The 144,179-nt window shown below is 42.7% G+C and overlaps 2 protein-coding genes across 4 annotated transcripts; both read right to left on the bottom strand.

Moving 5' to 3' along the window:
* Window positions 1-56,342: 56,342 nt before the first annotated feature.
* LOC147455702 (uncharacterized) lies at window positions 56,343-140,676 on the bottom strand. Of its 3 annotated transcripts, XM_086515316.1 has the most exons (3): window positions 140,307-140,673; window positions 62,998-63,221; window positions 56,343-56,656 (listed from the first exon to the last, which is right to left on the bottom strand). In XM_086515316.1, exons 1-3 carry the CDS (start codon window positions 140,379-140,381, stop codon window positions 56,596-56,598), a joined length of 360 nt encoding a protein of 119 aa, XP_086371442.1. In that variant the 5' UTR covers window positions 140,382-140,673; the 3' UTR covers window positions 56,343-56,595. The 3 variants fall into 3 exon arrangements, 2 of the variants coding, with proteins under 2 accessions (XP_086371442.1, XP_086371441.1); XR_015188497.1 differs by lacking the exon at window positions 62,998-63,221 and having other exon boundaries at window positions 140,307-140,676; XM_086515315.1 differs by lacking the exons at window positions 56,343-56,656; window positions 62,998-63,221 and adding an exon at window positions 63,947-64,601 and having other exon boundaries at window positions 140,307-140,671.
* On the bottom strand, window positions 66,035-67,403 carry LOC147455703 (uncharacterized). The gene has a single exon (XM_086515314.1). The coding sequence runs from the start codon at window positions 67,136-67,138 to the stop codon at window positions 66,128-66,130; it is 1,011 nt and encodes a 336-aa protein (XP_086371440.1). The 5' UTR covers window positions 67,139-67,403; the 3' UTR covers window positions 66,035-66,127.
* Window positions 140,677-144,179: the final 3,503 nt, after the last annotated feature.

Genomic DNA, 144,179 nt, shown 5'->3' with positions numbered 1-144,179 from the left:
GGAGTGGGTTCAACAGTGCTAAGTTGGCACCAATTCCTATCGAGCTTGCTAATAGCTCAATAATATGTAAGCCGTAGGCAAGTCTGAAAAGACTCAATTATGAAGACCATAGTTCTCGATGGTGTCCCCCTAACCCTATAAACAGGAATGCCAACCGAGATAATATATCCCAGTCCCACTTACCCTATTGCAATGAACAACTCCAATATTTCATAGATTAGAGGGGTGCATCTCTTCTTAGGTAGAGAAGAAAGAAACATAGTCTCCAATCACGAACTATCTATCTCTGCATTCTCTTTATACAGAGGTAGAGAGTAGTAGGATAAGGACAAAAAAGTAGAGAAAGAGCAATAGGATATTTATCTCTCCTATTGCTCTCAATCTAATCCTATTGTGCTCTATCTATCTAATGTATAGATAGAGATGGTGTAGAGAGGGAAGTAGATACATAATCATCCCTCTCTCTACCTACACTTAATTATCCCTCTCTCTATAGAGACGTAAGTTGAGTGCAATATGATAGAGAGAGAGGGAAGAGACTAGAGAGATAGACTAAAGAGAGAAATAGTATATCTATCTACAATTACTCTCTCTATCATCTCTCTCTACTCTCTATCCTCTCTCTTTATTTTCTCTCTCCATCTTCTATCTGATTTTAAACCCTAAACATAATCGTAAATCTAAACCCTAGATTTAAACCCAAATCCTAAAGCTAAACTAAAATATAAAAACCAAACCCTAAATCTAAACTTTAAACCTAACCCTTTATTTAAATCCTAATCCTAAATCTATATATAGATTTATATACATATACATGTATATATATCTAAACCATAAACCTAATCCTAAATTTAAACCCTAATACTAACCTTAAATTTAAACCATAATTCTAGTGTTAGATCTAAACCCTAATCCTAAAGCTAAACCTAACCCTAAACCGTCATTTCTCATTATCTCTATCTCTAGCTCTATTGTTCTCTCTATCTCTATCCTTCTCTCTTTCTCACTATCTCTCTCTATATATATCTCTATCTCTCTCTCTCTCTCTATGTATGTATGTGTGTTTGTGTTTGTGCATGTGTGTGTGTGTATGTAGATTTCTTCTTTATGTGTATGTGTGTGTATTCTCTCTCTCTCTCTCTCTCTCTCTCTCTCTCTCTCTCTCTCTCTCTCTCTCTCTCTCTCTTGCTCACTCTCTCTCAATGTGTGTGTGTGTGTGTGTTTGTGTGTGTGTGTGTGTGTGTGTGTGTGTGTGTGTGTGTGTGTGTGTGTGTGTGTGTGTGTGTGTGGGAGGAAGAAAGAAAACAAGTAAGGGAACTCAAGCAAGAGGAGAGGGAGGGATCATACCTGGTTCTCCCTCCTCTCCTTGTGTGTGTATGTGTGTGTGTGTGTGTGCGCGCGCACGCACGCATGAGAGGGAGGTCAGGGCATACAACTATTTTTGTGTTGTTTACTTGAGAGCTCCAAAACCTGGCATAGATATGAGTTTTGGTGCTCTCGGGTAGTTTTTACCTACAGAGTCGTTGTCGCTATAGTCCACGCTATGAGCATTGCTATTGGCATCGCTATATAGCAATGCTACGAGTCTTGAAAGTCGCACAATGAGCGTCGCTAAGCTTAAGCACCTCTTGTAGTGAAAAATCATCATAGAATAAATCCAAATCCAAATCCAAAATCACGTCCATTATATACTTAAGTAACAAAATAATACTAGGGGCAATGTTGACCAACCAATGCAGCATGATTTTGTAGTCGACGTTGCCTAAACCAGCGAATCAACTTTAATGAGACATGTTATGTAAATCAACAAATCTGCACTTGTTCTGCCTAATTTGGCACATTTGGCACTGATATTGTTTAAACTAGTAAATCTTTTTTTTTTTGGTGTGCTACCTAAATCAATAATTTTGCACTCGTGCTTCCTAAATCAGAAAAACTACACAATTAATTGGTGTGGTCTAAATCGATGAATCTACACCAAGATGATCATTTTGACACTGTCTAAATCAAAAAATCTGAGTGCACATAACTAATGGACTAGGCAAGGGATAAGAGACAAAACATTTACTAATTGTTTGACACCAAGTTGGTGTAGGTTGGAATAGTGAAGTACATAGAAAGCGTTGTCGATCATCCCAAATCACTTAAGCTCATGTGAGTAGCTTTGTAGATTAATGATTAATAATCTCAAGAGTGATTCCAATCAGTGAAAGTACAAGTCATGATATTAGAGATGTTTGATTTCAGAGCTCATAAGATAATGCAAGTAAGTAAAAAAGATTTGTCTTCTAAAAATGTTTACCGGTATTCTTCTTTGTTACAAAACTACTTAGGTGTGGACCTTTAGATATATCTGTAGAGAGAGTAACTTACCCAGGGAGGTCACCTAATAAAAATGTAACCTATCACGTGAGTTCAACAGAAGGGTATTTAAATTTCTTGAAACTTATAAAAATATATATACAAAACGGCGTTATTTTTCAAATTTGAAAAAAACTTACAGATTTTAAAAGAAACGGGTACATTATATTCTTAAAAAAATTCACAGATAAGGGGTTTTACAAACATATCTTGAATGCACGTGATATGGTACTTTTACACATATTCAACCCCTCGAGGTAACTTATAAGAAAGTAAATTATATGAGCATTCACATGACATTACTAAATTGGGAGATTTTTGTATCGAAAGAGATGTTGTAAGAGATTGCACATAAATTCATAGCAAGATCATATAAAATACCATTAGGATACTATCATATCAGTCTACTAAGTGACTTTATAAAAGAATCAGTCAATAATGATCTTTTAGATGTATATACATAGAGGGATTAGTAAATCTACCAATCCATAGATGTTTGGAGCTAGAATGGTACTAGGTTAGTAAAAAAAAGTGAAAGTTATTATCAGTACATCATAAGTGAATCCCAGATAGGGTATAACCCATTGAGGAGCTATTTATCAAATTTGATTGTGTGTGGTTATATTGTGCTTTTGGAATGGAAAAAGAGGCTAGACTACTAGAGATGGAGCACACACAATTAAAATTCACCTCTAAAAGCAATAAAATGAACAATAGTTAAGAGGTTAACGGGAAAATTTGAACAAATAGCAATCAAAACCCGAAATAACTTACTAAGAAACAAATGAATACATGTTTGTGGGTGTCTATACTACGTGAAAGATGTTTGATGTAACAAAGCGTTGAAATATTTAAGAGTAATATTGTCAATATACACATTGAGAGGATACACAACACTACTAGGTCACTTTGTGAGTAGAGATGCTTAAATGTCGCATAAGTGATGCCAAAGGCCATCACTTAAGCCATGATTGTCGTCGTGTAAGCAGCTTTACAAGTAATCGTTTTCTATGCATTGTGTAAGCGATGAAAATGCTTTCAATGTTGCTTAAGCACTTTTGTGCTGTATGTTTTAGACACATAATGGTTAAGAGCCCGAACATTATTTTGTTACCAAGGCTCTCTCTCTCTCTCTCTCTCTCTCTCTCTCTCTCTCTCTCTCTCTCTCTCTCTCTCTCTCTCTCTCTCTCTCTCATGCTCAACAAGGAAGTGTAAAGTGCACACTCCGGAGCATTCTACATCACTATAACAAAAAAAAAATCGGTGAACTTATGCGAACACAAAATCAAAAGTATAAATGATCATGGTATGGTTCTTTCTTCCTTGACACTATGAAAATAAACAAAAACGATTGAAACAAATTGAATATGAATGAAGAAACTTAACAGTATAAACAAAAATGATTGAAGCAAACTAATTATGAAGGAAGAAACTTGACAGTACTTTGCAAGTAGACTAGAACTGGCTGAAGGAGACTTAATATATAGATCATCAATGCGTGTATATATACAATGTCAATGTGCATACATGATCATCTATCTAAATGCTACTATGACTATATATCAATATTGTACTCATCTGAGTAATCCTCATGTCCCCCAACATGTGAAGACAATGCAACACATGCCTACTATTCATCTATCCTCCTACCCTCCTCCTCCTCTCTTGCGAAAAGCTCAAGATCTCTCTCGCCGTAAACCTCTTACATAAATGTTAAATTAAATCAATTAAAAATTAAAAACTAATTTAAAATTTGGTTTAGCCTAAAAAGATAACTCAAAGTTACAAATATTACTCACAAAAGGGCGTGCAGGTGGAAGGATGCACTACAAGGCTCTATAACCAAGCTATTATGTTACCACCTCAATCTTTGCTACAGTCAGAGCTTGATCGTAATCTTTGGTTTGTACAAAATAAATCCAAAGTTTATGGTTATTCTTATTCGTATCATTATGAAATCTATGCTATGAAAATATATAAAGTTATACTTACGAATGTGGCTATGACATCGGTCTTATCCATGCGACCCGAGTGGGATGGTGGCCGTTCACAACTCTAGCTTGTGTTGACTCCTAAAAATAAAATGATATTAAAGCTACATTATAGGTGAATACATACCAGTAATCTAATTTGAATTCAAATTTGTAAATTGACATAATTTTTGTTGCAAAAATGTTATCCGTAATCGCATCTCCCATTGAAAGTGGATCCACCCATGACTCCTCATGGAATCGTGGGGCCTCTTATTTTCAGGAACCATAGCATACTCCCTATTTATGTTCACAACAAGAGGAAACAATGTACGGTTGTATATATATATATATCTATAAATGTATTAATGTATTTTATCTATACATGTATATATGCATCTCAGTATGTATGTATATATGTATGTGTGTGTGCGCGTGTGTGTATGTTTATATATATATATATATGTATGTATGTATTATCTACGTATGTATGTATGTATACATGTAGATACATATACACAAAAACTAGTACTTTACTCAAATTAAGTTTAACTTCTTTTTTTAATATAGATTCAAACTCCTCTCTGTTGACCCATGGGTCAACAGTACAACATAACTCAATTTTCGTACCAAAGTCTTATTTTTTAAGATTCATGAAATGATGCAGATAATGGTAAAAAACATCACTTGTAATGAGTAGTTATTCTAGTTGCAAAAGTTGGCATGCAATGGCACTTCCAGATTGTAAATACCAAGCCGTTTGACCCATTGATTTCTATTTCTGGTTTAACCTATGGTAGCCTTAGTATATAAGGTACCTAGGTCATTTTGTAAAAAAAACTTTATCTTAATCAAAGTTTTTAGTTGTCGTTGATTGTGTGTGAAAGCGAAAGAGAGATGTGTGAGCTTCATCCTGGCGCTACTCCCTGCTCGCTCATCGCATTGGAGATTTGATTGCACCACCACGATAGGCTCGGAGAGAGCTACCCAACAATGCCAAGCATTCCACACAAAACAAGGCACATGTGGCAAAACATCTATGAGCTATTTGTGGTCATAAGTGTATTAAATGATGTTTGTTTTTTGTGTGAAAGTAGTCATAATAATCGTGGTGACATAAGCTACACATAGGTACTCACAGATTTCAATTTCGGGCACTTTCAAAAAAATTATATGTCTCTTACGTGTTTTTCACAGATGGGTTTGGAGTGAGGATTCTCAGTTGTATCCTAGTAAGGGGATGGTGCTCCTTAAGTTTCATATGATTTTGGTATGGTTTGGTGAGTTTCTTTTCGTTTCTATGTATGTGGGTTGGATGGTGTGTCATAAATCTAATATCTAACCAACCCAAATGATTTTTTCATATTAAACTGATCATTTAGTGTGGGAGAATAAACAACAACAAGGGTTAAGATATAGACATGTGCTTATAGATCTATCTCAATAGTGGGCCAATGGTAAAGGGACCCAAATGTGAGATGGTCTATCAAAGAGCAAGGCTAACCAATGGAGCATAAGATCTTAGCGTTAGCTTCGTTGAAGACCTCCAATAGTTAGTGTAAAAGTCCTTTGACCTTAGGTAAGCTAGGGCTGATCTTGAGGTGGGAACCCGGCCAAAGCTTAAGGTGCTTGAGATGCTTGAGGTGCTTGATATGACTGATGTGCTTGAGATGCTTGAGGTGCTTGATATGACTGATGTGCTTGAGATGCTTGAGGTGCTTGATAATTGATATACTTGAGGTGCTTGAGATGTTAGGGTTGTACTTGAGGTGATAACCCATCCCAAGCTTGAAGTGCTTAAGGGCCAAGCTTGTGGTGGGAACTGGGCCTAGGATTGAGGGGCTTAAGGTGTCAAAAGTCAAAATTCAATCCCTACAAGGAGGGGGTGAGCCCTACATGCGGGGGGATTAGAGAGCACACACACACACACACACACACACACACAAGGCATGCCTAGTACAAAGAAAGCAAAGGGGACACTTGTCAAGTTCCTCCTCATGTTGCCCTCATGGTGTGCCTGAAGCCTATTGGTTGGCCACCCAAGTGGTCCAATGATAATTTAGGAGATTTAATTAATTTTCTTTGCATTCATCAAGTCCTCTCTCTCAAAGGGTAAAGGGGGACACTTGTCCCAAGTCTATGCTTGTTGCTTGTAATGCCTCCTACTTGTGATTGGCTAGTCCTGGAGGGTTCCAATGAGCTGCAAGCATGAGCTACAAGGGGGGGGTCGACCAAAGCAAGCTAGGGGGTTGCTTAGGGGGTATACTCTCCCACACACACTCACACACACTCTCATTATGCATTGTGAAAAGTGAAAGATCTCCCTCTCCTTTCTCCAAGAAAGTGGAGGTTGAGAGCCTACACCAATACTCTTGGCTATGGAGTGCAAATCCAACCAAGATCCATGCTTCAATGCTTGAGCTTGCCATGTTCTCCATCTTCATTACTATGCTATTATGTATGCTAGCTAGAAGAGTTATGATAAGTGAGGAACTAATTCTTTCTCCTATGAAATGTTTCTTCTCCTCTTCCCTACCCTCATTCCCTGCTAGCTCTCTCCACCTTCAAAGGTGTTTGAGGTCCTGGGACTGAGGCTTGGGATACTTAAAGCTTTCTTCAAAGTTTATGTTATGCTTGTGATGCATGAAGCTTTCCATCTTCATTGCATCACCTAGGTCATAAGGAACACACAGATTGTTTTGTAACAAGTCTCTCTTCATGGGAGAAATCATCATAGAAATGCCTATTGGAGGAGGGACCGGCTCCACATAAACCCGGTCCTCAACTGTTGTCTTCTCTAAATTCTCTCTCTTGCAAGAGTAGTGTTCATGCCAAGTTAACTAATTGCTATGATTTTTTTGCTATCTTCAATTATGCTCACACGCTATTCTCATAAAGTAATTTCTCAAAAGTAATCTCATTAATTTCCACTACTCTCAAGTTAAATAGGCCAATTCCATTACATTGGTATCAGAGCATTTGGTTTCTCTTTTCTTGCTTAAGAAGAGAGATCCTTAAGTAGCCTATAAATGGTTGATGTTGTTAATTATATTAGGGTAAATGGAACTGGGAGCTATTATCGGTTTTGTTGAGCCCACTATGTGGGATATGGTGCACACCTCGGGAGCTTTGGACTTAATAATGGAGTCTTTTTAGAATTGCCTATGGCTTTACCATTATTGAGCCATAAGAAGTCCAAAAGGAGCTAGCCCTCAATAACTCTACTATGTTAGACTTACTCCACTACTCTCTATAATAACCACTTTGAGTCGTGCGTGTAGATACTTAAGAGACAGTTTTCAAAGGCTAAGAGGAGTGACAACTAAGGTTTTGAATTGCCAAAGAATACACTAAGTACATACATAAGATTTTGTTAACATGGACGACAATAACCAAGAGAGTCGAATGAACATTGATATCTTTGATTTTTGCACATAAATGTGCTAATGATGATGCTCCCATGTTTGTGAATCATCTTGTAACTAGGTTGCAGCAAGCTTCGGGCAACCCTGCCTTGCAAGCCGAAGTTACTCAACAACTTCATGTGTAGGGATTTCCCTTACTCTCCAAGAGGAGAGAGAGCTTAGGAGGCCTCTTGAAGAGACCCCCAAAAGAAGACTCTCTCCATACGAGAGGAGGAATCCAAAGAGCAAGAAAGCAATGAAATTTTATGTTCCTCTGAAGATATGTTTCCATGAAGACAGTGGTCTAGACGATTGCCCACTCCTCCCAAGAGGAAAAGATCAACACACAATCCTTCTCCTCGTCATTCTGAAAAGGAAGAGAGGAAACAAAGGAAGAAAAAGGCTAGGAAGAGGTCACCCTCTTCTCCTCCTTACCCTGCATGGCGAAGGTCACAAAATCTAAAGAAGTTCAAGGAGGGAGGAAAGAGTATGTCTTTTCTCACCTATGATGGCACCTTTGGAGCTACCGACAAAGTGTTGGGCTTCATCCAGCACTTTGATGTGGCCTTTGAAGACGAGGGCTTCACGGAGCCCTCCAAGCTACGCCATGTATCTATGCACTTTCAAAAATTAGCTCGTCAATGGTGGCTAGCCGTTGTGGCAACGGTGAAGCTCTAAAGACATGGAAAACTCTACGAGTTTCCATCATGAAGCGATTCCTTGCAAGCGATGCAAGGGACAAAGTGCTTACCGAATGGCACAGCTTGAAGATTCTCTCTCATGAGTCTATCCACAAGTATGTAGAAAAGTTTTGGGATTTACATCTCAAGGCTACTGTCTTTCTAAAGATAGACTTTGTTGAGCAAAGGTAGCAATTCTATGCGGGATTACCTCAAGAGATGGCTGAATACATCAACTCTCAACAGCCTGGTTCTGTTAGTACCAAGCTAATTCGGATACCTTTTTTTGGAGATTTCACATTTATTATTTTGATGAATCGGGAATATTGTAACTCCTACTTTGTAGATGAACATTGTAATTGATGAGCCAGGGCTACAAGCTTCCAAATTGTATCAACCCGTCTTTAGTTAGAGCTCCCAGATTAGTAGTTTTGACCACCAAAAACCTTGGCTAAGGTATAAAAGCCAAATTTGGTAATTTTTTAATAAGTTTTTGGATAATAAAAACACAGTGTGAGCTAACGGCGCTCACTTCTCTCCTTCGCGCACTTCCTACTCCCTCCCCGGTTGCCACATTGCAGTCGCGTATGTTGCGTTACAACCGCAGGTAAGAGCTCTACTCGTTGACGTAATCATTTCACGGTATTTCATAGCTTTTGACGTCGCCGAACCGCGGCCTAATTTCATCATAAGTAGGAATTTAAGCTTTAAAATTAAAAAATAAGTATAGGCGGGATATTGGGGCATCATTGCTAAGCATTTAGATGCATTCTGGTTGAAAACAATTAGGTCAAAAACTCACTGCTATTAAGAATTGTGATTTTTATACTTGACTTAAAGTGAGTTTTGAGACCATAAGCATGTGTGCTTAGGTCTTATAAACATGTCCTAAGCATGTGTGCTTAGGTCTTATAAACGTGTCCTTGAAGGTTCATGACGTTTGGATGTCGTTTGATGTTGTAACAAATATGATTTGTTTGTCGATAAGTGATTAGCTTTTGGTGATTTCAGTCATTTGAGTGTAGCTTTAGTTAGATGCGAGTTGTTTGTTGTTTTCCAAGAGATTGACAACCTCTTGTAGCCTCTATGCACTAGTTGAGTGAGATTCGTCCCATGGATTGACAATTATATTCGTGGTTCTTGCTATGTCTGCAATAAGGTAGGAGTGAGGTTAGAAACCCGTCCCACATTTGGCACCGCTGCTGGGGATCGAAGAGACCTAAACTAGGGAAAAACACGAGCATCTTGTGAAGTTATCCTTTAACTTCCTCTATGATCTCCTAGAGTAAAAACTTTCTCTTGAAAACCCCACAGCTTAAGATTGTCGTCTTTTGTTGTGTAGAGGTAGCTTGGAAGTAAGTCGTACTTGCTAAGTACCTTTAGGATTGTAGGATTGTAGAATTAGATTAGGATTTTGAGAATGATTGATGAACAAGACAAGTCTTAAGATCAAGGCTCTGAAAACCATAAAAAACAAGAAAACGAGTGTTTGTGGACACTTTCCACAATCCCATTGCAGTAGAACCTAGGAGTAGGGAAAGTAGAATTCGAGGTGGATTTCAGAACATTGCTCTCTCCAAAAGAATCAATCGTGAGTTGTTATGTGAAGTTGCAAAATTTCAGGTCTACGGCTAGAAATAGCATCAAAAGACTGTCAATCTTTCAATTCGAGTGGAGAGTATGCTTTAAAAGTTGTATGAACTAGTGGGTAAGCTCAAGGACACGTAAAAATTTCAAGAGTTTGCAAAAACTCAGATTATTTACTTTTTCTTGACATTTTAGGCCCAATTAAGTTTTGACATGACTCAGAGGCTTAAAATAGCTCATAAAAAGACTGTCCAGTGAAAAAGTTCAAAAAAGTGTTCATTTTAGACTTAAAGTAAATAATCATGATTATTTACTTTTAGCTCAAAAGTGACCAAGGTTGATACCAGAGACTCTATGCATGTCTACAAACATCTTTTGTAAAGGCCCATAGAATTTGTGTAAGGTCCCCAACCCACCAATACCAAGATCGGGAAGGGATCCTTGACAGGTCTCTAGGTCTGATAAAAATCAGAGTCTCTAAACAAGAAAATTCCAAGGAATAGACCTTTACCATTGACAATGGCTTGGGTCTATAGCCTTAGAAGAAGACCTAGTCCTGTCTCGCAGCGAAAAAGGGACAACGTATTAAAAGTCCAAAAAAATATTTCGGCCATATAACTGCCACAATTGGGCTAAGGTATCCTCAACCAACGCTTTTTTCCCCCTAACAGATGTGAGGGCACAGCCGCTGGTGGGCTCCTCTTCCAAGTGAAGAAGTTTTCTAAACGTTTTAGTGTGCAAGGATGGATAGTTACCTGACTAATCAGGTCCACCCGTCCATGATTGACAACCTTAGTCAATCCCCACTTATCACCCCACACTCACGCATGATTCTTTTTGGTATTTAATTACTACCATGTTCGTACCACAATTAAAATAATGATTCCTTTTATCCTTCATAATAGGATTTTATTAAAACAGCCCTTGAAAACAGTATTGAAAACATTCTTTTAGCAAACAGACATCTTTAAACTTAAGACAGGGTACTGTCAATGAAAACATTATCCATAATAACCATGACCAGTACTCTTCTTGTCTCAAGACCACCTAAGGTTGAAAAAAAACGTTCGGCACCCATTCCTTATTCATAATCCGGAGTGGATAAACCCCCACCCAAGGTTCCGGGTGCTCATACACCAAACCAGTTGCCCATACAACCGGACGGCTCCCCTAGGATAAAAAACGGTATCCTAACTTATGTACAAACATCAAGACATGACACGGAGTAGAAACTCATCGTTCATGGGGGTAACCGAGTTATCCGTGGCTGAAAAGCCAATCATTATCATCAAAATATACCAAGGAGTCGGAGGTGTCTTGAGACAAGTTGTCTTAAGGATGATCAATCATATCTTTCCTAATTCAACCAATTTTAACCCAACAATTCTTTCCTTCATTATAAACAATGCACGTTGGAAGTTACCCTCCGTTTTTGTCAATTATTCCTTTTCTTATTCTTACTCACTTCTTACGTATGCAATTCTAACTTAAAAATGAACTTTAAAAGACTTAAGGGAACAAAATAAAAATCCACCTGGGACTGGTCGTCCATGTGCTGCTACGCTGGAGCCTGCAGACTTTCCTCCGTCAGCCTATGGATAGGCGCAGCCTCATGGTCATAAGTGGCTTTATTTCTTTTGTTGCTAATATCCTCTTCCTCGGTAAGAGGATTTCCTCTGGTTCTCTTTGGAGCCATATTGACAGCCTTATAAAAAGACTTAATCGGTTAGAATTTTAATCGAATAATCTCTTTTGTTTTCTTTTTTACCCAAAAATAAGGATTTTTGGAGTAAGTAGGTATCCTTGATAGTCAATTGGATGAGATATTCCTCCTATAACTTCCTTGTACTATAAGTAATTTCCCATAATTACCATTTAATTAGGGGAGCCATTTAACTAGGTTTATCCTTAGTCTATATTCCATGAATACTTTATATTTAACCTTAGTAAATTATAATTCCTATCGGCTAATGGATTACTCACCCTAAATTGTAATTTGATCTTTAGGAATTTTCATAAATTTGATTTATAACCTTCTCCTCCTATACTTATGGTCTAATTTAGGTAAATTTTTGCTGATAATAATTTGTTATACCAACCATTTATGCTAAGCTAAGGTAATTTTTCCCAACCTTAAATAGTGATTTTGAACCTCAGGTATTTATTTGGTAATTAGATAGACTCATTTACTAATTTACTTTCTCTATTTTATACACAAATTTAGTTACTTTTAATGAAGATAAGTACTTAAACTATTTATCTAAGTTTGGGGTATTTATCATAGATTCCTCAAGGTGTATTCTACCTCTGATAATTATATCAAAGGTTTTTGGATGAATTTACTATTTTCCCCCTTTTATTTTCCCCTAAAAATAATGTAATTTTATTGAGATAATTAGGTAAACTAATTATCTAAGATTAACATAATTATCACGGGTTCCCTCACATGTTATTGATCTCTGATAAATAACTCAAAGAATTTTGAATCAATTTGTTAATTTCCTCCTTTTAATTTGTCCTAAAAACAATGTAATTCTGCTAAGATCATTAGATAAACTAACTATCTGAGGTTAACATAATTATCACGAGTTTCCTAACATGTGATTAACCTCTGATAAATAAATCAAAACATTTTGAATCAATTTTCTTATTTCTCCCTTTTAATTTGTCATAAAAAGAGTGTAATTTTGTTATGATAATTGGATAAAATAATTATCTGACGTTAATATTATTATCACGAGTTTTGTAACATGTAATTAACCTCTAATAAATAACTCAAAGCATTTTGAATCAATTTGCTAATTTTCTACTTTTAATTTCTTTTAAAAACAGTATAATTCTACTAAGATAATAAATTATTTATCTGAGCTTAACATAATTATCATAGGTTTTCTAATGTGATCAACCTCTGATAAACAATTCAAAGCATTTTGAATCAATTTGCTAATTTCTCCCTTTTAATTTCTCCTCAAAGCAATGTAATTCTGCTAAGATAATTAGGTAAATTAATTATCTGAGCTTAATATAATTATCACAAGTCTTTTGAGGTAGTATTAACCTCTGATAAATAAGTACAAGCATTTTGAATCAATTTGTCAATTTTTCCCTTTTAATTTGTCCTGAAAACAATGTAATTATGCTAAGATAATTAGATAAATTAATTATCGTAGATTGAAATAATTATCATGGGTTTCTTAACATGTAATTAACCTTTGATAAATAACCCAATTCATTTTGAATCAATTTACTAATTTCCCCCTTTTAAATTGTCCTAAAAACAGAGTATTTCTGCTAAAGTAATTAGGTAAATTAATTATTTGAGCTTGACATAATTATCATGGGTTTCCTAACATGTAATTACCCTCTGAAAAATAACTCAAAGCAACTTGAATCAATTTATTAATTTCCCCCTTTTAATTTATCCTAAAAATAGAGTATTTCTACTAAAGTATTTAGGTAAATTAATTATCTGAGCTTGAAATAATTATCATGGGTTTCCTAGCATGTAATTAACCTCTCATAAATACCTCAAGACATTTTGAATCAATTTGATTATTTTCCCCTTTAATTTTCTCAAAAAACAGTGTAATTCTGCCTAATTAATTATGAAAATTACTCAAAAGATTATAAGATAATTTTCTTAGCTTAATGAATGTCTAATGAAGCTCTGATAATTACCTCAACTTAATCTAAACTTAATTAATATATTTCCCATTAATTTATCGTTAATTTGGATAATTTCAGTCCTAATATGATAGGATAATTAATTAGCTTAATATTACCAAGCTTTAATTACAATAATCAGCAGAGAATAGTTAATTAAGAGAGGATTTATGAGTATACATAGGCCTAATCTTTAATTTATTAAGAAAATAGATTAATCTAGCCTTGCTAATTAAGAAGGATTAGGCTAATTACCATTTACGTTAATCAAACTAGAGCTTAATCTCTAGTGATTTCTGCATAGCGGTCTCTCTAGATGAGAGAGAGTGTGTCAAAGCTCCGAGTCTCTCAAATTGTGAAGCAAGGGGTCCTATTTATAGGTTTCTGGCACTCACAAGCTCTCACATGCTGTAAAAGGCAGTTACTTGCAGTTCAAGCAGTCCCCAGGCTGAAGATGGCCCCCCTAGCTGCTATTTCAGTACCTCGCAGGTTCATCATAGCTCTACACTGTCCCCTCAGCTTCCAGAATTGATTTTGACTATTTTCACTCACTTTTAATGATGAAAATTGGAAATATCAGTAAATTCTAGAACCTTAGGATAAGAAAGTCTTTGATAATAATAATTACTGAAACCATCCAATGTTACTTAACTAATTGAATTCCTATTGTAACCTTTCAAGGCCCGTAACTCTTTCAGATTTTATCGGAATTTGATTCTGAAAATTTCTAGCCCGGGGTTTCCTGTGCTTAAGATTTCAAACATACCAATATTTGCCACGGTTCGACAATTATACATTGCTTTTTCAATAATCATATCAGTTGAACTAAGCTTTATACAATCTTAAGGTTTTAGAAACTGGAAACCTTACAATTTGGATCACCAAACTGACCAAAAACTAGGTAAAAATCGAACTATGTACTAACTTTCGAGAACTTGAGTGTAAATTGAGAAAACTTTATTCAAACTCAATGAAACTTGATTCATGGGCTTATATTGATGTGATAAACAAGTGTACATGCTCAATTGACCAAAAAGATGCAAAAATTTGTCAGTAGTAAATAATCACAATTATTTACATTTGTCTCATTTTTCAACTTTTTTGACCAAGTCAGCATACCACTAGCTTTAGCATGTTATAATAAGTCCACAAATCAAATTTGGTAACATTTGGATCATTGGATTGGAAATTGTGGCCAAATTTGCAAAAGTCAGTCTGTAGATACAAAACTGATGACCATTTGAACAAAAATTATCCAAACTTGATGAAACTTGGCTACGGAGCTTAAGTTAAGCTACTTAATAGATCTATGTAACAGATCTGTGTCAAGATTTTGATAAAAACTTACCAAAAATTAGGAGTAAATAATCGTGATTATTTATATCTGCTACCAAATTTGATATTCTTGCACATTTTGAGTATACCACAAGGTCAAACATATCAAGTAGACCACACAAATAAAGTTTGGTAAAATTTGGATCACAAAAGTGAGAGTTAAGCCAGATTCTTGAAAACTGAGTCTGCGGACACGAAACGGTTGATAACTTGAACAAAATTTGTTTAAACTTAGTGACACTTGTCCAGAGACCTCAACAAGTTGCATACTTGGCAAATCAAGCTAAAAAGTGCAAAAAACTGAGAAAAGTAAATAATCACGATTATTTACTACTGATACACAGAGACAGACTTTTTGACTTTTGAACTTGTATAGTGCTAGACCAACATAATACAAGGCCATCGAGAAATTCTGGGTTCAATCGGATCCAAATTAGTACATGTTCACTCAGTTTCCAAGTTGCAGGTTACTCCCTTGAATTTTTGCAAAAGTAGAATTTAAAAGTCTCAATTGCTGAATCACTTAGCTCGATTTGAAGTGATACACATAGATCAGTCACAATATTTAGTAAAAACTATACAGTCTTTGCGAAATAATAGCTAACTTGATTAAAACTGATACAGGAATTAGGTTGCAGACAAGGAATTGAAATCTTGACAAAAGTTGCAAGCAAGTCAATCCGACGGTAAGTACTCTATCCAGGGCTTCACAAGTCTATATGAACCTTATATCTAGTCGTATACTAGGAAATCAAGGCATATTTGGAGAGACCGCTAGTAGAGTATCCACCGAAGAGAGTGTGAATCAAGGCGAGCACTTGAACACTATCTTTAAAGAAGTCTCAGACACTTTTTTAGAATCAACATCTGAGTGTCTTCCTATTTGACTCATTCAGAAACCAGAACGACAGTGCACTATAAGCATATACTCTCTTTTTATAAAACTAATCGCCATGGATCTCAGGTTTACCTGGATCCTAATGAAGAGTATGCTATTTACATTGATGACCATGTCATAGAGTTTGGAGAGGAAATCAGGGCAAACAAACAAGGAAAAATTTACATGGATAGAAATGGAACTGAGTATTTACAAGTTGAAAACCTTGATGTGATAGACAAATGGGGATTAGAGGTAAATACCATAATTCTAGATATGGAATCCTAGGATCTGAGTCTATTGTTAGGAGGATAGAAACATCAAAGATCTCCTATGGACTTCTCATGCCAAATGAGGAGAACTAACACCCATGAAGATCAATTATCTCTTCAAAATCAAAGGCAAGGGTTCAACAGATCTACCAACCTACCTTTCAGGGATTGTTATAACAATAATTTTGTTATGATGACTCCACATGAGGTGGAACAAAGCAAGTATCAAGGGTACTCTATAAGGGATTGGAAATTGGGCCAAGGACCAAAAACTCTTCCAAGAGATGAAATCCGTGAGAGATCTTTTGAGAGTAATGTTAAAAAACCAAAAACCACCTCATCACGAAGAACAAGACCACTGCCAGGAGACCGGGAGTTGAACCAAATAGATGTGTCAAACCAGCTGATTTTCAAAACTGGGTCAAAAAATACAGTGGATTTGGGAATCCATATGACCACTTAGCAAGCTTTAAGCAAGTGCTAAGAGTAGAATGCATATTTGATTTCCATACTCAATTTGAGGGATTTGGAATGACATTAGAAGGAAAAGCATTGACATGGTTCCAAAACAGTCCACCAAGGTCAATCATGGACTTGAATACATTAGCTCAAGGATTTGTAGCTGCATGTTCCAAAACAAGTATTAAACACAATACGGTAGCTCAAATCTATAGCTTCAAACGAAAACAAGGTGAGTCTGTTAGGGATTGTGCAACTCGCATGAAGCAATATATTACAAGATGCCCAGAGCTAGAGATACCTACAGAAGAAAGACTAGTATCGTTGTTTCTAGAGGGACTGTTAAACAAAGAACTTCATGCTATACTGTATAGCAAAAAGCCTATGACCCTAGAAGAGTGTGTGTCAGATGCTATTGACTTAGGAGACAATTGTGATATTTTCAACAAAGAAGATATCCCTAAGAATGACGAAAGCAAGAAAACAACATTCACCAAACCAGTACAAGTGGGAATGGATGCTACAACACCTCTTTCAGCCATAGAAGACATGCTCAAAAGGATGAATAACATGCAAAAAGCACCTATGAGGGGACCAGGACAAGGGATACCTCAATAGGGACAACCAATTAGGCCGCAAAAATGGTGTGCAATCACCAAGGTAAATGCATGAACCATGAGACCAATGAGAGGTATTACCGACCAAAGTATGATGGGAATGTTCAAAACGTGTCTATGAGGCCACAAGGACAACCCATATATAGACATCAGCCTAACATTGCCCCAGCTCAAAGACCACCAATGGCTATGGAAAGACCTCAACCCGTGTTGGGTCAACAACCTCCATATCCTGGACACAATGTAGTGCATGTAAAGTACATGCATTCAGAGGGAGTCATAGATGAACAAGCACTAGTGCCTATTGCACCCTATGCTGAGCCTAGTCCATCTACAGTAATGTTAGAAGGAAACTGGTATAATTCACATCCACTACCAATGGAAGAACCTGTGACTTATACTACACTAGAGCTTGCACCGATGTACTATGTAGCTAATCAAGGTGTTAGACCTCCAATTGTAAGACTCATGATTAAGCCAAAAATTGGAAACTATCATAACTGTGGTGCAGATGATCATTGGAAAATTGAATGCCCAGAGCCTGATAAGAACCTCAAGCCGGTTGAAGGTTATCGCATACAATGTTGCAAAAAAGGAGGACACTTCCCTGAAGATTGTCCAAAAAATCCTTTAAACAAAGGTAAAATAGTAGTGAACGTAGTCCAAGTGATACCTAGTAGCTCATCTGAGAGTGAACCGATTGTTCCAATCAAGGTAATCACGAGAGCCCAAGCTAAGAAAAAGAAACATAACTCCTCTAATGATTCAGACAATACAAAAATTTCCTCTCAAAAGACCAAAAGAAGCAGAAGCAAAAGGTATGAGATGAGAAAACAGAAACAAAGGTGTGAAATCGAGGAGAAAGCAAAGAAACTATGCCAAAAAAAGTGAAAGAAACTCGAAGGGAAATCAGGGAGACCATCATGAAATCTGGAGGATCAATTTTGGTTGACAAAAGTTTTAATCCAATTAATGCAGGTTTGGAAGCTTACCAAGTGGGACTTAAAGCAGGCCAAAACATGGAAAACAAATGGAAAAACTATCCTTCTCGAGACATGGAAGCAGCTAAGCTTGAAGCTTATCAAAATTTGGTAAGAATTGTTGGGGTATAGGCGCATGTGCCTTGCCCGGCCACCCAGAGTCTGGGCGCCCACTGACTTGTATACCTTATACGTAGCATAAGTGTATAGGGGGCTGCCACTTCAGAGTCTCCCCACCCATATCTGTGTGTCATGTGTTTCCTTCTCTCTCTCACTCTCCGTCTATGGTGCTCTCCGATCCCCTTCAATTGGTATCAGAGCTGGTTTCATTCCCTAAATCGCTTCCGCGCGCGCGCACTTTCAAGAGTGCAAACAGGGTTTCGACTTTGGCATCGGTAAATTCAGCTTTTCGAGAGCGTTTCCAGCAGGTGTGCTGATGTTTTACCCCCCTTTCGAAGCCATTCAAGCCATCAAAAACTTCATTCGAGCTACGGTTGAGGAGCTACGTTTTTCAGCCCTCTTTTGGCAGTTTATGCTGCGTTTTTGGGTCGAAACGGAGGTTTTTGGCATAGCTTTCACACCCGGACTCAGATACATGTGATCCAGGAGTCTACCTTGGGATTTTGGCACGCTCCGGATGCACTCGTCATATCAGAATTTTAAAATTCTGAATGCTGAATTTTCTGCAGCAGCAGTTGTTTATTGTGTGTCGAGGATTCCACACATGGTTTGCTCTCAAATGTGAGAGTGATATTTGTTGCAAGTTTCCTCACAGGTGGGAGGATACAATGTATGCCTTATGTGGTTTGATGCTCAGGGAGACTAATGTGATTGCATTTTGAGCTCGACAATGTATGCCTCGAGCATGTTTTTTGGCAGTCACAGGTAGAGCAGATATTTGTGTACTAGATTTGCAGGTGTTTGCAATGATGTATGCAAAGTGTGGAGATTGGTGCATGCATTTGGAGTACGGTTTGATGCGCTTTGGTTGCTCATGGTTTTGAATGTGCAGTCAGTTTGGTTACTGGTTTTGTGACCGTTTTACTGACAAAACTCTAGCGAAATTTTCCCAGGAGTTTTATGCGCATTGTTGGTGCGATCGAGATTGCGATTGCTTATAGCACTCAGGATTTGTGTGCAGTGTTTTTCCTTTTGGGTGGTGCATTGAGAGCATGTTTTGCTCTGATTTTTTGATCTTGAGCTGTTTGTGCTCGGCCATTTGGAGCTTCCAGTTTTGACTCCCGGCTACAGGTTGAGTCTAGTACTCCCACAGGTGTTGCCATTTGCAGTTGAGGACATCTTCTGTAGTGTTTTGGCTTGCATACCGGTTTCGACATAGCAGGTGTCTTGAGCTTTTTCTTTGTGTATTCTTTTGTGGGATATTGGTTGGAGATTACTCGCCATAGTTTGTGATCGAGCTTGGCTCTCACATTGACAGGTTTTGTCAGTTTGGACACAGTTTGGTGTTCTTGTACCCACTCTCGTAGGAGTGAGGAGTTGTGTATCTTTCTTTGCTTGAGACAGTGGTTTGATCTCGGGTGGGAGAGTCTTGTGATCTCGAGCATTGTTTGCCGTAGTTTTGCAGAGCTTATGCATGTATGTTGAGTGTAGTTTTATGCGCATTGATTGCTCATTGTATTGAGCTTGCAGGACAATGGTTATTTTGTGTTGATAGCCATTGTGTGTCGAAACTCTGGAAAAATTTTCTCAGGAGTTTTATGCGTATCATTCATGCGATCTAGGTAGAGATTGCGGGTTGCACTCAGCATTTGCGTGCGGTGTTCTCTGCAGGTGGGAGATTTGTGCATGTGTATGCATTGATACCGCATAGTGTGGGCTTGGTGATTAGCTCACAGATTGCAATGTGATACTAGAGCAGGCGAGGCTTGTATTGACATTGCGGGAGATCTATTTTGGAGTGTGTCTCACAGGTTTTACATTGTGTTTTTGGTCATATTTGTAGATAGTTTCCAGGTGTTGTTGGTGAGGTGGTTTTGCTTTCTAGTTTGCTACATTGTGCTCATGGCAGAGATAGGTGATCGCTCAGATTATGATCTCTCCAAAATGCACGTGTTTGATGGGTCAGACTTTGCGGCATGGAGAGAGTGTATGCTTGATGCATTGACACAGCGAGGGTTGCATCAACCATTGAGTGGTGATGCAGGTAGACCTTCAAACATATCCGACGATCAGTGGCAGGAGCTAGAGGAGATGGCACTATCTACGCTCTCTTTGCACCTTGCGAAATCTGTATATGATCTTGTTATGTATGAAACTACTTCGAGAGCACTTTGGCGCAGATTACATGATATGTATGATAGATCTGAGGCATCAAGGACTCGTGTGAGACATGTACATTCATGAGTATGCCGACAGGTGATATGTTGGTATTGTGGTCATTCTGGACACGTTAGACGGCGCTGTTTTCGTTGTATGTGACATCGTAGGAGACATGGAAGTCTCAGAGATGTATATAGTGATGCCATGGACTCAGTTGCTTTGACAGTTGAGGCAGATATAGTGTCGGAGTATACTAGTGACGGGGATGTCACTTTTACCTCGAGCTATGCACGAGATGCTATACATGTGGATAGTGCACTCCCTTCGCAGTGGTTGCTAGACGCAGATGCTATGTTTCATGTCACGCCGCATCGTGAATGGTTTTGTAGCTATTCTAGCGAGATGCTTGGCAGTGTACGTTTGACCGATGGATCGGTGCATGCGATAGCAAGTGCAGGAGATGTGAGACTGTCATTACCGAGTGGTGCATCTTACTTGTTACGACATGTGCACTATGTACCAGATTTGACAATGAGTTTGATCTCGATTGGTCAGCTCAGAGATTGTGGATGTCAGATTTCGCTACGAGAGCGAGATTTTGTGATTGCGAGAGGTGCCAGGAGTGGTACAGGTTACCCATTGTATGTGGATCACGGGAGAGACGGTGTTGTCTCTGTGATCATGCAACCAGGTAGAGAGCGAGAGAGCAGGCGAGTCTCTTTTGCTTGTGGGTTGCAGGATGCTTCGCATGGAGTGCAGAGCAGTGACCTTGTTGTGCAGGTTGCGTCTACGGATGCACACGTAGAGCGGGACAGCTCTAGTGAGTCACAACAGGATGAGTCATCAGAGGTGATGAGAGAGATGACTCACATGGATGCTGAGATGTCGGCTATTGTGGAGTCATTTCTTGATATGCTTATGCCAAAGCTTGATGCAGTCATTCCTTTCTATGCTCGACAATGAGCATGGGGACATAGTTGTGCAGGATATGTCTTCCAGCAGACACCTAGAGCAGCTGGTTTGCTCTGAGGTTGCACGACGACAAGTTGATGTGTCTTTTGCGGACAGTCAGAAGATACATGTGGCTGACGCGCCTTGTCAGTCAGAGATGCCTATTTCCAGGGATATATATGTTGATGCAAGCTCCATAGAGCTAGAAAGGCCCGCTAGCATTGCATCAGCATTCGGTGGTCTCATGTATGAGATGTTGATCTTGAGACCGGATATCACAGCTGCAGTGGGAGCATTTGCAGTTGGAGTTGTCAGTCGTTTGTTGACTGATGATGGCATAGTGCACGAGGGAGATATGCAGGTATTGCGTACATACTTGCAGTACGTGTGCGATACGTCTGGTGGTGTATGGACTTACACGGGAGCAGGACAGCCGGATGTACACGATCACAGCCAGCCAATGGGTGTCGGTTGAGAGTGATTTTCTCTCTCCTTTTGTAGTCTTTAGACTGGGTTCTCTTGCTTAAAGGCACAGTCGCCTTTAAGTGGGAGGTTGTTGGGGTATAGGTGCATCTGCCTTGCCCGACCGCCCAGAGTCTGGGCGCCCACTAACTTGTATACCTTATACATAGCATAAGTGTATAGGGGGCTGCCACTTCAGAGTCTCCCCACCCATATCTGTGTGTCGTGTGTCTCCTTCTCTCTCTCACTCTCCGTCTGTGGTGCTCTCCGATCCCCTTCAAGAATTACTCAAGAGATGCTAGAAAAACAAAAGCCAAAGCTCTAGAGTACAGCAAAATCTGAGGAGCTTGTGGTAAGAACCAGTAAAGAGAAATCCAACGTGGTGGTAGAATCCCACCTTGAAACAAAAGAACCAGAACTCATAGTGCCTGACAGCGAAGATGCCTTAGACGGAATTCCATTTGTAGAAGAAGACTTGCCAGGACACTTATGGAAAAAAGTTAGAGAGATTAATGATGGGAGCCTAACTCTGAAGTCAGCTCCTTTAGAGGAAGTTTGGTTAGACAATCTACCTCCTGATATGGACATGGATGTACAAGCCTTGTATGGGGATTGCAGTTCTGAAGCTTCACGAATGTCTAAACCAAAAAACGCATCTTCTGAAATATGAGGAGGACATTCTATCTATCAAACCTCCGCCACTTTGGAATTTGTTTGCAAAAATTTATCGATGCGCCCGTTTTGGTAGAGAGAGGTAAATTCAAACTCCTTAAGGGCGCCTTTGTGAGTCCAAATTTCACATAATGGACTGCTTGAAAAAGTGATAGTTAATTCTTGTGAAATTGAATATCAACACACTTTTGCCATAGTAGACTTTGGAAAGAAACTCAATTATAAAATCATCTTGGGAAGACCTTTCATGCGACAAGTACCACTCATCCAGGATTGGGGAAACAATTATTTGTACTTGAAGCAAGTGGGATCAATAACAAGAGTGAATATAAAAGATCACACTTATAGAGATGTCATGAAAACACCAATACAAGAATTTGATTTAGTTTCTTCGATTGAAACTAAGCTTCTATCTTGGTTGAACAAAGACACACCTATTTGGATGTGCGGAGCCTCAAAAATCGGGAGCTTAAAACCAGAAGAATGTATCTTAGAAAGGGATTGCACAGACGAAGCCTATGTACTTGAACCCTTTCCAGAGCATTTTTTTGAGCCATATAAGTGGACTCAAAGTTTAGAAACAATGGATATATATGTAAATACGTCTATGCCTACTCTGTTTTGCAATGAGGACGGCTATGACATAATTCCCATACAAATGATCTCAACACTTCACATTGAAGATGAAATTTCGGAATCCATGGACTTAATAAAAGCTCAACAAGTCTTTTTAGACCTCTACTATGATGCAACAGATGAGCTAGAAGAATGTTAGACTACCTCAGATAATTCAAGGTTAGAAAAAGAACATGTGAGAGCTAAACTACTCATGAAAGGAGGGGGAGGGGGGGGGGGAGTTCTTTTACTTTCCAAAGCAAAAACCGAGAAGACAGAAATGGTATAGAAGAAAAAGAGACACGAGAAACTTGAAAGCTAGTTCTATGCCATCAGTCTCTAGTAGAACACAATTTTTTATGCAGATAGATGCACATGATTGTGTCAAGGAAAAAATCACTGGTAGATATCCTTTAAACAAAGAGTAGGAAATATCAAAAACTTTGAGAAAAAAGAGAAAGGAAACTTAAGAAAAACCTAAACCCAATCAAAAGTGAGTTTTTATGTCTATCCTGCGATTTTTGGCTAGTTTCTGTATTTGGCTATTTTGACCAATTTTTTTTCAATTTTTTGCTATGGTCCCTTTTGGCAAAGTTGTATCACTCCCAAATGTCAAAAGATACATGGTCGCGATCCATGTTTGATACCATGTTTTCATGAATTTTGTTCTGGTGGTTCTCTATCGCCTGTAGAAGCCAAATCTCACCCCTTTTAGAATTTGGATTACCCAAAGTTGAAAAACCCCAAATTTTGTTTTTGAAATGCGTGTTTTACTATTTTTGCCCTAACAGTCAATTTTGATGTGTTTTTTGAGTTTTTCTTTCAAGGAAACTTGATCAGAGCAATATCCCACTGATGCCCACTGATCATTTCTCACCAAAAATGGTCTCCGGGGTACATGGATCGCAATCCATGTTCCTCCATAGAATCTGGCCAAACTTTTCAAATTGCTTCTAGAGAGTATGCTAATGCCCTTGATCCACAAATTTTTGAATTTCGATCACTTTTGAGGTCTGTACCATCAAATTTTGAATCTGGATGTCTGCAACATAGCTTTTTGGTACTAACATAATATCAATACTCAGGGAAATGACTCGGATGGGGCACGGAGACTCTTTGAGATCGTGAATCTCAAGAAGTGAACCTAACAAGCTAACGCAACAACTCAACAAGCAAACCAACACTCAATGATCAGGGAAATCTGTCTATGTCCTTTCTCACAACTCTAGGTCATCACGCCATTTCGGCACTCGAACGGACTCGAAATGCAACGAAACTTTAGGAGGAGGTCTAGGACACCTAGGGGCGCTATCCTACCAAATCTGGTTGCAATCCGACAAGATACCAAAATCACGATCCATCATGAAAAAGGTCCTGAAAACTACAACAACAAAACTATCCAGAAGGTCGCCCTATGGTCTAGGAACACTTTATTATGGTCAAAATGACTAAAAACAGAGATTTAAGCACTCAAATTTGAAGACTAAGCTCACAGACACGTAGTTGCAAACCACAACAAAACTGAAAATGCTTACACTTAAATGAAAGATCAAAGAGAGGGAAAAAAATGCAAGTTTCAAAACCAAAAATGGATTACCCAATCAATAGCTATGATGATTACAAGTTGGAGCTTCGTAGTCGCTTGAGCGTACGTACAGCAAAGCTCTTTTTCCTCTAAAGATAAGCCTCCTTTCACATTAAGGTTATTGACCTTTATACCTAGGGCATTCTAAATGGCCGGCTCACACGAACCTTTACAATTATCATGACATCATTACAACTCAAAGAATTGACCTGCTACTCTGGAATCAAGATTTACCCATAGTATCACTACACTAGCTCGGCAAAATAATAGACTACAAATGTGGTGTCCGACTATGTGTACGGCCAGGTGGACGCCCATTCGATCTGTCTCTTAACATGTGGCTCCTTGTTACACTCATGCATCATGCATCAAACCTTACATGAGATAGTCGCGCTTTTACAAACCTTTGGTAGAAGGCAACTCAAATAGGTCTTTAACCAATATCTATTTATCTTCATGGAGTGCTCTTTACCATTCAAGTCCATGAGTTGGTAGTAACTTGAATTGAAGACTTCTTGACTATGTATGGCCCTTTCCATCTACTTTTAAGCTTGGTATCAAAACAATTATCGAGTCGATTGACATACCTTAGCACAAGATCTCCTTCCTTGATGCCTTTGTCCTTCAGTTTATTGTTAAGCTTGTCCTTTGCTTGTGTAGCTTTCCGCTTGTAGCACTCATAAGCCGCTTCTCTCTTCCACTCAAGATCCACTAATGTAAGAAGTCGATCCATCCGTGTCTCTTGATCATCTTGTGCACCTTTGCTATGAAGCCTCATTATTGGGATGTTGAGCTTGAGAGAGTACAAAGCCTCTTGACCATAGACCAAGTGAAATGGTGTGAACGATATGGCCTCCTTGTATGTGGTTTGATATGCCCACAATGCTCCATCCAAAAATTCATCCCACAACTTTGTCTTTTTTTCACCATCTTTCTGATGAATCGTACAATGGCACCATTAGTTTTTCTTACCAAACCATTTGATTGGAGATAGTAGGGTGAACTGTGATGATGTAGAATGTGAAGTTCTTCACATACTTCTATGAGCAATCCCTTTCTAAACCCTGGACCATTATCAATTACAGTCTCCAAAGGTGTGCAAGTCTACAACAAATGTGAGTGTAGACAAATTTGCTCATTGTCCTTTCATTTACCTTTGCCACACTTTGTGCTTCTACCTACCTAGTCATATATAGTCCACATCCCCACTAGAATGTAGAGCTTACCATTTTTAGTTCTAGGTAGTGGACCCATAGCATCAATGCCCCACTTTCAAAGGGTCCATTTGTGAACAATTTTTGCCTGAGACTATGCACCAATCTTTTGTTTATATTCAGTTGACAATTTTAACACCTTCTACGCCAATGTTGAACATCAACATGCAAGCTAGGCCAAACATACCCAGTAAGAAAATTCTTTTTCACAACTAACTCTTGGTCAAAATGACCGCCACATGCTTCCTCATGCAAACCTTCTAGAATGGTGAGAATTTTGTCAATTGTTGGTACTCTTCGCCCATGTCTACATGACAATGCATGGAGTGGGAAAAACCCCTTTGCCTCTTGTTCATCTCTACTAGAGGTAGAATTGAGCACACTCTCTAAAAGCCCCACCTTGTATGCGTATTGTTTCATTTTTGTTTTGTTTGTTCTACCCACATGGCAAGCATGGCGAGGCACCATTGAATCTCACGCCTTTGAATTTGAGTGTCGTACATGTCTCTAAGATGCTCAAAGGCAAAGTCAGAGCGATATTTAAGATAATTTATCATAAAGGAATCAATGTGAAGACTGTCATCAAGAAGATGCTCACAGCTCCATGTGGGTAAATATGGTGCGCCAGCTTGGTGGGCAAGGTAGAGCTTAAGCATCTAACAAAAGAACCACTTTCTGGGAGTACGTGAGCACATGTGATTTTTTCATGGATAACCATAAATAGCAATGTAAACTACCTCACATTCTCTAGCCATGCCTAATCCCCACACACCTCAGTCTAAAAGTGCAAAAAGATGAGGACCACAGTAATAATCTTTTTTTTGTTGGTCACTGCCTATATTTGTGCGTGCAACAAATCTACACACCCACATCTACATGAAAATGCATATGGTGGCCAGAACCCCTTTCTTTTTTAGCTGTATACATGCCCTACTCTAGACTACATCAAATTCTCTAGCCATGCCCAATCCTTGGGAGTCAATAGAATATTGTTTATGGCAAAGAGTGGTGGAGTGGTTTTAATAGTCCTACATTGGCACCCCGTTCCTATTGATCTTGCTAATAGCTCAATAATATTTAAGATGTAGGCAAGTCTGAAAAGACTCCATTATGAAGACCATAGTTCTCGATAGTGTCCCCCTAACCCTATAAATAGACATGCCAATCGAGATAATAAATCCCAATCCCACTTACCCTATTGCAATGAACAACTCCAACCTTTCATAGATAAGAGGAGTGCATCTCTTCTTAGGTAGAGAAGAAAGAAACCTAGGCTCTAATCACAAATTATCTATCTCTGCACTCTCTTTATAGAGAGATAGAGAGTGGTAGGAAGAGGACAAAAGAGTAGAGAGAGATCAATAGGAGATATATCTCTCCTATTGCTCTCTCTTCCTATTTTCTTCTATCTATCTAATGTATATATAGAGAGGGTTTAGCGAGGGAGGTAGATACCTAATCATCCCTATCTCTACCTACACTTAATTCTCCATCTCTATATACAGAGGTATGTTGTGTGCAATATGATAGAGAGAGGGAAGAGACTAGAGAGATAGGGTAGAGAGAGCAAAAGGAGATTTATCTACAATTACTCTCTCTATCCTCTATCTCTCTACTCTCTACTCTCTACTCTCTCTCTCTCTCTCTCTTTATTTTCTCTCTCTACCTTCTCTCTCCACTCTATCTCTACATTCTATCTAATTTTAAACCGTAAACCTAACCCTAAATCTAATCATTGATCCTAACCCTACATTCAACCCAAATCCTAAAACTAAATTTAAATATAAAACCTAAACCCTAAACCTAACCCCAACTTTGAAACCCTAATCATAAAGCTATATACATACATACATATATATATATATACACACACACACGTATATGTGTATATATATATATATATATAAACCATAAAGTTAACTCTAAATCAACCCTAATTCTAACCTTACATTTCAAACCCTAATCCTAAAGATAAACCTAACCCTAAACCTAGATTTCTCATTCTCTCTATCTCTAGCTCTCTCGTTCTCTCTATCTCTCTCTCTTTCTCGCTATCTCTCTCTAAATATATCTCCCCTATGTCTTTCTCTATCTCTACCTCTCTCTCTCTCACTCAATGTATGTATGTGTGTTTGAGTGTATGTGTGTGTGTGTATATTTCTTCTTTAGGCATGTGTGTGTGTCTGTGTGTGTATTTCTTCTTTATGCATGTGTGTGTGTACTCTCTCTCTCTCTCTCTCTCTCTCTCTCTCTCTCTCTCTCTCTCTCTCTCTCTCTCTCTCTCTCTCTCTCTCTCTCTCTCTCTCTCTCTCTCTCTCTCTCTCTCAATGTGCGTATGTGTGTGTGTGCGCGCGCGCACGTGTGTGTGTGTGTGTGTGTGTGTGTGCGCGCACGTGTGTGTGTGTGTGTGTGTGTGTGTGTGTGTGTGTGTGTGTCTGCGCGTCGGAGGAATAAATAAAACAAGGGAAAGGAACATGAGAGAGAGGAGAGGGAGGGAGCATACATGGCTCTCCCTCCTTTCTTCATGTGTGTGTGTGTGTGTGTGTGTGTGTGTGTGTGTGTGTGTGTGTGTGTGTGTGTGTGTGTGTGTGTGTGTGTGTGTGCGTGCACACGCACATGAGAGGGAGGTGAGGGCATATACTTGTTTTTGGCATCATTTATTTGAGAACACCAAAACTCATCACAAATATGAGCTTTGGCACTCTCGAGTAGGTTTTACCTACAGTGTCATCATCGCTATAGTCCATCCCATGATTGTCGCTATTGGCATGGCTATATAACGACAATGCTGTGAGTTTTAAGCATCGCTAAGCTTAAGCATCTCTTGTAGTGAAGAAATCATCATAGAATAAATCCAAATTCAAAACCAAAATTCTAAAATCACTTTCATTATATACTTGAGTAACAAAATCATAGTAGGGGCAATGTTGGCCAACCGTTGTAGCATGATTTGTAGTTGGTGTTGCCTAGACCAGCAAATCAACACCAATGAGACATGCTACCTAAATCAGCAAATCTGCACTCGTTCTGCCTAATTTGGAAAATTTGGCATGATACTATTTCAACTAGTAAATCTTTTATTTTTTGGTGTGCTACCTAAAGTCGGTGAGATATTTAAGATAATCTATCATAAAGGAATCAATGTCAAGACCTTCAAGAAGATGCTCACAGCTCCATGTGGGTGAATATGGTGTGTGAGCTTGTTGGGCAAGGTAGAGCTTAAGAAGCTAACGAGAGAACCACCATCTAGGAGCACGTGAGCACATTTAATTTGTTATGGATAACCACAAATCACTCTGCAAACTACCTCACATTCTCTAGCCATGCCCGTTCTCGGCACACCTTAGTCTAGAGGTGCATGGAGATGAGGACCACCACGTTATAATATTGTCTTTATTGGTCAATGCTTATATTTGTGCGTGCGACAAATCTACACACCCACATCAACATGACAATATATGTAGTGGAAAAAACCCCTTTGCCTCTTGCTTAGCTATAGTCATACCCTAGTGTCAACTACATCAGATTATCTAGCCATGCCCAATCCCCAGGACAAAAATGCAACGGACTTCATAAACGACTTTCTCGTGAGTCGTTTGTGCATGTGAGCTTAAAAAAGACTACATACCTAAACCCATGAAAGCTACATGCAAGCTACATGCAAGCTCCTTGCAAGCTCACATTTGGAAACAACTCAAGTACAAGCCCTTTCCAAAGTCTACAGCATTTTTTAAATGCAAAAATGTAGCAGACTTCAAAAACAACTTTCCCGATAGTCGTTTGTGCATGTGAGCTTGAAAATGACTACATGCCTAAGCCCATGGAGTCTCCATGCAAGATAATCACAAGCTCACATGTGCAAACGGCTTGCGGACAAGCCGTTTTCAAAGTCCGTAGTGTTTTGGGATGCAAAAATGGAGCGAACTTCAAAAACAACTTTCACGTGAGTCGTTTCCACATATGAGCTTGCAAACGACTACATACCTAAACCAATTGAAGCTAATATATTTGCAAGCTTATATGCACAAAGGGCTTGCAGACAAGCCGTTTCTAAAGTCCAAAACATTTTTGAGACGCAAAAATGTAGTGGACTTCAAAAACGACTTTCTTGCGAGTCGTTTGCCCATGTGAGCTTGCAAATGACTACATACCTAAACCCATGGAAGCTACTTGCAAGATACTTGCAAGCTCACATGTGTGAATGACTCGTGCCAGACAAGCCGTTGTGAAAGTCTGCAGCATTTCTACCTTGCTCTATATCTACCTCTTTCCTCTCTCTCTCTCTCTCTCTCTCTCTCTCTCTCTCTCTCTCTCTCTCTCTCTCTCTCTCTCTCTCCACCCAATGTATAGAGACTGTGAAGATAGATAGAGATTAAAGCTTCAATTACTACTTCTCTTAGCCTTTGGAAAGATGCAATGAAGTAGCTAAACCCGTGGTTTAGAATATCTTTTATTGTATAGAGCAGTGGAGTGGGTTTAGCAATGCTAAGTTGGCACCAATTCCTATTGAGCTTGCTAATATCTCAATAATATGTAAGCCGTAGGCAAGTCTAAAAAGACTCAATTATGAAGACCATAGTTCTCGATGGTGTCCCCCTATCCCTATAAACAGGAATGCCAACCGAGATAATATATCCCAGTCCCACTTACCCTATTGCAATGAAAAACTCCAATCTTTCATAGATTAGAGGAGTGCATCTCTTCATAGGTAGAGAAGAAAGAAACATAGGCTCCAATCACAACTATCTATCTCTGCACTCTCTTTATAGAGAGGCAGAGAGTAGTAGGATAAGGACAAAAAAGTAGAGAAAGAGCAGTAGGATATTTATCTCTCCTATTGCTCTCAATCTACTCCTATTGTGCTCTATCTATCTAATGTATAGATAGAGAGGGTGTAGAGAGGGAAGTAGATACCTAATCATCCCTCTCTCTACCTACACTTAATTATCCCTCTCCCTATAGAGAGGTAAGTTGAGTGCAATATGATGGAGAGAGAGGGAAGAGACTAGAGAGATAGAGTAGAGAGAGCAATAGTATATCTGTCTACAATTACTCTCTCTCTCTCTCTCATCTCTCTCTACTCTCTATCTTCTCTCTTTATTTTCTCTCTCTACCTTCTCTCTCCATCTTCTATCTGATTTTAAACCCTAAACATAACCGTAAATCTAAACCCTAGATTTAAACCCGAATCCTAAAGCTAAACTAAAATATAAAAACTAAATCCTAAACCTAACCCTAATCCTAACCCTTTATTTAAATCCTAATCCTAAAGCTATATATAGATTTATATACATATACATGTATATATATCTAAACCATAAACCTAATCCTAAATTTAAACCCTAATATTAACCTTAAATTTAAACCATAATTCTAGTTTTAGATCTAAACCCTAATCCTAAAGCTAAACCTAACCCTAAACCTTCATTTCTCATTATCTCTATCTCTAGCTCTATTGTTCTCTCTATCTCTCTCCTTCTCTCTCTCTCTCTCTCTCTCTCTCTCTCTCAATGTATGTATGTGTGTTTGTGTTTGTGCATGTGTGTGTGTATGTAGATTTCTTCTTTATTTGTATATGTGTGTCTTCTCCCTCTCTCTCTCTCTCTCTCTCTCTCTCTCTCTCTCTCTCTCAATGTGTGTGTGTGTGTGTGTGTGTGTGTGTGTGTGTGTGTGTGGGAGGAAGAAAGAAAACAAGGAAGGGAACTCAAGCAAGAGGAGAGGGAGGGATCATACCTGGTTCTCCCTCCTCTCCTTGTGTGTGTGTGTGTGTGTGTGTGTGTGTGTGTGTGTGTGTGCCCAGGGAGGTCACCTAATAAAAATGTAACCTATCACGTGAGTTCAACGGAAGGGTATTTAAAGTTCTTGAAACTTACATAAATATATATACAGAAGGGTGTTATTTTTTCAAATTTGCAAAAAACTTACAGATTTTAAAAGAAAAGGGTATATTATATTTCTAAAAAAATTCACAGATAAGGTGTTTTACAAACATGTCTTGAACGCACGTGATATGGCAGTTTTACACATAGTGAACCCCTCGAGTGTGTGCGTGTGTGTGCATGTGTGTGTGTGTGTGCGCGCGCGTGCATGCGTGTGTGTGCGCGCGCGTGCATGCGTGTGTGTGCACGCGCATGAGAGGGAGGTGAGGGCATACACCTATTTTCAGTGTTGTTTACTTGAGAGCTCCAAAACTCGTAACAGATATGAGTTTTGGTGCTCTCGGGTAGTTTTTACCTACAGTGTCGTTGTTGTTATAGTCCACGCAATGAGCATCGCTATTGGCGTCGCTATATAGCAATGCTGTGAGTTTTGAAAGTCGCACAATGAGCGTCGCTAAGCTTAAGCACCTCTTGTAGTGAAAAATCATCATAGAATAAATCCAAATCCAAATCCAAAACCAATTCCAAAATCACTTCCATTATATACTTAAGTAACAAAATAATACTAGGGGCAATGTTGAACAACCAATGCAGCCTGATTTGTCGTCGACGTTGCCTAAACCAACGAATCAACACTAATGAGACATGTTATGTAAATCAACAAATCTCCACTTGTTCTGCCTAATTTGGCACATTTGGCACTGATATTGTTTAAACTAGTAAATCTTTTTTTTTTTGGTGTGCTACCTAAATCAGTAATTTTGCACTCGTGCTTCCTAAATCAGAAAAACTACACAATTAATTGGTGTGGTCTAAATCGATGAATCTACACCAAGATGATCATTTTGACACTGTCTAAATCAAAAAATCTGAGTGCACATAACTAATGGACTAGGCAAGGGATAAGAGACAAAACATTTACTAATTGTTTGACACCAAGTTGGTGTAGGTTGGAATAGTGAAGTACATAGAAAGCGTTGTCGATCATCCCAAATCACTTAAGCTCATGTGAGTAGCTTTGTAGATTAATGATTAATAATCTCAAGAGTGATTCCAATCAGTGAAAGTACAAGTCATGATATTAGAGATGTTTGATTTCAGAGCTCATAAGATAATGCAAGTAAGTAAAAAAGATTTGTCTTCTAAAAATGTTTACCGGTATTCTTCTTTGTTACAAAACTACTTAGGTGTGGACCTTTAGATATATCTGTAGAGAGAGTAACTTACCCAGGGAGGTCACCTAATAAAAATGTAACCTATCACGTGAGTTCAACAGAAGGGTCTTTAAATTTCTTGAAACTTATAAAAATATATATACAAAACGGCGTTATTTTTCAAATTTGAAAAAAACTTACAGATTTTAAAAGAAACGGGTACATTATATTCTTAAAAAAATTCACAGATAAGGGGTTTTACAAACATATCTTGAATGCACGTGATATGGTACTTTTACACATATTCAACCCCTCGAGGTAACTTATAAGAAAGTAAATTATATGAGCATTCACATGACATTACTAAATTGGGAGATTTTTGTATCGAAAGAGATGTTGTAAGAGATTGCACATAAATTCATAGCAAGATCATATAAAATACCATTAGGATACTATCATATCAGTCTACTAAGTGACTTTATAAAAGAATCAGTCAATAATGATCTTTTAGATGTATATACATAGAGGGATTAGTAAATCTACCAATCCATAGATGTTTGGAGCTAGAATGGTACTAGGTTAGTAAAAAAATTTGAAAGTTATTATCAATACATCATAACTGAATCCCAAATAGCGTCTAACCCATTGAGGTGCTATTTATCAAATTTGATTGTGTGTGGTTATATTGTGCTTTTGGAATGGAAAAAAGAGGCTAGCCTACTAGAGATGGAGCACACACAATTAAAATTCACCTCTAAAAGCAATAAAATGAACAATAGTTAAGAGGTTAATGGGAAAATTTGAACAAATAGCAATCAAAACCCGAAATAACATACTAAGAAACAAACGAATACATGTTTGTGGGTGTCTATACTACGTGAAAGATGTTTGATGTAACAAAGCATTGAAATATTTAAGAGTAATATTGTCGATATACACATTGAGAGGATACACAACACTACTAGGCCGCTTTGTGAGTAGAGATGTTTTTTTGCATCACATAAGTGACAAAAAGATGTTGCTCACTACGTCGTTACAAAAATGTCACTTAAGTGATACAAATAGCAACGCTAAAATGTCGCATAAGTCATGCCAAAGGCCATCACTTAAGCCATGACTGTCGTCGTGTAAGCAGCTTTACAAGTAATCGTTTTCTATGCATTGTTTAAGCGATGAAAACGCTTTCAATGTTGCTTAAGCAATGTTGTGCTGTGTTTTTTAGACACATAATGGTTAAGAGCCCGACCATTATTTTCTTACCAAGGCTCTCTCTCTCTCTCTCTCTCTCTCTCTCTCTCTCTCTCTCTCTCTCTCTCTCTCTCTCTCTCTCTCTCTCTCTCTCACATGCTCAACAAGGAAGTAGAAAGTGCACACTCCGGAGCATTCTACATCACTATAACAAAAAAAAAAAATCGGTGAATTTACGCGAACACAAAATCAAAAGTATAAATGATCATGGTATGGTTCTTTCTTCCTTGACACTATGAAAGTAAACAAAAACGATTGAGACAAATTGAATATGAATGAAGAAAATTAACAATATAAACAAAAATGATTGAGACAAACTGAATATGAAGGAAGAAACTTGACAGTACTTTGCAAGTAGACTAGAACTGGTTGAAGGAGACTTAATATATAGATCATCAATGCATGTATATATACAATGTCAATGTGCATACATGATCATCTATCTAGATGCCACTATGACTATATATCAATATTGGACTCATCTGAGTAATCCTCACATCCCCCAACATGTGAAGACAATGCAACGCATGCCTGCTATTCATCTATCCTCCTACCCTCCTCCTCCTCTCTTGCAACAAGCTCAAGATCTCTCTCGTCGTAAACCTCTTATATAAAAGTTAAATTAAATCAATTAAAAATTAAAAACTAATTTAAAATTGGTTTAGCCTAAAAAGATAACTCAAAGTTACAAATATTACTCACAAAAGGGCATGCAGGTGGAAGGATGCACTGCAAGGCTCTATAACGAGGCCAGTATGTCACCACCTCAATCTTTGCTACGGTCAGAGCTTGATCGTAATCTTTGGTTTGTACAAAATAGATCCAAAGTTTATGGTTATTTTTATTCGTATCATTATGAAAATTATGCTATGAAAATATATAGAGTTATACTTACGAATGTGGCTATGAAGTCGGTCTTATCCATGCGACCCAAGTGGGACGTGTGGCCGCTCACAACTCTAGCTTGTTTTGATTCCTATGTTGCATTCATTGAAAATAAAATGATATTAAAGCTACATTATATGTGAATACATACCAGTAATTTAATTTGAATTCAATTTGTAAATTGACATAATTTTTGTTGCAAAAATGCTATCCGTAATCACATCTCGCATTGAAAGTGGATCCACCCATGACTCCTCATGGAATCCAGCGGGCCTCTTATTTTCCAAGAGAAAACAATGTATGGTTGTATATATAAATCTATAAATGTATTAATGTATATTATGTATACATGTATATATGCATCTCAGTACATGTGTGTGTGTGTGTGTGTGTGTGTGTCTGTGTATGTTTATATATATGTATGTATGTATGTATTATCTATGTATGTATTATCTATGTATGTATTATCTACGTATGTATGTATGTATGTATGTATGTATACATGTACATACATATACACAAAAACTAGTACTTTACTCAAATTCAGTTTAACTTCTTTTTTAATATAGATTCAAACTCCTCTATGTTGATCCATGGGTCAACAATACAACATAACTCAATTTTCGTACCAAAGTCTTTAATTTTTTAAGAGTCATGAACTAATGCGGATAATGGTAAAAAAAATCATTGGTAATGACTAGCTATTCTAGTTGCAAAAGTCGGAGTGCAATGGCACTTCCAGATTGTAAATACCAAGCCGTTTGACCCATTGATTTCTATTTTTGGTTTAACCTATGGTAGCCTTAATATATAAGGTACCTACGTCATTTTGTAAAAAAACTTTATCTTAATAAAAGTTTTTAGTTGTCGTTGATTGTGTGTGAAAGAGAAAGAGAGATGTGTGAGCTTCATCTTAGCGCTATTCCTTGCTCGCTCATCGCATTGGAGATTTGATTGCACCACCACAATAGGCTCGGAGAGAGCTACCCAACAACGCCAAGCATTCCACGCAAAACAAGGCACATACGGCAGCACAGCTATGAGCTATTTGTGGTCATAAGTGTATTAAATGATGTTTGTTTTTTTGTGTGAAAGTAGTCATAATAAACGTGGTGACATAAGCTACACATAGGTACTCACAGATTTCAATTTCGGGCACTTTCAAAAAAATTCTATGTCTCTTACGTGTTTTTCACAGATGGGTTTGGAGTGAGGATTCTCAGTTGTATCCTAGTAAGGGGATGGTGCTCCTTAAGTTTCATATGATTTTGGTATGGTTTGGTAAGTTTCTTTTCGTTTCTATGTATGTGGGTTGGATGGTGTGTCATAAATCTAATATCTAACCAACCCAAATGATTTTTTCATATTAAACTGATCATTTAATGTGGGAGAATAAACAACAACAAGGGTTAAGATATAGACATGTGCTTATAGATCTATCTCAACAGTGGGCCAATGGTAAAGGGACCCAAATGTGAGATGGTCTATCAAAGAGCAAGGCTAACCAATGGAGCATAAGATCTTAGGGTTAGCTTCATTGAAGACCTCCAATAGTTAGTGTAAAAGTCCTTTGACCTTAGGTAAGCTAGGGCTGAGCTTGAGGTGGGAACCCCGCCCAAGCTTAAGGTGTTTGATATGCTTGAGGTGCTTGATATGACTGATGTGCTTGAGATGCTTGAGGTCCTTGATAATTGAGATGCTTGAGGTGCTTGACCTGCTAGGGTTGTAATTGAGGTGAGAACCCAGCCCAAGCTTGAAGTGCTTAAGGGCCAAGCTTGTGGTGGGAACTGGGCCTAGGATTGAGGGGCTTGAGGTGTCAAAAGTCAAAATCCAATCCCTACAAGGAGGGGGCGAGCCCTACATGTGGAGGGATGAGAGAGCGCGCACACACACACACACACACACACTCACACAAGGCATGCCTAGTACAAAGAAAGCAAAGGGGACACTTGTCAAGTTCCTCCTCATGTTGCCCTCATGGTGTGCCTGAAGCCTATTGGTTGGCCACCCAAGTGGTCCAATGATAATTTAGGAGATTGAATTAATTGTCTTCGCATTTATCAAGCCCTCTCTATCAAAGGGGAAAGGGGGACACTTGTCCCAAGGCTACCCTTTTTGCTTGTAATGCCTCCTGCTTGTGATTGGCTAGGCCTGGAGGGTTCCAATGAGCTGCAAGGATGAGCTACAAGCGGGGGGGGGGGTCCACCAAAGCAAGCTAGGGGGTTGCTTAGGGGGTATACTCTCCCACACTCTCATGATGCATTGTGCAAAGTGAAAGAGCTCCCTCTCCTTCTCCAAGCAAGTAGAGGTTGAGAGCCTACACCAATACTCTTGGCTATGGAGTGCAAATCGAACCAAGATCCATGCTTCAATGCTTGAGCTTTCCATGTTCTCCATCTTCATTACTATGCTATTATGTATGCTAACTAGAAAAGTTATGATAAGTGAGGAACTAATTCTTTCTCCTATGAAATGTTTCTTCTCCTCTTCCCTACCCTCATTCCCTACTAGCTCGCTCCACCTTCAAAGGTGTTTGAGGTCCTAGGACTGAGGCTTGGGATACTTAAAGCTTTCTTCAAAGTTTATGTTATGCTTGTGATGCATGAATCTTTCCATCTTCATTGCATCACTTAGGTCATAAGGAACACAAAGATTGTATTGTAACAAGTCTCTCTTCATGGGAGAAATCATAATACAAATGCCTATTGGAGGGGGGATCGGCTCCACATAAACCCGGTCCTCAACTGTTGTCATGTTCTCTAAATTCTCTCTCTTGCAAAAGTATTGTTCATGCCAAGTTAACTAATTGCTATGATTTTTTTGCTATCTTCAATTACGCTCACCCGCTATGCTCATAAAGTAATTTCTCAAAACTAATCTCATTAATTTCCACTACTCTCAAGGTAAATAGGCCAATTCCATTATATTGGTATCAGAGCATTTGGTTTCTCTTTTCTTGCTTAAGAAGCTAGGTCCTTAAGTAGCCTATAAATGGGTGATGTTGTTAATTATATTAGGGTAATTATATTAGGGTAAATGGAACTAGGATCCATTATCGGTTTTGTTGAGCCCACTATGTGGGGTATGGTGCACACCTCGGGAGATTTGAACTTAATAATGGAGTCTTTTTAGAATTGCCTACGGCTTTACCATTATTGAGCCATAAGAAGTCCGAAAGGAGCTAGCCCTCGATAACTCTGCTATGTTAGACTTACTCCACTACTCTCTATAATAACCACTTTGAGTCGTGGGTGTAGATACTTAAGAGACAGTTTTCAAAGGTTAAGAGGAGTGGCAAAGGTTTTGAATTGCCAAAGCATACACTAAGTACATACATAAGATTTTGTTAACATGGCCGACAATAACCAAGAGAGTAGAATGAACATTGATATCTTTGATTTTTTCACATGAAGGTGCTAATGATGATGCTCCCATGTTTGTGAATCATCTTGTAACTAGGTTGCAGCAAGCTATGGGCAACCCTTCCTTGCAAGGCAAAGTTACTCAACAACTTCGTGCATATGGGATTTCCCTTACTCTCCAAGAGGAGAGAGAGCTTAGGAGGCCTCTTGAAGAGACCCCCAAAAGAAGACTCTCTCCCATACGAGAGGAGGAATCCAAAGAGCAAGAAAGCAATGAAAGTTTATGTTCCTCTGAAGATGTGTCTCCATAAAGACGGTGGTCTAGACGATTGCCCACTCCTCCCAAGAGTAAAAGATCAACACGCAATCCTTCTCCTCATCATTCTGAAAAGGAAGAGAGGAAACAAAGGAAGAAAAAGGCTAGGAAGAGGTCACCCTCTTCTCCTCCTTACCCTGCATGGCGAAGGTCACTAAAGCTAAAGAAGTTCAAGGAGGGAGGGCAGAGTATGTCTTTTCTCACCTATGATGGCACCTTTGGAGCTACCGACAAAGTGTTGGCCTTCATCCAGCACTTTGATGTGGCCTTTGGAGACAAGAGCTTCACAGAGCTCTCCAAGCTACGCCATGTAGCTATGCAATTTCAAAAATCATCTCGTCAATGGTGGGCTAGCCTTTCTGGAAACAGTGAAGCTCCAAAGACATGGAAAACTCTACGAGTTTCCATCATGAAGCGATTCCTTGCAAGAGATGCAAAGGACAAAGTGTTTACCGAATGGCGCAGCTTCAAGCTCCTCTCTCATGAGTCTATCCACAAGTATATAGACAAGTTTTGGGATTTACAGATAGACTTTATTGAGCAAAGGCAACAATTCTATGCGGGATTACCTCAAGAGATGGTCGAATACATCAACTCTCAACAGCCTGGTTCTCTTAGTAGGAAGCTAATTCGGATACCATTTTTTGGAGATTTCATTGTAAAAACATTTATTATTTTGATGAATCAAGAATATTGTAACTCCTACTGTCTAGATGAACATTGTAATTGATGAGCGGGGGCTACAAGCTTCCAGATTGTATCAACCTATCTTTAGTTAGAGCTCCCAGATTATTAGTTTTGACCACCAAAAATGTTGGCTAAGGTATTAAAGCCAAATTTTATAATTTTTCTATAAGGTTTTGGATAATACCCTTCTCGCGCTTCCTACTCCCTCCCCGGCTGTCACATTTCAGTTGCGTCTGTTGCATTGCAACCGCAGGTAAGAGCTCTACTCATTGACATAATCATTTCACGATAGTTCATAGCTTTTGGCATCGCCGAACTGCGGCCTAATTTCATCATAAGTAGAAATTTAATCTTTAAAATTAAAAAATAAGTATAGGCGGAGTATTGGGGCATCATTGCTAAGCATTTAGATGCATTCTAGGTCGAAAACGACTAGGTCAAAAACTCGTTGCTATTAAGAATTATGATTTTTATACTTGACCTAAAGTGAGTTTTGAGACCAGAAGCATGTGTACTTAGGTCTTATAAACATGTCCTAGAAGGTTCGTGACGTTTGGATGTCGTTTGATGTTGTAACAAATGTGATTTGTTTGCCGATGAGTGATTAGCTTTTGGTGATTTCATTCATTTGAGTGTAGCTTGAGTTAGATGCAAGTTGTTTGTTGTTTTCCAAGAGATTGACAACCTCTTGTAGCCTCTATGAACTAGTTGAGTGAGGTTCATCCCATGTATTGACAATTATATTCGTGGTTCTCGCTATGTCTGCAATAAGGTGGAAGTGAAGTTAGAAACCCGTCCCACATTTGGCGCCGCTGCTGGGGATCGAAGAGACCTAAACTAGGAAAAACACGAGCATCTTGTGGAGTTATCCTTTAACTTCCTCTAGGATCTCCTAGCGTAAAAACTTTCTTTTGAAAACCCCATAGCTTAAGATTGTCATCTTTTGTTGTATAGAGGTAGCTTGGAAGTAAGTCGTACTTGCTAAGTACCTTTAAGATTGTAGGATTGTAGAATTAGATTAGGATTTTGAGAATGATTGATGAACAAGATAAGTCTTAAGATCAAGGCTCAAAAAACCATAAAAAACAAGAAAACGAGTGTTTGTGGACACTTTCCACAACCCCATTGCAGCAGAACCTAGGAGTAGGGTAAGTAGAATTTGAGGTGGATTTTAGAACATTGCTCTCTCCAAAAGAATCAATTGTTAGTTGTTATGTGAAGTTGCAAAATTTTTGGTCTACGGCTAGAAATAGCACCAAAAGACTGTCAATCACTCAATCCGTGTGTGTGTGTGCGCGTAAATAAAAAGTGAAAAATGGTATAACCTTTCTATCACCAAAGTGTGGTAGATTAGTTATGCCATTTCCCTCTTGAATAGCAGGTCTTGAGTTCAACTCCCGTATCTTTGAGGTTTCTTGGGATAGTTTCCTACGATGTTAAAATCCTCTTCTTCCCGGGTGTGTGTGGTGAAGTGTGTTAATAAAAAGAGGAAAACGTTATAACCTCTTTATCACCCAAATGTGGTAGATTGTTTATGCAATTTCCCTCATGAATAACAAGTCTTGAGTTCAACTCCGGTCGTTAAGGTTGCTTGGGATAGTTTCCTATGAAGTTAAATTCCTCTTCTTCTTCTTCTTCTTCTTTCCCTCCCTCCATATCTTCCCTCTCCCTCTCTCTCTTTCTCACATGCGCATATTACCCCCTTTCTACGTGTTCACTGGACACACCCTCCTTGTCTCTCACACAGACCAACATCACTTAATTAACTCATCAGAAAGGACTTGATTCAGTTAGACACTAGGAGGGCATGGTTGTGCTTGGCACAAAGAGGGCTTTCTGCACAGAGCATCTCCTTGAGCTTACAAAGGATGGTTTTGTGACAAGACCTGCCTAAATGAACACTCATCTATCCCATGGATTACGATGTGTTATTGAAAATATGCGCACATCATCACATCAATTAGAGATTGAGCTTGGTAGATTTAGAGGAGTACCAACAGAGGCTAAGGTTGAGAGAGAGCGAGGTGTGGCATGCGTGCGCTCGCACACGCGCACACACACACACAGATGGAGGAGATGGGGGTAAAAACTGTGAAGGGGGGGGGGGGGGGGGGGGGGGGGGGGGGGGGATGCCTTCTTCTTTTTTTCTTTAAAAGAGAAAAATAGTTGGGGGAAAGGGGTGCTTTAGGAAAAAAAGAAAAAAAAGCCAAGCCCAGGCACTATATATTTTTTCTCCTAAAGCAACCCCCCCCCCCCCCCCCCCCCCCCCCCCCCCCCCCCCCCCCCCCCAAACACTTTCTCTCTTTTAAAGAAAAAAAAACCCCAACCCAAGCACTACCTATCTACATATCGCTAGTCCTTGGGTATAGGTTTTTTTTTTCCCTTTTTTTCCTAAAGCATCCCCTTTCCCCCCACTCTTTCCCTCTTTTAAAGGAAAAAAAAGAAGTAGGCATCCCCCCCTCTCCCCTCTCACAATTTTAACCCTCTCTCTCTCTCTCTCTCTCTCTCTCTCTCTCCCTCCATATCTTCTCTCTCTCTCTCTCTCTCTCTCTCTCTCTCTCTCTCTCTCTCTCTGCCACACCTCGCTCTCTCTCAACCCTAGCCTCTATTGGTACTCCTCTAAATTTGCCAGCCTCAACCTCTAATTGATGTGATGATGTGCGCATTTGTCTAAAAACACACCGTAATCCATGGGATAGATGAGTGTTCATGTATGCGCTCCCTCTCTCTTTCTCTCTCTCTCTCCATCCATCCATATCTTTCCTCTCTGTCTTTGCCTCTCTCTCTCTCTCTCTCTCTCTCTCTCTCTCTGCCACATCTTGGTCTCTCTCAACCCTAGCTTGTGATGGTACTCCTCTAAATCTTTCAGCCACAATCTCTAACTGATGTAATATGATGTGCACATCTGTCCAATAACACATTTCAATCCATGGGATAGATGAGTGTTCATGTAGGTAGGTATGGTCACAAAATCATCCTTTGTAAGTTGAAGGAGATGCTCTCCGTAGAAAGCCGATATCTTCATGCCAAGCATAGACATAGGATGTATCCATGTCCTCCTAGTGTCTAACTGAATGAAGTTCTATCAGATGAGCTGAGTGATATATGTTTGTGTGAGGGACAAGGAGGTTGCATCCAGTGAATACTTGCAAAGGGGGTAATCTATCCATATCAAAGGAGGAGAGAGAGAGAGAGAGAGAGAGGGAGATGGGGGACAGGGAGAGAGGGGGGGAAGACATGGGAAGAGAGGGATGATAGGGGGTGGGCACGCACACACACACACACACACACACACACACACACACACACACACAAAGGGTGAGGGGAGGTGGAGGTGGAGGCGGAGAGAGAGAGAGAGAGAGAGAGAGAGAAAGGGGGGGGGGGGGGGGGGGGGGGGGAGGAGGAGATAGGGGTGGCCAAGGAGGTGTGTGTGTGTGTGTGAGAGAGAGAGAGCATCTATCTCATTGTTTTAACATTCAATTTTACAAAAGAATGAATTTAACCTAGGTTTGTTTTGCTCATATCTCTCTCTCTCTCTCTCTCTCTCTCTCTCTCTCTCTCAAAAATGGCTTTTCTCATGTTACATGGTTTTAATTTACAATTTTCTCAAGATGAGCATACATCTCTACTTATTTCACAAGGTCATTACATCATCAATCACATCGTCTTTAAGTACATGTAAAGGAATTTGCTACAAGGTGTTTTCTCACGATCATATAGTTTTGTGTTTCTCATGTTTCAAATATACCAAATAAACCAAACTTCAAAGGAGTGCAAACAAAAGGCCATTGTTGTGTCTTGTGTCTTCAAGAAGTGAAACATACATGTAAATTTGGTAATTTTTATCCCCCATGTGAGTGCACAAATGCGGTGTGTGTGTGTGTGTGTGTGTGTGTGTGAGAGAGAGAGAGTGAGTGAGAGAGAGAGAGAGAGAGAGAGAGAGAACCCAAGACGTGGGTGGAGAAGCTCACCACAATGTGTATGAGAAAGCACCTTATTCTTCTATCTAGTAAATAATAAGGTGTACAAGTGATGGGCAATCGGATACCACTGACATGTTTAATCGGGGTAGGAGGCACACCGTATTTACCCCAGCAATCTCCCACTTAAAGGCGAATGTGTTGATAAGTGGTACTACTATAGGATCTAGAAGTATGTACAAGAGGTAAAGGGAGAAAACTCGTCTCAACCTATGCTCCCCAGGCTCTTGGAAAGCCAATGTATGCCACCGTTTAGGCTCTAGCAGTGTGCAAAAGCATATAAACATCAATTTAGGAATTTTGGAGAAATGCACAAAAATGGGAAAATTCTTCTTGCCTCCATTTCGTAGAACAGCTTTGGTTGAGGATGCACATCATTCTTGTCTACAACTAAATAAATGCTATCATGAAAAAGAGTTTCTTCCTCAACTTGCAAAGCAATTGTCATGTATACACATATCTGTACAAACTACTAAGGATGTGTTATTTACGAAGCACTAAAGATATATGATCACGAGTCAGATGCTTGACACTATTACTCCAAGAGTGGTGGAGATCCTCTCCTTAAAACTATTGTGAGATTTTGAAAGTATGCTTCTCAAGAGATAGGGATCATGTCAAAAGACTTTATGAGACTCAAACTCTTGCATGAAAGTTTGTGCCATCTATTGCTTGTGTTAATTGTAGTTGTGCAAGCATGCATAAAGGGTGTCAATAAATTAGAATATACAATGGTTAGTTTTCATGACCGATACATCTTCACTAATGACCAATAGCCACATCAAGGACAAAAGTTTTGTCGAAAGATGTTGAGACTTTAGATCAAGGCTCTTTGAAAATGCTTACAAACAAAATGGGCAATCCAAACATAAACATAGAAAAGAGGTTTCTCAATTCTCGGACTACTTGTAGAGATCTTGCAAAATGACTACCTTATGATCTACTTGCATATCTTTGTAACCCACTTCAAATAAGCCTGTTGAGGCTCAAACTTGACGCAGAGCATAATCCATACTCTATGTGAATCTTCAAAGTTTGGATCCAAAACCTCAAAGAAAGAGTGAAGCTCAAACTTGAGGTGGAGCGAGATGAAAGCATTGCATCATGATCCAAAGACATTGCGTTTCTCTTCTAGAGGCTAGCAAAAGGGTGTGTGTGCTCAGTGGGTGGTCTCACTTTTGGATGGTCTCATGAAGCTTGAACTTGAGGTCAAGGGAGATGAAAAGCATTGCATCATGATCTCAAGAAATTGCACTTCTCTTCTAGACACTAGCAAAAGGGGGTGTGTGCTCAATGGGTGGTCTCCCTTTTGGTTGGTGTGCACCATTATTTAGTTAAAGACACAAAATTGAGTGAACCTCATTAAAGAAATACACTTTAATTTGAATTATGAAATTCAAACTTTAGATTCGTCAGATTATGAAAACGGTTTGTTGAGCCCCATTGCCCATAGACAAGGAAAAATCTCCAACATTACATGATTAAGGAAACAAAACAGAGTTCAGGGAAGATGTAGGTTGTTGAAGGATGAGAAAACACAAAAATAAACCATTACACACAAAAAATGTCCTTCTCCTTCTTCATTCATTGATAATACCCCCAACTACAACCGCCAAGGCTCCTTTCAAATCCCCATGAAGTTATGTCCATTTCCCAATTCAGGACCTGATTACTTACCGCAATTACTAAAAACATTGGAGTGAAGTAAATACTCAATCTACTTTGGGTTAACACCTGGCACAGCTCGGTGGTAAAAACGTTTTTCAAACAAAACTTTTGACTCAAATCCCACACATCCCTTGATCCAAAGACTCATTGCTAACTCCTCGAGAATATGCAAAATATAGTGCCCGAAACTTAATCCAAGATAGACAACTACAGACCCCTTTGTCCTCCCAAAGGATTACATTGATATCCCAAAACATTGTGCACCACCTCACCATTAAGAGTGATTTAAAAGTGCACCATTTATTGGCAATATGCCAAACTTTTGACAGCTCCAAGAATAAATACATACAATCATCCTCATACAAGATAAATTTGTAGAACCAAAGATCAACAAGCACACTGAGTCTTCTTGAGTATAACTTGACCTCTGAAACCATCTCCATCTTTGCAATTTCAAAAATTATCACAAAATCTGATTCCTGGCTTTCCCCTTGACATTCAAGTTTCTGACAATTTTTAGGTTCCTCAAAATTTAAAAATTATTGAAAAGTTACAAATTATTGAAAATCTACACATACTGCTCCATAGACACCTCTCAAATAGACAAACGTTTTCCAACACTCTTCAAGAATCATATCCACATGATGGATAAACTTCTCCTTCTCAAAATCACATATCCAAGGCAGATTTGATTTTTTTTAATTCTTCCTTCGAGATTGAATCACTATGCTCATCAAATCATACAAAACAAACTTGTAGAGCCATGAATCAATCAGGACATTCACACTCCATGAGTATGAGACACACTGTAAAAATATCCACGAACTTTTGAAATTTGCATCATAGGCAAAACATATCCCACATCCGAAGTTTGAAGATGAGTAAACACCTTCAGTTGCCCTATTTACTGATAAAGCATTGCGAAAAACATATTCAAAACACGCTAGATATAACTGTATCAGAAACTCCTCAAATATTGAATCATCTTCTAGCATTTGGATCTTCAAAACTTGATCCAATATTGTTCGATCTTGCTTTTCTTGACATATCAAATTTGAATGACTTGCAAACACAAATTTTGAGATTTGCAACTCTTGCAAACACAATTCAGGGACCTTAGAAAACTTAATTCTTGATTTGTCAAGAAAACATAGAGAATTGATTCTCGTCTTTGCCATTGCACCAACAAGCTCCTTCCCAAAACCATCTCTGACGTCTGTAAGGATCTAAGCTCCATAAGCCTTTGTTCTTGATTTGTCAATTTTAGGAAACCTCCACCGTAAAGTATTTCAAATGCATCCTGATGATTAGAATCAAAGCTTCCAACCAACATCCTTGACTCTTCTCCTAAAAACCACAACTTATGCAAGAAAACATTTGCTAACTTCAAGACTTGAGGTAACTCCAAAGGACTTGGCACCTCCTCAAGTGCTGACACTTCTTCCATGTGAGTGCTCCCACACGACAATACTTGAGGCGACTGATTACTCGCACACGCCAATGCTTGAGTCGAAAATCTCTATAGACGTGATCGCAATATGGGATTAGTTAATCCCACATCAGTAAATGGATCTAGCTGTGGTTACTAAATACGTTGCTGGCAGTCATGGCCTGAGATTTAGAATGATTTTTTTTTCTATGTTTGATTTTTCATGTGATGTCATGTGCAGTGTTGTGACTGTCGTCTTTGTACAAGTGCTAGATGTGTAGTGTCTAGTGCGCCGATACTTAGAATCAGTGTCTGTTGAAATAGTTTATGACCTTTGTCTGTTTTGCAAGCGTAATCGAGGTTGATTACAATTCTTTCAAGAGGGCGGTATGTCACAAATTGATGACGTGGCAGTGCAACCCGGACACACACACACACACGCAAAGCTGCTGACATGGACAAGCAGTATGGACGCCCGTGAAAAGCGCTGACAAGCTATACGGACGCCCATGAAAAGCGTCGACACGCTATACGGACGCCCATGAAATGCGTTGACAACGTGGCAAAATTGTACAAAATTCCGCTTTTTGTGATGATGGCCTTTTTTGGTAGCTTTTGGGAATCGGTTGCATTTGAAACTCACTGCTTTTGAGTCTTACCATACACCGAGCGATATTTTTTGAGCGAACCAAAATCCGAGCAAATATTTATACAACATGGCCCCATGTTATCCTATTGGTGTGGTTTGAGCCCAATCCTCAACATCAAGGATGAAGAAGAGGGGGCATGCCACCTAGGACCATGTCTATAGTTTTCTTCTATATTCTCTCTCTCTCTCTCTCTCTCTCTCTCTCTCTCTCTCTCCCCCCCCCCCCCCCCCCCCCCTTAGCATAAGCATAATCACCTTCAAAGCCTGATAGAGTAGTGATCTATGTGTGCCGATTCTTATCTTCACGTCCTTACTCAAGAGATGTGACTCATGAGGCTTTGACACAGACATGCCACATTCTCTCTGTCTCTCCTATCACATCCCCTCTCTCTTTCTCTCTTGTTGCAAATACACTCTCTTCTCTCTTTGACCATAGCGCACAAGATTGAGCTCCTCTCACATTCTCTCTCTTTCTCTCTCTCTCTCTCTCTCTCTCTCTCTCTCTCTCTCTCTCTCTCACACACACACACACACACACACACACACACACACACAAACTGCACATATGTTTGTGAATGTAGATTAAGGTAAAAGCTACTAGAGGAGCAGGGCAAGGCTCAAGCCCCAAGGTGTAGTGCTGCATAGACTAGGCAAGGCGTACATGTGGGTGAGAGTTATTAGTTAAGAAAAAAAATGAGGGGAATATTATCTAGCTGCTATTATTGAAGAAAGACAAGTAATGAGGGCACTGTGAAGAAGGAGAATGAGGGATTGAGAAGCGTCATGTGTTAGAAGCCTAATTGTTGAGCGGTATTGAATTTTGAAATTCCTAAAAGGGTAACTTTCTTTGAGATGGTGTCTATTCATCTCTAAGACTCTTAAAATTGTCAGAAGACTAATTGTAGCCCTGAGAGAGAGAGAGAGAGAGAGAGAGAGAGAGAGAGAGAGAGAGAGAGAGAGAGAGTTCATAGTACTCTTGAATGAGAAGATCGATTTGTCTTGGGCCCATATCACACTAGGGCAGAGAAGGGAAGGGAAGGCTATGCAGAGGTGGTAGCTAGTCATTTCCACATAACAAGAAAAAAGTTCGCCTCCACCCCTTGTCAGAGGGATGGCTACGCACCCTCGGCCAAGTTCTCCAAGCAACGGCCAATTGCAAAAAATGCGCACAAGAGTTCATTTCAGAGGCATCGAACCCTGACAAACAACGTCTAAGCCGGAGGTTTAACCACCTGAGCTACTCCCATTCGTTGAGAAAAATGTACATCTTTAGTTTTCAAGTCCAATGTGACAGCAACGTTAACGGCCATCTGCAAAAGGAGGGTGGGACAGGTGCCCTAGTGCGACAAGGGACTTAGAGCCATTCCAAAATATAAAAGTGAATGGGCCTTTTTTCCTGAAACTCATCGATGTGTATAAAAATTAAAAAGAAAGAAGTGAGACTCTCTCAGGTTAGTGTTTGGAAAAAACCGGGGTCGAGTGTATTTTAACCGAGTGAAATTGTAAAATCCTAGCTAGCTTTTGAGCTTGCCTTAAAGAAAACCGTAAAATTTACACAAGTTTTTTTTGTGCAATTACTAGCAAGAGCTTCAAATTTTAGCTAAAAACCGAGAGTAATCCAAGTTTGCTCTTATTTTCACCAATTAGAAAACATGTATTTTTTTATTCCTACTCTCTCTCTCTCTCTCTCTCTCTCTCTCTCTCTCTCTTTTTGTATTAAAAAAAAAACAAAAAATCTTCCTCAAACCCTTCTAGGGAGATTTTTTTTTCAAAACACATTGAAGAGCTTTAAAAAAGGGTTGTCTATTCACTCCACTTCATTGGGTAGAAACTATACACATTCTCACACATTTCTAACATATCTCACTTTCGAATGCTCTGATTAAAACTGCGATGGGGCTCGACCCTATGTACAAGAGCACTTTAGCCTAAATGCATAGAGTGAACCAACCCAGCTAAGAGCCATCGGTGCCTCCACTGTCCAACATTGCAAATAAGAAAAAGGTGCACACCCAACCCCAAATCCCCTCGCCAACCCTGGTGAGCCTCGTCCACACCTACATGGCTACGACATCTCTCAAAGCACACCTTTTCCTGCCCAACAACCGCCGTTGGTTTGTTGTTGTCTCTTGAGCTTGCAACGAGAACCATCCAAATTTTCTTGCTTCTATGCGACTGCCACCTGCCATGTGCCCTTCCTTCACCCTTTCCCATTCACTCAGAAAATTGGCATCTCATGACATTAGGATGAAAATGAAATGGGTAACTCTATTCTCTTTTGTAGTTTTTTTTTTAATACTCTCTTTTTTGTAGTGAGTACAAAAGAGAATAGAGTTTTTCTTTTTAACACACTCTCTCTCTTTATGCTAAAGGAAAAAGCACATAGATTTTTCTTCTTCATTAAAGCTTGCAATGTGTTGGGGTAGAGGGGGCCATAAAAAAGACGGCCCTGTTTAGGGGCATGTCTACCCCCAATTAATAATGCCTAATTGCACCACTTTAGAAACAACGTGAGTTTAGAGGTGTAGTGTTTAGCGGGGCTGCAGTGGATTCCGACCATCAGATCGCAAGATCGAACCTTGTTCGCAAGTCAGCTCTAAACACCCCTCTCGTCGGTTCCACAATTGGTGCCTTTTTTTTACATGGGGAAACAGTCTGTTGTGTTGCTCTTCCTCCTTGGACCATTGTTTGGATTGTTGTTTCTCCTCCAAGTACCCACTGCGCACAACTTTCTTTTCTGCCCCTTCAAGCTTGAAACAGTTGAACATGCCATGCACATTTTCTTGCCCCCTTAACCCTATAGATAAAAAATTCCCTCAAATGACGCAGACCCTTTGATGCATATTTTTTTTACTACACAATGACAGAGAGAGAGAAAGACAGAGAGAGAGCTGGACGAAACGACTACATTCCTGATTAGCAATTTTAATTCACATCCTGTCTTTCACCAATAGTAGCCCACGACTAGTAAGTCCTCACCGTGTTACGCGCATAACCAATGTTCATAGAAAACCAATTTTTAGTGCATTTTTGAAGGACAAAAATTGAAAATTCTCAGCCAGTTTGAAGGATCCTCTCTTTCACCAATAGTAGCCCACGACTAGTAAGTCCTCACCGTGTTACGCGCATAACCAATGTTCATAGAAAACCAATTTTTAGTGCATTTTTGAAGGACAAAAATTGAAAATTCTCAGCTATTTTGAAGGGTCACATTCATGGAAAGTGGCTAAATTTTGAGGATCTGAGTAAAAACCGATATAATCGATAAATTTAGACTAAAAACCGCGAGATTTCCAATGCTCTCCTTTTTTCCATTGATTGCTACAAATGTTTTTGGCGAACACTACGTACAACAACAATCTCATCCTACCTCTCCAGTAAGCCCACATACCATTGAGAGAGAGAGAGAGAGAGAGAGAGAGAGAGAGAGAGAGAGACAGAGAGTTGCCTCTCAAAAAAAAAAAAAAAAAAATGTTATAGCCCTTGCCCCCCAAGAATCTTTGCGCCGGAGGATAGTGGTGGCACTACTAGATGTGGATGTGGTGGCAAACAACCTTACTTAGAAAGAGCATGGTCTTTTTATGTGTAAGCTACATCCCATGAATTGCCATAGAATCATCAAAGAAGTGTTGCACATTGTGAGAGAGAGAGAGAGAGAGAGAGAGAGAGGAGGTTTTTTGCGTGCAAATAGAGGGTCTAGACTCTAGAGTCAATGTTTATTGCATGCATAATGAGAGATAAAAAGAGAAAGGGATTAGAAAAAGTAAGAAAAGAAATCTTAATAGATTTTATTAAGATTCTCCCTTTCAAGAAAGGTAGGGAGACAAGCATGTAATAGTTGAGGCAACACAAATTTCTTACCTGCACGTCGACCTTCAATTTTGTCTTTTGGGATCTTGGTAGATTCCTCATTAAAGCTAAATAAAACTCAAAAAGGATATTGATAGTGGTCAACAAATAGCAACAAATAAGTGATGATCTCAATTTGAAGCACCCTAAAATATTTACAATAGTCAGCTAAGAAGGTTGCCCCATGAGCAAAGAGTTGAAAAATACTAGTGTTTGGAAAAAATGATTTTCACAAACTTACAAAATTCCTTTGGGCAATGGAAAAGCTACGAGGTTTCTTTTACTTGCTAGCAAAAAACAGAAGAAAGAACAAGCTCAAGAGTTATCCATTGTTAGGCTTTCTAGCACCTACCTCTTTGTTGGCATATCATTCTTAAATTTAATTGCCATCCTTAGGAGGTCTAGGACCGGTTTATTTAATCTCTCAAGTGAAGGAATAAGGGACTTATATAAATGAGTGAGTTACAAGAACTCTTGGCTATGTGTATTTTGATAAAGTGTCTCTCATTACCTCGCTCGATTTTTTCATTGCTCGAAAAAGTTTTCTCGGAGTTTGGAATTTCTCACTACTTTTAGGGCTCTGCTTTTGACATCCCTTATAAGCTTAAATAAACCCAAGGGGGTCTCACTTCTCAAAGCATCTCGACGCAGAGTCTAAGAGTAGAGGACCCTTCCGGAATTGTACTTTGCTCAAAGATTAATATAAAAGAAATACCGAAAGGGGCACCAATCTATGGGGCCAATCTCTCTGGGCGCGGAACTACGTCGGGCCATGTCGACCAAATTGAACACTGATTTTAAAGTTGTCAAATATTTTAAGTGGTTCTCTCGTGTGTTGTGTCTGATTCCCGACTTGGGGTGCCCAATCCTGTGACAGTGGTACCAGAGCATCAGGCGTGTGCCTTTCTCAAAGCATATCGGTCCTACCAAAGAGGAGACAGGGCACTTGGGCACTTTTGGAAATTTATTATTGAAGACTTTTCAAGTCCCAACTCCGGACTTATTAGGCACTCCCACCCTTTGTACAATAGACCAAACAACAGAGAATGCAAATTGTGAGTTAAGGTGTTGTGAGTGAGAGAGAGAGAGAGAGAGAGAGAGAGAGAGAGAGAGAGTTGGACGAAACCACTATATTCATGATTAGCAATTTTGATTCACATTCTGTCTTTCACCAGAAGTAGCCCACGACTGCTAAGTCCTCACCATGTTACGCGCATAACCATGTTCATAGAAAATCGATTTTTAGTGTATTTTTGAAGGACAAAAATTGAAAATGTTCTGCTAGTTTGGAGGGTCACCTTAATGGAAACTGACTAAATTTTGAGGATTTTAGAATAAAAACCCAAAAATTTAAACTAAAAATCGCGAGAATTCCAATGCTCTACTTTTTTCCATTGATTGCTATAAATGTTTTTGGCGAACACTGCGCACAACAACAATCTCATCGTACCTCTCCATTAAGGCCACATACCGTTGAGAGAGAGAGAGAGAGAGAGAGAGAGAGAGAGAGAGAGAGAGTTGCCTCTCAAAGAAAACATTGTTATAGCCCTTGGCCCCCAACAATCTTTGCGCTAGAGGATAGTGGTTGCACTACTAGATGTGGATGTGGTGACAGACAACCTTATTGAGAAGGAGCAAGGCCTTTTTGTGTGTAAGCTACATCACATGAATTGCCATAGAAACATCAAAGAAGTGTTGCACATTGAGAGAGAAAGAGAGAGAAAGAGAGAGAGAGAGAGGGAGAGATATTTTTCGCATGCAAATAGAGGGTCTAGACTCTAGAGTCAATGTTTATTGCGTGCATCATGAGAGAGAAAGAGAGAGCGGGGGGGTTAGAAAAGTAGGGAAAAAAACCTTAATGGATTTTATTAAGATTCTCCCTTTCAAGAAAGATAGGGAGACAAGCATGTAATACTCGACGCAACACAAATTTCTTGCCTGCATGTCAACCTTCAATTGTCTTTAGGGATCTTGGTAGATTCCTCATTAAAGCTAAATAAAACTCAAAAAACATATTGATAGTGGTCAACAAATAGCAACAAATAGGTGATGATCTCAATTTGAAGCACCCTAAAATATTCACGATAGTAAGCTAAGAAGGTGGCCCTATGAGTGAAGAGTTGAAAAATACTCAAATATAGTGCAAAAGAAGGGGTTGGGGGGGGAGGGGGGTTGCTTTTAAGGTCGAGCAATGATGCATAGGAAGGCCTACAGACACCATGTCAGGGATGTTAGACTAGTGTTATGAAAAAATGATTTTCACAAACTTACAAAATTCCTTTGGGCAATGGAAAAGCTACAAGGTTTCTTTTACTTGCTAGCAAAAAACACAAGAAAAAACAAGCTCAAAGGTTATCCACGGTCAGGTTCTCTAGCACCTACCTCTTGGTTAGCATATCCATTCTTAAATATAATTGCCATCTTTAGGAGGTCTAGGACCAATTTATTTAGTCTCTCGAGTGAAGAAATAAGGGACTTATATAAATGAATGAGTTAGAAGAACTCTTGGCTATGTGTGTTTGGATAAAGTGTCTCTCATTAACTCGCTCGATTTTTTCATTACTCGAAAAAGTTTGCTCGGAGTTTGGATTTCCTCACTACTTTTGGGGCTTTGCTTTTGGCATCCCTTATAAGAAAACATAAACCCAAGGCGGTCTCACTTCTCATAGCATCTGGGGGTAGAGTCTAAGAGCAGAGGACCGTTCGGGAATTGTACTTTGCTCAAAGATTAATATAAAAGAAATACTGAAAGGGACGCTAGTCTTTGGGGCCAATCTCTCTGGCCACGAAACTACGCCGGGCCATGTCGACCAAATTGAACTGTGATTTTAAAGTTGTGAAGTATTTTAAGTGATTCTCTCGTGTGTCGTGTCCGATTCTCGACTTGGGGTGCAAAAAAAATGATTTCCACAAACTTACAAAATTCCTTTGGGCAATGGAAAAGCTAAGAGGTTTCTTTTACTTACTAGCAAAAAACACAAGAAAGAACAAGCTCAAGAGTTATCCATTGTTAGGCATGCATAGGAAGGCTTGCAGACACCATGTCAGCGATGTTAGACTAGTGTTCGGAAAAAATGATTTTCACAAACTTACAAAATTCCTTTGGATAATGGAAAAGCTACGAGGTTTCTTTTACTTGCTAGCAAAAAACACAAGAAAAAACAAGCTGAAGAGTTATCGAGTGTCAAGCTTGCTAGCACCTACCTCTTGGTTAGCATATCCATTCTTAAATTTAACTGCCATCTTTAAGAGGTCTAAGACCAATTTATTTAATCTCTCAAGTGAAAAAATAAGCGACTTATATAAATGAATGAGTTACAAAAACTCTTGGCTATGTGTGTTTTGATAAAGTGCCTCTCATTAACTCGCTCGATTTTTTCATTGCTCGAAAAAGTTTGCTCGGAGTTTGAAATTCCTCACTACTTTTGGGGCTCTGCTTTTGGCATCCCTTATAGGAATAAATAAACCTAAGGGGATCTCACTTCTCAGAGCATCTCGTCGCACAGTCTAAGAGCAGAGGACCCTTCCGGAATTGTACTTTGCTCAAAGATTAATATAAAAGAAATACAGAAAGGGGCACCAGTCTTTGGGGCCAATCTCTCTGGGAACGAAACTACGCCAGGCCATGTCGAGGTTTCTTTTACTTGCTAGCAAAAAACACAAGAAAAAACAAGCTCAAGAGTTATCCAGTGTCAGGCTTGCTAGCACCTACCTCTTGGTTAGTATATCCATTCTTAAATTTAACTACCATCTTTAGGAGGTCTAAGACCAATTTATTTAGTCTCTCAAGTGAAGAAATAAGCGACTTATATAAATGAATGAGTTACAAAAACTCTTGGCTATGTGTGTTTTGATAAAGTGTTTCATTAACTCGCTCGATTTTTTCATTGCTCGAAAAAGTTTGCTCGGAATTTTGAATTCCTCACTACTTTTGGAGCTCTGCTTTTGGCATCCCTTATAGGAATAAAGGGAATCTCACTTCTCAGAGCATCTCAACGCAGAGTCTAAGAGCAGAGGACCCTTCCGGAATTGTACTTTGCTCAAAGATTAATATAAAAGAAAGACAGAAAGGGGCACCAGTCTTTGGGGCCAATCTCTCTGGGAACGAAACTACGCCAGGCCATGTCGACCAAATTGAAATGTGGTTTTAAAGTTGTGAAGTATTTTAAGTGATTCTCTCGTGTATCGTGTCCGATTCTCAACTTGGGGTGCCCAATACTGTGACAGTGGTACTAGAGCATCAGATGTGTGCTTTTCTCAAAGCATACCGGGTCCTACCAAATAGGAGACAGGACACTTGGGCGCTTTTGGAAATTGTTATTGAAGAATCTTCAAGTCCCAACTCCGGACTTATTAAGCACTCCCACCCTTCGTACAATAGACCAAAACAAGAGAGAATGCAAATTGTGAGTGAAGGTGTTGTGAGTGATAGAGAGAGAGAGAGAGAGAGAGCTGGACAAAACGACTATATTGTGATTAGCAATTTTGATTCACATTCTGTCTTTCACCAGAAGTAGCCCACGACTACTAAGTCCTCACCGTGTTACGCGTATAACCAATGTCCCTCGAAAACCGACTTTTAGGGTATTCTTGAAGGACAAAAATTGAAACTTTCTCGACTAGTGTGAAGGGTCACCTTGATGGAAACTGGCTAAATTTTGAGGGTTTTAGAGTAAAAACCAATAAAAACACAAAAAATTTAGACTAAAAACCACGAGATTTCCAATTCTCTCCTTTTTTTCATTCATTGCTATAAATGTTTTTGGCGAACACTGCGCACAACAACAATCTCATCCTACCTCGCCAGTAAGACCACATACGGTTAAGAGAGAGAGAGAGAGAGAGAGAGAGAGAGAGAGAGACACAGAGAAAGAGAGAGAGAGTTACCTCTCAAAAAAAACAAATGTTATAGCCCTTGCCTCCCAACAATCTTTGCGATGGAGGATTGTGGTGGCAGTACTAGATGTGGATGTGGTGGCGGACAACCTTACTGAGAAGGAGTAGGGTCTTTTTTTTGTGTAAGCTACATCGCATGAATAGCCATAGAATCATCAAAGAAGTGTTGCACATTGTGTGTGTGTGTGTGTGTGTGTGTGTGTGTGTGTGTGTGTGTGTGAGAGAGAGAGAGAGAGAGAGAGAGAGAGGTTTTTTGCGTGCAAATAGAGGATCTAGACTCTAGAGTCAATGTTTATTGCATGCATGATGAGAGAGAAAGACAGAGGGGGGGGATTAGAAAAGTAGGGAAAAAAAATATTAATGGATTTTATTAAGATTCTCCCTTTCAAGAAACGTAGGGAGACAAGCATGTAATAGTCGAAGCAACGAAAAATTTCTTACCTGCATGTTGACCCTCAATTTTGTCTTTTAAGATCTTGGTAGATTCCTCATTAAAGCTAAATAAAACTCAAAAAGGATACTGATAGTGGTCAACAAATAGCAACAAATAAAAATATTCACGATAGTCAACTAAGAAGGTTGCCCCATGAGCAAAGAGTTGAAAAATACTCAAATATAGTGCAAAAGTGGGGAGGGGCTTGCAATGTCGAGCATTGATGCACAGGAAGGCCTGCAGACACCATGTCAGCGATGTTAGACTAATGTTTAGAAAAAATGATTTTCACAAACTTACAAAATTCCTTTGGACAATGGAAAAGCTACGAGGTTTCTTTTACTTGCTAACAAAAAACACAAGAAAGAACAAGATCAAGAGTTATCCATTGTCAAGCTTGCTAGCACCTACCTCTTGGTTAACATATCATTCTTAAATTTAACTGCCATCTTTAGGAGGTCTAGCACCAATTTATTTAGTCTCTCAAGTGAATAAATAAGGGACTTATATAAATGAGTGAGTTACAAGAACTCTTGGTTATGTGTGTTTTGATAAATTGCCTTTCATTAGCTCGCTCGATTTTTTCATTGCTCGAAAAAGTTTGCTCGGAGTTTGGAATTTCTCACTACTTTTAGGGCTCTGCTTTTGGCATCCCTTATAAGAATAAATAAACCCAAGGGGGTCTCACTTCTCAGAGCATCTGGACGTAGAGTCTAAGAGTAGAGGACCCTTCGGGAATTGTACTTTGCTCAAAGATTAATATAAAAGAAACGGTCTTTGGGGCCAATCTCTCTCGGCATAGAACTACGCCGGGCCATGTCAACCAAATTGAACTGTGATTTTAAAGTTGTGAAGTATTTTGAGTGATTCTCTGATGTGTCGTGTCCCATTCCCGACTTGGGATGCCCATTCCTAAACAGTGGTACCAAAGCAACAGGCGTGTGATTTTCTGAAAGCACACCGGTCCTACCAAAGAGGAGACAGGGCACTTGGGCTCTTTTGGAAATTGTTATTGAAGAATCTTCAAGCCCAACTCCGGACTTATTAGGCATTCCCACCCTTCGTACAATAGACCAAAACAAGAGAGAATGCAAATTGCGAGTGAAGGTGTTGTGAGAGAGAGAGAGAGAGAGAGAGAGAGAGAGAGAGAGAGAGAGAGACTAGATGGGGTCCCAAACCCCCCTCCAACGGCACCCCTCTCTATTGCTAGAGAGGTATTTGCTTTAGATTGCACAAACTTTGGTACAATGGTTCTAGATGCTGAGATGCTTGGTGACGACGACGACGATGATGAGACAATGACGACGAAGACGTTGATGCTTGCCGTAAGTGCTGAGACTGCGAGGCTAAAGGGCTGAAATTGAAAATGCTAGGGATACTGGCTGAGGTCTACCACTGCAACGAGGCTATGGGCTGATCTGCTATCGTCGAGGATGGCGATTTGCTGAAAACTCAAAACGTTGAAGAGAAAAATGGCTGAAAACTGAAAACGCTGAGGTATCTGAGGGTTGAAAACTGGTTGCTGATGATCTGTTGCAGCGACGGAATGCTGACGGCGATGATGAGGGTTGATTGCTGGTCAAGAGCTGAAGAGATGTTGGTGTTTTTGGTTTCTGAAATCGCTCATGCAAGGGGCTGAAGAAACCAGCAAAACCAAGTGTTGGTCCTGCTGGTACTAGAGAAGCTCTTCTACTACCCTGCTCTATTCTAGGGCCTGGCGCCCTTAGAACCGCATAAATAGGTGCATAATGTTGGGTCAAGTAGCTACAAGGACAGCCCACGATTTATTAAAAACGCCCAAAGACACATTAATTAAGTAACGTATAAGGGTGGGTTCACAGGCGGACAAGAGGTGGTTCACATGTGGTGAATTGCTTATGCTGAGTGAAATGCTTATGCTTAGGTAATAATGGGTTGTGCAATCAAAGGGTATGCAACTAATCTAAGTGCCTAGACATGCTCGTCCTACGTACAAGCTCAAAAGGGTGCCATAATACTTCCTTGGCTGACCTAAACCTTAGAAGTAGGAGTTACAGCTTGTCCACAGAACTGTCATTACTTAGTGAGAGAATGTGCAATGACCAAAACAAAAGAGAGTGGAAATTGTGAATAAATAGTGCTGAGAGACAGAGAGAAGACGACACCAAATGGGGTCCCAAACCCCTCTCCAAGGGCCTCTGTCTCTATTGCTAGAGAGGTTTTTGCTTTAGATTGCACTAAGTCTCGTACAATAGTTCTAGAGGTTGTGGTACTTGACGATGACGATGTCAACGATGGTGATGAAGACGATGTCGGTAATGAGGTCGAGGTGAAGGGGCTGAAATCTGAAAACGCTAGGGATGCTGATGGGATCTGGCACATGCAATGAAGTAGCCGGATGATCTGTCGATGGCTGAAAACTGAAAACACTAGTTGAATTGAGGGCTGAACATTGAAAACACTATCCTTGTTGCGATGGAAAGACTGACCGCGGCGAGGCAAGGTGGATCTGATGGTGTACTGCAACGGTACGCCGATGCAAGGCAAAAACATTGCTAGCTACTCTGCTGAGAAAACGCTAGAGAGTCTGGGAACTACGAGCATTGCTTGGTTATTGTGCTCATGTGTCTGCTCTCTATCTTCTGCCTTCTCCAAACGCCCCATGGGCTTCATATATATGTGCAAAGTCCTGGGTCAAGGAGCCAGGCTAAAATCCCACGATTTGGAGTGTCGTAAGTCACTTATATAATAAAGTGACTTTAAGAGGTGGTTCATATGCAATTTGCAAAAAAGGGTGCATGCGGTAAAAAATGCTCATGCTAGGTACTGGATAATGATGCTAGTGATCATGGGTTGTGCAATCAAAGGGTATGCAGCTACTCTAAGTGCTTGGACATACACGTCCTGCGTACAGGCTCACAAGGTTGCTAGAACACTTCTTAAGCTATTCTAAACCCTAGAAGTAGGAGTTACAGCTTGTCCACATGCACATAGGGTTAGATGTGCACGTTACATTCCCCCCTTGTCAAGGTGAGGTACTAGTACCGCGATGCATGGCTTTTTTGTAGTCCGCCAACAACTCAAGGTAATCTGTGAAGAAAGCTTCATCAACCCACAATGCCTCATAGGTTCCTCGATCCTTGAACTTCAAAAGTTACTATCGTGCTTGTTTCTTTGATCCATGCCAAAATTGATGCAGCAAAATCTATTGCAGGTCCATGACTTCTCCTTCATCAATGATCTCGAGTTCATCTTCTTCAAAAATGACTGAAACAACTTCAACCAAGAAACATGGAAAACGTTGTGCATTAATGTCCTGAAATGGGCCTTCGGGAATAGGCACGGTAGCAAGAGGCCTTGCTGCTTAATCCTTAGGGCTTTTACCTTTTGACAAATAGAAACTGTGTGACATACTTCAACACATCTTTTCGCATTTTAGGCGAATAAAAGAATCTTTCAATTTTTTCTAAAGTGGTATTCATGCCTCCGTGCCCACCCGTGAGTGCATCATGTGCATCATGCAATATGCCTTGCCTAAGAGAGGCAACACACAAAGACGGTGACAAAATACGAAAGACCCTCACGAATAAGATAGTTGTTGGTCCCTTAGGAAGCAAGAGCCTACAACCATTGCTTACCAAACTCGGAATCTACATACTGGTTATTTGTCAAAAGAGACTCCTTGAATGGAAACAGCTGAGCTTGACTCAAGAGCCAAGATCTGTCCTTTGCGACTTAGCGCATCTGCAACACCAAGAACATAATCAATCAAACCTCCAAATTGCTCCAAAAACTGAGACCACCGTGTCTGGCAGTCACTCCATTGTGCACTAGGCATAGACTAAAGCCATTTGAGGGCTTGATGATCACTACAAACAGTAAACTCTCTACTATTATACCATACAAAACATGCTTCTAATGCTTGAGAGAATGAATGACAAAGAGAAGTTCTTTATCGTACACAGAATAATTCTTTTCAGCATTGTTTAACTCTCTACTAAGAAATGCAACTGGACGGCCATGTTGTTGTAGCACAGCTCCTATGGCGATATTGCTCGCATCCGTCCATACCTCAAAAGGTGTAACAAACTGCTGACGTGTCAAAGCTTGAAGAATAGAGCCATCTTACACATGTGGTCGAGAGGCCTAAACTGTCACAAAGTGATGACGTGGCTGCCCGAGAGCAAAAACCCTAACCCTAATGTTTGCCAAAAACCCTAACTGCTCAAACCCTAATTTATGCCAAAACCCTAACTGCAAAAACCCTAATTTTGAAAACCCTAACCCTAAAACCTTCAAACCCTAATTCTGGAAACCCTAACCCTAAAACTCCAAAAACCCTAACCCTAGTCCTAAGGGCAACAGGGAGATTTCCAAAAATTGCATTGACTGATGACGTGGCAAGATGTACGGATTTTCGTGATTTACGCTGACAGCTTTTTGGCTTTGCTTTTGGACCAGAGGCTTTTAAGTTTGAAGGCTTTTCACTGTAATTGCCTTTTAGGCCAAGGGCCTTTAAATATGAGGCTAGGGCTCATTCTCTGGCATGCTTCCTGGAGAAGGTACAAAGTCTAGAGTACCGGCTTGTACTGTGTTGATGCAATATAAAGAAACACCGAAAGGGACGCCAAGGTTTGGGGCCAATACTCTGGGGTGGAATTTCACCACTCCGTGTCGCGTGTCGTCTCTCTCTCTCTCAGTTCAGTTGTTACTGAAGTGCTAAAAGTCTGTTATGTCTGCTCTTTTCTATTGGCACATGGTGCCCGCTTTGTGACAAAGGGCATCCCAAGAGACAAGGATGAGACACGGAATCTCAGTCACCACAACCTTGAGAGCCTCAACGGCTGCCTCGGACAAAACAATACGTTGTCGGTGAGTTTTCACCCCTTTCAAAACATCGGTCATTGGGTGTGGCAATGCGTGCAAAATTCTTTATATAGGAAGTATATGCCTGACACGGACCTAAAAAAGAACGCACATCATAGGCTGCTTTGAGCAAATCCCAATTACAAACCTGCTCTACCTTCGCGGGGTCCAACCTGACACCATCTGCAGAAATGATATAGCCCAGATAAGTAGCTTTAATTCGAAAAAATTCTGACTTCTTAGCTGCAATGTACAGCTGACACTCATCTAAACAAGCCAATACCCTTTCTACATCTCTTTCATATTGTTTCCATGATGCCCAAAAAATGAGAATGTCATCTAGGAAATAAACGCACATACACCAATCATGTCACCAAAATGACCTACCATGAGACGGTTGAAAGTACCCACGGCATCTGTCAATCCAAAAGGAATAACAACATACTCTCATTGCCCCCGCTCCAAGCGGAAAGCGGTCTTGTAGAGGTCACCCTTGAGTACCCTTACCTGATGGTATCCACTTTTGAGATCGACTTTGTTGAAAACCTTCGCGCCATTGAGCCTATTGAGGATATACTCAATGCGAAGCATCAGAAACTTGTTTTTGACGGTCATCTTGTTGAGTGCCCTTTAATCTACACACAAACGAGAAGACCCATCTTTCACAAACAAAATAGGAGTAGCAAAAGGACTTACACTAGGGCGTATGAATCCTTTGCCACTAACTCAGTGAGTTGTCGCTCTAACTCTGCTTCTTGAGACTTGTTCATACGGTAAGAAGCCTTATTGACTGGCTGTGCTCCCTCCATAAGTTCAATGCGATGATCCTCAAGGCGCTCGGGAGAGATGAGGTGGAAGATCATCGCTCATACTTTTTAAACAAACCTGAGTATCGTTCAGGGGTCTTAAGATCCTGCTTCACTTGAGTGGCATAAATGAATGCCGCTTGAGCTCCTCATCGTAACTCACGCTTAGCTTGCACATGAGAAATGAGAGGTAGAGAATGAAGGCCCTGCTCACCGCGGTTAACCACGGGAGAGGAACCTACCGGTGAGAGAGTGGGCGTGTTTTCTTTCCAACTAATTTGTGGATTGTGCTGACGAAAACCATTTAATGCCGAAAATCATATCACATCTTGAGAGAGGAGAAACAACAAATTTACGATGAAAAGATATCTGTTGAACATAAACTAACACACTAAGACATTCTTGTGTGATTAAAGAGTGCATGCTGAGAGCGAAACCAGACACCTCAATAAGAGCCGTTGGAATAGCTTCTAGGCGAGCCCAGTTTACAAAAGAATCACTAACCACATCATGCATACTACCAGAGTCAAACAAAACCACAACACGTTGACCATTCACATGCCCATAACATTTAACGAGAGATTCATCAAGGTGCTCATCAGACATGTAATGTATTTTTCGGGATAATCAAGATGCTTACAGAAGATGTGGATTTTGTGGTTGCTTTTGGGAGTGCTTTCTTAGGACAATCTTTTTTTACATGACCCTTAGTATGACATTGAAAGCATCTTCCTTCTTTACCATAAAGGGCTCGTTCTTCAAGAGTTAACCATCCTCCTAAGATTCCTTGAGCAGAATTTTCATCAGATGTCAACTTAAGTTTATCTTCAGATTTAGCCTTTCCTTTATTTTCATTGTGAGAGTCATGTGCTCTAGGTGTAGAGGAAGATTGAGAAGAAGCGTTACCGTTATGCTTATCGTTCTTACCATTCGGTGGTTTTGAGGGTTTGGCGAGGTACTTTGAGACGACTCGTTCTCTGTTGGCATGCCTTTGTTGCTTCATTTATTGGGCGAGAGCTATCACCACAGTGGCATTGTAGTCCGTAGGGTTGAAGACTTGCAAGTGGCACATCGAACTTGATATACTCATCCAACCCGAAAAGGAAAGCCTCCTTTTGTTCAACATCCGATTTGCGCAATTGAACGCCAATCTACAAATACGGTTAGAGAAAGACATTACCGGAGTGCCATTTTGCTTAAGACCACGCCAATCTTCTTTTAACCGATCTAGGTACTACGGTGGCATAAAGCGAGCCTTGAGCTTGTCTTGGAACTTGCCCTAAATGTAAGAGAGGGTTACGCTTTCCTCGGCATGCTCAAGATGCTCAGCCGACTGTGACTCCTGCCAAGATTGAAACCACTTGATGGCATCACCCACTAGATACATCGCAACAATCAAAACTTTATTGTTGCTTAATGTTTTCTTGTTAGTCGCAAAGTAACCATTAAAGTGATGCAACCAAGAATGAATCACAGAAGCCTCAATCTTACCATCATACTTACTGAACGTCAACTTCTCAATGACTGGATTGTTGGAGTCGTCGCCTCTACCTGTGCTACGGGATGACTCGCCGGTCTCCTTGAGTGGCTCGCTCTTCGTGGAGAGTACCTGTAGGACCAACTCCATAGTTGACACGTACGGTCACGTACGATGGTTACACGTACGAAGACGTGCGGTACTAATCGAACTAAAAAAAATTAGACGTACGTTGACGTAACGTACGATGCAAAAAAATAAATCATATATTTTTCAGAGCTTTTACTCTATTATGAGTAACTACTTAGTATTAAGTACATACAACTCAAAGGAAATGTCTTACAAGTAAGAACATTAAAGATTTGGCCATGGACATTGGAAACGGCAATGTTCGAAAAAAGATGATCATGATTGCATTTGATTTCATAATTCATTACATAAGTAGAGAGTCGAGGCTCGAGAGATACAAGTGACAAAAAGTAGTGCAAAAAAGTAGTGACACAACTCATAGTCTCATGGCCCATGGGTACAAACTTTAAAGCATAAAGAGAGAGTTCTAAGTGCTCATATCGCTCTCATCACCGGAGTTGTGGTCCGAGCTTGAGCTAGAGCTTGAGCTAGAGGTAGCTGCATCATCCTCATCACTACTTGCATCAGATGCACTAGATGCAAGACTATAATCTCCCTCACTAAGGATGTTGCCCTCATCATCAAACTCTGGCTCTCTAGGATCCGCAGGTCTCGAAATGGACACATTCTCCAAAGTGGTGTCCGCCATAGTAGATCCGCTACCCGAGCCTCGCCGCACATAGGTCCTCGGTGTCCGTGTCGACGCTCTTCCACTCCCACGAGCAACCAAAGTGGAAGCTCCTCTACCTGTAGTTGCCAAAGCTTGCACAACCACCTTCTTGCGGGACCGTGTGCGAGAGACACAGCGATCAATCTCCTCCAACTCCAAGTAGAGGTCTCGAAATATTTGCTCCTCCTCTGGATCGCGATCTTTGTTGAGACTCTTAAGAGTCTCAATGGAGAGCTTGCATTCATCTACATTCACCTATTTGTCATTTACAACATGCAAGAAGATTAATGGAGTTAGCAATTTGGTATGCCAAAAATATGAGCACATGATACATCATACATATTACATCATACATGTGAAAGCATAAATAAAGAGTATGATGTAGCCAACTCAATTACTTGCCTAGCCATTGGCATCTCGTGCATGGACCTCAACATGCGTAAATTGGAGCGACAATAGATAAGCCGCTCCAATTGCTTCGTAGAAAGCTTGTTGCGGATCTTGGTGTGTATAAAAGAATACGCCGACCAATTCCGCTCACATGCACCCGATGAGCAATCCTAGAGCACATAGATGATAGAAGAGAGGCATGAGATTTGAATTGTGGGAATTTTCAATTGAGAGGTGACTTATGTGACATGTCACATGAATGATGAATGTCAAATGATGACATGATTGAGATTATAAATTTATAATTTATGGTATGGTATTATGTATAATTATTAATATATATGATATACCTGTCCAAGAACCCTCAATGGCACCCTTTGAAGGTGAGGCAATTGATAGCCAAAACATTCCCACCAAAAAAGAGGCTTCACTAACGAATCCCTCTTCCAACACACCGAGGAAGCGAATGCCGTGCCTCTTTGGTCTCCATAGTTGATGAGCTCTTGGAGAAACTCTCCATGGTGTTCTTCATTGAGTATCTTCGGAAGGTACTTGTCGCGCTCCTCTTGAAGTGCTTGATCCGCAAAGATTGATGGCTTTTTGAAAGCCGAATGCAAGAGGGCGGCAAAGCCATGAATTGGTCGCCTCATCCAATCCCACCGCTATTTAACAAGGAAGAGAATGTCATCTCTCTTTGGAGAGTCCTCCAACACATCACTACAAAGAGAGAGAGAAAGATAGTCAAGCATGGAAGGGTAGAACCGTAGATAGAAAAAGACAACTTACAATGTACATAAATCATAAGGTGATATGTTTACCGTGAACCATCGGGTGCTCCATCAAGAATGGTGGATCTCTCAATCTCCTTGTAAGCCTCCTCCATGAAGTGGTAAAGGAGACCTATGGTAGACCCTTCCATGTCGGTCATCCGAAGCACCTTATACAATGGCAATACCACCATGACAAGACCCTTGACCTCTTACCAAAACTCCTCCTTCAAGCAAAGCCGTTGGATGGCCTTTGCATCTTGTTGGGATGATTGGGTCTCTTCTTCAATCCATGCTTTGAACTCATCCGAGACCATTTTCTTTTGCAAGTTGGTTTGCACATCATAGAGGCACTCAAGGAGGAGCCACATAGCGGCAAAGCGTGTTGCGGAAGGCTTCTTCAACTCCAAGACGGAGTAAGTGCGATATATCGCAAGTACTCTCACATTTTTGTTGATGAAGTTGACGATGGAGAGGGCTTGGGATAGAATGTCCTTTACCCAAGGTAGGTCGCCAATGTCCTCCAAGAGGAGGTCAATGCAATGTGATGCACATGGAGTCCATACTATGTGTGGATACTCCGCCTCTAACTTTTTGGCCATGGAAACACAATTGGAGGCATTGTCAGTGATTACTTGAATGACGTTGCTTGGACCGATCTACATATGGAGAAAGAAGGGAAAGTGAGAAGAGCCAAGGCAAAAGACAAAATTGAAAATAGTAGATACTTGAGAGTGGAATCAAAAATTTTACCTCTTTTATGGCTTGACGAATGTGGCAGTAAATGAAGGCACCCGTGACCTTTTTCCCCCTTGCTCCCGCATCAACCGCTCGCAAGAAGTAGGTGCCAAGAGGGCATGAGACAAGGATATTAATGATTCCCCTCTTCTTGCGGTCACTCCATCCATCGGTGAGAATAGAGCAACCATACTTTACCCATCCGGCACGCACGGGGTCAAGAGACTTGTCGATTCGTGCCCTCTCTTCATCAAGCTTTTTGGTGCGCATGTCATGGTATGACACTCCCGTCCACCCTTCGCATGGACCAACCGCGGCAATAGCCTTCACCATGCGTTTCCAACGATCCGTGCGAAGAATATGAAAAGAGAGATTGCACTCAATGATGGTGCGTGCAATCTCTATCTCCGCTTGTCGTTGCCTCTCTTTGAGGAAAGACAATGGACCGGAAGTTCCACCCACCGTTTGTGCAAGAGTAGCTTGCTTTGGAGGCCACCCACCATGACTTCTTTTGCTCTTCTTTGAGACGCTACCACCCTCGGTGGAGGCCATGGTAGCGCCGCCGGATGCAACGGACATTGATGGAGAAGCATCCTCTCCCGAATCGGAGAGATCATGGTCGGGCGGAACCACCTCCTCCGATGCCTTTGCAACCGCCTTGCGCCTCTTCAAGGGGAGATACTTTGCTTTGCACTCTTGGAGAATGTCGTCGGGGATATTCGGACAAGGACCCGCTTCCCCTCCCACCTTGGTCAAGTGGATGATAAGGCGGGTGGAGCTTGAGGTCATGGTCTTCGGGCAATATTTGCAATACCATTTGCAAACATTTTGCTTGTTCTTCACCCTTTCAAAGTAGCGGCAATGCTTGTTGAAGGCTTCATGAAGAGCGGGCGGCATTATGGAGAGCTTGAGGGATGGGGAGTGATGAGAGAACTTTAGAGTAATGGAGAGCTTGAAGGAGATGGATGGAGATGAAGGGAGCTTAAGGAATAATGGAGAGCTTGAAGGAGATGAAGAAAGCTTGAGCCTTGAAGGAACAATGGAGAGCTTGAAGGAGATGAAGGGAGCTTGAAGGAGTAATGGAGAGCTTGAAGACTTGATGGAGTGCCAAAGCTTGAAGCCTTGATGGAGTGCCAAAGCTTGAAGCCTTGGCCCTTGATGAATGGAGAGAGCTTGCGGGAGCTTGAGTAGGGAAGGAGATGAATGAGAGCTTGAGGGATATATGGAGAAGAAGAGAGGGTGGGCAACCTTATATAGGTTTTGAGGAGAGAGGGAGAAGGGGGTTAAAGACAGACCATGCTTCAAAATTCAAATTCCATGTGCCATGGCCATAGCCCATGTGGCTTTGTGTGTGTGTGTGGATGTTGGGGGGGGGGGGGGGGGGGGGGGGGGGGGGGGGATGGCACATTGGCTTATGATGCCCCAAGGGCCAAGGCTCCAAGGCCCCCAACGTTCAATTTTTAACGTTCAAAAACTGCCAGCACGTGGCGCTACAAAACGGCTGTAAAAACAGTCAAAAAAGTCCGCCAACGGTCACTTTTTTTTTGATCGGACGAAACCCGGACGGGACGGACGGGACGGAACGTTCGACGGACGTGGACAACCCTGACCAACTCCTGCATGCGTTGGTCCCTCTGCACCTCTCACTCTAACTCCATAGCCGCTCGCTTTTCTTCGGCCAATGGACGTTGAGCCTTGAGTGCTTGCTGACGCTCGAGCTCCATAGCTGCCCTTCTTTCTTCATCCGCTATGCGTTGCGCTTCACGTGCTTCAAGCTCCATAGTTGCCCTTCATTCTTCACGGTCTCTATCTAATGCGACACGTTGAGTCTCTTGTCGTAGCAATCATCTCACTCATCGACTTGACCAAAGTCTCCATAGGGCTTGGTACAACAAGTGGCGTAGATGTACAACAAGTGGTGTAGATGGGGAAGGATCTGGGAACAATCCTCTTGGTGTAGAAACTTTGTCTCCTCCAACTCCACTCTCATCACCTTCACACAAAGTATCCATTCCGCTTCGAGTGATGACCATGAGTTCTTTGATACTTTGGGTTCTTTGGTTCTTGAGTTTTTGAGGCTCTTGAGGTTCTTAAGGTTCTTGGGTTCGTGGCTTGCAATCTACGTTTAAAAAGTCTTTTCTCTTACCAAGCTCAACTCCTTCCTGCTGGCCAGGGTTCTTAGCTCGTTGAAGTTGTCCACACAAGGTGCAAGTTTAAGCTGATTGGACCATATAACTTTTGAAGTGGTTAGTGGTTAGTGGTTATTGGCTCCATCCCTTGAGTAGGGAGGTGGTCGCCCATCGTGCACCCCTTGGCGACCTTGCACTCCCACCAAGGTCTCTTTTTCCCACCTCACGTCAATTGGCCTGCCGCTAAGTGCAAGGTCCGTTCTCAATGTGAATGGAAAAGAGGAACGAGGGGAGGCTGGACAAGCCCTTCTTTCTTGGGTTACTTGCCACTCTTCAAAAACATAGATTAGGGATCGACACGCCCAAGTGGTCTTGGGTTACGTGCGATCATAGTAAGCAAAAAAAAATTATGTAGTTCTTCGTGATTCTTTGCTTGAGTTATGATACCCAAAACTGCCAAAGAGCTCTGATACCAATGTAATGTGCAGCGGAAGTGAATGATAGTGTAAGCTCAAGATGAGTGAACAGTGAGTGCTCAAGGTTCCTTATACTTAGAGAAAGGGAATGCCTTCCTTACTTAGTGAGAGAATGTGCAATGACCAAAACAAAAGAGTGGAAACTGTGAATAAATAGTGCTGAGACTCGAGAGTGCTAGAGAGAGAGAAGAGATGACACCAGATGGGGTCCCAAACCCCCCACCAAGGACCCCCTCTCTATTGCTAGAGAGGTATTTGCTTTAATTTGCAAAAAGTCTAGTACAATGGTTCTCGATGTTGTGGTACTTGACGACGACAATGTCGACCATGATGATGATGTCGACGACGACGACGGTGTCGGCGACAAGGTCGAGGCTAAGGGTTGAAATCTAAGAACGCTAGGGATGATGATGGGCTCTGGCACATGCAGCGAGGTAGCGGGCTGATCTATCGTCGATGACGACAACGCTGGCTGAAAACTAAAAAACACTGGCTAAACGAAGGGCTGAAAGATGAAAACACTGTGCTTCTCGGGATGGGAAGATTGACCGCGGGGAGGCAAGGTGGATATGATTGGTGTACTACGGCGGTACGACGATGCAAGGCAAAAACGCTGCTGGCTGCAAATGCTGATGCCAAAACGATGGTACTTCAACTGAGAAAACGCTAGAGAATCTGGGAACCATGAGCACTGCTTGGCTATTCTGCTCCTATGTCTACTCTCTATCTTCTGCCTTCTCCAAGCGCCCCATGGCCTTCATATATAGGTGTAAAGTCCTGGGTCAAGCAACCTAGCTGAAATCCCACGAATTGGAGTGCCATAAGTCACTTAAATAATAAAGTGACTTTAAGAGGTGGTTCATATGCAGTCTGCCAAAAAGGGTTCATGCAGTAAAAAAATGCTCATGCTTGGTACAAGGTAATGATGCTAGTGATCATGAGTTGTGCAATCAGAGGGTAAGCAGCTACCTGGACATGCACGTTTTGCATACAGGCTCACAAGGTTGCCAGAACACTTCCTAGGATGTCCTAAACCCTAGAAATAGGAGTTGCAGCTTGTCCACATGCACATAGGGTTAGGTGTGCACGTGACACCTACCCTTCATCTTTACCCGCAATGTTTTCACGACAAGGCTATTTGAGTGGTAATACTTGCTCGCAAGGCAAAGTCGGCATCAACGCTAGTATTCTGCAATAGTAGTAAGGCTACCTAGTAACTCGTATGGTCGGTGTTTACATCGCAACAATACCTACATCCACAGTATCCACAAGTTTGGAGAAGTTTTCATCGGTTCATGCAGCCACAAGCATCAGAAGCAATCAACATAAGAAGTCTAGAAAGTATCCACAGGACGAAGTTCGACAATTGTGTCTCACCTTTAACAGGGGGATGTCACATGCGCACTGCACATGCGTCACGTAGACAAGCTTCTGCTACAGTCTAACGTCCTTTGTGAGGATCTAGCCTAGCACTTTGTGAGCCTCTAGCAGGACATGCATGTCCACGCAGGCCATAGTTGCATGCCCTCTGTTGCACAATACAGTCCTTCAGCATATAGGTGTGTGAACAGTCTCTTAAGTCATTTTAATAATAAGTGACTTTGGCATTTTTTATCATGATCGTGGAGGCTAATAGAGTGCTGCTCGACCCAGCTTTTCCTTGCCACATAGGTGACCCTGGGGTCACACTTGAAGGCAAGAACAAGTACCAACCAGGTCCCAGCATTTTCAGGCCTTCATCATCAGCGTTTTCAACATCCACAATCAACGTTTTTCAACCAATACCATCGATTTCAGCCCATCAGCGTTTCCAATTTTCAGCATCCACATTAGCCTAGCGTTAGTAGATTTCAGCCGTGAAGATCAACGTCTTCCACAAAAAAAAAAATCCGAGAAAAAGATCCTTCTATTAGTTTATGAAACTGCCCATAGGGCTTACAACCACCTCTACAGGAGAGGGCTACAACAATCATGATGGGGAGACTCTCCCAATGAAAAAACAGCATTTGTACAATGAGGCTAAATCAAGAGATGGGAGGGAAAAGCCACACAAGTGGACGGTAGTGTCATCTGAGCACACCCTGGACCATGGTGAAAAAAGGCCAGGACGCCAGAGTTGAAGGAAAGCCTCTCTGCGCTCCCGCATGCAGTCGAAGCTACCCTAGAGTCTCTCAAACTGTCCTCTGAGAGTATGGATCAGCTCTAGCCAAAGATCCTGAACAGTCTTTGCTGGTGGTACACGGTGAGCCTCGATGTAAGGTGCAGTGGAATGAATGTTGTATTTTCTCAAGATTAGTGATCTATATTGCTCAAGGTTCCTTTTAGTTCTTAGGGAAGGAGAGAGCCTTCCGTCTTTATGGAGAGTGCTATGATCACAAACAAAGTGAGTGGATATTGTGCGTGCAAGTGTATGAGACTGAGAGAAGGAGAGAGAAGAGATATGACACCCGAGAGGTTGTAAAACCCTCCTCCGAAGGCCCCACTCTCGTAGACGAGAGTGGTCTACTTTGATTGCACAAAGGTGTACAATGCGTATGCAATGGACTGATGCAACTTGGACTATGCCGATGACGACGACGGTGATGATGACGACGACTTAGGGCTGAAACCTGGGATATTCTATTGGCTGAATTTCATGGTTGTTTCGGGGCTGAAAAATGATTGTTTCACTGTTACTTTATGGCTGAATATGGTGGGTGTGTCGAGGGTCATGCTGAAGACAAAAACGTTGATGATAAGTCTCTTTCTTGCTGCGTTTTGCTGCTGTTGCTAAAGGGTGAAAAAACGCTGGCTATGGCAAAACTTCCCATGTTGAAAAACGCTGAAATGACAGGTACTTGCTAGCGTTAGTAAATCCTTGCATTGGCTGAAGTTTGCTGAGTCAAAAAACGCTAAATGGGCTGAAGTGTCTGAGTCCAAAAACGCTATTAGCTGAAGTGGCTGTAGGGGGGAAAAACGCCAGCATAGAGGCTTGATGGCGATGCTTTGCTGTGGGAGAAAACGCCCAAGGGAGGGAGTGGATGGCGATGCTAAATGCTGAGGATGGCTCACCGAGGGGATGACTTGGGCAGGTCTTGTTGAGAGAGGGAGGGAACACCTGCTGCTTGGGGAAGCCTGTTGTGCTCTTTGCTCATCTGCCAAATTCTGCTAACTTGGGTTTGCTTATATATTAACTTACCCTATTTGCCCTACTGAGTACCCAACAAAAGTCACTTAATAAATAAGTGAAAATGTCAAAAATAGGGAAAATGGGATAAAGTCACTTGAAAAATTCCCAAACTGACTCTGATGGAATCTGATGGAAATGCTTATGCTTATGCGGTGTGCAACCAGAGGATATGCATCTACACTCGGTGACTGGGCATGCACGGTCTACGAGTAGACTCACAAAAGTGCCAGATCATTGCTAATCTATACTTGACTGGACTGACTAAACCCTGCTGTGGTATAGCTTGTCCACGGACACATAGGGGTGGGATATGTCACGTGACATCCCCTCCTTTTCAAAGTGACGTACTGGTACCGAACTGTATGGCGTCGAGGGAGATCGCCAACAGCATCCGGAATCCTAGTAGGGACTCTTCGTCGGCCCACTCTGATGTGTGGGTCGTACGGTACTTGAACTTCATAAAGGTCTGCAACGCTTGCTTCTTTGGGCCGCGCCGAAAACGACACAAAGTCTTCAGTGGCTCTTTTGATGCTTCAACTTCGTATAGAGTTGTGCTTCTTCCATCTTCAAGAATCTCCATGGCTGAAAATTCCTCAAACCATCTCCAACACAAAACCATGAACATACCCATTCCATGTAAAGTGAAGGAAAAACATCTTGTCTTCTCTAAAGATTGTGTATGTAGATGAACATAGAGACGGAGTGACAACCCGTTCATCAAACACATGCAAACAATGTGCTCGAATCTTTCTCTTAAGATCTAGAGCAATCAATTGTGGCAATTCACAACGGAAATGCCCATGCTTGGTGCTCACACTTTTATGTGCTCTTTCGGGTACTGTGTCATACCAAGGAAGAGACATGGAATGTGACTTCCTTACATACATACTCTTCAGCTTTTCATGAACAATCCGCATACATTCGTGCTCATCCATGATAGAAACGTGCTCCACATACAATATGTAATGCCTAGGAAAAGGGATCACATAACGATGTTGACTAAAATACAGGAAACCATCACGAATGAGACACTCGAACAATGCATGCATATCAATCATGTGAACACATAATACTTCCTGTGAGGGTTCTTTGGACCAAAGCTCGAGAGCCAAGATTGCTTCTTCTTGAGGGGGTTCTTTGGACCTAGGCTCAAGAGCCAAGATCGATTATTGAATCTACAACAAGGTTAGCTTCGCTAGGAAGAGCTTCCACTAACATATCATCCTTGTGAACAATCACATCATCTTCATGCAACTCATCATGCTTGTGAGAAATCACATCTTCATCATGCAAATCATCATGTTTGTCTTTATCATCCAAATCATTATCATTCAAGTCATCATGCTTCTCATAATCATGCAAGTTCTCTCTGTCATGCTGTGGAGAAAAAGAGATTGAGAGAATCTCTATCCTGAATCCTTTCAACCTTGTCCTGTGTATTAGCAATGAGAGATGGAGAGGGAGCAAAGTCCTCTCCATGAATGACAATAGGAGAATCACTGTCTGCATTGAGAGTTTTAGTGTTAGTCGCAAATTTCATGAGAGCATCATTATCACGAAACCATCGACTGCCCAAAATCATATCACATCCTGAGAGAGGAGAAACAACAAATGTTCTAGTGAAGGAAGTCTGTTGAATTCCAAACAACACATCAAGGCACTCCTCTGTGATGAGAGTGTCCATACCGGGACGAAAGCCAAAGACCTCGATAGAGGATCTCGGACTAACTTCGAGGCCGGCTCTCTCAACAAGAGAGAAACTGATCACATCATGCATAATACTTGGATCAAACAATATGACAAAATGGTGCCCCAACGTACGACCATAACATTTAATGAGAGAATCATCAATGGGAGGGTCTTGAGAAACTTTGGGCACAATCGTGTTATCATTCATTGCATTGACAGAGAAAGTAGGTGCTGTGGGTTCTTTAGATTCATTCGATTCAAGCTTACGACATGTTCTTTTTATGTGACCCTTAATGTGACAATGAAAACAACGACCTTCCTTAGAATAAGTGCTTTGTTCTTCCGGCGTGATGTATCCTCCTACAATTCCTTGTGCTACCTTTTCATCTGGAGTAAGTTTAGGTTTAGCAATTGTGTTAGCCTTACCCTTAGATTCATTGGAAGAATTCTTTGATGAGAGACTGTTGAAAGATTGGTTAGAAGAGTTATCATTCTTACCGTTCTGAGGATTCTGAGAAGTCTGTGAGGTACTTGTGGAAGTCTTGTTCTCCTTAGGCTTTCCCTTGTTATGCTTCATCTCCTGTGCGAGAGCAATCGCTACCGCCTTGTTGAGATCGATTGGATCGAGTACCTCGACATAGTACTTGATGTACTCGTCCAATCCAAAGAGAAAAGCCTCTTTGTGCTCATCATCCGATTTTCGTAATTGAGTGTCTAGCTGCAAAACACGATTAGAAAAGGACAACCGGCATACCGTTTGCTTGAGAGAGCGCCAATCGTCCTTCAATCGTGCAAGGTACTGAGGTGGCATAAACCGCGCCTTGAGCTTGTCTTGGAAATCAGCCCAACTAAAAGAGAGGACCGTTAAATCATCGGCTGCCTCTAGGTGCGCGGCTAGCAGTGCCTCTTGCCATGCATGGTACCAATTAATGGCATCACCGGCAAGATACATAGCTTTCGTCAAAACTTTGTTATTTCCTGTTTTCTTAGTTGTCCCAAAATAAGCATTGAATTGATGCAACCAAGAATGAATAACCGTAGCATCCATCTTACCATCATACTTACTGAAAATCAGCTTTTCTGTACTGGGTGCTTGGAATCCGCGTCGTGGCTTGCACCACTTGAGGAACTCCCATGATCTTTGGGTGGTTCAATCTTTGAGGCTAGTGCTTGTCGAAGCAATTCTTGAGTGCATAGCTCTCGTTGAGCTTCACGCTCAGTTTCTAAAGCCAATCTTTGAGCGGTACGATTGACCTCCAAGGCCGCATTTCTTGCCGCCCACACCTGTTGTGCCAAAGGACAGTCCCAAAGACAGTGATGCTGACCCTCCACAAGATGGTCACAAGCTGCACATGCGACCGAGAGACCACTATGTACAAGCCAGCTCCTAACTGCTGTAGCTCTATGTGCAACCAACCACTGGAACAAAGTGACTCGCCTCGGCTGTTTGGAGTCCCACAACCTCTCCCAAAAAGCTGCCAAGAACTCAGCTGTGAGACCCTCCTACTGCCAATGAGGTGCTGCAGCAAGACGAGCCTCTCTCTGCGTTGCCAGTATGTGATGTCCCAGTCGAACAGTGTATTGAAAGAAAGGAACACCTGGATGGTCTGCTGAGGAGAAAGGGTCCCTCCAAAGCCACTCTCCAGGATCCCAGTGTACTCGTGCCAGTGGACAGCTCTCCCAAGCCCAGAGTCTCCAGTGGCCAGTCTCAAGAGCTGCTGGGTCGGGATCTATGACACAAGTCCTCCCACAGATACCCACCACTCGGACTCTCTAAAAACGGCATTGTGCCACCTGTGGGGACTCTACTACAACTCGGTGTAAGCATCCCTCGTCCCGTAGCTCAAAAAACAAGGAGGGTATAGTCTCTGAGCAAGCCCGAATTGAGATGAGAACCTCCAGTCGCGTGAAGGCCCCCATCTATCTGGGCGTTGCTGACTCGAGAGGTGTGAGCCACTCAGCTGGTACTGCCTCTAAGATGTCCTGACACATGCTTGTAGCTGAATGCCATGAAGCTCTTTTGACAAGCTTGAAAACTATAGCCAGTCACCTAAAGTGCGTGCTAGACCCTCAAGCATTGGACCACAAGAAACATGAGGCCGACTACCAACCAAGTGGCCTCTCTGAGTGCTCACCATGGGGTTCCAAACAAGGTGTTGTCTCAGGCGCTCCTCCGTGCAAGTAGGCTGACGCTACTCCAGACCTCTCCGAAGTTGCTCCCAAGATCGAAGCAAACTCACAACGAAGCGGTCCTCCAGTCTCTTGCTCAAGCAACTCTGCGCATTTCTTGAAAATCCATCTAGTCGAGGGTCACCAGAGGCCTCCAACCTGAGGCACCCTAGCACTAAGCCGCTGAAGCAAGAACTCCTTCCCAAGCCTCCTCTCCTAGAAGAAGTCCTCTGACGATAAACTTCCCAAGAAGGGCTTTGCTCTGTTGTGCTGGGTCTATGATCCCCAATCCTCCCTGAAAACAAGGAAGAAGGATGTAAGGTGCAGCGGAATGAATGTTGTATTTTCTCAAGATTAGTGATCTTTATTTGCTCAAGGTTCCTTTTAGTTCTTAGGGAAAGAGAGAGCTTTCCGTTTTGTGGAGAGTGCTATGATCACGAACAAAGTAAGTGGATATCGTGCGTGCACGTGAATGAGACTGAGAGAAGGAGAGAGAAAAGATACCACACCGAGAGGTTGTAAAACCCTCCTCCGAAGGCCCCACTCTCGTTGGCGAGAGTGGTCTACTTGATTGGACAAAAGCGCACAATGCAAATGCAATGGACTGATGCAATGGGACTATGCCAATGACAATGATGACGACGGTGACTTAGGCTGAAATCTGTGACCTTCTTCGTGGCTGAAAATGACTGTTTTCCTGATGGTTTTATGGCTGAAAATGACTGTTTTGTCGGGGCTGATTTGGTGAGAACAAACGCTACTATATCTGCTGATAACCTCCGGCAAATGGGCTGAGTTTTACTTGCTTTAATCCCTGCTGTAAAACGCTGACAGTAGAGGACAAAAACGCTGCATGCCTGCTATGTTTTTATGGGCTGAAAGATGTCGACAAAACGCTGATCCTATACAGATTGAAGGGGCTAACTGTTGCTGCAATTCTGATGGCTGAAAACGATGAGAGCCTGCAACTGCTACCTAGCGTTAGTAAATCTGTGGAGCTGCTGCAAGTGAAGGTAAAAACGCCAGGGAAAGAGGGAACCTAGCTGGAGAAGGCAAGCTGTGGAAAACGCCAGGAAGGGAGAGGCAGTCTATGCTGAAAACGCTGGCTTGGTGAGACTGGCCTCGCCAAGGGAATGGAGAGGGTTCTGCTGAGAGAGGGTGGGACACCTGTTGCTTGGGGAAGCCTCCTGTGTCTTTGCTCATCTGCCAATTTGTGCTAACTTGGGTTTGCTTATAAATTAACTTACCCAATTTGCCCTACTGAGTACCCAACAAAAGTCACTTAATAAATAAGTGAAAAAATGTTAAAAATAGGGAAAGATGGGATAAAGTCATCTGAAAAATCCCCAAACTGACTCTGATGGAATCTGATCGAAATGCTTATGCTTATGCAGTGTGCAACCAGAGGATATGCATCTACACTGAGTGATTGGGCATGCACGGTCTACGAATAGACTCACAAAAGTGTCAGATCACTTCTAATCTAACTTGACTGGACTTGACGGAAACCCTGCTATGTGTAGCTTGTCCACGGACACATAGGGTTTAATGTGTCACGTGACATCCCCTCCTTTTTAAAGTGAGGTACTGGTACCGAGCTGCATGGCTTCCTTGTAGTCTGCCAACAACTCTGGATAATCCTTAGGAACTCTCGTCTATCCACACCGCTTCATGGGTTCCTCAATCTTTGAACTTCAAAAAATACTGTCGTACTTGTTTCTTCGAACCATGGCGAAACCGATGCAACAAGACTTGCTCCGGCTCCATGACTTCTACTTCATCGATGATCTCCAGTTCTTCTTCTTCCGAAACGTCCTTTGGAGGTGTTCCTGTTCCCTAAAACACTTTCAACCAAGAAACATGGAAAACGTTTTGCATTGACTATGAGTTAAGCAACTTCAATTTCATTGAAACCTCATTAATCTTTTTGATGACTGGAAATGGACCATACATACGAAAAGATACCTTAGGACATTTCTTTCCAACTTGCTTAAGACGTTGTTTCATGATTCGTAGATACACCCAATCTCCTTCCTTGATCGAGACCTCCTGACGATCCTTGTTAGCCAATCGAGAATAAGATTCCTGAGCCTTGCTTAGCCGAAGCTTCACACTCTCAGAAATCTCATCCAATGACTGACTTTCAGCATTGGCATCAGGCATTTGACTGACCGATCGAGTCAACAGTGACTGGAATCGACGGCCAAAAGCTGCCTCATACGGAGTTCAACCAATAGCAGAAGAGAAGGAATCATTGAGAATAGCCTGTACCAATGGGAGATAGAGCTCCCATTGAGACTGCTGATCATGAACATAAGAATCCAACACATCAAAAGCCAACTAATTATAATTTTCCGTTTGACCATCGGACTGTGGATGAAAGGCGAATGAAAAATTCAACTTTGTGTCAAAATTTTCAAAGAGTGTACGCCAAAAGTTGGACGTAAACTTAACATCCCTATCTGAAACAATGGACTTTGGCAAACCACAGAGGGGATACCAATGATTTATGAACAATCGTGCAACATCTTGTACAGTAAATGTTGCCTTACAAAGAATCAACATGCAGAATTTGCTAAAACGATCAACAATAGTTAAACATTGAGTGTTCCTTGAATGCAGACTTGGTGGTAAGTTAGTCACAAAATCCATAGAGATATCCTGAAAAGATCCCTCGGGAATAGGCAGCGGAAGCAAGAGGCCTTGCTGCTTACCGCGAGGAGCTTTTACTTTTTGACATATAGTGCAATGTGTGACATAACTAAACACATCTTTTCGCATTTTAGGCCAACAGAAAAATCGTTCAATCTTTTCCAATGTCCTATGCCCACCCGTGAGAGAGTCATGTACATCATGCAATATGGCTAGCCTGAGAGAGGGCAACACACATAGACGCTGACGAAAAAATAACAATCCATCACGACTGAGATAGTTGTTGGGCACTTGGGAAGCAAGAGTCTACAACCAATACTTACCAAACTCCGAATCTGCATACTGATTCTTCATGTTGTCGAAAGACTCACCCTGTATAGAAAAAGTGGTTCTTGACTCAAGAGCCAAAATCTGTCCTTTGCGACTCAACGCATCTGCAACAGGGTTAGCTTTTCCAGGCACATACTCAATCAAACCGCCAAATTGCTCAAAAAATTGTGACCACCGCGCTTCGCGATCACTCCAATATGCACTAGTCATAGACTGTAGCCACTTTTTGAGGTCTTGATGATCTGTGCGTACTGTAAACTCTCTACCATACAAAAAATGCTTCCGATGCTTAAGAGAGTGAATGACAGACAAAAGTTCTTTATCATAAACTGAATAATTCTTTTCCGCACTATTGAGCTTCCGGCTAAGGAAAGCTACTGGGCGACTATGCTGCTGGAGCACACCGCCTATGGCGACATTGCTCGCATCCGCTAGGATAAGACACGGTGCTTCTGTCACCGCAACCTTGAGAGCTGCGAAAGCCTCAATGGCTACCTGGGACAAGTCTACACGTTGACGGCGAGTCTTTACCACTTGCAAAACATCAGTCATAGGTGCAGCAATGCGTGCAAAATTCTCTACATGCGAACTATATGCTTGACATAAACCAAGAAAAGAACGCACATCATATGCAGTTTTGGGCAAATCCCAATTACGAACCTGTTCCACCTTCGCGGGATCTAGCTTGACGCCTTCTGCAGAAATGATATAACCCAAATAAGTGACTTCAGTAAGAAAAAATTCCGACTTCTTAGCTGCAATATACAACTGACACTCATCATAACGAGTTAGTCCCCTGTCAACATCTCTTTCATGTTGTTTCCACGATGCAGAAAAAATGGGAATACCATCTAAAAAGATGAACCCGCATACACCTACCATGTCGCCGAAACGACTTACCATAAGACAATTGAATGTACCCACGGCTCCTGTCAATCCAAAAGACATAACAATATACTCTCATTGCCCTCGCTCAGTGCGAAAGGCGGTCTTGAAAATGTCGCCTTTGAATACATGTACCTGATGGTATCCACTTTTAAGATCGACCTTGCTGAAAACCTTTGCCCCATTGAGCCTATCGAGAATATACTCAATGCGAGGCATCGGAAACTTGTTCTTCACGGTCATCTTGTTTAATGCCCTGTAATCAACACACAAACGAGACGAACTATCCTTCTTGCGAACGAACAAAATAGGGGCAGCAAAAGGACTTACACTAGGACGTATGAATCCTCTAGCCACCAACTCCATGAGTTGTCTCTCTAACTCTTCCTCCTGTGACTTGTTCAAACGGTAGAGAGCCTTACTGACCGGCTGCGCTCCCTCCATAAGCTAGATGCGATGGTCCTCCGGCCGCTTCAGTGGGAGACGAGGTGGAAGATCATCCTGCGAAAAGAGATGTTTAAACTTGGTAAACAACTCTGAATACTTAGCTGGAGCCTAAATGCTCTGGGAAACTGGAGCAGCATAGATGAATGCCGCTTGTGCTCCTCGTCGTAATTCACGCTTTACCTGCACATGCGAGATGAGAGGCAAAGAATGCAAGCCCTCTTCAGCACGAATGATGAGGAGGGAATCTGTTTTGGCATGCAAAGTGAGAGTTAGAGCCTCTCAATCAACGAGAGGGTTCATTTCACGAAACCCCTTCATGCCTAAAATCATATCACATCCTCAGAGATGAGACACAAGAAATTTCCTACGAAAAGAAACTTGCTGAACGGTAAACATCACATCAAGGCACTCCTTCGTGATGAGAGAGTCCATACTAGAAGCGAAGCCAGAAACCTCGATACGAGATTTCTGACTAACCTCTAGGCGGGCTCTCTCAACAAGAGAGGGACTAATCACATCATGCATACTTCCTGGATCAAACAATATGATAAAATGTTGTCCTTTTACATTACCATAACACTTCATGGGAGATTCATCAATGTGTGTGTCAGAGTCATGAGAAGATGCAGGTTGTGTTCTGACAGAGTTTGTGGTAGTTGTGGGTGCCTTTGGTTCTTTAGGTGGGATTGTCTTAGGACAGGCCTTCTTAATGTGACCCTTGACATGACATTGAAAACATCTACCTTCTTTTGCATAAATCACTTGTTCTTCAACCGTTATGTATCCTCCTATAATTCCTTGTGAAGCTTTTTCATCAGGGGTTAGCTTAGGTTTTGCAGGTGTCTTAGCTTTACCCTTAGATTCATTGTTAGAGTTCTTGTCCGAGGAATTAGAGGAAGAAGGGCTAGAAGAATTACCATTCTTACCATTCTTTCCGTTCTTACCATTCTGTGTGTTCTAAGAATTATGCGGGGTTCCTTGAGAAGTCTTGTTTTCCTTGGGCTTTCCTTTGTTGTGCTTCATCTCATGGGCGTGAGCAATTGCTACCGCTTTGTTGAGATCGATTGGATCGAGTACCTCGACATCATACTTGATATACTCGTCCACTCCGTAAAGAAATGCCTCCTTATGCTTCGCATCCGATTTGCGTAATTGAGTGCCAAGCTGCAAAACACGATTAGAGAAAGACATAACCGGCATATCATTTTGCTTGAGAGCTCGCCAATCGTCCTTCAATCGTGCAAGGTACTGAGGTGGCATAAACCACGCCTTGAGCTTGTCTTGGAAATCAGCCCAACTAAAAGAGAGGGGCGTGAGATCGTCGGCTACCTCTAGGTGCACGGCTAGCTGTGCCTCTTGCCATGCATGATACCAATTTATGGCATCATCGACAAGGTACATAGCTGCCGTCAAAACTTTGCTATTGCCCTCTTCTTAGTTCTCGCAAAATAAGCATTAAATTGATGCAACCAAGAATGAATTACAATAGCATCCATCTTACCGTCATACTTACTAAAATTCAACTTCTCTGTGACTGGATTGTGTGAATCCGCATCGTGGCTTGCGCCACTTGACGAACTCCCACGATCTTTGGGTGGTTTGATCTTCGAGGCAAGGATTTGGGCAATAAATTCTTGATTGCGAAGCTCCCATTGAGCTTCACGCTTGGCCTCTTTTTCTGCTTTTCGTTCATTTCGTTCAGCGCGCTCGCGTTCGAGAGCAAGTCGATTTTCTTCTTATTGTGCGGCAAATCTTGCGTCTCTTTCGTCGCGCTCGCGGTCCTTGGTTGCTTGATCTGCGGCCATTCTTGCAATTCTGTCGTCACACTCACGGTCCTGAGCAAGGCGATTTTCTTCTTGTTTTGCGGCAAGAGCAATACGCTCACGCTCCTGTGCAAGGCGCTCGCGTTCTAAAGCAAGGCGCTTGTCTTCCTGTCTATCCATCATGGCCATCATTTGCTTGACCATTGCGTCCATAGGGTCTCGCGTAGATGGCGAAGGGAGAGGGTTGGAAAAATCTCCGGGTGGAGAGAATCCTTTGTCGCCTCTCTCATGCTCATCACCTGACTGCGAAGTATCCATGCCGCTTCGGGTGATGACCATGCACTATGATCTTGGGGTCTTAAGCTCGCGAGGAACTTGGGTTCTTGAGGGTCTTGGTTCTTGGGTTCTTGGGTTCTTGAGGATCTTGAGATTCTTTAGGTTTTCTTTCGCTTGCAAATCACGTTGAAGAATGATCTTCTCTTCACCCGAGTTCTACCCTTTTCTGTGGGCGCACCCCTTGGCGGCCTTGCGCTCACACCAAGGTTGCTTTTTTCCACCTCACGTCGATTGGCCGGCCGCTAAGTACACGGTCCGCTCTCAATGAGTGAAAAGAGACACAAGGGAAGGCTGGACAAGCCCTTCTTTCTTGGGATCCTTGTCACTCTTCAACAAAACACGATTAGGAATTGACACGTCTAAGTGAACTTGGGTTCGTGCGACCGCAACAAGCAAAAAAAATTCTTGTGGTTCTTTCCTTGAGTAATGCAGGACACTTCCAAAGCTCTGATACCAATGTAAGGTGCACCGGAATGAATGTTGTATTTTCTCAAGATTGGTGATCTTTATTTGCTCAAGGTTCCTTTTACTTCTTAGGGAAAGAGAGAGCTCTCCGTTTTGTGGAGAGTGCTATGATCACGAACATAGTGAGTGGATATCGTGCGTGCACGTGAATGAGACTGAGAGAAGGAGAGAGAAAAGATACAACACCGAGAGGTTGTAAAACCCTCCTCCGAAGACCCCACTCTTGTCGGCGAGAGTGGTCTACTTGATTACACAAAAGTGTACAATGCGAATGCAATGGACTGATGCAATGGGACTATGCCGATGACGACGGCGACTTAGGCTGAAATCTGTGACCTTCTTTGTGGCTGAAAATGACTGTTTTGTCGGGGCTGATTTGGTGAGAACAAACACTATTGTATCTGCTGATAACCTCCGACAAATGGACTGAGTTTTCCTTGCTTTAATCCCTGCTGTAAAACGCTGCCCATCTGCTGTAAAACGCTGACAGTAGAGGACAAAAACGCTGCATACCTGCCGTGTTTTTAAGGGCTGAAAGCTGTCGACAAAACGCTGGTCCTATACAGATTGAAGGGGCTGACTGTTGCTGCGATTCTGATGGCTGAAAACGATGAGAGCCTGCAACTGCTGCCTAGCGTTAGTAAATCTTTGGAGCTGCTGCTAGTGAAGGTAAAAACGCCAGGGAAAGAGGGAACTTGGCTGGCGATGGCAAGTTGTGGAAAACGCCAGGAAGGGAGAGGCAGTCTATGCTGAAAACACTCGCTTGGTGGGAGTGGCCTCGCCAAGGGAATGGAGAGGGTTCTGCTGAGAGAGGGTGGGACACCTGTTGCTTGGGGAAGCCTGCTGTGTCTTTGCTCATCTGCCAATTTGTGCTAACTTGGGTTTGCTTATATATTAACTTACCCAATTTGCCCTACTGAGTACCCAACAAAAGTCACTTAATAAATAAGTGAAAAAATGTTAAAAATAGGGAAAAATGGGATAAAGTCATCTGAAAAATCCTCGAACTGACTCTGATGGAATCTGATGGAAATGCTTATGCTTATGCAGTGTGCAACCAGAGGATATGCATCTACACCGAGTGACTGGGCATGCACGGTCTACAAATAGACTCACAAAAGTGCCATATCACTCCTAATCTAACTTGATTAGACTTGACGGAAACCCTGCTATGGTGTAGCTTGTCCACGGACACATAGGGTTGGGATGTGTCATGTGACAAAGGATGACCTGCCATGCCACTTTGGCCCGGGCTATCTGAGTGTCACGCCCTGACCAAAGGAAGTTCATGATCAACCTCTCTACTTGGCTGATACAAGAATTCAAAAAGATCCAACAAGAAGTGATGTACCACATAGTAGCCAACAACACCTGGTTGGCCACTACAACTCTATCTACCAGAGAAAGTCGTACGGAGCTCTAATGTAACAACTTCCTTCTGATAGACAGGAGGAGGGGAGCAATCTGCTGCGCGAGAGACAAGTCCAAATCAACCTGACACCCCAAGTACCGAATTGCAGTCCCTGGGGGAATCCACCTGAAACCCTCAGCTGGCATCCAATCAAGTGTAGGAGCACTACCAACCGTGAAAGCCACTTTCTTTCTCTAGTTGAGCAGTGCGCTTGATGTACAACAAAAAGTCTCAAGAGTCTGCTCACACTTGTGAAGGTTGGCCTCCTCGCCATCCAAGTACAAGGCTGAGCCGTCTGCAAACTAAACGTCGAGTAGCTCATCTCCCCGAATAGGGAGCGCTAAGCCATGTAAACTGTTCCTAATTTGGCTTTATCTAACAGAAAAATAATTCTAAATGAATTATTGGATTTATAAGTGAGAGGGTTTTCTCCCTTGGAACACCAAGAAACTAATTCTAAATGAATTATTGGAATTTTAAGAAAGAGGGTTTTTCTCACTGGAGACATCCGAGTAGAGAGTGTTCCTAGTACGTCATTCAAAGTAATGACGGGAGCACTGTGAACGAGAATATCTGTAAGGCCACCAAGAACGGGTACTTCTGATGCGTCACATCGGATGGGTGACAGGGAGCATCGGGAAGAAGTATCCGACCATCCGGGAACGGACATCTCTGATTCGTCATAGGATGGGTGACATAGAGCATCGTGAAGGGGATTGTACCGTAAGTTCGGTAGGAAAGGACTAGGTGATGGGTATTCCTCATGCGTCACAAGGTGGGTGACGGGTGCATCAGAAAGGGGATATCCATAGTCGAGAGGAAATCCGAACTAGAAAGAGGAATACGCGTAAAGACGCAAGCACAAGAATAAAGATAAGTTCTGAGAAGCTTTTCTTAAAAAGCGGAATATTTTAACAAGTTTTTCGAGAAGAGCAGACGCTTTCCCGCGAGGTATATATGTTTGCATTGCATTCGTGCATGTGGTTGCATCCAGGGACGCCTTGGAAGTGCTGTGAAAGCATTGTTTTTAACTTATAAGGTTTTATTGAGTTTTTGGGCAGGTTCAGACCAATTTTAAAAATATGCCGACCGTCCACTTAATAAGTGGGCAACCACTTAGAAAATAAAGCAACAAAACCAGCCAGCGAATTCTCTCTCCCTATTTCGGGAAGAACCAAAAAAAAAAAAAAAAAAAACGAAAAAAAAAAGATTATAAAAAATTTATTAAAAAAAACCGACCACGATCTCTTTGCAAGCAGCCATTCGTGCCGTGGTGAAGGAGCTATAAAAGCACCACATGCCCTCACTAAAGGGAGGTTGCCAGCGCCAGCAAGAGAAGACTCTGCCGCCAGAAGACGCGAGAGATCGCGAGACTACGAAGCACGGAAGTCGCTTTTCTCGCGCAAGAGCGACAGGTACCTATTGTGGATTCGCCATACGAATTGTTGTCATGTGTTTGCGTGTGTGTTTGCAGGTACTTCATCCCGAAGGAGAAGCGAGAAGGCTTCGGCCTATGCTTGGGAATTCCGGAAACGGAATTCGGAAATTGTCTGCGGAGTCTCAACTCCGAGTACAGACAGAAAAAGGATTGAGAGCTTGTCTCTCGGATTTCCCTTACGGAAAAGAACGACCATCGAGTCAGAGATTTAGAACGGAGGGGTTTTCTCCGGTTCTTGTGCTTGTAAAAAGATTCTCCCTAATAAAGAATACTCTTTAAGGGGGGGGACCAGCCCATCTTCTGGTCCCGAGTACTGTGTCGATCTTCTCTCTCTCTCTATTTATTTCTCTCTATATCCTTTGGCTTCAATATTAAGTGATAAATTCTATTTATCCGAGTATATTTTATATTGTTATGCGCTCCCGTTTGTGACAGTGGTATCAGAGCATGGTCTCCTCTCTTTCTCTGTAAAGGAGGATGACTCTGGGAAGATACAGGAAGAAGCCATGACAAGCCAAGAGAGAAGCAAGCAGGCGGAAACCTAAATCCTGCAGGAAAAAAGCTTGCAGAGTTGGAAATTTTTTTTCGCGTTGCAAGAAGTCGACACAAGACTTGGGATTCTCTGAGAAGGCGACGAGAGCATGATGCTCAAGATCCTAGAGAATCCAAGGAGCGGAATGCTCAAGATCCTTCAGAATCTAGAAAATATCCATGAACAGCAATCCAAAACCATAGCCAAGAAATCCCGTCATTTCGGGAAGGATATGAAGAAGGTCTTTAGACCTCAGAACACTCTGGTCAAGCTTGATACTTTTGATAGATAGGAAGATGTCCCAAAAGCTACTTCTTTCATTCAACATTTTGAAGTTGCCTTTGCAGGCGGCAATTTCTAAAAAGTGTTGAAGGTGAGACATGTGACCAAACACCTCAAGGGGATTGCAAGTACTTGGTGGTATACCAAAGCTCTGCAAGGAACTTACAACAAGACTTGGATTCAATTCAAGGCTGAATTTTTCGACAAATTTTTTTCCTCTACACTTTGAGGAGGGCATCCAAGAAGATTGAGGTCGGTTTGCCCAATAGGAACACGAGTTATTCCAAGAAAGTAGTGGTTCACTCTTGCCAAGGTAGCTCCACTCTTGACCCTCTTCGAGAAAGGAAAGATGAAGAAATTCAACGAAGGACTTTTGCCCGAATTTTGTAGACGCATCTGCAAAATATTTTGCAGCAGATGGTAGAGTCAGCAATAAAAGCTGAAAGTGTACACCTTAGTGTACATAGAATCCAATCCCCGTAGTGGGACGAGAACCATTGAACATAGAAAGTTTGGAGTAAGGGAATCCAATGTAACTCCTGAGTTCTTGAATAAAAGACCCTCGAACTTTAAGTGAGAGGGCAAGTTTTCAAGCAAAGTTACATCTTTGCGGAAATCATAAAGTGCATTGTGCTTGTTTGCTCTTTTGCACGAGGTATGGTTATGTCTAACCGAGACTACTCACTCTCGAGTGTTTATGAGAGCAGGATCAATTTGAAACATTGTTTTCTAAGATGAATTGGTTTGCTCAACTAGCCGGAAGGTCAACTATTGATCTAGATTCTGGTATCCGGTAATTCTCGAATAGATTACCTCCTACTGCGGGTAGGAAATTATTAAGGAACCATTCTCAGCTTTCCAAGCAAAGAAAAGCTTTCATTAAGCTTGAATACTCTTTAAGCCCACACCCCCTACCCGGTCAGGGAAGACATGGTAGTGCTTTTCGCACAAGTGAATGAACACTCTCTTTACGAGGGAAGGAACAAGTGACGACTACGACTTGTGCTCGAGGAATCCAAGGATTGAAATCCTAGTTTATTTGATGAGCGGATTTTGCTCTAAGATTGAGCTAAGGGATCGTCAGGTTAAGCATCTTCGCTCTAAGGATCTTACGAAGGGAAGGTAAATTCCAGGCTCACTGAAACTTATGTACACCTTTGGGTACATGGATAACACACAAAGATGCAGCCCTATGCCAAGGAACTGGATGAGAGTTTGTTATACTCTCTTGAGCGCCTTTTTGCGCGCAAGGATATTCCGACACGAGAATCTCTATTTGAGATGTGTTCGGTAGAAGGAATTTGAGTTTCTCTACGGAGAAGAGGTTTTCTGATGGTCGTTGATCATTGAGTACGCTATGTGCTTTTACTGCTTTTACCATTACAGTAGCAACTTTTGGTTGCAGTATATGTTTCTCCATGAGTAGGTCAAGTAGCATTTGCACGCTGTTGGAATAAATTCGAACTATTATGTTCATAAGAATATAGTTCGCCAACCGTTTCAAAATGGTAAGAATTACATATGGGAGACCATCCCTGAGAATCAAAGAGGGTTCGCTCTATTGTGAACCAGGTTTGAACGTTTGTTCAGAAAATGCTATGGCTAGAATTTTATCTGCCTGAGATTTTGCAAGTCGTCATTGATGCTCGCAAGGTGAATCATTTTTGATGATTTTGTAAGGAAGAGACGCTAATAGGCGTCGGGAAAACATTGCTGGTGGTAATAACTCGCAGGAGGAAAAGATTGGAAGGAAGTGCCGCCGTGCACAAGGAATCTTCGGATTGGAACCGTCCGCCTACGTTGAGCGACGGCCCGAAACAAGAACCTTCTTTAAGGTGATCACACACTTTGTTTGTGAAGGAAGACATCAAGATTAATACTCTTATGATTTGGACATTCCCTATGTGGGAGGACACAAGAGGTTTAATATCCTCAGAACTAATAACGCAAGGTTATGCGCAAGGACATAGACCTAAATTTATTTTTAGGAGGATGATTCTTCTCGGGATTGAGAAGGTGGAATTGAGTTAACAAATTCTCGGAAAGACGCGAATGACGAGTTCTTACATGGCTCGTAAGTTTAATGAATGGTGAAGCATATCCTCGAGGTACTAGAGGAAGGACATGAACTGGTAAGGTAAGTATTGAATTATTGAATTTTTGTTTAATTTAATTTCTAAGTTCTCTTTTGAGAAAGGATTGGCTCAACTCACCATTGAGAAAGATTTGAAATTTTTCGGTTTTTCCCCGGTAGTTCAATTGGACCTCTACAGTTGAGGACAACTGTTTATAAGTGAGAGAGATGTTGCTAAATTGGCTTTATCTGACAGAAAAATAATTCTAAATGAATTATTGGATTTATAAGTGAGAGGGTTTTCTCCCTTGGAACACCAAGAAACTAATTCTAAATGAATTATTGGAATTTTAAGTGAGAGGGTTTTTCTCACTGGAGACATCCGAGTACAAAGTATTCCTAGTGCGTCATTCAAAGTAATGACGGGAGCACTGTGAACGGGAATATCTGTAAGGCCACGAAGAACGGGTACTTCTGATGCGTCACATCGGATGGGTGACAGGGAGCATCAGGAAGAAGTATCCGACCATCCGGGAACGGACATCTTTGATGCGTCATAGGATGGGTGACATAGAGCATCGTGAAGGGGATTGTACCGTAAGTTCGGTAGGAAAGGACTAGGTGATCGGTATTCCTGATGCGTCACATGGTGGGCGATAGGTGCATCAGAAATGGGATATCCATAGTCGAGAGGAAATCCGAACTGGAAAGAGGAATACACGTAAAGACGCAAGCACAAGAATAAAGATGGGTTCTGAGAAGCTTTTCTTAAAAAGCGGAATATTTTAACGAGTTTTTCGAGAAGAGCAGACGCTTTCCCGCGAGGAATCTATGTTTGCATTGCATTCGTGCAAGTGGTTGCATCTAGGGACGCCTGGGAAGTGCTGTGAAAGCATTGTTTTTAACTTATAAGGTTTTATCGAGTTTTTGGGCAGGTTCAGACCAATTTTAAAAATATGCCGGCCGTCCACTTAATAAGTGGGCAGCCACTTAGAAAATAAAGCAACAAAACCAGCCAGCGAATTCTCTCTCCCTATTTCGGGAAGAACAAAAAAAAAAAAAAAAAAAAACGAAAAAAATAGATTATAAAAAATTAAAAAAAAAAAACGGCCGCAATCTCTTTGCGAGCAGCTATTCGTGCCGTGGTGAAGGAGCTATAAAAGCACCACATGCCCTCACTAAAGGGAGGCCAGCGCCAGCAAGAGAAGACTCTGCCGCCAGAAGACGCGAGAGATCGTGAGACTATGAAGCACAGAAGTCGCTTTTCTCGTGCAAGAGTGACAGGTACCTATTGTGGATTCGCCATACGAATTGTTGTCGTGTGTTTGCGTGTGTGTTTGCAGGTACTTCATCGCGAAGGAGAAGCGAGAAGGCTTCGGCCTACGCTTGGGAATTCCGGAAACGGAATTCGGAAATTGTCTGCGAAGTCTCAACTCCGAGTACAGACGAAAAAAGGATTGAGAGCTTGTCTCTCGGATTTCCCTTACGGGAAGGAACGACCATCGAGTTAGAGATTTAGAACGGAGGGGTTTTCTCCGGTTCTTGTGTTTGTAAAAAGATTCTCCCTAATAAAGATTACTCTTTAAGGGGGGAGACCAACCCATCTTCTGGTCCCCAGTACTGTGTCGATCTTCTCTCTCTCTCTCTATTTATTTCTCTCTATATCCTTTGGCTTCAATATTAAGTGATAAATTCTATTTATCCGAGTATATTTTATATTGTTATGCGCTCCTGTTTGTGACATAAACCAACCTGCTGTGAAACCAAAAACCTGTTGATTGCCTCGGCATAGAACAGAAAGAGGAAGGGGACAAGAGGGTAGCCATGTCTGACCGAACCTGTGAGCATGAAACGATCACCTCTACCTCTTGACAAAAGTACCTAACTGTGTGCCTGTTTGTACAAAGTCGACACCCTCTGATCCAAGCATCTAAGAAGCCCATCCTACATAGAGTGCCCTCCAAAAAGTCTAAGTCAACTCTATCCTAGGCCTTCTCAAAATCGAGAAGAAGTATAACCAGATCCTCACCACGGAGCCGAGGGCACATAAGCCTCCCAAAAAGTAAAGATGTTGTCAAGGATACTACGCTCCTTGACAAAACCTGTCTGTGCCCCATGAATAATGCTCTCTAGAAGTGGCTGAATCCTCAAACTCAAAGCCTTGGCCAGAATTTTGTAGGTTGAGTTGAGGATGGTGATGGGGCTTCACTGTCGAATCTCATCCAAGGAGCCACCCTCCTTGGGAATGAGGTAAATTAGGCCCTCAGTCATGCTGTCAGGCATCTCTCCTGTGTGCAAGATGAACTGAAAAGCACTGCAAAGATCTAAACCAAGCAAGTCCCAATACTTCAAGAAAAAGCTGGGAGTCAAGCCATCCTCACCCGGGCAGCTACCACGGGGGAGTGCTCTAAGAGCCGTGTGTAGCTTCTCTAGCTGAAGAGGTAGCTCAAGCCTTTGACGCATCTCCTCAGTCACAAGACAAGGCATCTGTGCCCACACCTGCTCTCTGCATGTATCCTGACACTCTGCTGACTAAGGCTCTGCAGATAGTAGATCACGGTAGAAGTCAATAGCAATTGTACGCATGTCCTCTGGCTCTAAAGCAACTTACCCGTTGGGCCTCCTCGACTGGCTGACCTTGGCATACGTATGCCGGGGTCCCACTACCTCAAAGAAAGCGCATGTCACTCTATCACCCAACTGGGTCCATTGAGATGCCTGTCGATGGAAAGCAAACTCATGCCGCCTCTCCTCTGTGCTGACGAGCTCCTGGCGAGCCTACTGTAACTGCTCCTCCAACCAAGCACTGTCTGGATGCTGCTCTTGCATCCTCTGCAAGGAAGGAACGCCCCGTCAAAGACGCTGTTGCACCTCTCTCACTGCGGCCAGGAGAGACTCTTGAAGAAAGAATCAACTAAGCTGAGCAAGTCCTAAGGCCACTCTGTCAGCACGAGGATCCTGCATGTCTAAGCTCTCTGTCCAAAGAGCCTCCACTCGCTCTCTGAGCACAGAGTCCAGCAAGAGCCTCTCAGGCATGCGTAGCATCGTGCTCCCCCTCCTCTGCCTATCAATCACTATAAGGATCACTGGTGCATGGTCCGAAAAGGAAGTCCCTGCCAGAATGCCAACTATCCCACCCAAGTCACAGAAGTGGTCATTAGTGTAGAAGCAATCTATCCAAGATAGATTCACGCCTCCCACTCTGCGGTCCGAACGAGACAAGGCCAGGCTATCTGGGAGCCTCACAAAGCTAGAATATTGCCACACATCTAAAACCCGCAGTCGTACAAAACCTCTCCCAAGCTGCCACCTCAACTCCATACACAGTAGTATGGCTACCACCAATACTGTCAGACTCCAACATGTTGAAGTCACCCCCTATGCACCATTGCTCTGCCTGCGGAAGAGACTCAACAATCTGAGATCAAAACTCTGCACGTGAACTCGCCACATTGGACACATAGATGTTCAGGAAGCCCACCAGACAACCCTGAACCTGTATAGTGATCCACTGAGCACTGTCTGGCACAATAATCCCTCTGCCCACAATGGCCTGCTGCAAAGAGTCCGCAATAGTCATACATAGCCCACCCTGGATGCCTCCAGGTCCAAATGCAGCTGACCAAAAAGTCTCATATCATCCACACAAAAGCTGACCACAACGTCTAATGCGGCTCTCACACAGATGATGCTCCTGTAGCATGAGAAGGTCAATCTCTCCTTCCATAAGACATCGCTGAAGCTCTTGACGCAGTCGGCCCCTCTGACGCTGAAACTAGGGCCCACCTAATCCCTGTACGTTCCATGAGACGGTCCTCATGGGGAGCGAGAGAGAATTGATGCTGCCGCAGCAGCTAACCATGCTATCTTCGAGGCAGGCTTGGATGGGGATTAATCCGTATCCGAGCATCCTCGAGATAGGCATGACTGCAAAGAGTGTCTAGCCCAAGCCCAAGTAGACCGAGCCGTGCGTAAAGCAACCTCCTCTGTCCAAGAGTCCTCATGTATGTGTACATAGCATGGCGGGCTCTACGTGTCAGCAAAGAAGTGAACCACAATGTGTCTACATCCTGCTACATCTGGAGGTGTCACAGAAAACTTGGCCAATGGCCAAAGAGTCTGAAGCAAGTCTGTAACCCCTAGGTCTCCCATGTGATGAGAGAACTCTAGGCCTGTGTCTGCAGCCACTCCAACACTGAGTCTATAGTCTACTCAGCCTGGTCTTGCCGCATAAGGGAAAAGAGAAGCCAACCGCTGAGTCGAAGGCCTCTATCCACCTAGCTGCAAGGAACAGTACATGAACTCTGAAGCAGGCTGCCTCAAGGTCTGGTGAGAGGTCGCCGAGAAACCGTGTAAAGTCATAGGCAAAGAAATCCCAACGACGACGAATGTTGAAGCTTGTCAGACCACGAAGAACTACTGCATAGGGAGACGTCTGCACTAGAAGAGGGAATCGCAAGAAAGGCTGTCCCTCTCTCGCCAAGCGACTCATGACAAAGACGCTGCCAAGAGATCTCCTAGCAACCCAGGAAGGCCCTGCCCCCTAGGACAGCTACGAGACTAGAGCGGGAGGAGGTGAGGGAGCAGGGGGAGAAGGGGGAGAGAGGGATCGACAAAGGTAGGAGGGCGAGATGGAGAGGCAGAGGGAGAAGGAGGAGGAAGGGGCCGGGGGGGGCGGGGGGGGCTATCGAGGATGAGGCTGAGGTGGAGATTGAAGCAAGGACCTCGTCCTGCTGAAGAGGGTCGAATCGGTTCCCTGTGGGAACCCACTGCTGCTGGGCAGGAGCATGAGGACCACTCTTGAGTGCCAAGCTGGCGCAGTGGCCCCTGCCAACGTCGACCACATACCTGCTGCCAGCCCTCCTCCACTTGAGTCCTCGGCTCGGAGGGTGGCTCTGTCTGCGTACTCTGTGACTCTGTCTGTTGCTATTGGCCAGTCCTTGTGGATTGAGGCTATGCCTGTGGTGTAGGTCGAGGTCTCCTCCGTGGACAGGCCTTCGCAAGATGGCCCATCTGTCGCCAAATGAAAAACTGATTCGAGAGGCCCGAATACTCCACGCTCTATCCGAACCAACCCCCAATCAGCCGTGGAAGTAGGATAACCTTTGGGAGAGTGTGGGTGTCCCTAACCAGAAGACGTACCGAGGGAATGCCGATCCCCTTGGCAGCTACTGAGGCTGCCGTGCATGGTGTCTCCAGGACACTCCCAATCTTTGAGCCTATCCTAAACAAAAGTGATAGGTACTCCCTCCTCGAACCAGGAAAGCAGACGGAGATGGGAAGCTCTGCCTCCTCTAGCAGAACATCAGAAGCCGAGTCAAAACCATGTCTCCACTATCGAAAGTCGGCTCGAACTGCTCGGATAGTCAAGGGCCTTGTAGCATTTTCCAAATTTAGCATGTAGCTATAAGGTGCAGCGGAATGAATGTTGTATTTTCTCAAGATTAGTGATCTATATTTGCTCAAGGTTCCTTTTAGTTCTTAGGAAAGGAGAGAGCCTTCTGTCTTTATGGAGAGTGCTATGATCATGAACAAAGTGAGTGGATATTGTGCGTGCAAGTGTATGAGACTGAGAGAAAGAGAGAAGAGAGATACAACACCCGAGAGGCTGTAAAACCCTCCTCCCAAGGCCCCACTCTCGTCGGCGAGAGTGGTCTACTTTTGATTGCACAAAGGTGTACAATGATGATGCATGGACTGATGCAATTCGTGACTATGTCGATGACGATGATGATGACTTTAGGGCTGAATTCGATGCTCTTCTATCTACTGTCCACACACGGGTAATGGCTGAGAATCTGGACCACTTTGGGTTGCTGAAAATGATTGGTTTGCTGCTGTTTTTATGGCTGAAAATCCCTGATTTGTCGAGGCTCTTATGGCTGATAAAAATGCTGAAACTTTAGCAAGATCAGGCTGCATTTTTGTAGCTGTTGTCGAAGGCTGAAAACACTGATTTGTCGCGCAGGTTTAGGGCTGCGTTTTATGGCTCAAAACCTGCCCTCTTGCAGGTATTGCTGGCGATAGCAAACGCTAGGCTTGGGGCTGCTGATCGTGGGGAAAAACGCCAAGAGGCAGGCCTTGTTGGCGATGGGCTGTTGCTGGGAAAACGCCAAGAGGGGAGATGGTACGGCGATCCAAAACGCTAGGGGCTGATGGGGGTGGTCTCACCAAGGCAAGCTTGAAGAGGGTCTTGTTGAGAGAGGGAGGGAGTACGTGTTGCTTAAAATCCTGTTGTGCTCCTTGCTCATCTGCCCAAGAGTGCTAACTTGGGTTTACTTATATATTAACTTACCCAATTCGCCCTACTTAGTTCCCAACGAAAGTCACTTAATAAATAAGTGAAAAATGTCAAAAATAGGGAAAAAGAAGATAAAGTCACTCGAAAAATCTCCAAACTGACTCTAATGGAATCTGATGGAAATGCTTATGCTTATGCGGTGTGCAACCAGAGGATATGCGTCTACACTGGGTGACTGGGCATGCACGGTCTACGAATAGACTCACAAAAGTGCCATATCACTTCTAATCTAGACCGACTGGATTGACGAGAACCCTGCTATGGTGTAGCTTGTCCACGGACACATAGGGTTGGATGTGTCACGTGACATCCCCTCCTTTTTAAAGTGAGGTACTGGTACCGAACTGCATGGCTTCCTTGTAGTCTGCCAACAACTCTGGATAATCCTTGAAGAACTCTTCGTCTACCCACACCGCTTCATGGGTTCCTCGATCTTTGAACTTCAAAAAATATTGTCGTACTTGTTTCTTCGAACCATGGCGAAACCGATGCAACAAGACTTGCTCCGGCTCCATGACTTCAGCTTCATCGATGATCTCCGGTTCTTCTTCTTCCGAAATGTCCTTTGGAGGTGTTCCCTAAAACACTTTCAACCAAGAAACATGGAAAACGTTTTGCATTGACCATAAATTAGACAACTGTAATTTCATTGAAACCTCATTATTCTTTTTGATGACTGGAAACGGACCATACATACGAAAAGACAACTTAGGACATTTCTTTCCAACTTGCTTAAGACGTTGTTTCATGATTCGTAGATACATCCAATCTCCTTCCTTGATCGATACCTCCTGACGATGCTTGTTAGCCTGCCGAGAATAAGATTCCTGAGCCTTGCTTAGCCGAAGCTTCACACTCTCAGAAATCTCATCCAATGACCGACTCTCAGCATTGGCATCAGGCATTTGACTGACCAATCTAGTCAAAAGTGACTGGAACGGATGGCCAAAAGCTGCCTCATACGGAGTTCGACCAATAGCAGAAGAAAAGGAGTCATTTAGAATAGCCTGAACCAATGGGAGATACAGCTCCCATTGAGACTGTTGATCATGAACATAAGATTTTAACACATCAAAAGCCAACTGATTATAAATTTCTGTTTGACCATCTGACTGTGGATAGAAAACTGATGAAAAATTCAACTTTGTGCTAAAATTTTCAAAGAGTGCACGCCAAAAGTTGGACGTGAACTTAACATCCCTATCTGAAACAATGGACTTTGACAAACCACAGAGGGGGTACCAATGCTTGATGAACAATCGTGCTACATCTTGTGCAGTAACTGTGGCTTTACAAGGAATTAACATGCAAAATTTGCTGAAATGATCAACAATTATTAAACATTGAGTGTTCCTTGAATGCAAACTTGGTGGTAAGTTAGTCACAAAATCCATAGAGATATCTTGAAAATGTCCCTAGGGAATAGGCAGCGGAAGCAAGAGGCCTTGCTGCTTACCCCGAGGAGTGTTGGGTTAAAGGCCTAAATAACCCCTTTTTGTACATTTTTATACTTTGTCCAGGTTCATATTTTTTAAAGGTCACTTATAATAAAAGTGGGAAAATCCAAAACTCACTTATTGAGTTTTCCCCAAAAACGTGAGCCCTCTCTCTCTCTCTCTTCGTTCTGCTAGCGCTTCCTCTCCTGTTGGCTTTCGCCACCTCTCTCTACACACACACTGCACTTTCTCGCGTGCTCTTTCACTTGCACACACCGCCGCACGCTCAACAACTGGTATCAGAGCCAGATTAGGGTTTCAGAAGCTTTGCGCAAGTGGCTGGACAACAGGCAAAAGGCTTCTCTCGCGTCAAATTTCCGCTTTCATCGCAAAGCCCCTTTCTTCCAGTGTCACCTAGGGTGATTAGGGTTCCCAAAACAGCCTAAAACAGGCTGAAATTAGGTCAAAACAGGTAAAAACCAAAAAATTACAGGTCAAAACAGCAAAACGCAGGTGTTCTCAATCGATTTCCGTGAATGCCCCTTGCTTTTCCCACTCAAAACAGGTCCATTTGATGCAAATTGATGCGCCAAAACAATAAATTTGCAGAAAATTCAAAATTGGACTGTTTTTATGTACGCCTTTTGTGCGTTTATGCAAGTACGCATTGGGGATACTTGTTAATTGCTGAAATTTTCAGCACATTGTATGCAACGTGCGGTACATTGTGATCACTGAAAATTTTCAAATTTTGTGTAGACACTTTCTGCTGCATTTTTATCCGTGCAAATGGCCTCTACTTCCTCGTCGTCTAATGCCAAGAGCTTGATGGAAATCAAGCGATTTGACGGTACAGGTTTCGACCTATGGCAGGACAGGATGCAGGGGATTTTGTTCCTCAAGGATTGTGAGGACGCCCTTTTGGCTGTAAAGCCTGAGGATATGCCGGATGAGGATTGGGCCAAGCTCAACAAGAGGGCAAAGGCCTATATCAAAATGGCTGTGACCGATGACATTCTGGTGGACATAAAGGGCTTGGACACTGCACATGCAATTTGGCATAAGTTGAAGGCCACTTATGAGAATGCCACCCCTGTGAATCAGGTGCACTTGATGCGCAAACTGGTGAACATGATGCTTGACGAAGCCAAGTCGGCTTCTGAGCACTTAAGTGCTTTCACCAGTGTTATGAGTCAGCTACAGGATACTGGGCTTCAACCTTTTGATGACAAGTTGAAAGCCATATTTTTGTTGATGACTTTGCCAGACTCTTGGGAAACGATTGTGGTTTCTTTGAGTAATAGCCCCAACCTCACATATGATGGAGTGCGAGGCTCCATCTTAGACGAGGAAATTAGGCAAGTCTAGAGTGGGGAAGGTGGCAGTTCTGCTTACAATGCGAGAGGCAGAAGTCAGAAGCAAAATACAGGTACCAAGACTCAAAACAGGAGCAAAAGCAAGTCTAGGGATAAGGATGTGACTTGTTACCAGTGTGGCAAAAAAGGCCATAAGAAGCCAGATTGCGGGTATTTCAAGAAAGAGCAGGAAAGAAAGAAGGAATCACAAGAGAAGAAGAAGACAGAGGATAAGAAAGGGGAAAAATCAGCAGGTACCTCCTCCAAGGATTCGGAGACTATCAATGTATCCTCTAGTGTGGTTATCACAGAGTTATCCGACAGTGAGGAGATCTTGGTTGCAGCTTCATGCCCCTCAGATTTTGTTGTAGCAAATGCAGAAGACATGCTTATCTCATGTAGAGATGTCATTGATGCATTGCTAAGTGCAAATGATTGCCTTACACAGTCTTGGATAGTAGACTTAGGTGCCTCATTTCATGTGACTCCATCTGTGGAGTGTTTTGCTTCTTATCATGCAGGCAAGTATGGCAAAGGTTTACCTTGGGGATAACCATGCTTGTGACATTGAAGGAATGGGCACTGTGCGCTTGGCATTAAACAATGGCCAAGAGTTTATGCTTAAAGATGTAAGGTATGTACCAAGCATCAAGAAGAGTCTATTGTCTGTTGGCCAGATGGATGCACAGGGTTATACAACCATTTTTGCTGGGAATTCATGGAAGTTGCTTAAGGGATCAATGCTCATTGTCAAGGGATGCAAGAGTGGTACATTGTACTATTTACATGGCAAAGCTTTGCCTGGCAAGTTTCTTGCAATGGCCGAAGTTGCTTCTCATTTGGAGTTGTGGCACAAAAGACTTGGCCATATGAGCCAAAAGGGACTTGATGCGCTCTTTTCTTTGAAGAGGGTTGATGTAAAGGACACCAAGTTAGATTTTTGTAATGACTGTTTGTATGGTAAACAAAAGAAGTCTTCTTATTATTCTGGTGTCTCGCACAAAGCTAATGCTCTTGATTTAATTCACTCCGATGTATGTTCAATGCTTGTTAAGTCTTTTGGTGGTGCATCATACTTTGTTACATTCATTGATGATAGCACTAGAAAAAGCTGGGCATATTTGTTAAAGAATAAGAGTGAGACATTTAATGCATTTAAGAGGTTTCATGCTTTTGTGACTACGCAAAAGGGTAGTAAGCTTAAATGTCTGAGATCTGACAATGGGGGGGAGTACACATCTGCTGAATTTCAGTGTTATTGCGAAGAATATGGGATTAAAAGGGAGTTGACAGCCCCTTATAATCCATGTTCTAATGGTGTGGCTGAGAGGTATAACCGTACTTTATGTGAGAGAGTGCGTTCCATATTGTCCACGGCTAATCTCCCTCATGGGTTTTGGGGAGAGGCTTTGAAAACTGCAGTTCATGTATGCAATCGCTCTCCTAACAGTACGCTGAAAAATGACATTCCAGAGGAGGTTTGATCTGGCAAACCTGCCTCTTATGATCATTTGAGAGTGTTTGGCTGCGAGGCTTTTGTCCATGTTCGTAATGACTTGAGGACAAAGCTAGATGCCAAGTCTATCCAAGGACTCTTCCTAGGTTATGAGGAAGAGGGTGAAATGGGCTACAGGATATGGTTGCCTCAGTTTAAGAGGGTAGTACGCAGCCGAGATATAGTGTTCAATGAGACTAAATTGCTGAAAAATGCTACATCTTTTGAAATTGACAAGAAATCGATCAAATTTCAGCCTCTCTTGCCACCTATTGATGTTGAAAAAGAGCCTCAGGATGCATTACCGCAAGCTGAAATTGATAATCAGCCGGTTAACGTTGAGCCAGAAGAGGTAGGACATGATTTAGATGCTCCAAATGAGAATGGACAGCCACCTGTCACGGCTGAAAATGATTTTCAGCAACATGAGCATGCTGAAAATGATTTTCAGCAGCATGAGCATGCTGAAAATGAGTTGCCTCCTCAAGTAGAACCTGTGCCTGAGAATGTAGATCATTGGGTACGCAGGTCTACTCGTGTCAGAAGGTTGATACAGCGCTTTGACCCCTCTTTGCATCATGTTATGTTGACAGATGAGGGAGAGCCTCTTACATATGAGGAGGCAAAATCATGTGAGTTAAGCAGTAAGTGGGAGCTTGCGATGCAAGAGGAAATCAAATCTTTGCATGCAAACAATACTTGGGATCTTGTGTCATTGCCTAAAGGAAGAAAGGCTCTTCCTAACAAATGGGTTTACAAGGTCAAATGTGTTGATGGAAAGCCCAAGTATAAAGCAAGGTTAGTTGCCAAAGGGTATGCACAGAAAGAGGGGATTGACTTTCAAGAGATCTTTTCTCCTGTTGTAAAGCTTACGACATTGCGTGTCCTTTTTGCTCTCGCTGCAGTGCTTGACTTAGAATTGAATCAAATGGATGTAAAAACAGCTTTTCTTCATGGTGACATTGATGAAGCTATCTACATGAAGCAACCTGAGGGTTTTGTAGTTCCTGATAGAAAGGAACTTGTATGCAAACTAAGAAGGGCACTGTATGGTTTGAGGCAGTCATCACGTCAGTGGTACAAAAAGTTTGATACTTTTATGATGTCTCAAGGCTTTAAACGCAACCATTCAGACCATTGTTTGTATGCAAAGAAGGATAATGATGGAAGTCCTATAATCCTTGTGCTATATGTAGATGATATGTTGATTGCTGGGAAGCATAAGTCTACCATTGATGCTCTTAAACGTCAGCTGAATTCAGATTTTGCAATGAAGGATTTAGGTGATGCTGAGCACATCTTGGGAATGAGAATCAAGAGAGATAGAAAACTGAAATTGCTCTTCTTATCGCAAGAAAAGTACATTGCTAAAGTACTTGACAGGTTTAACATGGCTGAAGCTAAGTCACTTGGAGTACCTTTACCTCCACACACAAAACTTAGCAAAGCCGATTGCCCAAAGGATGACGTGGCAGTGAATGCTATGAAGGGAATCCCTTATGCATCAGCTTGTGGTTCTCTTATGTATGCTATGGTTGCCACTCGTCCTGACATTGCCCATGCGGTGGGAGTTGTTAGTAGATACATGTCCAATCCCGGCAAAGCACATTGGGAAGCTGTGAAATGCATTCTGAGATACTTGTCAGGTACACAATCTAGGTGTATATGCTATGGCAAAAGTGACCTGAAGTTGCAGGGCTATTGTGATGCAGATATGGCAGGAAGTCCACTAGTGGCTATGTGTTTGCTATTGCTGGTGGTGCTGTCTCTTGGTGTTGACGAATGCAGAAAATTGTGGCATTGAGTACTACTGAGGCTGAATATATTTCAGCCACAGAGGCTTCTAAAGAGGCCATATGGTTGGGCAGACTTGTCAAAGAGCTTGGTATGCCTGCTAGTACTCCTGTCTTGGGATGTGATAGCCAAAGTGCTATCTATTTGGCCAAGAATGCCATGTTTCATGCACGGACAAAGCACATTAATGTGCGATACCACTTCATACGACAGATATTGGAGGATGGTCTAGTCACCTTGACTAAGATTCACACACAGGATAACCCTCCAAATGTTCTCACCAAGAGTCTTTCTAAGGCTCAACATGAGCATTGCATACAGCTGGTGGGAGTTGGTTAACTTAAAGGTGTCATTTATGCCTTTAAGTGGAAGGTTGTTGGGTTAAAGGCCTAAATAACCCCTTTTTGTACATTTTTATACTTTGTCTAGGTTCAAATTGAACTTGGACACATTTTTTAAAGGTCACTTATAATAAAAGTGGGAAAACCCAAAACTCACTTATTGAGTTTTCCCCAAAAACGTGAGCCCTCTCTCTCTCCCTCTTCATTCTGCTAGCGCTTCCTCTCCTGTTGGCTTTCACCACCCCTCTCTGCACACACACTGCACTTCCTCGCGTGCTCTCACTTGCACACACCGCCGCGCGCTCAACAAGGAGCTTTTACTTTTTGACATATAGTGCACTATGTGACATAATGAAACACATCTTTTCGCATTTTAGGCCAATAAAAAATCGTTCAATCTTTTCCAATGTGGTGTTCATACCCCTGTGCCCACCCATGAGAGAATCATGTGCATCATGCAATATGGTTGGCATAAGAGAGGGCAACACACATAAACGCTGAGAAAAAAATAACAATCCATCACGAATGAGGTAGTTGCTGGGCCCTTGGGAAGCAAGAGCCTGCAACCAATACTTACCAGACTCTGAATCTGCATATTGATTCTTCATGCTGTCAAAAGACTCACCTTGTATAGAAAATGTGGTTCTTGACTCAAGAGCCAAAATCTGTCCTTTGCGACTCAATGCATCTGCACAATAGGGTTAGCTTTTCCAGGCACATACTCAATCAAACCTCCAAATTGCTCAAAAAATTGTGACCACCGTGCTTGGCGATCACTGCAATGTGCACTGGGCATATACTGGAGCCACTTGAGGGCTTGATTATCTGTGCGCACTATAAACTCTTTACCATACAGAAAATGCTGCCAATGCTTAAAAGAGTGAATGACAGACAAAAATTCTTTATCATAAACTGAATAATTTTTTCCGCACTATTGAGCTTCCGGCTAAGGAAAGCTACCGGGCGACCATGCTTCTGGAGCACAGCGCCTATAGTGACATTGCTCACGTCCGTCCATACCTCAAAGGGATCATCCCAAGAGACAAGGATAAGACACGGTGCTTCTGTCACCGCAACCTTAAGAGCTGTGAAAGCCTCAACGGCTGCCTCGGGCAAGTCTACGCGCTGACGGCAAGTCTTTACCCCGTTCAAAACATCAGTCATAGGTGCAGCAATGCGTGCAAAATTCTCTATGTGCGAACTATATGCTTGACATAGACCAAGAAAAGAACACACATCATATGCAGTTTTGGACAAATCCCAATTACGAACCTGTTCCATCTTCACGGGGTCTAGCTTGACCCTTTTGCAGAAATGATATAACCCAGATAAGTAACTTCAGTAAGAAAAAATTCAGACTTCTTAGCTGCAATGTACAACTGACACTCATCCAAACGAGTTAGTACACTTTCAACATCTCTTTCATGTTATTCCCACGATGCAGAAAAAATGAGAATATCATCTAAAAAGATGAACACATACACCAACCATATCGCCGAAACGACCTACCATGAGACGATTGAACGTCCCGCGACTCCTGTCAATCCAAAAGGCATAACAATATACTTCCATTGCCCTCGCTCGGTGCGAAAAGAGGTCTTGAAACTGTCGCCTTTGAATACCCATACCTGATGGTATCCACTTTTGAGATCGACCTTGCTGAAAACCTTTGCCCCATTGAGCCTATCGAGGATATACTCAATGTGAGGCATCGGAAACTTGTTCTTGACGGTCATCTTGTTTAATGCCCTGTAATCAACACACAAACAAGACAAACCATCCTTCTTGCGAACAAACCAAATAGGGGTAGCGAAAGGACTTACACTAGGATGTATGAATCCTCTAGCCACCAACTCCGTGAGTTGTCGCTCTAACTCTTCCTCCTGTGACTTGTTCAAACGGTAGGGAGCCTTACTGACAGGCTGCGCTCCCTCCATAAGCTAGATGCGATAGTCCTCCGGTCGCTCGGGTGGGAGACGAGGTGGAAGATCATCCTGCGAAAAGAGATGTTTAAACTTGGTAAACAACTCTGAATACTTAGCTGGAGCCTAAATGCTCTGGGAAACTGGAGCAGCATAGATGAATGCCGCTTGTGCTCCTCGTCGTAATTCACGCTTTACCTGCTTATAAGAGATGAGAGGCAAAGAATGCAAGCCCTCCTCACGCTTTACCTGCACATGAGAGATGAGAGGCAAAGAATGCAAGTCCTCCTCAGCACGAATGATGAGGGGGGAATCAGTGTCAAAATGTAAAGTGATCGTATTAACACCAAATTTAATGTGAGCGTCAAGTTCACGAAACCATTTAATGCCCAAAATTATATCACATCCTGAGAGAGGAGATACAAGAAATTTCCTACGAAAAGATGCTTGTTGAACGGTAAAGATCACATCAAGGCACTCCTTCGTGATGAGAGAGTTCATACCAGGAGCGACGCCAAAAACCTCGAGAGGAGCTTTCTGACTAACCTCTAGGCGGGCTCTCTCAACGAGAAGGGGACTCATCCAATCATGCATACTGTCTGGATCAAACAATATGATAAAACGCTGCCCCTTTACATGACCATAACACTTCAAGAGAGACTCATCAATGTGTGTCAGAGTAAGGAGAAGATGCAAGTTGTGTTGTGACACTGCTTGTGGTAGCTGTGGGTGCCTTTGGTTCCTTAGGTGGGACTATCTTAGGACAGGCCTTCTTAATGTGACCCTTGACGTGACATTGAAAACATCTACCTTCTTTAGCATAAATCACTTGTTCTTCAGCCGTGATGTATCCTCCTAGAATTCCTTGTGAAGCTTTTTCATTAGGGGTTAGCTTAGGTTTTGCAGGTGCTTTAGTTTTACCCTTAGATTCATTGTTAGAGTTCTTTTCCGAGGAATTGAAGGAAGAAGGGCTAGTAGAATTACCATTCTTACCATTCTTACTGTTCTTACCATTCTGTGTGTTCTGAGAATTCTGCGGGGTTCCTTGAGAAGTCTTGTTTTCCTTAGGCTTTCCTTTGTTGTCCTTCATCTCGTGTGCGAGAGCAATCGCTACCACTTTGTTGAGATCGATTGGATCAAGTACCTCGACATCATACTTGATATACTCGTCCAATCCGTAAAGAAATGCCTCCTTGCGCTCCGAATCCGATTTGCGTAATTGAGTACCTAGCTGCAAAACACGATTAGAGAAAGACATAACCGGCATACCGTTTTGCTTAAGAGCGCGCCAATCGTGCGAGGTACTGAGCTGGCATAAACCGCGCCTTGAGCTTGTCTTGGAAATCAGCCCAATTAAAGGAAAGGGGCGTGAATCCATCGGCTTCCTCTAGGTGCGCGGCTAGTTGTGCCTCTTGCCATGCGTGGTACCAATTGATGGAATCACCGGCAAGGTACATAGCTGCCGTCAAAACTTTGCTATTTCTTGTCTTCTTAGTTGTCGCAAAATAAGCATTAAATTGATGCAACCAAGAATGAATAACCGTAGCATCCATCTTACCATCATACTTACTAAAGGTCAACTTCTCTGTGACCGCGTTGTTGGAGTCCGAATCGTGGCTTGCGCCACTTGATGAACTCCCACGATCTTTGGGTGGGTCGGACTTTGAAGCAAGTACTTCCCGAAGCAATTCTTGAATACGGCGTTCTCGTTGAGCTTCACGCTCAATCTCCAAAGTCACTCTTTGACTTGCACGCTCGGACTCAATGGCCGCGCTTCGTGCTGCCTCTTCCACCTTTCTTTGTTGTTTTCGTTCTTTGCGTTCGCCGCGCTCGTGTTCTAAAGCAAGGCGATTTGCTTCTTGTCTATCCATCATGGCCATCATCTGCTGGACCATTGCCTCCATAGGGTTTGATGCACTTGGTGGCGTAGATGGCAAAGGGAGAGGGTTGAAGAAATCTCCTAGTGTGAAAAAGTCTTCGTCGCCTCTCTCATGCTGTCGTCGAAGGCTGAAAACACTGATTTGTAGCTGTCGTCGAAGGCTGAAAACACTGATTTGTCGCAGATTTAGGGCTGCGTTTTATGGCTGAAAACGCTGCCCTCTTGCAGGTATTGCTAGCGATAGCAAACGCTAGGCTTGGGGCTGCTGATCGTGGGGAAAAACGCCAAGAGGCAGGCCTTGTTGGCGATGGGCTGTTGCTGGGAAAACACCACGAGGGGAGATAGTATGGCGATCCAAAACACTAGGGGCTGATGGGGGTGGTCTCACCAAGGCAAGCTTGAAGAGGGTCTTGTTGAGAGAGGGAGGGAGTACCTGTTGCTTAAAAGCTTGTTGTGCTCCTTGCTCATCTGCCCAAGAGTGCTAACTTGGGTTTGCTTATATATTAACTTATCCAATTTGCCCTACTTAGTTCCCGACAAAAGTCACTTAATAAATAAGTGAAAAGTGTCAAAAATAGGATAAAGTCATTGGAAAAATCCCCAAACTGACTCTGATGGAATCTGATGGAAATGTTTATGCTTATGCAGTGTGCAACCAGAGGATATGCATCTACACTAAGTGACTCGGCATGCACGGTCTACGAATAGACTCACAAAAGTGCCAGATCACTTCTAATCTAAACCGACTGGACTGACGGGAACCCTGCTATGGTGTAGCTTGTCCACGGACACATAGGGTTGGATGTGTCACGTGACAGTAGCCTAGCAGTACCAAGCATCTCTAGCAAATACCTAGCAGTACTGAGCATCTTTGTCAAGTACCATCAGCATCTCGGCATTTAGGATCATTGTAACAGCATTGTGCAAGTAATAAAAGCGAGTGCTTGATCTAGCAACAGAGCAAGAGGACCCTCAAGGACCCTTGAGGGTAGTGGGACCCGACATGCCGTGTCGTCTCTCTTTTCTCTCTCTCTGCCTCTCCTTCATTGTGTTCAATTCCGTTTCTCTTATCAAGTGAAGTAAAGTAACCTTGTGTTTGTGCGGAGTACTAGATTAGAGCTAAATATTGAAACTCTTCCGTTGCACCTGACAACGGGGAATGAATCGTTGGATTACTCTAACCTAATACGACATGCATGTCATGTGAGATGCCCACCATAGTGTAATAACATTTGTCAAAATGCGTGTACAAACCATTTATGCAAGAGGGTTCCAAAACTGGAAAACCTAATCTCATGGACTCGTTTGGACATACGGGTCCTGCGAACAGGCTCACAAAATTGCCGATTCTAATCCTCCTAGGATTCTAGACACTCCTATCTAGGAATAGAGAAAAACTGGCTCTGGAAGTTGATGAAGCATGTCCACGTGGCACACAAAGCCATGTGCATGTGACAAATTACTTTCCTTTCATGAGGGAGGGGGGGGGGGGAGGGGGGGGTATATCACAATCTGGTGACATAGCACTAGCTGAAGATCAAGAGAGATTAGGACTCCACAATCCTAACCCTACCCGATTTATTGAAGACAGCCAAGAGGCATAAAAACTAGATCAAAAGAAGATAGCCCAACTTAGAGAGGATGGCCAAGGGGCCTAAGACCCTAACTCAAGACAAAAAGGGTTGAGACCAAAATCCTAACCCTGACCAACTTTGAAGGACCTAGTCGAGGGGTCTAAACCTAAAGAAGAGGACACCCTTAATTTGCGCAAAGTGCTAACATGGGCAACTGTACAGATCTGCCCGTAAATTGACGACGTAGCAATGTTGTACAAACAACCCACATTTTACGTTGCCAGCCTTCTGGGCATGAGCTTTTGAACCAACTGCTTCTAGCTGTGTTGGGGCTTTTAAATATTGTATTGGGCACTCTCTCTAGCATCCTACCTTCCAGAGAAGCAGAGGAGAGCTCCGCAGTTGTAACCTTGTGGAAGCAATATAAAGAAATACCGAAAGAGGCACCACAGTTTGGGGCTAGTGCCGTCTAGGAGTGTGTAACAAGACGGCACCACATGCCAACAGAACTAAACAAACGCGACAACTTTAAACACTTCAAAAGAACTGAACTGAGAGAGAGTGTACAACACAAGAGACAGGGAGTGGTAGAGTTCCACCCCAAGAGAGCACTCGCCCCAAACCCTGGCACCCCATTCGGTATTTCTTTATATTGTTGCAACACAGTACAAGCCAGTACTTTGTACTCTGCACTCCCACGCAGAGATGTGCCAGAGAATGAGCCCCTGGCACATATTTTGTCACGTGACACATCCAACCCTACGTGTCCGTGGACAAGCTACAGCATGACCAGGGTTCAGTCAATCAAGTCAGTCTAGAATAGGAAGTGATCTGGCACTTTTGTGAGTCTGTTCGCAGAATGTGCATGTCCAGACACATAGAGTAGATGCATATTATCCAGTTGCACACAGCATGATCATCAGCATTCCCATCAGAATCCATGAGAATCCATCAGGAGCATTTTAACATTGCATTAAGCCTATTTTCCCTATTTTTGACATTTTTCACTTATTTATTAAGTGACTTTTGTTGGAAAATAGGTAGGGCAATTTTGCTATTTGTATATAAGTAAAACCTAGCGCTAGCACTTTCTGGCAGAAGAGGCGGCAGGAACTTCGTGTTCAACAGGCACCTTCTCAACAAGACCCCCCAACAGCGGTCAACCCTTGCGTTTTCAACCACAGACCCAAGATCAGCCCAACGTTTTTCATCAAGAGCAACCCGGCGACAGCAGGACCAAGCGAGACACCTAGCGTTTTGCATCAGCACAGCAAGACACCTTGCGTTTTTGCAGATTGACCCAGATCAGCCTAGCGTTTTTGGGAGCAGCATATCCACCTAACGTTTTGCAGTTCCTCTGCGGCAGATCAATAAAGAGGACCAGCATTTTCAGTTTTCAGCAGTCAGACCCCGCAGTACGACCCCCAAACCTCGCACGTCTCACCTTCGCGCATCAAATCCTTGCTGCACAGTCAGATCCTGCGAAGTTTGCAGATTCAGCCCGGAAAACGCAAATTTTAGCATCTACGTTTTCAGTGCGTCGTCGTCGTACCGTCGTCATCGACATCGTCACCGACATAGAGTCAGAATTCAACACATAAAGATTTGCAGATTTCAGCCATTAGCATTCTCAGATTTCAGCCCGTCTCGTCGTCGTCCTCATCATCGTCGACATCGTCCGCAAATCCAAGCATTGTAGAGATTTGTGCAATCATAAGTAGACCGCTCTCTCCATAGAGAGTGGGGCCCTTGGAGGAGGGTTTGACAACATCTCTAATGTCGTATTCTCTTCTCTATCTCTCAGTTTCATGCACCTTCGCACACAATGTCCATTCACTTTGTTTGTGTCCATTGCACTCTCTCACTAAAGAAACAAAAGGCTCTCCCTTCCGTAAGTAAAAGGAACCCTTGAGCACAGTCCGAAGCACTCATCTTGAGCAAAGTTCAACATTCACTTCCGTTGCACCTTACATTGGTATCAGAGCTTTCAAGGAAAGAACCACAACAACCACATAAATTTTTTTGCTTGTTGAGGTCGACGAACCCAAGTTCACTTAGGCGTGTCGATTCCTAATCGTGTTTTGAAGAGTGACAAGAAACCCAAAAAAGAAGGGCTTGTCCATCCTCCCCTTGTGCCTCTTTTTACTCATTGAGAGCGAACCGTGCACTTAGCAATCGACGTGAGGTGGGAAAAAGCAACCTTGGTGTGAGCGCAAGGCCGCCAAGGGGTGCGCCCGCGGGAAAGAGCAGAACTCGGGTAAAGAGAAGATCCTTCTCTAACACAGATTGCAAACGAAAGAAGAACCTCAAGAACCAAGAACCGCAAGAATCTCAAGACTCTCAAGACCCTCAAGAACCCGAAGAACCCAAGTTCCTCGTGAACTTAAGAACCTAAGACCACAAGAACCCACGACTTGAGTAGATGGCCATCATTCGAAGCGGAATGGATACTTCGCTTGGAGGTGATGAGCATAAGAGAGGCGAGGAAGAATTTTCCCAGCAAGAGGTTTTTCCGACCCTCCCCCTTCCCCATGTACGCCAAGGATTGCACTAACTCCAATGAAGGAGTTGACACAGTTGTTTATGGACAACAAGTTCGAACGCGAAGCAAGAGAAGTAAAAAGAAAGGCCTACGAAGACGAAAGGGCAGCCATAGATCGAGACTATGAAGAAAGAGTGGCAGCCATAGAGTGTAAGTACGACTTGGAAGACAAAGAAAGTCAAGCCAAACTTGATCGCGAGAACAAAGCAAGAAAAGAAAAGAGCGACCAACACATGAAAGAATTCTTGCAGCTCTTTTCTATTGTGCAGGCGCAGTTTGCACAGATCAAGAACAGGAGACTCTCCCAGTCTCTTCTTCTCCAAAGCATGACACACATGATTTGCATGATGATTTGAATGATACTAATAAGCATGATGATTTGAATGACAATGACAAGCATGATGATTTGCATGATTAAGATGTGATTTCTCACAAGCCTGATGATTTGCATGATGATCACGATGTGATTTCTCACAAGCCTGATGATTTGCATGATGATCACGATGTGATTTCTCACGAGAATGATGATTTCCATGAAGATGATGTGATTGTTCACAAGGATGATGTGTTAGTTGATACTTTCTCTAGTGAAGCTAACCTCATTGCAGATTTGATCAATCACGAAGAACCGATCTTGGCTCTCGAGTCCAGGTCCACAGAACCCCCACAGGAAGATTCGATCAAACAGGAAGAACCGATCTTGGCTCTCAAGCCTAGGTCCAAAGAACCCTCACAGGAAGTACTATGTGTTCGCATGATTAGTCAGCACGCATTGTTCGAGTGTTTCATTCGTGATAGTTCCTTGTATTTTCGTCAACGTCTTTATGTGATCCCTTTTCCTAGGCATGACATATTGTACGTTGAGCACGTTTCACTCATGAATGAGCACAGATGTATGCAGATTTCTCATGAAAAGCTGAAAAGTATGCATTTAAGGAAGTCACATTTCATGTCTCTTCCTTGGCACGACACAGTTGTAGAAAGAGCACAAGAAAGTATGAGCACCAAGCATCGGCATGTCCATTGTGATTTGCCACAGTTGATTGATTTAGATCAGAAAGACAAGATTCCATTTCATTGTTTGCGTGTGTGTGGTGAACGGTTTGGCACTCCGTCTATTTGTTCATCTACATTGCATGCACAGTCTTTTAAGAAGATTAGATTTTTTCCAATCACTTTACATGGAATAGGTATGTTCATGTTTTTGTGTTGGAAGTGGTTTCACGAATTTTCAACCATGGAGATTCTTGAAGAAGGACGAAGCATGACTCTAGACGAACCCACAAAAGACTTTGTGTCGCTTTCGACGCGGCCCAAAGAAGCAAGCGTTGCAGACCTTTATGAAGTTCAAGTATCGCACGACCCACACATCAGAGTGGGCCGGCAAAGAGTCCTTTCCAGGATTCCGGATGCTATTAGCGATCTCCCTCGACGCCATACAGCTCGGTAAGAGTACCTCACTTTGAAAAGGAGGGGATGTCACGTGACACATCCAACCCTATGTGTCCGTGGACAAGCTACAGCATGACCATGGTTCAGTCAATCAAGTCAATCTAGAATAGGAAGTGATCTGGCACTTTTGTGAGTTTGTTAACAGACCGTGCATGTCAAGACACGTAGAGTAGATGCATATCCTCCGGTTGCACACAGCATGATCACCAGCATTCCCATCAGAACCCATCAGGAGCATTTTTACAGTACATTAAACCTATTTTCCCTATTTTTGATATTTTTTACTTATTTATTAAGTGACTTTTGTTGGAAAGTAGGTAGGGCAATTTTGCTAAGTTTGTATATAAGCAAATTCTAGCGCTAGCACTTTCTGGCAGAAGAGGCAGCAAGAACTTCGCGTTCAACAAGCACCTTCTCAGCAAGACCCCCCACCGGCGGTAAACCCTTGCGTTTTCAACCACAAACCCAAGATCAGCCCAGCGTTTTTCATCAAGAGCAACCTGGCGACAACAGGACCAAGCAAGACACCTAGCATTTTGCATCAGCACAGCAAGACACCTTGCGTTTTTGCAGATTGACCCCAGATCAACCTAGCGTTTTTGAGAGGAGCATGTTCCTCCGCGGCAAATCAATAAAGGGGACCAACGTTTTCAGTTTTCAGCAATCAGACCCCGCAGTACGACCCCCAAACCTCGCAGATCTCACCCTCCCGTAGCAGATCCTTGCCGCAATGTCGGATCCTGCGAAGTTTGCAGATTCAGCCCGGAAAATGCAGATTTCAGCATCTGCGTTTTCAGCACGTCGTCGTCGTACCGTCGTCATCGACATCGTCACCGACATAGAGTCAAAATTCAGCAGATAAAGATTTGCAGATTTCAGCCATTAGCATTCTCAGATTTCAGCCCGTCTCGTTGTCGTCCTCATCGTCGTCGACATCGTCCGCAAGTCCAAGAATTGTAGAGATTTGTGCAATCATAAGTAGACCGCTCTCGCCATAGAGAGTGGGGCCCTTGGAGGAGGGTTTGACAACATCTCCGGTGTCATATTCTCTACTCTATCTCTCAGTTTCATGCACCTTCGCGCACAGTGTCCATTCACTTTGTTTGTGTCGATTGCAGTCTCTCACTAAAGGAACGGAAGGCTCTCCCATCCGTAAGTAAAAGGAACCCTTGAGCACAATTCGGAGCACTCGTCTTGAGCAAAGTTCAACATGCACCTTACATATTTAAAGGCCCTTGACCTTGGGAAAGCAATACATGAAAAGCATCTGGTCTAAAAGCACCTAGTGCTAGCAAGTTGTCCGTACAATCTGCCACATCAACAACGATCAGGGCAACGCGTAGAAATCCATACAGTGCCACGTCAACAGCCAACGCAGAACGTGGAAATCCGTAGAGCTTGTCAGTGTGAATTGCGGGAATTGTCCGTACAACCCTTACGTCAGTTTCTTTATGCGGAGTACCTTTGGGTGTGTGTGGGTTGCTTTATTTTGATGTTTTTAAAGTCCTAAGGACTTGGCCCCATCGAAAAGTTGGTGGGAACTTGTTTTAAAAAAAGGCCACTCGGCAAGGCTTTGCAAGTTGGTAAAACTTCTTCTGCTATTTCTACTACTTCTACTCTTAAGGTTTAGGCCCCTCGGTCGCGATCTGTAAGTTGGCTCAAATCTTCAGTGGCTTGACCGTTTGTAAAAAAGGCCACTCGGCAAGGCTTTGCAAGTTGGTAAAACTTCTTCTGCTATTTCTACTACTTCTACTCTTAGGGTTTAGGCCCCTCGGTCGCGATCTGTAAGTTGGCTCAAATCTTCAGTGGCTTGACCGTCAATAGTTTGTGACAAAGTGGAACTCCCATGGCTTGTGTGGATTCTCTCTCTTTCGATTCAATTGTTTTGACGTGTTAACAATATGTTCTAATCTGTTCTTTTTAATTGGCACGTGGTGCCCTCCCATTACATACTTATGGGGCATTAAAAAAGAAAACGTTGGCAGAGAGCGTAAGGAACAAAAAACTTTAGGCTGGCAAAACAAAACGCAGAGATACGATCTACAGAAGGTCAGAGAGCGTGGAAAGAGGGAGTGAAGGTAGAGGGATCTCACCAAAAAGCATCTATTGCCCTGAACACATGAACACGCAATAACATGAGAGAGAGAGAGAGAGAGAGAGAGAGAGAGAGAAATGAAATGAAATGTTATATTAAACGTCTTCAAAAGGCCAAAATGACCTATGAGACCAAACTGACACAATCTTGGTGGATCTAATACAATGTCTGGGTACAAAAATAGAATGAAGTAAAGTGAAAAACTAAAATCTTAACTGCTAGATGTGAACTAAGCAGCTACCTGGAACTGTGTAGGTAGGGAGGGTTGGGGGGGGGGGGGGGGGGGGGGGGGGGGGGAGAGTAGTGACTGGGGGCTAATACAACACAATGTGGGTGTGCGTGTGGGAATATAATGGGTGAGAGCTGATACAAAGGCTGATACAAGATGAGCAAAATGTACAATCCTCAAAAGAGCTAAATCATAGGAGATCTATCATCGGTCGCTGGCGGATCTCATCAATCTCCTCCATGGTCAATAGTCTGACCGGGCGTCGTGCATGTCCGGCCAAAGTGATCTGAATCCTCTGATGCAACCTCCGTCGATGCTGTGTAGTCCTCCGTAGTCGTGGGCGTCTAGATCTCCAGTCACAAACCGGTGACGTAGCATAGCCCTAGACACACCATCAAGTGGGTAGCAGACCGGACACACAGCAAAAACAATCCCAGAAATTAAGCTGCAGGGCTGACTTGGCAGTGTACGGTAGATTCCGAAAAATGCGACACGTTTTACGTCGGGCTGCTGACGTGGTAGTGCGTACAGACAAAAAGCCAACTGACTTTGCGTGAGAAAAAGCAGCCTAAAATTCTACGCAAGTTTGCTGAGAAGCTTTTGAGAGCTTTTGCTTTATTTTTATATTCTTTTTAAAAAAAGGACAGCTTTTGGGGCTTTTCTTTTGGCATCCCTTGTAATGAATAAATACGTGGTTTGGGCTCCCACTTCTCAGAGCATCTGGATGCAGAGTCTGAGAGTGAGAACCCTCCCACTCCCTTGTACTTTGAACTCAGATTAATACAAAAAGAAATACCAAAAGCGGCGCCAAACTTTGGGGCCAATATCTCTAGGCACGGAACTTCGCCAGGCCGTGTCGGATCAATTGTAAACTGTGAACTGTTTTGAAGTGAATCTCTGTTGTGTCGCGGTAGAATCTTGACTTGGAGTGTCCAAGTTTGTTACAGTGGTATCAGAGTACGGCCAATTTCTCTTCTATTGGGAAATCCAATCCTTTTTCTCGCGACACTTATGGATTCAAGTAGAGATCAGTCGATTTCCTCTGCAGCTACGGATGCGGGAAGAGATCACAAAGAAGATTCTCACGAGGAGTACGGTCCGCCTCGGCCTACTTAGGCGGAGATTGAAGAGATGGAGCGTCGACGATTAGTTGACGATGCGACAAAGATGATGATCAACCTTGCGAAGCATCCGAAATTTGCAAAAATTTTGACTCAGACATCCTTCGACGAAGTGCACTCTCAGTGGCGTAAGGCCACAGAACCACCCCTCAAAGAGGCACTCAAGAAACCTCCTACTCCGAGGATGTTTACAGAGCAAGAATTAGAAGAGGTGGTTGATACACAGATCACCCAGCTTTTTGAGGCAACCAACAAAGCCAAAAAGCACGACAAAAAGCAAAAGAAAGGAACTGACTTCCCGGGTTATTTGGGTCGTCAATCTACTTTTTCCTCGGCACGAAAGTAGATGAAGCATGTGCAATTTGAAGGAGTGTCCAGTTCTTCTTCTTCTTCTTCTTCTTCTTCTTCTTCTGACAATTCTACTAGCTCTTTTGACTCGAGCGAAGAAGACAGGAAAAGGAAAAAGCAAAGCTTCAGAAAGGGCAAGAAAAAGGCAAAGACGCCTAAGTTTCGCCCAGTTTCTGACAGTTCTACAGAGGACTCGTCTTCATATAGTTCGGATTCCGATGATCACAGATTTTATGTAAAGAAGATGAATTTCTATATAGCCAACCAATATGACTTTCTAGAGGATAAAAGCAAGAAAGTTCGAGAATTTAAAGAAGGTGGACAGTCAATTAACCGAGATGCTTCGAGGGCTTTGGCCTTCATACAGCAGTTTGATTCTCAAAGCACTTCAAGATTCGGAGGGCTACCTCTTACTTCAAGGGAAATGCTCGAACATGGTGGTCTACTCTTCTATTGAACAAGAAAGCGCTAGTTAAATGGCTGAAATTTAAAAGGCTTTTTATTTCTTCTTGGTTGACTCGGGAGTATGAACGCGATATATGAACTGCTTGGAACCATCTCCGGATGACCAAGAAAGATACCTTGGAAGCATGTTGTAAAAGATTTTGGAGCTCTTTTCTACCCGCTTCTTCATTTAAGAAGATCTCGTTTAAAGAACAAATTGAACGGTTTACCTTGGAACTTCCTACGGAGATCCGAGATCACTGCTTAGAGCAAAAGTCTAATTATATTCAAGAACTTATGAGTCATGCGAAACGGGGCTTTGCCATACACTCAGGCAGTTTGACTTACCCCACAGATGAGATCATGACGCAGAAAACTAAACTGACTTCTAAAAATGAAAGTAGAAAGAAGAAGAGCCCCCAAGATCAGAAAGATAAGGATGCACGACCCCGGCTCACTTCTCGGGAGAGAGCCAACTACATTAAAGAGCGGAAGTGTTTTGAATGCGGGGAACAAGGACACATCTCCGCGAAGTGCCCTAAAAAGGCACAGAAAGAACAAGATGAAGAAAGGCCAAAGAGTTCAAAAGCAGCTAAGGAACGTGGACGGAAAGGCAAGTCTCGTTCCAAAATTGCATGCGTACCGACCCAAGCACAATTGATGAGAGTACAGAACTTTGCCAAGCTTGGGGCGAAGTGAAAGATCAAGCCCTGATTTTCTTTGATGGAGGAGCTAAGGCCAACTTCATTTCACCTGAATTGGCGGCGCGACTCGAGATTACACCCGATCGGATGGGGCCACAAGCAGAGGGAATTCTAGCGGCACCCGACAGGGACGTAGCCATTACACCTGTCATTTGCAAACTTCGGTTGCATTGTCAGGGGTATTTGGGGCACAATGACTTCTACATAATGCCCTTGGAAGGTTGTGATGTCCTCCTGGGAATTCCAGGGTACCATAAGAACAACGCCGTGGTCGACTATCGAGCGAGAAAAGCGACTTTGACTACAAAAAAGGGCCGAATAATTGTACTTGATGTGAAACTTAAGGGCGACTCTGTCCCTATTGTATCGGCTTCGGCCGTTTCAAAATTAATACAATCCAGTCTGTTTGTTTACTCGATCTTTTGAAAAGAGTTGACTGATGATCATAGGACAGATATGTTTAATCTAGAAAAAGAACGCCAAGATTTTCTCCACACTCATGCTGATTGCTTTTCTGAGGGCCTACCAGACGAGTTGCCACCAAGGACGAGTTGCCACCAACTCGTCCTGAGGATCATACCATTGATCTCATACTTGGAAGCACACCACCGAACCAGCCACCTTACCATATGAGCCGAGCCCAAAATGAAGAGATTATGAACCAAGTGAAAAACCTCTTGGAAGAGGGTCTTATCCAGCCGAGTACTTCACTTACAGCTCTCCGGTGTTGTTGGTTTTGAAGAAAGACGGATCTTAGAGAATATGCATTGACTATAGAGCTCTCAACAAAATCACCATCAAGAACACATTTCCAATTCCTAGGATCGATGATATTCTAGACCGACTATAGGGATCCTCTTGTTTCAGCAGGATCGATTTGAAGAGCGGATATCATCAAATCCGAATCACGCCAAGAGATGTCTACAAGACAGCTTTTCGAACGACCTTCGGTTATTCGAGTTTTTGGTGATGCATTTTGGGCTTACCAATGCTCGAGCGACCTTTAACCGAATGATGGCCAGGATTTTCAAAGAGTATAAATCTTTTATTGGGCACTTTCTTTGATGACATTATTGTCTTCTCCAAGGATGAGGCAAATCATAGAGAACATCTACTACAGGTCTTTCATGCATTGCGGGATCACAAGTTAGTGCAAATTTTCCTACCAGAGATACAGTTTTTGGGACACATTGTCTCAGCAATAGGAGTGCAGATGGACCCAGCCAAGATAGAGACTATCTGTGATTGGCCCAATTTGAAGAATGTCCATGAAGTTAGAAGCTGAAACCCGCCCGTGGGGCGGTAGGCGTTGGCTTTCACCCAAAATTCTTTACTTTAGACACACACAGAGAGAACGTGCAAAGGAAACCTGTGACGAGAATTAACACTTAAGCACACACACAGCTCGGAAGCTAGAATGCTCCGAGCAGACGCCGACAACCTATAGGCCCCAAAATTGGCGCCCCTTTCGGTATTTCTTTATACTTTGAGAGGGTAAATTACAAAGTAGAGTCCTGGGAATCCTTTACCTGTATCACGCTAGATACCACCTGTTTTGGCCAAATTTTGACAACATAACAACCACAAAACTTGCGCGAAACCAATTCCCTTGCTAGAACTCACTTCCACTAGCGTATAGCCTCTGATTCCTGCCCAAAAACAGTAAATTCGGCACGCTCTATTTATTGGGTTTTGCCCTGTTTTCAGCCCCAAACAGTCCCCTAGCTATCCTCTGCCAGTGGGGCACGATTCCCAAGGGTTCTGCGTCCGTATGGCTGAAAAACAGCAGTGCATACATGGTGCTGAAAACGCACCTGTACGGTGAGGTTATGACCCTCACCGGTTCCTACTTTGGAGTAGCAGTTAGCTACCCCTGTTCCTGCTCAAGGAGGCTCTTGCCTCAGCACAAAAGCATCAACCCACACAGTTGTACGTCAGTCAAATGAGGAGCCCTCTTGTGCGTCATCACATAACTGCACGTAGGGGGGAGAGAGAGCAGTGCGTAGTGTGCAGGGCATCACTCCTAGCACCACACTCTACATGAGAGAGAAAGAAAGCACTCCATAGCTCTTAACCTGTGACAGACAACTCCAAAATGAGCCTCCCAGCTATAAATTCAGCGCTACCTCTTCATTGCAATAGGAAAGTACACTAAAATGCACCACTTGGCACAATTACACGCATTTTCCTATTTCGGGGTTGCCGCCTAAAAAATCTCCCGACCGGTTGCCGAGTTGACTTCGCGAAAGAGTTGTAAAATGTTTCCCTTGTCATTCCTAAGGTATGACGCGAACACATTTCACGGCCCAAAATAGCAGTTCCCTAAATTTTAATGATGCTTCCGTTGGGCTCTCACTGGTCATCTAACCATCTATCCTCATTGGGACCGCATCCAAAAGTGCAATGTGACCCAACTGTCGGATACTTTCTGTTGGTGACACCACCTTGACTCTATGCCTTTATTGAGTTTACTTCCTAGTATCCACCAACTTGCTAAGTGCGATGGGGGGACCTACATGATCTTGCATTGAGCCCAGACATCCTCTTACTATATGAATTCCAGTGCCGACCAACGTCCCGTCTGCGGGTGAAACTACCATTCACATTGGCCATACAATGTCCGACCATTTGCAACTTCAAAAAGAGGGTCTCAAAAATAAAACAAAAATCATTGGAAAGAAACCAACAACTAAGGTTAGCAATTGCCACGTCCTCGTGACATAGTTAACAGTTGCCACGTCCTCGTGACATACCCCCCTCTTGAAATCGCAAACGTCCTCGATCGCATACAATAAATACACGCCATTGATGATCTTGTGCTATCAACACTCTTTTATCATAGCATGTATCCGCAAGAAAGGTCGTAATACATAGATACAAATGACTCAATGAGACCTTCATACTTTTGTCATTTCCATCTATTACACTGAATTCATATGTACATTTGATGTGCTCGCTCTATCAATACCCCTCCTTTGCACACGTTGGGTTGGGGCATAGATAGGCTGTAACCCAAAGGCTTCAAGGTAAAGCTGCAATACATTTAGTGACTCTGACAGTTCATGCTCTTCCATCCACTTTGCATCCATAGGCAGCTAGTTCTTGACCTTCACCAAATAGCGTCTTGCAACCTGTCCTTTAACTTTTCTGTCCTTATGTGCCAAAACTTGCTCAGATATCAAGATCTCATCAAGTTCCTCAACCTCTGGCTGATCCTCATCTGGCATATTTTCTGGCACATCACCCACGAAGGGTCTTAGAAGACTCACGTGAAACGCATTATTAATCTTCCACGCATCAGGCAATTTCAGCCTGTATGCCACATCGCTGATCTTGTCAAGCACTTGAAAAGGCCCATAGTAACGCATGCTGAGCTTAAGAAACAGTCGTTCCTTGCCCTTCACCTTCTTTGGCCTTGCCTCTTTTCTAACCTTAACAGGATCCAATCACCAGGTGATAACAGCAATTCACGACGGTGACGATCAACAGCCTTTTTCTGTTTTGCCCGAGTCTTCTCCAAGGCAACTTTAATTTTCTTATACATTTCATCCATGTTCTCAATATATCGATCTGCCTCAAAAATCTTGTCCTTCGTATGCAAAATGGGAGGAACCTTTTTGCCGCCTTCAACAATCTAAAAGGTGCTTTGCCAATCGACGAATGCACCGTATTATTGTACGCATATTCAAGCATATGCAAAAATTGTTCCCACTTGCCCTTATTATCTGACACACAGCATTTTAGCAGATCTAAGAGAGTAGAATTAGCCTCTTCTGACTATCCATCAGTTTGTGGATGAAACAAAGACGAGAACTTGAGCGTAGTGCCCATGTTCTCAAACAATCCTCTCAAGAACAAACTGGTCATGCGAGGATCACGATCACTGACAATCGATTGTTGTATACCATGGTACTTAAACACATTGTATCTAAACAAGCGTGCCATCTGATGAGATTTTCTCTTCTTCCTGAGAAGGATAAAACGAGCCTGCTTGCTGAACCTGTAGATAATGGTCCATATACCAATCATTCCCTGTTGGCGTTTCTTGGAAGATCAAAGATAAAGTCCATAGCAATGCTTTCCCATGGCTTATCCGGAATTGGCAGTGGTTATAACAACCCTGGTGCCTTTTGCCTGTCAAACTTGACCTTTTGGCGAATCAGGCATGCTCGCACAAAGGCATCCACATCTCTCCTCAAGATAGGCCAATAGAAGAATGTCTCTACCGCTTTAACTGTCGCATCAATACCACGATGCCCTACATACGGTGGGACATGACTCTCTTCCATGACCTTATATCGCAATGGCCTAGTGACACAAAGTCTGCCATGCATCATCATAAAACCATCTCTGAGGAGGTAGTGCTCATGATGTTGCCCCTCTTGCAACTGTTCAAAGATCCTTGCAAAATCTTCATCAGTAGCATATTGTTCCTTCATGCCATCTAACTCATGATGATAAGGAATTGACACAGCTGAAATCTGTGGCTTTCTTGATAACGCATCAGCCACAACATTCTTCTCACCTTCCACATGCATAATCTGGAAGTGGAACATGGAAAGAATGTTTGCCCATCACGTATGCTTTTCAGATAACTTTGACTGTGTCAAGAAGTATTGCAAGGTCTGATGGTTTGTTTAGACAACAAAATCAGCACCTAAGAGGTAGTGCTTCCAGCTAGAAAGCGCATGAATCACGGCCAAGAGCTCTTTCTCATAGACTTGCATAGTCTTCCCTGGACCTTGCAAAATTCGGCTTTCATAAGCTACTACCCATCCATCTTGCATTAGCACTGCTCCGATGCTACTGCCACAAGCGTCACACTAGACTACAAATGACTTCCTGAGATCTGGCAAAACAATTACTGGATCTGAAGTCAACTTTTCCTTTAAGAGACTAAAAGCTGAAATCTCTTTTTGGGTCCATTTGAAAGTGACCTCTTTCTTTTGCAATGCGTGAAGAGGTAATGCTATCTTTGCAAAATTCCTCATAAACCTTCTATAGTAGGAACACAATCCCAAGAAGCTTCTGACATTGTGCACAATCTTCAAGTCTGGCCATGTCTTAATAGCTTCGACCTTTACGGATCCATTCTGACACCATCCTTTGAGACTATGTGGCCAAGAAAGTGGATCTCTTCCAGGAAGAATTCACTTTTCTTAGGATTGACAAGTAACCTGTGATTGCGCAGCTCTTCGAACACAATGGTCAAGTGACGCCTATGCTCCTCTTCATTGTTCGAATAGACTATCATGTCATCAAAGGGTCCCAACAAACTGTTGATGTGAGCGGAAAATCCGGTCCATCATTCTGTTAAACGTGGCAGGAGCATTTATTAGCCCAAACAGCATCACTAGAAACTCATAGAGACCAAATGTCATTCTAAACGCAGTCTTGTGCACATCCTTTGGCCTTATACGAATCTGATGGTACCCACTCTTAAAATCTATCCTGCTCAAAATTGCAGCACCCTCTAAATGGTCGAGAATATCATCAATTCGAGAAATAGGAAACCTATTCTTGATTGTATTCTTGTTCAACGCACGGTAATCGATACACATGCGCCATGAGCCATCCCTCTTCTGCACTAGGAGCACTGGGGAGCAAAAGGGTGAAGAACTAGGCTGAATCAGCCCCTTCTCTAATAACTCCTCAACTTGGCCCATAATCTCTTTCTGTTGCGCCGCATTAACCCTGTAGGGAGGACTATTTGGTGGGCAACACCCTGGCACCAAACCTATCCGATGGTCCTCAGGTCTCTCTGGCGGCAATTGCGACGGTAATGAATCACAGAAACAATCACTAAACTTTTGCAAAAATGATGACCTTTCTTTATCTAGCATAGATAAATTTGATTGATCATTATCTAAGACATCAGGTGGAAAAATCAAGTACACAGAAAGATGATTCTTTATTACAGAAGTGATAGCAGAAGCACATACAATAGGGACAGACTCCCCTTTGAGCTTTACATCCAAAACATGAGTTTTGCCCCTATGTTGAAGGGTGATCGTCTTGCCGAAGACATCCAGCACGCCATGTACTCTGAACATCCACGGAATTCCAAGTAGCACATCACACCCTTCCAATGGCATGATGTAAAATTTTTCTATGTCCACATATGACTGGATATGCAGACGCAGCTTTCCAATAATGGGAGTGACATACTCTGAGCGGCCAGGAGATGCCAATCCTGCCTGTGCTGTGTACCCCATCTCTTCAGCTCTGATGCCCAGCTTCATAGCTAACTCTAGTGAGATAAAGTTGGCTTTGGCACCTGGATCAAAGAAGATGAGTGCCGTCTGATCCCTAACTTTACCCCATGCCTTGCATAACTCACTGGCATATGTACTGGGCCTATCACCCACCATATCTGGCACCAAACCTGCCGTGGGTTTAGGCTTCTTGCCTTTCTGGTCTTCTTTATCATCTGAGTCAGCTGGTCTTTTCCTTTGTGGACAATTAGTAGCAAAGTGAACAGGCTGCTCGCATATAAAGCATTTATTTTCAGCCATTAGGACCTTCTTTTCCTCGAGCAACTTGCGCACAAAAGGCTTCCTTTTCTGTTTCTTTGCCTGCGCTCAAGAAGTCCCGGTTGAATCCTTATCTTTGGTCGCCTTTTCTAACCCCTATGACGCTTCAGGAGCCGTTTTCACAAAGGGCTTCTTCGTTGAACTTTTCTTTCGCTGCCCTCCTTTCTCGTTGCTCGGAAACCCACTGTCCTCTCCTTTCAACAAGGCAAGACTAGTGTTAGCAACTTCCATAAGCTGAGTGAGGGTAGCCACTCTATTCTTGGTACAGTAATCACGAATCCCTTTAGGCAACCCACAACAGTACTTCTCTATCTGTTCTGTCAATGGCACAAATCTGTAGGAGGTCACTGAGAGTAACGCTTTACAAAACCTCCGATTGTACTCCAGCAAGCTCTTGCATGTAGCCGAAGTAAGCTGGTGCCAATTTGTCATGACATCGGCTTCAAATCCATTTGACAGCCAAGCAAATGCAAACATTTGCTTGAAGTAGACCCAAGTGGCGGGTGCCACGCCTGTCCTTGCATAAACAATGTCGTCCACCATGTAAGCGCATTGTCCTTTAAGAAAGTGGCAACTTTCCTGACCTTAGAGACCTCTGTAAAATTCCCTCCTGCATAAGCTGTATCAAACTGCTCGAGGAAAGTGAGCGCCTTTGTTTTATCCTCAAAGCCACTGAAAGTACTGAACTTTACAGTTGCACCACCTTCTTTGTAAGCTTTCGGCTTCACCAATGCCCCCAAATTGTCACAAGGAATAGTCTGCAACATGGGCACTGTAGTAGGCATGATCGGCACATCTTGGCCATTAGCATTTTGCGTCAGAGGTGCAATATCTGGTTGCTGTCTAGAAAAACCAGCCATGCCAAAATGACCCTGTGGCACCCCAAACTAACCCTGGTTGCACTGAAAACCTTGCTGCATGCCGATACTACCATGCATGGGGTTTGGCATCATGTCTTGCATACCCCCAAACACTGTTCCCGGCATGTACGGTTGACTTCCAGGTGCATAACCAACCATACTTTGGAACACTGATCCACCCCCAAAATACCCAGGATGTACCGTGGGTGGTGGAGAAATTGGGTGCATAGCCTGGTATCCAGTTCCCTGTCCATTCAAGACAGCATGCGGGCTCTGAGAGGTGGCACGCTGAACTGGCATAACCTGTGGAGTAGGCGTTCTAGCCACCTGTTCAAGCACTGGAGTAACCTGTTTTGGAGCCCTTGAATCCGCAACATGCGAGTGTTCCCTATCCTGCTGAGTCGCATGAAGTACTTGGGCTTGAGCTTCAACAAGCTCTGTACGCGGTGTAGGTTGCCTATTTTGCTGTTGCACTGGTGGCACTTGCAAGAACTCCATAAACCTTGGATTCTGCACCAGCTACGAAAAGACATTCACCACGGCAACTAACTGAGTCCTGAACGCATCATCCTCAAGTTGCCCAGTCATAAAGCCCTGTACTACTAAAGGGACATTCACATCAACAGGAGGTACAAACTGACGTGGCCATGAGCTCTCGCCAATCTCGAAGACCATAGGATTTTCCTGCTTGTCCTTCGAAGAGGAACCCTCTTCCATAATGCCCTTCCCTTTGTCGGCCATAGTGTGATCTGCGTTCCTGTACTTCGTGTCTTTACCCAAAACAACTGAGGCTCACTTGCCACGTGACACATCCCAACCCTATGTGTCCGTGGACAAGCTATACCACAGCAGGGTTCAGTCAATCAAGTCAGTTTAGATTAGCAGTGATCTGGCACTTTTGTGAGTCTATTCGTAGACCGTGCATGCCCAGTCACTTAGCAATAGATGCATATCCTCCGGTTGCACACAGCATGATCATCAGTATTCCCTTCAAAATCCATGAGATTCAATCAGGGGAATTTTCCAGTGCATTTAGCCTATTTTCCTATTTTTGGTTATTTTCACTTATTATTTTTAAGTGACTTTCCAACAAAAGTAGGTAGGGCAATTTCGCTAAGTTAATATATAAGCAAACCCAAGTTAGCAGTAATTAGCAGAAGAGGCAGCAGGAGCTTCCCGCTCAACAGGCAACTTCTCAGCACTACCCCCCCTCAGCACCCTCAGCAGTTAGCATCGCCATCCATCTTCATTCCCTTGGCGTTTTCCCCTCCAGCCCAGCATCGCCATCAGGACCCATCCCCTGGCGTTTTCCTTCTCTTGCAGATATCGCCAGTACCCCCCTCTCAGCACCCTCAGCAGTTAGCATCGCCATCCATCTCCATTCCCTTGGCGTTCTCCCCTACAGCCCAGCATCGCCATCAGGACCCATCCCCTGGCGTTTTCCTTCTCTTGCAGATATCGCCATCACACCTTCTAGGCTGGTGTTTTTGTCCCTGCAAGTTCAGCGTTTTTCTCAGCAACTACTAACGCTAGGACTGCTGCCATGCCAGCGTTTTTCAGCATCGAATAGACCTGCAAGTTCAGTATTACTTCAACCATCTCAGCATTACTTCAGCATCGAATGGAACCTTGAAACTGGCCCGTCGGGCGGTAGGCGTTGGCTTTCACCCAAAATTCAAACACAGTAAATTCAGCACGGTGTATTTATTGGTTTTTGCCCTGTTTTCAGCCCCAAACAGTCCCCTAGCTGTCCTCTACCAGTGGGGGACGACTCCCAAGGGTTCTGGTGTCTGTATAGCTGAAAAACAGCAGCGCATACACAACGCTGAAAACGCACCTGTACAGTGAGGTTATGACCGTCACCAGTGCCTTCTTTGGAGTAACACTTAGCTACCCCTGTTCCTGCTCAAGGAGACTCTTGCCTCAACACAAAAGCATGAACCCACACAGCTGTACCTCCGTCAAATGAAGAGCCCTCTTGTGGGGCATCACATAACTGCACGTAGGGGAGAGAGAGCAATGTATAGTGTGTAGGGCATCACTCCTACCACCACAGTGTACATGAGAGGGAAAGAAAGCACTCCATAGCTCTTAACATGTGACAGACAACTCCAAAATGAGCCTCCCAGCTATAAATTCAGCGCTACCTCTTCATTGCAGTAGGAAAGTACACTAAAATACGCCACTTGGCACGATTACACGCATTTTTTCGTTTCGGGGTTGCCGCCTAAAAAAACTCCCGACCGATTGCCCAGTTGACTTCGCGGCAGAGTTGTAAAATGTTCCCCTTGTCATTCCGAAGGTAGCGACGCAAACACATTTCACAGCCCAAAATAGCAGTTCCCTAAATTTTAGGAGATGCTTTCGTTGGGCTACCTTTGGTCATCTAACCATCTATCCTCATTGGGACCGCATCCAAAAGTGCAATGTGACCCAACTATCGGATACTTTCTGTTGGTGACCCCACCTTGACTCTATGCCTTTATTGAGTTCACTTCCTAGTATCCACCAACTTGCTAAGTGCGATGGGGGGACCTACATGATCTTGCACTGAGCCTAGACATCCTCTTACTATATGAATTCCAGTGCCGACCAACGTCCCGTCTGCGGGTGAAACTACCGTTCACATTGACCATACAATGTCCGACCATTTGCAACTTCAAAAAGAGGGTCTCAAAAATAAAACAAAAATCATTGGAAACAAACCAACAACTAAGGTTAGCAATTGCCATGTCCTCGTGACATAGTTAACAGCTACCACGTCCTCGTGACAGAAGCTTCTTGGGCTTATGTTCTTACTACCGGCGGTTCACTTGAAAACATGCAGAGGTTGCTTCCCCTTTGCATATCTTGACACATAAAGGAGTCCCTTTCTCGTGGGGACCCACATAGGTAACTGCCTTTCAGACATCGAAGGAGAAATTGACTACAGGACCAATTGACTTTGCCGGATTTGCAGAAGTCATTCAAAGTATATTGTGATGCTTGTGATCGTAGTCTAGGTGCGATCTTAATGCAAGAAGGCCATGTCATTGCCTATGAGAGCCGATTCTTCTCAAGGCCGGAATTGACAGCACAAATATATGAGAAAGAGCTTTTGGCGTTATCCATTCTCTTGCTCAGTGGCGACATTATCTACTTGGAGCCGATTTTACTATCACAAACTCCTGACGTGTCAAAGCCTTGAAGAATGGAGCCAACTTGCAGATGCCGGCCGAGGAGCCTAAACTCTAAGAAGAACAAGTTACAGAAGAAGAAGTCCTACCAACTTATGGAGACCCCGTCCGATGGGACCCCAAGTGACATAAAGGATTAAAACAAAGCAGGACCTACACACAAAGGCTTGCGCATGAACTGATGACGTGGCAGATTTTTGAAATTTGCACTGACATGATGACGTGGCAGGCTATACGGATTTCTGCGTTTTATGCTGATTGCCGACATGGCAGTTGTAGAATTCCGTGATTTACGCTGGCAGCTTTTTGGCATTGCTTTTGGACCAGAAGCTTTTGAGTTTGAAGGCTTTTCATGTAAACTGCTTTTGATAGGCCAAGGGCCTTTAAATATGAGGTTAGGGCTCATTCTCTGGCATGCTTCCTGGAGAAGGTGCAAAGTCTGGAGTACCGGCTTGTACTGTGTTGATGCAATATAAAGAAATACCGAAAGGGGCGCCAAGGTTTGGGGCCAATACCTTTTGGGGTGGAATTCCGTCGCTCCATGTCGCGTGTCGTCTCTCTCTTTCAGTTCAGTTGTTATTGAAGTGCTAAAAGTTTGTTTAGTCTGTTCTTTTCTATCGGCACGTGTTGTATGTCCTGTCACAGTGGTATCAGAGCATCAGGCGTGTGCTTTTCTGAAAGCATACCAGTCCTAACAAAGAGCAAACAGAGCAAGATCTCACTTCCAAAGTTCATTGGAAATTTTGGCTTTGTGCTCTGACCCCGGACTTACTAGTCACTCCTACCCTTACTACATCGCACATCGGGCGCGCCCATCTTCACCGCTCATGTCTTACAAGGCATAAGCCATTAAGATCACTTGCAAGAGAAGGATCCAAAATTTGTTTCAAGTCATTGTTTTTCTCAAAAGCAATGCCCTGCAAATGTTGATGTCTACAGCTGCCAAGCCGCACACTCCAAGGACTTGACAAGCTTTCAAGAAAATTTTTGCCCGAAGTTATATGGTTTCTGACATCTTCCTTCGGAGTGCAACTTCAAGCAGAGTGGGGTATCCTGAAATGCTTGCCATGGAAACCCTAGCAGATTATAACTTGAAATTTCTCGACATCTCCCAGTAGATGTCTCTCACGAGCAGATGACCTTGGAGGTCCAGTGCGATTGCTATCTTGGGACTACCATCGCCGCCAAAGAAACACTGTTTATGCAAGAGCTGATGGACCATGTTGTGCTCAGCTACGAACCTATAGAATGAACCTAACCCTAATTTTTTGGTGCAGATTTCAGGATGGAAAGTCAATCGACTTTTCGAGCTCGACTTATGTCGAGATTGTTTTTTAAGTTTGAAATCTGTTTGAGAACTTGTTTGGTGATCCTATTTGGAATTTGTTTGAAATGGATGGTATCTGTTTTGAACATGTCTTGGTGCCAATTTGACTTGTTTGACTCTTGTTGTAATACTGCTTTCAATGATTGGTTATTTTACTCCCGAGTGGAGTAGTAAGAAATGATGTTTGAGAATGGTTGTTCATACCCATGGCCCGGACCCTTGTGGTTATTTGTGGGGGGAGTGTTGAATGATTGAAAAGTGTTGTTTTTACTCATGGCCCGGACCCTTGTGGTTATTTATGGGGGGAGTATTGTTGTTGTGACTCCCGGCCCGGACCTGGATGGTTATGCGGAGGAGTATTAAGAAGTCTGAGCAGTGGTTACTCTCAGCACCTCCAAACGACGCAGGCTGCAATCTCGGGGAAGTTTGGTTGTAAAAGGCCTCTATATCTCCCGGCCCGGACCTTTTTAGGTTATGCGAGAGAAGTGATGAGGAAGTTGTTAAATATCTCCCGGCCCGGACCCTATTAGGTTATGCGGGAGGAGTGTTCATCGGCGGCTTTTATGTTTCTATGTCTTGTAACATGCATATGTGAGCATTTGTGTTGCATTGTGATGTGCCAACCACTAAATATTCCTAATTGGATGAGATTGCTTGGGTATGTAATTTTAGTGCATCAAGACACCCGTGGAAGATCAGTGCGGTCTGGGTGTGATGGCTAATTTTACTACGCCAAAATATCAAGAGTTCCAATCTGGACGAAAGAAGAAGCCAACTCCTTGATCAAAAGAGCCGAAAGGAGAAGCTAACTCCTTAACAAAAAGAGCAAACTGATTGTCCCTCGGAATGACCCTCGGAAATTTTAAGCTAACTTGAGTTGTTTTGCAAATATGTTGTAATCGCGGACAATTACTCTCTTTCAAGAAGGGGAGATGTCACAAATTGCTAACGTGTCAAAGCCGTGAAGAATGGAGCCAGCTTGCAGATGCCGGCCAAGGGGCCTAAACCCTAAGAAGAACAAGTAACAGAAGAAGAAGTCCGACCAACTTATGGGGACCCCGTCCGATGGGGCCCCAAGTGACATAAAGGATTAAAACAAAGCAAGACCTACACACAAAGGCTTGCGCATGAACTGATGATGTGACAGATTTTCAAAAATTGTGTTGACATGATGGCGTGGCACACTGTACGGATTTCCGCGTTTTACGCTGACTGCTGGCGTGGCAATTATATAGAATTCTCTAGCATGAGATTAGGGCTCATTCTCTAGCATGCTTCCTGGAGAAGGTGCAGAGTCTGGAGTACCGGCTTGTACTATGTTGATGCAAAATAAAGAAATACCGAAAGGGGCGCCAAGGTTTAGGGCCAATACTCTCTGGGGTGGAATTCCGTCGCTCCGTGTCGCGTGTCGTCTCTCTCTTTCAGTTCAGTTGTTATTGAAGTGCTAAAAGTATGTTCATTCTGTTCTTTTCTATCGGCACGTGGTGCTTGTCCTATGACATTAACGGTCCTCACAAATCACCAAAGTTTACACTTCTTCTTGTCACATAAGCGGCTGTCAGAAAAGCAGATGCGGTGGGCAAACATCTTATCACAGTTTCACTTCCAGATTGTCCATGTGCAGGGACAGAAGAATTTGGTGGCAGATGCTTTGTCCCGGAAGCTGTCGGTTCTGGCTTCGAGAATAGTATGCCACAAATACAGATTTTGCAGAGTATTTTCACTCGGATACGGAATGGGGAGGTAGTAGCGAGATATTCCATTCTGGATGGCTACTTGATGAAGAAACGATGTTGTGCATTACACAACCGTTGAGGGAAAAGGTTTTAACCGAATGCCACTGTCCACCATTTACGGGTCATCGCGGCATTGCTACCACCTTGAAAGGTGTGGAGAGATACTTCTTTTGGCCGAGACTCAAGGACGTGGACGATTTTGTACGCAGTTGCTTGGTATGCCAGAAGATCAAGTTTGACAGGCATAAAGCACAGGAATTGTTACAGCCTTTACCCATACACACCCGCCCCTAAGAAAGTATTGCAATGGATTTCATTTTTTATCTCCCGAGAACACACACTGGGCAAGATGGTATCTGGATTGTTATTGACACATTTAGCAAGCAAGCTCATTTCATTCTAGTGAAGAAAACAATCAAGCCGGATCACTTAGCGAGACTGTTTGTGGCCCAGATCTTCAGATTACATGGCATGCCTGAGACAATTGTCTCTAACAGAGATCCCGGATTCACGAGTTTGTTTTGGAAGGCTATTTGGGAGAACATTGGCACACGGTTGCCGTTCTTGTCATCTTTCCACCCGCAGACAAATGGGCAATCAGAATTGCAAATTCAGTCGTACTGGATTTATTGAAGTCTTACATCTCGGATCAGAAGACTCAATGGGAAAAGTATTTGCCTTTGGTGGAATTTACCTACAGTAAGACAATTCACTCTTCGACGAGGAAGGCGCCATTTGAGATTATTAAAGGTGCTACGAAGGTTTCACCCTTCCTAAGCACGAAAGATAAGATTCTTGAAGGCGATGAGTACACACGGGACTTGGACACGGCTTTTGCCAAGGTCAGGGAGGCTTTGCAGAAATCTCAAGAAAGACACAAAAAGGCACTAGTATGTGGTCACGATCTTGAAAAAGGGTGAATTAACGTGAATCTGGCGAGATTCTACACAACTCTCTTTCGCCTGTACTTCACACGTGGAGCTCTCTCTCTCTCTCTCTCTCTCTCTCTCTCTCTCTCTCTCTCTCTCTCTCTCTCTCTCTCTCTCTCTCTCTCTCTCTCTCTCTCTTTCAGTGCCTACGTTCCTTCTGCTCCCACTGGCGCGCACGTGGGTGATTCCCTATCCGAAGAAAACACAAATAACAGGGCATGCAGAGTTTTATATGTTAATCAAGTGCTGGACAGCACTTGGGATGCAGTCATCGACAGCAGCAGTTGGGGATGCAGACGTCGACATCAGCAAGGCGGAGGAAGGGGAAGCGCGAGAGGTGTTTTTGGGAGGAGCTGGTCACGAACAGGTTGACCATTAGTGCATTGGGGGGGTTGGATGTGTTTTTTATTAAATGAGGAGACTGCAATGGAGCAATGTGGTCATGTGTTGGGATGGCTTAGACCAGCGATCAGTGAACTCTTCTTTACGATCTGCCAAAAGTTCGAATCCAGACTATTCAGTTTTGATGGGGTGTAAGCCTGAAGGTAAAGCTTCCACCAAATGGCATCTGGGCAGATTCCAGCTGATAAATTAGAGAACCAGTATGTTATGGCAGCAGATCGACATCGTCGCGATTTGAAATTAAAGGAGAACGATTGGGTGCTCTTACGTTTTGAAAAGGCACGCCTGAGAGAGAAAAAGGGAAAGGAGCAGCTTTTTCCAAAGCTTAGCATGAGATGCTAAGGACATTTCTAAATTTCCGAAAAGATAAATGATGTCTCCTTTAGACTGAAGTTGCCCGATACTTGGAGGATTCACAATGCTTTTCATGTAAGTCTTCTGAAGCCTTTTAAAGGTGATGTGCCAAATGATGGGGAGCCAAATGAGCAACCCAAAGTGGAGGAAAACGAGGAGATTTATCGTTCCAAAACAAATTTTGGCACATAAAGATAGAAAGGTAAAAGGTAAAATCATAAGCATGTTCTAGTTAAATTCAGTTGAATGCGAAGTGGATGGAGGAGGAGGACCTGGCAGATACTCCTCAAATTATGAACCTTTACCTTAAAGCTTTTGGTTTAGCATAGCTATTCCAAATTGAACCCCGAAATCAGCTTGGGCGGAATTTGGTGCAGTGGGTATGCACAAGAGGGGAGTCGCTTCACTCCTTTGTCAGCAGATTACCCCGATTTTTGATACTAAAGTCACTGATGTCTCTTTTGAGTTTCAGGGATACTGTGGGCTGACAGTATTCTGGTGTATGACTTTACGAACTGGAATTCTCGATAATATGATACTGATTTGTTCTTGACTTGTCTAAGTGCAAGAACTGATAGACAAAATGATTGCAGCATTTCAATCTAAAAGATCTCGATAGACATGGTTGCAATAAGGATTAGTTAATCGGGCATCTATGAGGTCCTGACTGGATCTAGATGCGATTGCTAAATATGTTGCCAATTAATCATGGTCGGAGATCCAAATGAATTTTGAATGCGATTTGTATGTGCTATTCGGTGATGTGACTGTCATTTGGTACATGTGGCTAGATGTGTATTCCTAGTGCGTCAGTACTAACAATCAGTGTTGTAAGGTGCAGCAGAAGTGAACGTTGAACTTTGCTCAAGATGAGTGCTCCAAACTGTGCTCAAGGGTTCCTTTTACTTATGGAGGGAGAGACTCCCGTTCCTTTAGTGAGAGAGTGCAAATGGTCATAAACAAAGTAGAAAACACTGTGAGTGAAGGTGTTGAGACTAAGAAATAGAGAAAGAAGAATACGACACCAGAATGTTGTCAAACCCTCCTCCGAAGGCCCCACTCTCTATGGCGAGAGCGGTCTACTATTGATTGCATAAATCTCTACAATGCTATGGACTTGCCAACGATGTCGACACGATGAGGACGACGACGAGACGGGCTAAAATCTGAAAACGTTAAGGGCTGAAATTTGCAAATCTTGTATCTGCTGAATTCTGACTCTATATCGATGACAACAATGACGACGATGCAACGACGACGCGCTGAAAACGCAGATGCTGAAATCTGCAAATAGCGGGCTGAATCTGCAAACACTGGCGGATCTAACCATGCGGCAAGGATCTGCTGCGGGAAGGGGAGATCTTCAAGGTTTGGGGACTGCGATACGGAGTCTATCTGTTGGAAATGCAAAACGCTCGTGCAGAAAATGGTTATGACGCCAGAAATCTGCAAAACGCTAGGCTGAAATGTTGGTCCAAAAATGCTAGGGCTGAATTTGTGTCTGTTGCAGAAAACGCTATGAAAACTGCAACGCCGGGCTGATCTGCAAGTGGCAAAACGTTGGGGCTGATCTGCACTTGAGAGAAACACCAGGCTGATTATGATGGTTGAAAACGCTAGGTTGACTTCCGAGGGGTCTTGCTGAGAAAGTGCTCTGTTGGACACTTGGTCCCTACTGCCTCTTCTGCCAGAAAGTGCTAGCGCTAAGTTTTCTTATATACTTGCTTGTCAAATTGCCCTACCCAATTTCCCAACAAAGGTCACTTAATAATAATAAGTGAAAAATGGCTAAAATAGGTCTATGCACTGTAAAATTGCTCCTGATGGGTTCTGATTGAAATCTGATGGTCATGTTGTGTGCAACCAGAGGATATGCATCTACTCTAAGTGTTTGGACATACACGATGTGCGAATAGACTCACAAAAGTGCCAGAACACTTTCTAAGCTAGACTGACATTGAACCCTAGTCATGAATTATCTTGTCCACGTACACATACACTACAACTTTTAGACCTTTTGTTACTTCGACAAAAAAGGCTTTTTTCTACCCTCTTTCACACCTTAATGTGTAAAACAGCTGAGGATGTCATAAAGTTTCCTACCCGCTAAAACTGGATTTTCACCAGTAGCGCCGGCGCCACTGCTCCTTTTTAAGCAGTAGCGTCGGGCGCTACTCCCGGCGCTACTGCTCTTTTTTATGCCTGCGAAATATTACCACATTGAAAAAGCAATGAGAAAACCTTTATTCGCACATGTGAAAACCTACATTTCTATTGCAGACTGACAAAAGCCATATTCTCGCTCGATTTTTGGACGTGAGAATATGTCTAAAACTTGTAGTGATAGGGTTAATTGTGCACGTGACATCCCCTCCTTTTCAAAGTGAGGTACTGGTACTGAACTGTATGGCGTCGAGGGAGATCGCCAACAGCATCCGGAAGCGTGGAAAGGACTCTTCACCGGCCCACTCTGATGCGTGGGTCGTGCAATACTTGAACTTCATAAAGATCTGCAACGCTTGCTTCTTTGTGCCGCGCCGAAAGCGACACAAAGTCATTTGTGGCTCCTTCAATGCTTCCACTTCGTCTATAGTCATGCGTCTACCTCCTTCAAGAATCTCCAAGATGAAAATTCCTGAAACCACTTTCAACACAAAAACATGAGCATACCCATTCTATGTAAAGTGACTGGAAAAAGACTATTCTTTCGAAAAAACTATGCATGCAATGCATATGAACAAAGTGACGGAGTGTCAAACCGTTCATCAAACACATGCAAACAATAAAATCGAAACTTATCTTTTTGATCTAAATCTATCAACTGTGGCAAATCACAATGAAAATGCCGATGCTTGATGCTTAATCCTTCTTGTGCTCTTTCGGATATTGTGTCATGCCAAGGAAGAGACATGGAATGTGAATTCCTTGGGTGCAAACATTTCATCTTTTCATGTGGATTACGCATACATCCGTGCTCATTCATAAGTGAATCGTGTTCATCGTACAATATGGCATGCCTATGAAAAGGAATAACATAAGGACGGTGACTAAAATACACACCATCACGAATGAAACACTCGAATAATGCGTGTTGACTAATCATGCGCACACATAATACTTCTTGTGGGGGTTCTTTGGACCTCGACTCAAGAGCCAAGATCTGTTCTTCGTGATTGACCGAATCTGCAATGAGATTAGCTTTACTAGAAAAAGGATCAACTAAACCATCATCCTTGTGAACAATCACATCTTTATCATGCAAATCATCATGCTCGTGAATAATCACATCTTGATCATGCAAATCATCATGCTTGTGAATAATCAAATCTTGATCATGCAAATCATGTGTTTCGTGCTTTGGAGAAGGAAAGACTGAGAGAGTCTCCTTCTCCTGATTCGATGATGATGATGGACATGATACGACACAAAAGACAACACGAAGCGTGGCACGAAGAGAGAATGGCAGCCATAGAACGTGAGCACGAGCAAGTGCGCTTGGCGGTCGAAGAAAGCATGGCAGCCATAGCGCGTGAGTACGAGCAAGCACGCTTGGAAGCCAGAGAACGACAAGCCAAATTTGATTGTGAATTCAAAGAAATGGAACGCAGAGACGCAGAAGCCGAAGCAGAAAGACAAGCAGCGAACAAAGCAAGACAAGCAGAATTTGATCGCAAGATCAAAGCAAGAAGGGAAGAGCGCTTGCGACTCTTTTCTCCAACTCAGGCACAGATGCACCAAAATCGGGAAAAGGAGACTCTCTCAGTCTCTTCTTCTCCAGAGCATGATACACAGGATTTGCATAATGATTTGAAGCACAATGATAAGCATGATGATTTGGATGCCAATGATTTGCATAATGATTTGGATGACAATGACAAGCATGATGATTTGCATGATCAAGATGTGATTTCTCCTAAGCATGATGAGTTGCATGAAGAAGATGTGATTGTTCACAAGGATGATGTGTTAGTGGATGCTTTTTCTAGCGAAGCTAACCTCGTTGTAGATTCGATCAATCACGAAGAATCGATCTTGGCTTTCGAGTCAAGGTCCACAGATCCCCCACAAGAAGATTCGATCGATCACGAAGGATCGATCTTGGCTCTCGAGCCTAGGTCAACAGAACCCCCTCAGAAAGAACCCACTCAAGAAGAACCCCTTCAGGAAGCATAGATCTTGGCTCTTGTGCCTAGGTCTCATGAACCCTCATAGGAAGTATTATGTGTTCGCATGATTGATACGCACGCATTGTTCTAGTGTTTCATTCGTGAAGGTTTCCTGTATTTTAGTCAGCATCATTATGTGATCCCTTTTCCAAGGCATGGCATATTGTATGTTGAGCACGTTTCTCTCATGGATGAGCACGAATGTATGCGGATTGTTAATGAAAAGTTGAAAAGTTTGTATGTCAAGAAGTCACAATCCATGTCTCTTCCTTGGCATGACACAGTTTACGAAAGAGCACATGACAGTATGAGCACCAAGCATGGGCATTTCCATTGTGATTTGCCACAGTTGATTGATTTTGATCAAACGGAAAAGATTCGATCTCATTATTTGCATGTGTTTGATGAACGGGTTGTCACTCCGTCTCTATGTTCATCTACTTTGCATACACAGTCTTTAGAGAAGACAAGATTTTTTTCCTTCACTTTACATGGAATGGGTATGTTCATGGTTTTGTGTTGGAGATTGTTTCAGGAATTTTCAGCCATGGAGATTCTTGAAGACAAAAGAAGCAGGTCTCTAGACAAAGTTGAAGCATCGAAGGAGCAACAAAAGACTTTGTCGCTTTCGGCGCGGCCCAAAGAAGCAAGCGTTGCAGACCTTTATGAAGTTCAAGTACCGCACGACCCACACATCAGAGTGGGCCGGCGAAGAGTCCCTTCCAGGATTCCGGATGCTGTTGGTGATCTCCCTCAACGCCATACAGTTCGGTACCAATACCTCACTTTGAAAAGGAGGGGATGTCACGTGACACATCCCAACCCTATGTGTCCGTGGACAAGCTACACCACAGCAGGGTTCAGTCAGTCCAGTCAGTTTAGATTAGCAGTGATCTGGCACTTTTGTGAGTCTATTCGTAGACCGTGCATGCCCAGTCACTTAGCATAGATGCGTATCCTTCGGTTGCACACAGCATGATCATCGAAATTCCCATCAGAATCCATTAGCATCAGTTAGGGAAATTTTCCAGTGCATTTAGCCTATTTTCCTATTTATTAGGATTTTCACTTATTATTTTTAAGTGACTTTCCAACAAAAGTAGGTAGGGCAATTTTGTTAAGTTAATATATAAGCAAACCCAGGTTATCACTTTCTGGCAGAAGAGGCAGCAGGAGCACCTTGCTCAACAGGCAACTTCTCAGCAAGACCAACCCCCGCGACTACTCTGGCGTTTTCTCCACTGAAGACCTAGAGTTTTTGCATCAGATCAGCCTTGGCGATTTGTGCACAGCAGATCAGCCCCAGCGTCATCACGACACAACAAATCAGCCTAGCGTTTTTGCATTTGCGGAACCCCGGCGACAGAAGGACCAATTTCAGCCCTGGCGTTTTTGGATTTCTGCAGCAAATTAAGACCGGCATTATTCACCTAAAGTGTAGCAGATTCAGCCCGTAAAGACCATCAGTTTTCAGCCCTAAGAAACCTCATTTTTCAACCAAGAAAACGCAGCCAAAACAGTCATTTTCAGCCACCGAAACACTCCCAAAATTCAGCGATTAGAAGATCCCAGATTCAGTCTCAATCGCCGCCGTCTTCATCGTCATCGGCATAGTCCTAGTGCATCAGTCCATTGCATTTACATTGTACGCAATTTGTGCAATCAAGTAGACCACTCTCGCCGACGAGAGTGGGGTCTTCGGAGGAGGGTTTACAAACCTCTCGGTGTCGTATCTCTTCTCTCTCCTTCTCTCAGTCTCAATCACTTGCACGCACAATCCACTCACTTTGTTCGTGATCATAGCACTCTCCACCAGACGGAAAGCTCTCTCTTTCCATAAGAACCAAAAGGAACCTTGAGCAATAAAGATCACTAATCTTGAGAAAATACAACATTCATTCCGCTGCACCTAACACTGCGAGCGCACCCCTTGGCGGCCTTGTGCTCACACCAAGGTTGCTTTTTTCCACCTCACGTCGATTGGCCGACAACTAAGTGCACGGTCCGCTCGCAATGAATGAAAAGAGAAACAAGGGGAGGTTGGACAAGGCCTTCTTTCTTGGGTTTCCTGTCACTCTTCAAAAACACGATTAGGAATCGACACGCCCAAGAGGTCTTGGGTTACGTGCGACCGCAACTAGCAAAAAAAATTATGTGGTTCTTTCCTTGAGTGATATAGAACTCTGTCAAAGCTCTGAGACCAATGTAAGGTGCAGCGGAAGTGAACGTTGAACTTTGCTCAAGATGAGTGCTCCGAACTATGCTCAAGGGTTCCTTTTACTTATGAAAGGGAGAGCCTTCCGTTCATTTAGTGAGAGAGTGCAAGTGGTCACAAACAAAGTGGAAAACACTGTGAGTGAAGGTGTTGAGACTGAGAAATAGAGAAAGAAGAATACGACACCAAAATGTTATCAAACCCTCCTCCGAAGGCCCCACTCTCTATGGCGAGAGCGGTCTACTATTGATTGTGCAAATCTCTATAATGCTATGGACTTGCCGACGATGAGGACGACGACGAGACGGGCTGAAATCTAAAAACGCTAAGGGGGACTGAAATCTGCAAATCTTGTATCTGCTAAATTTTGACTCTATGTCGGTGACGACGGCGATGACAACAATGCAACGACGACACGCTGAAAACGCAAATGCTGAAATCTGCGGAAAGCGGGCTGAATCTGCAAACACTCACGGATCTAACCATGCGGCGAGGATCTGCTGCGGAAAGGGGAGATCTGCAAGGTTTGGGGGCTGCGATACGGAGTCTATCTGCTGGAAATGCAAAACGCTGATGCAAAAAATGGTTATGACGCCGAAAATCTGCAAAACGCTAGGCTGAAATGCTGGCCCAAAAACGCTAGGGTTGAATCTGTGTCTGTTGTAGAAAACGCTACGAAAACTACAACGCCAGGCTGATCTACAAGTGGCAAAACGTTGTTCTGCAAGTGGCAAAACGTTGTTCTCATCTGCACTTGAGGGAAACGCCAAGCTGATTCTGATGGCTGAAAACGCTAGGTTAACTACCGGGGGGTCTTGCTGAGAAGGTGCTCTGTTGGACACTTGGTCCCTGCTGCCTTCTGCCAGAAAGTGCTAGCACTAAGTTTTTTTATATACTTACTTGTCAAATTGCCCTACCTAGTTTCCCAACAAAAGTCACTTAATAATACTAAGTGAAAAATGGCTAAAATAGGAAAAATAGGTCTATGCACTGTAAAAATACTCCTGATGGGTTCTGACTGAAATCTGATGGTCATGTTGTGTACAACCAAAGGGTATGCATCTACTCTAAGTGTCTAGACATGCACGGTCTGCGAACAGACTCACAAAAGTGCCAGAACGCTTCCTAAGCTAGACTGACTGAACTGAACCCAACCCTAGTCATGAAGTAGCTTGTCCACGTACACATACGTGACAAGTGTCTACGAAGACAGTTTATGTCCTATGTTTGTTTTCCAGGCGTAATCGCCCTAGACACACCATCAAGTGGGTAACAGATCGACACACAGAGCAAAAACAGTCCCGAAAATTACGTTGCAGGGCTGACGTGGCAATGTGCGACAGATTTCAAAAAATGCGGCGCATTTTTCGAAAGGCTGCTTACGTGGCAGTGCGTACGGACAAAAAAGCCGGCCATGTCAAATCAATTGTGAACTGTGAACTGTTTTGAAGTGAATCTCTAATGTGTCGCGGTAGAATCTTGACTTGGAGTGTCCAAGTTTGTTACATCTCCCTAGCTCGGTCGCTCGATCGATCAACGTGCCTCTGGTGTGAGGAGAATGTGAGCTCTTGGGTGTAGCTGCACCTCTAGCTGCCCATTGTCCACTCTAGAGAAGTCTGTGATCTGTCTCTGAGACTGGCTAGTCTCTCCTCTCATCAGGCTCTCTCTGTGTTTGCGCAGCTCGAGCAAAAACACCCCCATACATCTCTGGTCCTCATATCCCATGACTCTAGAGAGTGGTCCAAAGCCCTCTCTGAATAGGCAGTGAAAGCGGCCTCGTATCTCATAGTAAACTGAGCAGTGGCATGCATAGTGCAACTCTGTCTCAAACTCCATGTGACATAGGGGACATGTCCTAGCTTCTACTGGTACTTGGTTGTATCTACCAGTCTCGATCCGAAGCCGGTGTGAAGATGTGTGTATTTGTCCAATAGCACATCGTATCCCATGAGATAAGTGGGTGTCACAGTATCTGGGCCTCGTCACAAAACCATCCTCAATAAGCTGGAGAGAGAGAGAGAGAGAGAGAGAGTTGAAGCCGGAAACTCAATAACTCCAAAGGGAGAATGATACAAGATGACCAAAGAGTGGACTAGGGCTGCACTGATATAGTGAGCCAACTCTGGGTCAGCTTAAACCTCTTAAAATACAAAGCATATGGTTGAAAATAGTGGCAACATTGCAATAACCTCCACACGTGAAATCTTGAGAGCATCCCTGTCCTTGCAAGGATGCTGCAAGGGCAAGAGAGGACCAAGGAGTGAACCTGCAAATACAAAGGCACATAGAGGGTGATCCAACAAAAGCGCTACAGGAGAGAGAAAAAGCTAGAGAAAAAATGCTAGCAGATAAGACACACAAGAGAGAGAGAGAGACCCCAAAGCGCTAGCTCTACACACTGTGATGTGAAACTGATGATACAAGGGGTGGGCACTCACTATATAGGGACAAAATGCTTGACCTCCAATTAGATCCCACAATCAAGAGAAATGGGCAAAAAACTAGGAAAAATATGTACCGGCCCCCAAGGTATAGGGTATTTTTTTTCCCATGCCTTGTGCAGCCCGTTTTCTGTCTACGAGAACATCCTTAAAGGTTATCAAAATGTTAAGAACCATCTCCTTCTACTTCAGGCGTTATGGTGGGGCAATGTCACTTATGTGCTTCATGAAGGTCAACAGATTTTCCATTTAAAAAAATCCCACAAGAATTTCCTTAATATGAGACCAAGTTAACCAATAAGCAAGAGAGACAATTTCTGCCACCTTCAATCATGTGTACAAAATACCTAAGCTTAACTGTGCTTTGATATGCATCCTCAAACCACTCTTAATATGAACATATGAAAATAAAGGTCTTGGACATCCCTCTATTTCTCCTGGACAAATGACCACCGCTCCTTTTTGATAGATCTATTCGGAGTGAACAAGTGTAACTACCTTCATCTAAATACCTTACACCTTAAAATTGCTCTCTCTCTCTCTCTCTCTCTCTCTCTCTCTCTCTCTCTCTCTGTGTGTGTGTGTGTGTGTGTGTGCGCGCGCGCGCGCGTGTGTTTGACACTTGCACACTCTAGAGGGACTCTTACGGGGAAGTGTCGAAGAAGTCGATGTCTCATGAACAGAAGCGATGGCGTCCTCCTCCTTGACTTCGCCGAAAACATTGCCTAGCGGGGAGGCCCCGAATGCCAACTTGCTCACTCGAAGGCCTGTGCGCCCCAGCTCACACAAGCCGACACTGCGTTTGCTTTTATGAAACTGACGTTACAAAATTCGAATTGGGATAGGTTGTCCCTATGGTGCAACATATGTGGCATGTGGATCGACATCAAGGGCATAAAGTCCTCTAGTGCAGACATTTATGGCTTATGATCAAGCAAACTACCTATGATCAAGCAAACTACCTGTTGTGCAACATATGTGGCATGTGGATCGACATCAATGACATCAAAGTTGTGAAGTGTAACATGAGCTATTTAGTAGGACTCAAAAGCCTTCCTCGTAGGCCCTTAAAAGCCCCACGTAGAGGGCCCTTGAAAACACAGCATCAACGCTCGACTATTAGTAATAGAGCCAAACAAGCATGTTTTTCAATGGGGGTGCTTCAACCACCCCCTACACCAAGAAATCTTCATTTAAAGGGGCTACATATGGCTCTCTAATTATGAAGTGCCAGTAGCATTGAGCACGCAAAATTTCATTGAATTGTGCGTAGCAAAATAATGTTACCATATTAAGGTAGTGATGTGTGTGAACACACTTAGGATTTTTGGGCACTTTTTCCCCTCGTTAGGATATATTTTCGTCTATTTGTATATACGACCGTCATTCTAGGGTAAGCCTTGTATTTGTATTAACACTCTTAGTACTACTATATCTTATGTTGTGTGCTCTTGAGCTTCTCCTTCATCTTCTCCATCTTCATGTGCATTCCTGCAACAATATATCTAACAATTAGTATCAGAGCAGGCTTCGGCATCCCAAGAAGCATCATTAGTACCCTCTTGGCTCACATTCTCTAATTGAGGTGATTTTGGTGAGAAGGTGACACAACCTTCGTGACATCTCTTTGAGCTATGTAACGTTAGAATTTTGAGCCACCACCACTATTGGCAGTACTATGCAGGTAAATTCATCCTTTTGTGCAGGTTTTTCGACAAATCGATTTTTTGCCAAATAGGTGTTGTTAGTATATTATGGGTTGTGCTATATAGCGCCAAGTTGGTTTTTGTAGCTTTCCTCTATATAGTCAACTTTTGGATCAGGTACAATCACTGTCAGGGCTGACAACAATGATGTTTTTCGCATGATGTCTTCTGAGGACAAACTAGATGGAGACAACTACCCATGATGCACCATGTCCTTGTTGCAAAGGGCGTTTTTGACATTGTGCATGGTTATGAGATACAAGTCCTATGTATGGTGGTGTAGGTTCTAAAAGTTTTGCTACTTGATATGTTTTGCCTACTACTGAGTAGGCACATTGGGATGCCAAGTTTGAATCCGCAAGTGAGTGAACTGGCAAGAAAAGTTACCATCTCTCGAGGTAGGTAGACCATGTTGGTGAAGTCCAACTATAGTACCACTGGCAATGATCCTTGTGTCAATGATAATGTGGAGGAGGTCATCCACACGTACATATCAAGCTTGATATCTTAGCAGTTCCCCTCAAGATCTCTTGTACTCCAAACATAGCTCGAAATCGCGTCAATTACTCTGCCCATGGGGCCTTGGTGAAGTTGTTTGCAACCTACGCATTTGTCCTCTCATACCTAAATTTAATGTCGTCAATGAGTGTAATGAAAATTAATAACTATTTAATTATTAAGCTAACAGCTGGCAAAGCATAATGAATTATGGACTATGCGAAGGATAGCAAGTTCATGGGTATTTTATTACTAAAGAGCTATGTATGAACAATGGTCAATTTATGTCCCAGAGGACAATTTTTTTGTAATCATCTTGAGCATTGAAGATATCTATAAATAAATGCATGCAAGAGAAAAATGCTCACTCTTTCACGGGGGGGAGGTTGCACCCAACACTTTGTCTCCTTCTCTTCTCTCATCTCTTCTCTCACCCCTCCTCTCTCCCTGTCTATGTAGCATGTTGCTCTAGGAGGTGCACTTGCATGTGCTCTTCTTCTTCTTCTTCTTTTTCTTCTTCTTCTTCTTCTTCTTCTTCTTCTTCTTCTTCTTCTTCTTCTTCTTCTCTCTCTCTCTCTCTCTCTCTCTCTCTCTCTCTCTCTCACACACACACACACACACACTCACTCACTCACTCACACACAGATCATGTATAGCTTCAATTATGTGCACATGTGATTCATCAGGTATGCAGATTCAATGGTTTTATTGCTTGTTGCATGTTATTTTTTGTATCCCCATGCTTCCACCTGTTACAGTGGTATTAGAGCACAACTTACTTTCGATTCAATATATCATGGCTATGGGAAAAAAAATTCAGCTAAGTCTTCCAATTAATTATGGAAGTAGATGAAAAAATTCAGCTAAGTCTTCCAATTAATTATGGAAGTAGATGAACAAATGCATCAGTAGTGTAAGAAAGGCTTTGTGTTGTTGTGATGCATAAGAGGGATAAGAAACACTTTGTACTTTAAACTAATCTACATGGATAACTTGTATTATTGTAAGTTTTCAAAAGAGGAAGAAATTTGTGTGTAGAGTTGTCCTAGATGGAGCAAACATGAGTATCTTAAGAGTAGTTTCTTTTAAAGATATGGCTCCTTTGTGAAGATTATGAATCGTTAGCTTGTAGATATTAATGTGGTACATGTGGTAGTGATGTGTGTGAACACACTAGGACCGTTGGGCCATTTTTTCCCTCTCTAGGAGGTTTTTTCCCCCATGCATTGTATATACACCCATCACTCTAGGGCTATCTATCTTTCCATTGCACACTAAGTAAAACACTCTCTATTGTGTGCCTTGAGCTTCCTTCGTCTTCTCCAAGCTGTGTGTGTTTTCCTGCAACCCTAATTCCAACAATTGGTATCAGAGCAGGTTGCGTCCTCCCGGGCTTAGTCGTTAGTCACTCCAGGACACACCTGCTCACTTTCTCCGATTTCAGTGAGCTTTGGCGAGCGTTCGCAGGTCGACAAAACTTTCGGATGAGCTCGTAGACCTTAGTCTGCTCAGATTTCTGATTCGGGCTCATTTTGGCCTCTGTTTTCACTACAGGCAGGTCTGCACATGCAATTTTGTCACTTAGGATAAAATTTTTGTCATTGCTATTTTCTGCATATCACATCCCATACAGCCTACTACGGGTTGTGCTATATAGCACGTGCTGGTCTCACTCAGTTTCGCCTCATTTCGGGCAGTTTTCACATCAAGTGCATGCATTTTCCATGGCTGACAACAACACAGATGCATTCAAGATGTTTGCTGTTGAGGACAGATTGGATGGGGACAATTACCCTATGTGGGCTTACATGATGCAACATGTTCTTGTGTCAAAGGGCATCTAGAATATTGTGCAGGGCATTGATGTACGTCCTGGTTCTGAGGATGTAGGCGATGTTGAGGATGTTGTAGGTCTTGCTGCAAGAATTGCTGCTATTAGAGTTGTTTTGCCTATGGCAGAACAAGCTCGTTGGGATGTAAAGGATGCGCGGGCTCATATGTTGATTGCGTTGTCTATAAAGCGCACCATTAATCCTCACATTCGTTCAGCGAAATCTGCAAAACAAGCTTGGGATATTCCAGCAGGTTCTTTATGCAAGCCGCAATGATGCTAAAATTGATTTTCTGTGTAAAGAGCTAGAATCGAAGATTATGCATGAGAAATATGATATGGACACTTTCCTTGCTGGTGTCAAGGATATCAATGAGCAACTTATTTTTGCAGGTGAAGTCATTTCAGACAGTTCCCTTGTGCAGACTGTTCTTGATGCCTTACCACATTCATACCAGACTTTTGCTAGTACTTGGAGACTTATG

This window comes from Adiantum capillus-veneris, chromosome 6 (assembly GCF_014529385.1).
Source record: "Adiantum capillus-veneris isolate H3 chromosome 6, ASM1452938v2, whole genome shotgun sequence".
Lineage (NCBI taxonomy): Eukaryota > Viridiplantae > Streptophyta > Polypodiopsida > Polypodiales > Pteridaceae > Adiantum > Adiantum capillus-veneris.
This window is presented reverse-complemented; position numbering and strand designations above follow the sequence as displayed.

Excerpts from the sequence above, each read along its gene's own strand:
- LOC147455703 (XM_086515314.1), bottom strand. The coding sequence starts at position 67,138 with ATGCCGCCCGCTCTTCATGAAGCCTTCAACAAGCATTGCCGCTACTTT.
- LOC147455702 (XM_086515315.1), bottom strand. The coding sequence starts at position 140,381 with ATGTTTTCGGCGAAGTCAAGGAGGAGGACGCCATCGCTTCTGTTCATG. Across the intron at positions 64,602-140,306 it reads GACTTCTTCGACACTTCCCC|GTGAATGTAGATGAATGCAA; the intron begins GTAAGAGTCCCT and ends AATGACAAATAG.